Source organism: Bos indicus x Bos taurus, chromosome 2, assembly GCF_003369695.1.
Source record: "Bos indicus x Bos taurus breed Angus x Brahman F1 hybrid chromosome 2, Bos_hybrid_MaternalHap_v2.0, whole genome shotgun sequence".
NCBI lineage: Eukaryota > Metazoa > Chordata > Mammalia > Artiodactyla > Bovidae > Bos > Bos indicus x Bos taurus.
Genome location: NC_040077.1, coordinates 95,467,392 through 95,611,570, shown reverse-complemented (window position 1 = coordinate 95,611,570; position 144,179 = coordinate 95,467,392). Strand labels below are relative to the sequence as shown.

Genomic DNA, 144,179 nt, shown 5'->3' with positions numbered 1-144,179 from the left:
CATACCACATTAACTGAAATGTGTGCACACCAGAACCGTGTCATTGTTTTACATGGTTCAGTGATACAGAGATTGTTACCATGGAATTGCACAGAAGAGAGGACATTGTTCCGATATGCACACAATCGAGTTAGCATGGTACTATGCAAGGCGAGAACTGCCTGTGTAGTCTACTGCAAACAGATCTTTGTTAACTTGAGATTTATCAGACTGTTTGAAAGTGGTGAAGTTGATGGAAAATGAATGCAAGAGATATAAATGAGGCTTTCTAACATCCTAACCTATTACCTGGAATGAAACGTATATATCCTGTGAGTTAGGTGGATCCATAGCAGAAGGATGAGACTTCTGGAGAGGGTGAGTGAAGGGTAGGGCAGGGGCTGAGAGAGCTAGTCGTCTGAAGATCAGCGTTAGGTGGAGAAAGCAGATTGAAATCCAGAGCAAGAATGCAGGTATGGTGACTGATATGGTTATGGGAGGTCCGGCTCAGGAAAACTAGGACACTTTCCAGAACCAGGAGAAAGTCAGTAAAGGACCTAGGTGGAGAAAGGTTGGGGAATCTTCTTTGAATTTGCTACTTATGTGACTGTTATGATAGGATTTCTGACCTTTCGTGGAAACTCCCTAGAGGATTTGCCCACCTCAGATGAACACCTGACTGCTCCAACTGGCCACAAACTCAACTTTCTGGTTTAAGTTAGTCTGAGAAGGTTTCTGTTCTTGCAATCAAACAATCCTAATGTATGATAGAATTTTAACCCTAAACGGTTTAGGATAGAGAGAATGAGGATGAATGAGATCTTGATTGGGAGGAAAACCAGGTTAGATGAATTAAAAAAGTCTTGGTGACCAAAGGCTGAGTCCGGGGCAGTGGCTTGTGGCCAGAAAGTTCACAAAAATCTCTACTACCACTACTACTTAGTCGCTTCAGTCGTGTCCGACTCTGTGCGACCCCAGAGACGGCAGCCCACCAGGCTCCCCCGTCCCTGGGATTCTCCAGGCAAGAACACTGGAGTGGGTTGCCATTTCCTTGTCCAATGCATGAAAGTGAAAAGTGAAAATGAAGTCGCTCAGTTGTGTCTGACTCTTAGCGACCCCATGGACTGCAGCCCACCAGACTCCTCCGTCCATGGGATTTTCCAGGCAAGAGTACTGAGTGGGGTGCCATTGCCTTCTCCGACAAAAATCTCTAGTGATTGGAAATAGTTTATACCCTGTTAGGTGATATGAGATTTACTTGTGATGGGCCTCAGCTATAGAAGACTGATGCTCTGCAATTTAAAAATGTTACCAAACAAGATCTATCATTTTCTGGTCCTTATCCTTAAGTCTCACTTTTAGCCATTTGTTATTTCATCCTATTCAGTCACCTTCCAGCTGAATCTCTTTCTGTTCCTTTAATGGACCATGTGGCTCCTAGGCCCTGTTCCCCCATATAATCTTGCCTGGAAAGCCCTGTTTCTTCTCACCTTCTCTACCCACTAGGTGTCTCCTAGATGTCCTTTTGGGCAGCTTTTTAAAAATAAGCCTTCCCTGAACCCTATAAGCAGAGTAAATCTCTTCATCCTTTACCCCGCATACTGTCATTGCCTACCTGTTTTTATGTCTTCCTCACAGACTTATAGTTTGTTTAGCGCAGACAGTAGGTCTTCATCATCTTTATTTCCTCAGTGTGAACACAGTTCATGAACCATATTATATGCTTAATAAATATTTACTGGCTCAACTTAATGACTCTTTTCAAGCCTGAATACAGATGGAGGAGATTGTCCATGAATGGTGTAAATGTGCTGATGTAGGTTTGCTGGGGAAGGTGTACCTCTAGTGAACAGGGGATGAAAAACAGTGGGAACTGAGGAGCTGTGATTGCTTTGAAGATGGTATCTACTCTCTCCCTGATTTTTACTTATTCCAGGTTCTGGAGGTAGAAAGTCACTCAGGTGAAAATCAGAAGAACCGAGGCTGAAGGTACCTTCTCTTCGGGGGATGCTCTGAGGATGACCCATCTAAACACACACAGACATACAGGACTTGAAGGAAATTGGATTTTGCTGATGCCCTTCATGCCGCAATGTCCAAATCTGAATCTCTAGTCAAGTTCTGAGTGCCATTACAACATTATCAGCTGCCTAATGGACATTGTGGATGGATGTTATTGGAACCTCAAACTTAATGAGTGTAAAACTGACTCATTATAATACCCCCCACCCCAGTTCCTTCTCCAGCCTTGTTAAGGTATCGTCATTTTCTCATTCACCAGCCTCAAATGTTGTAATTTTTTCCCTATAGTCACTGATTAACCTTAATCTCCTCTACTCTTCCCTTGTGTCTTTTAAATACTTTCTCCCTTTCCAGTTTCAAGTCACTGTCCTCCTTCGGCCTTGTTGTTGTTTAGTGGCTCAGTCATGTCTGACTCTTTGTGACCCCTGGACTGAAGCAAGCCAGGCTTCCCTATCCTTCGCTATCTCCCAGACTTTGCTCACACTCATGTCCATTGAGTCAGTGATACCACCCAACCGTCTTATCCTCTGTCACCTCTACTGCAGAGCAAAAATGAATCTGCCTTCTTTCAAATAAAAACAGTATTCCATGAAAGAGATAGATCAATTAGCAACTCAAACAATTCAGTTCAGTTCAGTCGCTTAGTTGTGTCCAGCTCTTTGTGACCCCATGGACTATAGCATGTCAGGCTTCCCTGTCCAACACCAACTCCCAGAGCTTACTCAGAATCATGTCCATTGAGTTGGTGATACCATCCAACTATCTCATCCTCTGTCATCCCCTTTTCCTTCCAGCTTCAATCATTCCCAGCATCAGGATCTTTTCAAATGAGTCAGTTTTTCACATCAGGTGGCCAAAGGATTGGAGTTTCAGCTTCAGCATCAGTCCTTCCAATGATTATTCAGGACTGCTTTCCTTTAGGATTGACTGTTTTGATCTTGCAGTCCAAGGGACTCTCAAGAGTCTTCTCCAACACCACAGTTCAAAAGCATCAATTTTCTGGCACTGCGGTTTCTTTATTGGAGAAGGAGATGGTTTCTTTACAGTCCAGCTCTCATGCCATTGTCCATACATGACTGCTGGAAAAACCAAAACTTTGATTAGATGGACCGTTGTTGGCAAATAATGTGTCTGCTTTTTGATATGCTGTCTAGGTTGGTCATAACTTTTCTTCCTAGGAGCAAGCATCTTTTAATTTCAGGGCTGAATTCACCACCGGCAGTGATTTTGGAGCCCCCCAAAATAAAGTCAGCCACGTTTCCACCGTTTCCCCATCTATCTGCCATGAAGTGATGGGACCAGATGCCATGATCTTAGATTCCTGAATGTTCAGTTTTAAGCCAACTTTTCACTCTCCTCTTTCACTTTCATCAAGAGGCTTTTTAGTTCTTCACTTTCTGCCATGAGGGTGGTGTCATTGGCATATCTGAGGTTATTGATATTTCTCCCGGTAATCTTGATTCCAGCTTGTGCTTCATCTAGTCCAGCACTCTGCATATAAGTTATATAAGCAGGGTGATAATATACAGCCCTGATGTACTCCTTTTCCTATTTGGAACCAGTCTGTTGGTCCATGTCCAGTACTAACTGTTGCTTCTTGACCTGCATACGGATTTCTCAGGAGGCAAGTCAGGTGGTCTGGTATTCCTATCTCTTGAAGAATTTTCCACAATTTGTTGTGATCTGTAGTCAAAGGCTTTGGCAAAATCAGTAAAGCAGAAGTATATGTTGTTCTGGAACTCTCTTGCTTTTTCCATGATCCAGTGGATGTTGACAATTTGATGTCTGGTTCCTCTGCCTTTTCTAAATCCAGCTTGAACATCTGGAATTTCACGGTTCACGTACTGTTGAAGCCTGGCTTGGAGAATTTTGAGCATTACTTTGCTAGCATGTGAGATGAGTGCAATTGTGAGTAGTTTGAACATTCTTTGGCATTGCCTTTTTTGGTATTGGAATGAAAACTTGACCTTTTCCAGTCCTGTGGCCACTGCTGAGTTTTCCAAATTTGTTGGCATATTGAGTGTAGCACTTTCACAGCATCATCTTTTAGGATTTGAAATAGGTCACCTGGAATTCCATCACCTCCACTAGCTTTATTCATAGTAATGCTTCCTAAGGCCTACTTGACTTCACATTCCAGGATGTCTGGCTCTAGGTGAGTGATCATACCATCGTGGTTATCTGAGTGATGAAGATCATTTTTGTACAATTCTTCTGTGTATTCTTGCCAACTCGTCTTAATATCTTCTGCTTCTGCTTCTGTTAGGTCCCTACCGTTTTTGTCCTTTATTGTGCACATCTTTGCATGAAAAGTTCCCTTGGTATCTCCAGTTTTCTTGATGAGATCTCTAGTCTTTCCCATTCTATTGTTTTCCTCTATCTCTTTGCGCTGATCAAGGAGGAAGGCTTTCTTATTTCTCCATACTATTCTTTGGAACTGCATTCAAATAGGTATATCTTTCCTTTTTTCCTTTGCTTTTAGCTTCTCTTCTTTTCACAGCTATTTGTAAGGCCTCCTCAGACAACCATTTTGCCTTTTGGCATTTCTTTTTCTTGGGGATGGTCTTGATCACTGCCTCTTGTACAATGTCATGAACCTCTGTCCATAGTTCTTCAGGCACTGTCTATCAGACCTAATCCCTTGAATCTGTTTGTCACTTCCACTGTATAATTGTAAGGGATTTGATTTAGATCATACCTGAGTGGTCTAGTAATTTCCCCTACTTTCTTCAATTTAAATCTGATTTTGGCAATAAGGAGTTCATGAAACTGAGCCATAGTCAGCTTCCAGTCTTGTTTTTCCTGACTGTGTAGAGCTTCTCCATCTTTGGCTGCAAAGAATATAATCAATCTGATTTTGGTGTTGACCATCTAGTGATGTCCATGTGTAGAGTCTTCTCTTGTGTTGTCGGAAGAGGGTGTTTGCTATAACCAGTGCATTCTCTTGGCAAAATTTTGTTAGCCTTTGACCTGCTTAATTTTTACTCCAAGGCCAAATTTGCCTATTACTCCAGATTCCTACTTTTGTATTCCAGTCCCCTATAATGAAAAGAACATCTTTTTTTTTGGGTGTTTGTTCTAGAAGGTCATGTAGGTCTTCATAGAACTGTCCAACTTCAGTTTCTTCAGCTTTACTGGTTGGGGCATAGACTTGGATTACTATAATATTGAATGGTTTGCCTTGGAAATGAACAGAGATCATTCTGCCATTTTTTAGATTGCATCCAAGTACTGCATTTCAGACTCTTTTGTTGACTATGATGGCTACTCCATTTCTGCTAAAGGATTCTTGCCCATAATAGTAGATATAATGGTTATCTGAGTTAAATTCACCTGTTCCAGCCCATTTTAGTTCACGGAGTCCTTAAATGTCGATGTTCACTCTTGCCATCTCCTGTTTGACCACTTCCAATTTGCTTTGATTCATGGACCTAACATTCCAGCTTCAGCCTTGGACTATTTTAATAATCCTAAATTCTCTTGGCCTTAACACATCTCATTCTACAATTTATCCTATATGCTATTATAACTGAATTAATCTTCCCATCTCATCATGCTAGTCTCCTAATAAAAATATTCAGAAGTACGCAGCACAGTGCCATATAAAAAGTTTGTAAGTTCATTAAAATTACAAATTTTATTGCCCTTTGGAATTCTGACCATAAGATTAAATATTTGAATTGCTGTAATACCTTCACTATAATAAATAGAATAATTTATATAGATTGCTAGACGTTTTGTACTCTTAAAACTATTTTTTCTGTATTATTGTACTCTATGTGGTAGAAACTGTATAAAGAGAAAAGTAGCAGTCTTTCATGTTCAGTGGAGCAAGTGAGACACTTAAAGTGCAATTCGTTTCTTTATCTATTCAACACATATTTATTAAGTACTTTCTATGCATGGTGTTAGGTGCTTGGGTGTGTCAGGGAGAGAAGAATTGAGTGAGGAGAGATAAAGAGAATGTGATCCTGTTATGAACCAAATGTTTGTGTCCCTCAAAATTCACATGTTGAAATCTTAACCCCCCAGTGTGATGGTATTAGGACGTGGGGCTTTTGACAGGCAATTAGGTCTTGGGTGTGGAGCCTTCATGTACAGGATTAATATCCTTTTAAGATGAGATAACCAAGAGCTTGCTCTGTCTGCTGTCTGCCATGGAAGGACCCAGCAGGTAGATGGCCACCTACGTGTCAAGCAGTGGGCCTTCACTGGACTTTGGACTATACATATATAAATATACAGGAGGCGCAGGAGATGTGGTTTCAATCCCTGGGTTGGGAAGATCCCCCGGAGGAGGAAATGGCAATCTAGTCCAGTATTCTTGCCTGTAAGAATCCATGGACAGAGGAGCCTGGAGGGCTACAGTCCATATGGTCACAAAGGGTTGGATATGACTGAGCGACTGAGCACACACACATATACACAGATGTCATCTTTTCATCTCCTGGATGGAGTTATGTGCCCTAAATTGCTCAGTTACACGTCCCAGGAATAATCACCCCACCTCTTCTCTAGCTAGTATTGTTGCAGATGGTTTGACCTGTATTTTCTGACACTAGCAACTGGATTTTGATTAACAAAGGGATTGCACAGGGATCTAGTGAAGAAGTGGAAAATGTTATGATTATAGAAAGGGCTGAAACAAAGCAAAAACTATTGTGTCTGGTGACATAAGGAAGACACTGCAGCATGAAATGAAAGGCACTGAAATAATTCCTCAGTAGGGTGATGTTTTTGCCACTGGTTGAGGTGGGGCCATATTATAAGATAGCAGCTTTTCAAAGCTTCAACTGTAATTTAAAGAATGTATGTAGGAAAATTAATATGATTTAAAAATTTAAAACTATAATAACTTTTGCATATGAATAATTTAATTGAGTAGTGTGAATTAATTAGCCCTGCACCATATGATAAATCACCTAGTTAATTAAAAAATTCTGTTATTGAGGATATTAATAAATACGACATCAATTCTTGATTGGCTGTTCTCATTTTAGATACAAGGCAGTCCCAATAGCCACCTCTTTAACACAGACTTTGTTGGCAAAAAGTTGTGCTTTCCTTGACTAGTGAAAGAAGCTGTGAACTAGTGTGGCAGACAGGTAACTGAATTAGCATTTACACTTGCCAGTGTCACAAGTACAGCTTTAAAGGGAAGCAAAAGGCAATTGGGAGAAAACAACAGAGATATCTAGATAAGAGTGGAGTGCCAAAGAATTCTTGAGGAATAAGCTTGAACTGATATTGGAGGATGAGTAAGAGTTACTAGATGATGGAGGGGCTGAGGGCATCCCAGGCATCATAGTTACAGACGCATGGAGGACGCAAACAGCTCAGGATGCCAGAAATGAAATGTACATGTGGGAGAGGTGGGAGATGATGGCAGAAAGGGAAGCAGGGACTAGGGACTGTGTGTTAAGCTTCAGAATTTGAACTCTGGCTGTAATTTATGGATCACCACTGAAGGACTTTAAAACAGAACAGTGACCATTTATTTAAATCTCTCAAGACACTTTTTAAAAGCCCTGACTGCATTTGGGGCTAGTCATAATTGCATGGCAAATCAGGAAATGAGCAATTACTCCTATCTGTAGGGTGTTATAGGGAAATCCTTGACTATCTATGAGGCTCTGATCAACAGGACTTCCAAGGAGTGACTAGGTCATTGTTCTCATGGGGCTAAACCAAAGGCCTTAGGGAGAAAGACAGTACTTTGAGAGAAGGAGGCTTTGTACCAGAGGGTGGGTACTGATTCAAATTCATGTGTGTTGAGTCCCAGCTGGGGCCTTGACATTGATCTTCTGTACTCCTGGATCTGAAATAAATTCAGAAATATCATCCTTTGGAATGAAAGCAAAAATGAGGGTGGGAGAGAAATGGGAAAAACAGAAAAGAATTAGCCTTACTTTAGTGAGAAATTCCCAGCAGGGTATTCTTTTAAGTAGCATGTATTCTGTTCTGTTCCATTAATTTTAAAAGGAGAACCACTAGAAATGACTTATCTGAGTAACCCAAAAGATTCAGATCAGCTAGTCAACTAATGGGACCCAGGTCACCTTTTACATGAATGATGCATGAGTAGATGATAGATACAAAGAGCTTTGCAAAGTCTGCTGATGTTCAGTGTCTAAGAAATTGAAGGGTTTCAGTCAGATGAATAAAGATTCTTCCAGTGTAGTGATTTCCCGTGTTTTAGAAGATTAACTAGTGTATGCTTTCGCTAACAGTTTATTTTTCTGCTTTGACAAAGAGAAAAATGAAAGAAAAAGAAAGGGTGATATGTACACGTATTAGGAAGATAGGGAATTTACAGAACTGTACTGTTTTACTGTTTCTGAACGACCCGTTTTTAATGGAAAAGAGACCTGTGACCTTATTTGCATTTCAAATATTCTTGGAGTGGAATGGTGAAGATCAATGAATTGATTGTCAGAGAAACAGCATGAGTGACAAATTCCTTAGTCAAGAGAAAAGAAATATAAAGGAGGAGGATAGTAAGGTCTTCTCAATTCAGAAGTAATGGAACAAAAAGGTCTCCATTCTATTCCTGGTCTCATTTTTTTGAAAATTCAAATAATCTGTAAGGATAAGAAGAAAAATGCTGGCCTGAAAAGTGCAGTTTAATATTTTCTCAGTGCATAATTATGTGACATTTGATTACGGCCTGACATGTATTTTGGTGGTGGGCTGCATTTATCTTGTCTGGGATATTTTGAGAGGCGATACAATGTAATAGAAAATGGGTTGTATTTGGAAGCCGAAGGCCACCTTTCCAGAAACCCAGTCCTCAACCATTCAGGGCCAGAGGGTGGGCTTCTTTTCAGAATGAAAATTCTTCTCGGAGTAGTGGAAACATTTCTATATTCAGAGGAAGTCTCATTCTATAGAGCAGGATGTATATTAATACAACTCCTATGTCTCTCATATGTACATATCTGAATGGCTTACAAGTACTTATCTTTACTGATCACTGACTGGGTTAGGCATCTTGAATAGCATCACCTGTGGGATATCAGGTGTCCTGTCTGTGTGTAGATGCAGCAAGGTCAGGGCAGCTCCTTTTCACGTCCCTCCTCCACTGAGGGGTACGAAGCTGGTCTGTAGACTTTCCATACCGTTCATTACATCTCATTTCCCACCTTGTCTGATTGGAGGGAGACTGGATAAGGACTTACCCTGGTTCATGAGCAGGTTGTGTAGGGACATGGCAAGAAGAATGAGATTGCTAACTTAGGAGTTTGGGGAATGGAAATATGATTAGAAATCTCAACATGAGCCCAGAGTTAGATAATTTGTATGTCCTATGTGGATGCTCATTGTAGAATTGAGTTGTGTCCTCCCAAAAGAGATGTCTAAGACCTGACTTTTAACAAGTGTGAATATGATGTATTTGGAAATAGGGTCTTTGCGTGTGTGCTAAGGCTGTGTGCCTTTCGGCTCTGTTCAACCCCATGGTCTGAAGCCCACCAGGCTTCTCTGCCCATGGGATTATCTAGGCAAGAATACTGGAGTGGGTTGCCATGTTCTCCTCCAGGGGATCTTCCTGACCCAGGGATAGATCTACGTCTCTTAAGTCTCCTGCATTGGCAGGTGGGTTCTTTACCACTAATGCCACCTGGGAAGCCCCAGGGCCTCTGCAGATGTACTTAAGTTAAGAATCTCAAGATGAAATCATCCTGAATTTAAGGGGTGGGCCCTAAATACATTGACTGATGTCCTTATAAGAGAAAAGGAGATTTGAGATACAGAAGCCTCTCACATGGGGAGAGGCCATGTGCAGACACAAGCAGAGATTAGAGCTATGCTGCCATAAGCCAAGCAATATCTGGAACCACCAGAAGCTGAAAGTGTCAAACAGCCTTTGGAGAGAATGACCCTACTGACATCTTGATTTTGTATGTCACTAAAAAAGGTCTCCACAGTCTGGAACTAAGTGAGAATAAATTTCTGTTGTTTTAAGCCACCGAATTTGTGGTAAGCTGTTAGAGTAGCCCAAGAAACCTAATATACTTCTGAAAACACCACTGCTTTGGGGACTCCAGTAAGAACCCCCCACCACTGGGAGAAGAGGTCCAACAGCGGGTTATGGTTTTGCTGGCTTGACTGACCCTAACATGGGAGCGAAACGGGGTCACTACTACTGTGCGAGAGGGAGGCGGCTGGACACCCAGTGGCAGAAATTAATGGAGCACTCTCAGTCATCCTGTATAAATGGGACTGCCATCGACTCAGATCCTGCAGGAAGAAAACTCTGGGTCACTCTTTGAGGCCAAGAGTACCCAACTGAGGTTCTGAATGAAGGCAGAGGAACCTTTAGAATGGGTAGGGAATCCATCAGTTCAGTTTAGTCTCTCAGTTGTGTCCGACTCTTTGCGACCCCATTGACTCTAGCACGCCAGGCTTCCCTATTCATCACCAACTCCCACAGCTTGCTTAAACTCATGTCCATTGAATTGGTGATGCCATCCAACCATCTCATCCTCTGTCGTTCCCGTCTTCTCCTGCCTTCAATCTTTCCCAGCATCAGGGTCCTTTCCAGTGAGTCAGTTCTTCACATCAGGTGGCTATTGGAGTTTTAGCTTCAGCATCAGTTCTTCCAATGAATATTCAGGACTGACTTCCTTAAGGATTGACTGGTTGGATCTCTTTGCAGTGCAAAGGACTCTCAAGTGTCTTTTCCAGCACCACAGTTCAAAAGCATCATTCTTTGGTGCTGAGCTTTCTTTATGGTCTAACTCTCACATCCATACATGACTACTAGAAAAACCATAGCTCTGACTAGACGGACATTTGTCAGCAAAGTAATATCTCTGCTTTTTAATATGCTGTCTAGGTTGGTCCTAGCTTTTTTCCCAAGGAGCAAGTGTCTTTTAATTTCATGGCTGCGGCCACCATCTGCAGTGATTTTGCAGCCCCGCCAAATAAAGTCTGTCACTTTTTCCATTGTTTCCCCATCTATTTGCCATGAAGTGATGGAACCAGATGCCATGATCTTGATTTTTTGAATGTTGAGTTTTAAGCTAGCTTTTTCACTCTCCTCTTTCACTGTCATCAAGAGGCTCTTTTGTTCCTCTTCACTTTCTGCCTTAAGGGTGGTATTATCTGCATTTCTGAGGTTGTTGATGTTTCTCCTGGCAGTCTTGATTCCAATTTGTGCTTCATCCAGCCCAGCGTTTCTCATGATGTACTCTGCATATAAGTTAAATAAGCAGGGTGACAATATACAGCCTTGACGTACTGCTTTCCCAGTTTGGAACCAGTTTGCTGTTCCATGTCCGGTTCTAACTATTGCTTCTTGATCTGCATATAGATTTCTCAGGATGCAGGTAAGGTGGTCTGGTATTCCCATCTCTTTAAGAATTTTCCACAATTTGTTGTCATCTACACAGTCAAAGGCTTTGGCATAATCAATAAGCAGGGATAGATGTTGTTCTGGAACTCTCTTGCTTTTTTCTATGATCCAACGGATGTTGACAATTTGATCTCTGGTTCCTCTGCCTTTTCTAAATCCAGCTTGAACATCTGGAATTTCATGGTTCACATACTGTTGAAGCCTGGCTTGGAGAATTTTGAGCATTACTTTGCTAGCATGTGAGATGAGTGCAATTGTGCAGTAGTTTGAGCATTCTTTGGCATTGCTCTTCTTTGGGATTGGAATGAAAACTGACCTTTTCCAGTCCTGTGGCCACTGCTGAGTTTTCCAAATTTGTTGGCATATTGAGTGTAGCACTTTCACAGCATCATCTTTTAGAATTTGAAATAGGTCAGCTGGAATTCCATCACCTCCACTAGCTTGGTTTGTAGTGAGGCTGACCTAAATCAAATCCCTTATGATAGTAGAGTGGAAGTTAAAAACAGATTCAAGGGATTAGATCTAATAGACAGAGTGCCTGAGGAATTACGGACGGAGGTTGGTGACACTGTACAGAAGGCAGTGATCAAGACCATCCCCAAGAAAAAGGGAATCTGTAATTACCACTTATTGACTCATGACCAGCTAGAGTCTTTTTGATTGGGTTAAATGTATTTTTATACTTTAATTTTCTTTCTCTTCCCTTTTCCTTTTTTTCTGTTTCCTCCATTATGTTCATAGGGTGAATTTATGGGAATTAGCTTAACACTTTGTTTGGTTTAGAGGGTACAGAATACAGAAGGTCAGGATAGAACTATATAAGAATGGACCCTCAGAGATCTTGGAGCTGGGTACAGGACCTGGTGAGACCCTGGGTCTTTGGATACTCTTCATACTGTGGGCATAAGGTGATATGTCATTGATTAAATGAGGGATATTATGTTAAGCAGCAATATTTTAAAAAGCAGAAGCATGGGAATAAGGATGCAAGTTGATATTTAAAAGCTGAAATGTGGACATTTATCAACTGTTTTGACACCCAACATCTGAAGTCACTATCTCTGTGTGGGAGATTCACTACCTTATGAGTGTTGGGGGAGGCAGAGCCCGCTTCCTACAGGAAAAGCCAAATAGGTTCCCAGCCTTCCTTGCAGATAAGGTACAACAAACATGTGACCTGGGCCCCACCAATCAGACTTACCCACCCAGAGCTGGAAACTAGAGACAGCAGGTGAGACGAAGCAAGGGTCACAGGGCACCTGCTGGCTGCAGCTATCCCCTGTCCAGTTTTGAGAGGCAGTGTGGTAAGGTTCTTGTGCCCTCATCAGAGTCCCGTGCTGTTGACTTGGCGATGTAAGCTGTAGTGTCTGTGTTCAGTGGTGACTTCCCATGGCTGGCTCTGCTGTCTGAGTTCTTGGTTGACCCCCAGACTGGCCTTCCAGTCCTTCCAGCTATCCTGTGATCTGCCCAATATCTTATTAATAAGATCTTTTTCTGCTCAAATAACCCAAGGTTGGTTTCTTTGCCTGGGGGAATCTGGCTGATAAAATACACCAATAGGGCTTGAATTATCTTTTGAAAATACATCTTTTTATTTTACACACACCAAAGAACACACACACATATATATGTATGTTATAAAATACAATATTTATTCAAGATAAGACCTAGAATATTACCTTCCTTCATAGGAGATGACCACTATCCTGAAATTTGTGTTTATTGCTCCTTTGTTTCTTAAAATAATTAATTTTATTACCTATTCAGATTTGTCTAAACAATATAATCTTTAGTTTTGCTTATTTTTGAGCTTTATTAAATAGTATGAATTTTGCATATAGTCTTCTGGGACTACCTTTAAAAAAAAAAACTCAACACTATTTCATGTATCTAGGTAGCAAGAGAATTAAATTAGTGACATGTTTACTTTTTGACTTTTAAAATACTTATCATATATTGAGGTAGACAATTTTATTTGTTATACATGCTCCACTAGAATTGCATGTAAGAAAATCTGACAGACCTGGAGAAGAACTGCACTTTCTAGGGAATGCCTTATGCTTTTCTTTCATGAACAACAGGAAGGAAGAGGTACATGGGATAGGTACCATTTAGGTACTGTGTCATCCAGGTTTCCAGAGAGGCTGTGACTGGCTGGCTAGAAGAGAAGTCTTTTCTTTTAGTGTGGCATGTGGGACCTTAGTTCCCTGACCAGGGATCAGACCTGCGCCCCCTCTATCGGTACCTTGGAGTCTTAACTGCTGGACCATCAGGGAAGTCCTGTGGAACAGAAGTCTCGATGGTGACACATTCAGGAAGGGTGAGGAATGGTAACAAGGGAGATAGCATTTTCTCAGCAAGGGATAATGAGAGACCAAAAAAATGCCATAGTTCCTGGGTTGTGTGCGTGCAGGTGTGTGTGTGCATATGTGTGTAGGGATTTAAAAGAGCAAGAGGCTCTGGAGAAATTTTAGGTTGTATAATATCTATAGAGAAGAAGAAAGGGGATTTTAAAGAAGTGTTTTTGTAAGACAAAAATATAATTTCCTCTAGTACTCTTCAAAAGACGAGAACATAATTTGGATTGCCTTTAAATTTTTTTTAATGAACTTCATTTTTTTACAATAGTTTTAGATTTACAGAGAAACTGAGACAATAGTACAGTGAGTTTCCATATACCTGTATGCAGTTTTCCCTATTATTAGCATCTTACATTAGCACGGTACATTTGTTACAATTACTGAACCAATACTGATACATCATTACTAACTAAAGTTCACAGTTTATTCATATTTCATTTAGTTTCTACTTCATGTCCCTTTTCTGTTCCAGAATCCTATTCAGGACACTACATTACATTTAACTGCTATGCCTTCTTAGACTCCTTTGGGTTGGTAGTTTCTCAGGCTTCCCTTGTTTTTGGTGACCTTGCCAGTTTTGAGGGGTACTGGGAAGGTATTCTGTAGGATGTCTCTCCATTTGTCTCCTGTTTTTCTTATGATTAGACCAGGTTCTATGGAGGAAGACCATAGAGGTTAAGTGCCAATTTCATGGTATCCAATCAGGGGCACATGCTATCTGTGGGTTGCCTTGTGCAGTCATTTTGTTTCTTGGACTTAAAAAAAAAAGTGCTGCTTCATGTAATAGCTGAAACTGAAGAATTATAGATTTATTCTGGTTGCAATTGAATATAGAAGAAACACCTGCTTGTTAAAACAACATGAGAATATTAGATATGGCTTCTAAAGAAGATTGTTACAGTATAGAAGCTGCCATTGAGTGTTGTGAATTATATTCTTTAACTCCAGCTGTGTCTCCCTCTCTGGGCCTCTGTGCTCCTGGGGGATAGATGTGTCTTGGGCAGCTGATCTTGGCTGGTGCCTATTTGGTATGTTATTTACCTTGCTTTGCTCTTGTTTGCACTTGGAGTGTAATATTAGGAAGAGGTAACTCTAGATCTGGCCTCTCCCTTTTTTCCTCAATAGACTCCCTGTTTCTTATTCAAATCTATCTTGTCTGTTATAGCCAAAATGGTTAGGAAGCGGGAGTTTTGGGTTGGTTTGTTTATTTTCTGAACATCATTGGAATTATCTTTATAGAATTCTGGAGACCCTAATTTGTACATACCTTTTGGGATGTACTACTACTATACAGAATGTCATCCTAGACACTTTCTTGTCACATACAATGCACATGTGTTCTGTTAGAGTCTGCAAAGTGCTTTTGCATACATAAAGACTTGACTCCCACAACTATTATTGTCTTGCTTTTGTAGGAATTAGAGGGCTAAAGAAGTAACTTGCCCAAGATGACACGACAAGTACATGATGAGGACAGAACTCCATACCAGGTCTGTTGATTGCAAGTTATTAACAAGTATATTAGTTTGTTAGAGCTGCCATAACAAAGTACCGCAAACTAAGTGGCTTAAATAACAGAAATTTACTGTCTCACAGGTCTGGGTGCTAAAAGTCCAAGATGACGATGTCGGCAAGGCCATACTTGCCAAGGCAGGATCTGTTCCAGGCCTTTCTCCCAGCTTCTGATGGTTCCTTAACTGTGGCAGCCTCACACCAGTCTCTACACGGCATTCTGTCTGGGTGGGCCTCTGCCTCTTGCCCTCCTCCTTTAACCATTAAGCCACCTGGCCTCTCTCATCATTCCTCGTTTCTTTCATCGGCACCTGGCTGTTTGGTTTCTATCAGAGATCCTCCACAAAGTGTGGAAGCATCTCTAATTTCAGGATCTTAAGCCTGTCCCTCCTGTGAGTAGGAAGAGGTTCATCTCTGTGTCCAGTGGTGCACTCCTGCCCCCAAAGGTGCAGGCAGGCTGAACAGCCCTGACTGCCTTCCTTTTAAAATGCCAGAACCATTAAGTACGGCGAATTTGTTCTACTAGAGCGGGTGGGGTGTTGTCAGCGGGAGTAAAAGCCATGCCACTTACTTGTCTAAAAAGGTATTTAGCAGCTACAAATAACCTCCGGGATTAATGGAATCAACAGCCTTTAGGTCTCCAGATGTAAAGGGACCATTTATTCGACATCCATTCATTTATTCAACAAGCCGTGGTGCCGGTTTGGGTTGAGCTAACTCAAAATCCAGACTGCTGTCCTTCCTCTTAAGGCTTTCTTCAATAATTATTCTGTTATTGACACATCAGTGACCCAGGCATGACTAATGGGCTAGTATTACCGAGAGATGCAGCTAAAGGTCACCTCAGGGTGGGGGGCGCCTGGGGAGAGTCAAGCTGACATTTCCGTGGTGCAATGTGGAGCAAATGGAGATTTTTAAGGGGGCAGACCCCATTCAGTCTTTACAGGAGACTACAGTGCCATTATAATGCTGCGTAATCAGATTTCTTCCTTTTCTGTAATCTTTGTCCCACTTATTAATTAAGTGAAATGACACAAGAGGGTGAATGCTGGCGGTCTGTGACACACTTCGGTGTATTGTTAGGACCGCGGCACAGGCTTGATTACAGTCCGTGTGAACAGTAGCAGGTTACTTATTGGGTAATAAGACTGACCCAGGAGTGTCTTTATGGGAGTTGAAAGAGAAATTTTCAGATAAAAGAGAAAAAAAAAATGTTTTTAATGAAATTTAGAAAATGGGGTCAGAGTATAATTTACGGACTACATCTTGCCCTCTGGCATCTGCAAAAATAGCTAGAATCCAGGGAGGAGGAAAGAGTCCAGAGCTTAGGAGATTTCTCATTAGCTCTGTCTGTCCTGTTCCTGCCCATCTATGACTCCATGTCAGTGGACTGCCTATATTGGCAGGCAAGATTTGCCATCATCTCCTCAGGATGCCTTTTTTTTCTTTTAAATACTGGACAGTTGACCTGTAAAAGAGTTGAGCTGATTGCTTTTCTTCATCATCAGTTTTCTTATGTCTAAAATGGGCAGGTGAGTCCCTGATACAGTATTGCCTCACAGAGACTCTGGGGGCATGATGAGTATAAATCTCTTTGTGTTCTCTGCAGGCAGACATGCTGGAAACGCTCATCAATCATTGTAGATGGGAGCCATGCCCACTGAAATGATGCAACAAGTGTTTGCGGAAAGAATGTGCATGTGTGCTCAGTCACTCAGTCATGTCGGACTCTGCGACCCTACAGACTGTATAGCCCGCCAGGCTCCTCTGTCTGTGGAATTTTCCAGGCAAGAGTACTGGAGTGGGTTGCCATTTCCACCTCCAGGGCCGTGCCCATTGAAATGATGCACCAAATGTTTTCTGAATGAACAGATGAACCCCAAAAGGCCTGTTCTACTTGCTTACTGTGGTGCTGATCAGATCCCTTCTCTGTCCTATGGGTTTGATACCTCCAACTGCTGGGGTGCTGCAGGCAGCCAGCCCCTCTGGGTTCTCTCTGGTGAGGAGAGCTGCTTTGAACAAGGCCACAGCCCCTCCCTGGGACAGCTGCATCCAAGGACTGCCTGAGCAAGGGGTAGGAGCCCTGGCTCTCTCATCCAAATGGGATAGCATTGAGAAGCCAACCTCTAGAATGAGGTCCACTGAAACTGCATTACAGGGACTTGCCTCGTGGTCCAGTGGTTAAGAATCCACCTGGCAATGCCGGGGACGTGAGTTCGATGCCTGGTTTGTGAACTAGGATCCCACATGCTGCAGAGCACCTAAGCCCACACACCACGACTAAGACCTGACCCAGCCAAGATTAAAAAAAGAAAAGAAAAAAAAAAAAAAAGAAAGAAAGAAACTGCATTGCAGCTCGAATTCTTTCTCTGTCCAGTTTTACTTCCTTGTCTTCCCTTCCCTTCCACAGGTGCTGGTATTGCAAGAGCAGCCCCCTAAAGATGTCCTGCACTCTAATCTCTGTCTCAGAGTCTGTTCCTGGGACACCCAGGCTGCCACATTCATGAAATTCTGTAGGTGTCATGTGCTGTACTACAAATGCAAAAAGATTGGGGGGCTGACAGAGTAGGGAAAACATGTGCTGCTCATTGACAGCTGAGACAACTCTTGTTTGTAATGAGAACCTTAATGTGGCATTTGCAGGCTAGAACATGGCAAATTCTGCCAGCAGTCCCACCCCACCCTGTCCCTGTTTTAAGCTGGTGTTTCATGGCTATGGCTCCCTTGGAGCCAGCCTCTTTTTGATTCTCTCCCTTTTAAGGCTGTAAGATGTAGGACTGGTTTACTGGAAATGTGACTATGAGTTTAATAGTACTTTTTGATTGGCTTATTGCATTGTGAAGAGAACACTTAAGCTATTAAAATGTGCAGTTGGGAAACAGAGCCTATGATGCCATCTATATATTCCTATGACTCATGTTTAAGGGTTTCATTCAGTTCTCTAATAAGTGAAGGGAACGGTTCTGACAGTGCCTGCTCTTTGTTGTCTTCCTCTGTTTTTCTTTTTTTCCAGGGCTGAGGACATGCAGACCTTCTGTGCATCCTGGATCTATGTTTATTTGCTTTTGCCACTGGCTTGGTTCTATTGTTTAGGGAAGAGAATATGAGAGAAGAAAAGTTATGCTCCTTAGAGGCTTTTCTAATTAACTGTTTGAAAGAGACTTTTAAAAAATGCCTAAGTGTGAGGTTATTTGTATGCCTAATTTTGTTTTTATGTTACACTTACTTTTAAGTGTAATTTACCAAGGCTTAACACTTGTATTCTTTCAGGGGCATTACAAAGAGCATTGAACATTTATTACAGCCCTTTAAATGGCTGTGTTTTATTTCCATATGCTTTTAAATGGTTATTGAGTGGATTTGGTGCTCTTCCTGTAGTTAAAGTGCATTTTTTTTATTGTGCATAAATGGTAAATAATTGATACCTGCCATATGCTTCGCTCTCCCTTTTTGAGCTCCCCTTTCCCTTTCCCTCTTCATTCTCTTCCTTTCTCTGTTCCAATTGGTTTCTGCCCTTATCTTGCTCTTTATCCTTTCCTCTGCTCTCTCTGCAGGTCTCCATTGCTTTCAACACCATTTCCCTTGCCTCTAAATATGCTCATTTGAGAGGGGGCTTTTACATGAATTCTTGAGACCATTGCATTACTCCGTGGGGGTGAAGAGGGTGGGTAAAGGCATCAGCTTTTTATTAGGTGATGCCAATATCAAGAATTTAAAATAAGAGAATGGTTTTAGAGAACATTTCTTCAATATATTCTTGTCAAATTGCAAATTGATGCAGGGCTAATTACTGTTGCCTCCTTCTCTGACTAACCAGTGACAACCTCTAAAGCTTGGAATTAAGAAAGATGTGGCCAAGTGTCTGAGATTGTTCTTACAGGCAAAGCTTCTCAAGCTGAACAATTTTAAAGAATCTCTCATTAGGGAAAGAAGAGGATAAATAGTGCAAAGGGTAAATTTAAAGAATGTTCAATTGGATGAATTTGTTTTGGGGAAATTCCTACTATACTGAAGGCAGACTTAGAAAAACGTTGATTTCTTTGTTCTTATATCCCCAGAAAGAAAAAAAAAATTCATATATGTGACAGCTCACCAACACTGGAAGAGCTTTTCTTTTTGAAGTTTTAGAAAGGAGTTGAAAATTAATATGCAAATGTAAGGAACCCAGAAAAAACAAAATAATCTTGGCAAAAAAAGAACAAAGTTGGAGGACTCATATTCTCGATTTCAAAAGTTACTGCAAAACAACAGTAATTGAGACAGTATGGTAGCAGAGTATGGATGGCCGTACTGATCAATGGAATGGAAATGAGAGCCCAGAAAGAAACCTACGTATCTACAGTCAACTGGTTTTGGGGAAAAAAATGCCAACATAATTCAATAGAAAAAGAATAGACCCAACAAATGGACAGCCATTCTTCATGCAAAAGAAGTTGAATGTCTACCTTATACCGCTACAAAATTAAATCAAAATGGATCAAAGGCCTAAAAGTAAAGCTAAAACTGTAAGACTCTTAGAAGGAAGCATAGGAGTAAATCTTTGTGACTTTGGATTTGGCGATGAATTCTTAGATATGACACCAAAAGCACAAACAGCAAAATGAAAAAAAAAAAAATTGGACTTCTCTAATGTTAAAAACTACTTTTTCCTTCAAAAGGTACACTATCAAGAAATTGGAAAGACAACCTGCAGAATGGGTGAAAATATTTCCAAATCACAGATCTTCTAAGAATACTTAGAATATATATTTACCATATGTAAAGAATTCTTACAGTTCAATAATAGCCAGATTTTAAAATGGGCAAATGATTTGAGTAAACATCTTTCCAAAGATGGTAACACTTAGAAGGAAACAGGAGTAAATCTTTGTCACTATGGATTTGGCAATGGATTCTTAGATATGACACCAAAAGAACAGGCAACAAAATGAAGGAAAAAAGAACAACAAACTTAAGAAAAGATGCTAAATGTCATTAGCTATCAGGGAAATGCAAATCAAAACCATCATGTGATACCACTTTTTATCTGCTGTGATAAAGAAGATAGACAATGGCAAGTATTGTCAGGATGTGGAGAAATTGGAATCCTTATACAAGGATGGCAGGAATGCAAAATGTTGCAGTCATTTTGGAAAACAGGCTAGTGGTTCCTCAAAAGAACATAGAGAGACCACATGGAGTAGAACCCAGCAATTTCACTTTTAGGTACATACTTAAGACAAATGAAAACGTATGTCCACACAGAAACTTGTGCATGAAACGTTCATAGTAGCATTGCTGCTAAGCTGCTGCTAAGTCACTTCAGTCGTGTCCGACTCCGTGCGACCCCATAGACGGCAGCCCACCAGGCTCCCCCGTCCCTGGGATTCTCCAGGCAAGAACATTGGAGTGGGTTGTCATTTCCTTCTCCAATTCGTGAAAGAGAATGCATTCTCTTTCATGCATTGGAGAATTCCAGGCAAGACTACTGGAGTGGGTTGCCATTGTAATAATTAAAAGGTAGGAATAAACCAAATGTCTATCAACTGATAAACGAATGAAAAAAAGTGTTATATCTATACAGTGGAATATTATTTAACCATAGAAAAGAATAAGTACTTATACATGCTATAGCACGGATAAACTTTGAAAACATTATGCTAAGTGAAAGAAGCCAGACACAGAAGTCCATTTACAGTATGATTTCATTTACATGAAACATCCAAGATAGACAGAAAGTAGAAACAGATGGCTGATAGGCAGAAATTAGAGACAGAAGGTTGATTGTGGTTACCTGATACTGGAAGAGAATGGATGGGGAGATTGAGGTGTGATAGCTAAGGGATATGGGGCTTCTTTTGGGGGTGATAAAATGTTCTAAAATTGATTGTGATGATGATTACATAACTCTATGAATACACTTAAAAAACCCACTGAATTGTATACTTTAAATATTTGAATTGTGTAGTATTTGAATTTTATCTCAGTAAAGCTGCTATACACAGAAGAACTATACAAAAAAGATCTTCATGACCCAAATAACCATGGTGGTGTGATCATTCACCTAGAGCCAGAATTCTGGAATGTGAACTCAAGTGGCCTTAGGAAGCATCACTATGAACAGAGCTAGTGGAGGTGATGGAATTCCAGCTGAGTGATTTCAAATCCTAAAAGATGATGCTGTTTTAACATATTGAGTGCTACACTCAATATGCTGACAAATTTGGAAAACTCAGCAGTGGCCACAGGACTGGAGAAGGTCTGTTTTCATTCCAATCCCAAAGAAAGGCAATGCCAAAGAATGTTCAAATTACTGCACAATTGCCCTCATCTCACATGCCAGCAAAGTATGCTGAAAATTCTTCAAGCCAGGCTTCAACAATACATGAACCGTGAACTTTCAGATGTTCAAGCTGGATTTAAAAAAGGCAGAGGAACCAGAGATCAAATTGCCAACGTCCATTGGATCATAGAAAAAGCAAGCGAATTCCAGAAAAACATCTACTTCTGCTTTATTGATTATGCCAAAGCCTTTGACAGTAGTCATGTATGGATGTAAGAGTTGTACCATAGAGAAAGCTGAGTGCTGAAGAATTGATGCTTTTGAACTGTGGTGTTGGAGAAGACTCTTGAGAGTCTCTTGGACTGCAAGGAGATCCAACCAGTGAATCCTCAAGGAAATCAGTCCTGAATATTCATTGGAAGGACTGATGCTGAAGCTGAAACCCCAATACTCTGGCCACTTGATGCAAAGAACTGACTCATTGGAAAAAACCCTGATGCTGACTGAAGATTGAAGGTGGGAGGAGAAGGGGATGACAGAGGATGAGATGGTTAGAAGGCATCACCGACTTGATGAACATGAGTTTGAGTAAGCTCCGGGAGTTGGTGATGGACAGAGAAGCCTGGTGTGCTGCAGTCCATGGGGTTGCAAAGAGTCAGACATGACTGAGTGACTGAACTGAACTGAACTGAACTGAAAGCCTTTGATTGTGTAGATCACAGCAAACTGGACAATTCCTCAAGAGATGGGAATACCAGGCCACCATACCTGTCTCTTGAGAAATCTGTATGCAGTCAAGAAGCAACAGTTAGAACTGGACATGGAACAACAGACTGCTTCCAAATTGAAAAAGGAGTTCCTCAAGGCTGTGTAATGTCACCCTGCTTATGTAACCTATATACAGAGTTCAGTCAGTTCAGTTCAGTTGCTCAGTTGTGTCCAATTCTTTGCGACTCTATGGACTGCAGCATGCCAGGCCTTCCTGTCCATCACCAACTCTTGGAGTTTGCTCAAACTCATGTTCATTGAGTCAGTGATGCCATCCAATCATCTCATCCTCTGTCATCCCCCTCTCCTCCTGCCTTCAATCATTCCCAGCATCAGGGTCTTTTCAAAAGAGTCAGTTCTTTGGATCACGTGGCCAAAGTATTGGAGTTTCAGCTTCAACATTAGATCTTCTAATTAATATTCAGGACTGATTTCCTTGAGGATTCACTGGTTGGATCTCCTTGCAGTCCAAGGGACTCTCAAGAGTCTTCTCCAACACCACAGTTCAAAAGCATCAATTCTCTGGCGCTCAGCTTTCTTTACAGTCCAACTCTCACATCCATACATGACTACTGGAAAAACCATAGCCTTGACTAGACAGACCTTTGTTGGCAAAGTAATATCTCTGTGTTTTAATATGCTGTCTAGGTTGGTCGTAACTTTTTTCCAAGGAGTAAGCATCTTTTAATTTCATGGCTGCAGTCACCATCTGCAGTGATTTTGGAGCTCCCCAAAATAAAGTTTGTCACTATTTCCACTGTTTCCCCATCTATTTGCCATGAAGTGATGGGACCAGATGCCATGATCTTAGTTTTCTGAATGTTGAGTTTTAAGCCAACTTTTTCACTCTCCTCTTTCACTTTCGTCAAGAGGCTCTTTAGTTCTTCTTCACTTTCTGCCATAAGGGTGGTGTTATCTGTATATCTGAGGTCATCTGCATATTTGAGGTGGTGTCATCTGCCTGTCTGCATATGCAGAGTATATCATGCAAAATGCTGGGCTGGTTGAAGCACAAGCTAGAATCAAGATTGCAGGGAGAAATATCAATAACCTCAGATATGCAGATGACACCACCCTTATGGCAGAAAGTGAAGAGGAACTAAAGAGCCTCTTGATGAAAGTGAAAGAGGAGAGTGAAAAAAGCTGGTTTAACACTCAACATTCAAATAATGAAGATCATGGCATCTGGTCCTATCACTTCATGGCAAATAGATGGGGAAACAATGGAAGCAGAGAGACTTTATTTTCTTGGGCTCTGAAATCACTGCAGATGGTGACTGCAGGCCTGAAACTAAGAGACACTTGCTCCTTGGAAGAAAAGCTATGACCAACCTAGACAGCGTATTAAAAAGCAGAGATATTATTTTGCCGACAAAGGTTCGTCTAGTCAAAGCTATGGTTTTTCCAGTAGTCATGTATGGATGTGAGAGTTGGACTCTAAAGAAAGCTGAGTGACGAAGAATTGATGCTTTTGAACTGTGGTGTTGGAGAAGACTCTTGAGTCCTTTGGACTGCAAGGAGAGTCAACCAGTCAATCCTCAAGGAAATCAAGTCCTAAATATTCACTGGAAGGACTGATGCTGAAGCTGAAGCTCCAATACTCTGGCAACCTGATGTGCAGAACTGACTCACTGGAAAGGACTCTGATGCTAGGAAAGATTGAAGGCAGGAGGAGACGGGAACGACAGAGGATGAGACGGTTGGATGGCCCCACTGACTCGATGGACACGAGTTTGAGCAAGCTCTGGGAGTTGGTGGTGGACAGGGAAGCTTGGCGTTCTACAGTCCATGGGGTCACAAAGAACCAGACAGCACTGAGTGACTGAACTGAACTGAAAGCTGCTATCCTCAAAAACTATAATCTCCAATAATTTAAATAAAAAGGAGTCAAAGCATTTTAAAGTTGTGAAAGATGACCCCTCCCCCAAAGCAAAGCTGCAACTTCTTTGAACAATAACTTGTAAAACTCAAGACACACTGGGTGTAAGTAAGCAATTGTTCCTGTTTTACAGATGCAGAGTTGAGACTCAGGATTAAATGACTTGCTGCAAAGTCATACAGGTAATTGGTGGGATAGATGGGGAACCTAGATTTCTCACAGCCTCTTAGTGCATGATTCTGTCATTCCACTAGCTCCTCTCAGACTTCCCTTTTCACAGGCCTTTGGAGGCAGCAAAAATATGAAACAAAGCTCCCTTTGCTTATTTCCTTACATTGTGGTTAACAGTGAATTAGTTTCTTAGTCGTATCCGATTCTTTGCAATCCCACAGACTGGAGCCTCTCTCCATGGGATTCTCCAGGCAAAAATACTGGAGTGGATTGCCATTCCCTTCTCAAGGGGATCTTCCCAACCCAGGTATTGAACCCAGGTCTCCCAAATTGCAGGCAGATTCTTTACCGTAACTAACCCAAGGCTATTTTTAATGCACAAATCTCAAGTTCTTTGGGGGATATAGCAGAGCCTTGAAGAAACTGGAGGTGGGTGAATTAGTTATTTCCTCACAACCTCTCAATCAAGTGAAAGCGGATCTCAAGACAAATTCTGCCCCATATATGAATATGAACAGGTTGGCACAAAGGAGCTCATACAACCTGCTCTGCCAACCTGATGACATCTCAGGGCTCTCACCTTTTGGTTGTGTTTATCTTCACTTGTATGAAAGGTCCACTTGGGGAAGACATGGTGATATTGTAGAGGTAGAATCTGCAACTGTTCAGACCAGTTTAGGCTACAGAAGTCCTGGCTAATGACTGGATGTAGGACCATTCAGACATCAAGTCTGGGGCATCATCTTAAAGAGACAGGCTACAGGTCCAGCTCGATTCTGATACCTAAGCAAGGATGCAGAGGGCCTTATAAATATTTTATTCAGTCTATACATCTTGAATACATCTAATTTTTACCAATAAAGCACATTTTTAACCTTTTGAACCTCAGGTTTCACTTCTGTAAAATAAAATATTTAAGGAGTGATGTTACAAATATGTGGAAACTTCTGTGATACTCTAAAAAGCCATTCATTTATTTAATAAATCACCATTTTAAATATTTCTAAAATTTACTTCACTAATTAGAAAACCTTGGGTACTGATTGAGACTACAGAAGACAAAATCATTTGCAGTAGCTGCTTCTAGAACAGTCCTCTCAAATGTGATGCTAACTGGGCACCCCAGGAGTATAGGTTTTCCATTAAGGCAGCTGACTGCCCCTGGAGTGGGAGCTTAAACTAGCATATTCAGAATATCTCAGTCTAGGCTAAAATATTTCAAATTAAATTATAATTAATAAATAAATTAATAAATATGCAAAAAATTCCAAGCAATGTACTAGGGCTGCCAGTTGCTTTACATATTTTAATTACATAATTGTAATGCTTATGTCCTCAGGCTTGTTTGCAAAGGACACAGTTTTTCCTTTTTAAAATTTTTTTAAGTTTTTATATAATTTTTAAATGTTACTTTCCATTTACAGTTATTACAAAATATTCACATATTCCCCATGTTGTACAATACATCCTTGAGGTTATCTTACACCCAGGGGTTTGTACCTCCTAATTCTCCCCCATCCCACTGGAACCATAGTTAATTCTCTGTATCTGTGAGTTTGCTTCTTTTTTGGTATGTTCACTAGTTTGTTTTTCTTAAAAAAAAATCTATTTTTTAAAGATTCCACATATAAATGATATCATGCAGTATTTGTCTTTATCTGACTTTTTTCACTTAACAATGCCTTCTAAGTCCATCTATGTTTTTGCTAATGGCAGTATTTCATTCTTTTTTATGAATGAGTAGTATTCCATTCTATATTTATAACGCATCTTCTTTATCCATTCATCTGTTGACGGACACTTGGGTTGTTGCCATGTCTTGGGAATTGTAAATAATGGTGCTATGAACATTGGGATGCATGTATCTTTCCAAGTTAATGTTTTTCTCAGATATATAACTAGTAGTTATATATATAGGAATTGGTAGGTAATATGGTACTTTTATTTTTATTTTTTTGAAAATTCTCCATATTGTTTTCTACAGTGGCTGTACCAATTTCTGTTACCACTGACAATGTAAGCATATTCCCTTTTCTCTACATCTTTGCCAGCATTTGTTATTTGCAACTTTTTGATGACAGCCATTCAGACAGGTGTGAGGTGATATATTTTTATGGTTTTGATTTGCATTTCCCTGATGATTAGCAGTGTTAAACATCTTTTCTTGTATATGTTGTTGATCTATATGAGCTGTTTATATATTCTGGGAATATATAAATTTAACTCCTTATTGGGAATATAATTTGCAAATTGTTTTTCCCCATTCAGTATGTTGTCTTTTCATTTTATTGATGGTTTCCTTTTCTGTCCAAAAGCCTTTAAGTTTAAGCAGGTGTCATTTGTTGATATTTGCTTTTATTTCCTTTACTTTAGGAGATGGATCCAAAAAAATATGGTTTTGATTTATGTCAAAGAGTGTTCTGCCTATGATTTCCTCTGGGAGTTTTATAGTATCCAGTCTTAACATTTAGGTCTTCAAGCAAATGATGCAAATTTTTCAAACCAAATAAAGAGAAAAATGGATAGAAGAGGAAGACATAGAGAATGGATAGAAAGGAAAAAAAAAAAGGCAGAGAAAAGTGGAAACTGAGAAAGGAACAGTTTTAGAGACTCAGAGAGAGGCACAGAGAGAAGAAGAACCAAAATAGTCAGGCATCCTCAGCTTGGTCATTTTTAAATTTTCATGTGATTCCTTCAAAGACCTCTTTTTCACTGCCAAGCATAGCAAGTCTGTCTCATCAAAACTATCCCTGGCTTGGCTGGAGGGATACACAGAGGACAACAGAAATATCTTCTGATAACCCCCATGTTCATTGCGGCAGTACTTACAATAGCCAGGACATGGGTTGAATCTGTGTCCATCGGTGGATGAATGAGTAAAACTATGTGATATTTATAAATTTCAGCCATAAAAAGAAGGAAATTCTGCCATTTGGAACAATGTGGATGGACCTTGAGGGCATTATGCTAAATGAAATGTGACACAGAGAAAGACAAAGGTTGCATGATCTTACTTTTATGTAGAGTCTGCAAAATCTGAATTCATAGCAACAGAATGCACTGTTTTCTGAAACAGTGGTGGAGAATAGGACATGGAGGAAATGGGATGGTCAAAAGGAACAAACTTCTACTTGTAAGATAAACAAGTTCTGGGGATAAAACATACAGCATAGTGATTAGAGTTAACAATACTGTATCATATATTTGAAAGTTGTTTAAGAGAGTAGATCTTAAAAACTCTCATCATGGGAAAAAAAATTGTTACTGTGTGAGGTGATGGATGTTAATTAAACTTACTATAATGAGCATTTTGAAACATACACATATATCAAATATCATATTGTACACTAATGTGTGTGTGTGTGTGTGTGTATGTGCTCAGTTGCCAAGTTGTGTCTGACTCTTTGGAATCCCATGGACTGTAGCCTGCCAAGCTCCTCTGTCCATGGGGTTTTCCAGGCAAGAATACTGGAGTGAATTGCCATTTCCTCCTCTAGGGGATCTTCCTGACTCAGAGTTTGAACCCATGTCTCCTGCATCTCTTGCATCGGCAGGAGGATTCTTTACCACTGAGCCACCTGGGAAGTCCCATGGTACACTAATATGATTAACTAATACAATGTTGTTCATTGCTCAGTTGCTAAGTCGTGTCCGACTCTTTGCGACCCCATGAATTACAGCATGCTAGGCTTCCCTGTCCAACACTATCTCCCAGTTTGCTCAAGTTCATGTCCATTGAGTTAGTGATGCTATCTAACCATCTCATCCTCTGTTGCCCTCTTCTCCTGCTTTCAATCTTTCCCAGCATCAGGGTCTTTTCCAATGAGTTGGCTCTTCACATCAGGTGACCAAAGTATTGGAGTTTCAGCTTCAGCATCAGTCCTTCCAATGAATATTCAGGGTTTATTTTCTTTAGGATATGTTTTATGTCAATTTTACCTCGATAAAATTGGGAAAAAATGAGAAATATCTCCTGAGGAAATAAACGTAAGCTCACTCTCTCTGAGTCTGGCAGGGTGTTGTGGTGCTGGTAGGCACGTGGGTAGAATCCTTCCTAGAGCAAAATGGCAGTGCTGCAGCCACACACCAACTGCAGGGGATCCCAGGGCTCTTTCCAGAGGTGGAGTGAATGACTGCCCATGGGCAATGATATAGGGGTTTCAGAAAAGGATCTCCTTACTCACGATCTACATTCATTGCCTGCCTTGGCTTTGCCACTCAGTGTGGCATCAGATGAATTATTCAGCCTTTCTGAATCTCAGATTCCACCTTCATACAACGAGGACTAGTGTCGTAAGTATATGCTATATGTACTGTAAATACTTCTTTTCCCTTAATTCATTCTCTCTCTCTCTCTTTTTTTTTTGGTAACAGATTTTATTTTTCATTAAGAGTATCTTTTTAAAATATCAGTGACTCTAGGAGAGGTGTCTTAAGACAGTTTTTCTCAAATACCCATCAAAGTGCCCCTAATGGAGGAGAAAGATAAACATTTAGACCCTGGAGATCTGGGGAAGGATTTGGAAGCTCTTGCTTCAGGCTCAAAATTTATTTATAGTTTTGATTCATTTTATTTTAAAAGTCCATGAATTTTGCATTTTACTCCATGTTTGTATAGTATTCTAGTTTATAATGCTCTTAAAAAAAAGGAATTTCCCCTATTATTGGCACTTGAGGAAAATGTCTCATGTTTATCCTGCAGCTTCTTGTTCTCCTGGCATGTGGCCATGTGCTCCTTAGGGTCTATAATCCCTGGCTTGAGCAGAGTGGCCTTATGTATCAGTTAACATGCTGGCAAATAAAGCTACAGAGGAAATAGGACACCCAAAGATGATTCCAGTTTTGTCTTGAGGCCACTGAGCCTGGTATTCTCATGTCTGTGCTGTATGCTGTGATGTGCTTAGTTGCTCAGTCGTGTCCGACTTTTGCGACCCCATAGACTGTAGCCCGCCAGGCTCCTCCATCTATGGGGATTCTCCAGGCAAGAATCCTGGAGCAGGTTGCCATGCTGTCCTCCAGGGGATCTTCCCAACTCAGGGATCGAACCCAGGTCTCCTGCATTGCAGACGGATTCTTTACCATCTGAGCTGCCAGGAAAGCCTGGTATTCATGTCTAGGCTACTCTAAATTTCTAGCTAGAAACTATGGTGATTTTATTTCAGACTGAGACCAAAGGTGATAGGAGGAGTGAGTTTAAGTTCAAATATAGGGGTTTTCTGATTTTATCAGCATCCTAAGAATTTGGCTTTAAATTTGAGGTCTTTTTGGCCATGTACAGAATGACAGTTTTCTAGTCTCTCAAAGATCTTTATCAGGCTCATTCATCTGGGGCCCTAAGAGAGAGGGTGAGAATTTGAAATGGGATATGAACCTGAAATATCCTTCCAGGTAATATTTATAGTCTTGGGAGCCTTGAAGTTCTCAAGGTCCTCTTGGTTTCACAGTGCAAGTGTTCCTTTAAGATGGCCATGCTAGTGAGAAGGCATCATCTAGTCTTCTGCAGCCACTAAATTAATGATCCTACTTTCATGAAAAGGTACTAAGAGGTTAAATGTTCCTTGGAAGAGGATCTTTTTAGAGTCATCTCTCAACAAGTTGTCTTAGGCTGTACAGATTGTCTCAACCATTACTAACAGATGCATCTGCCGTGAGACAATTTTGCAAGCCCAGGCAGAAAAGAACTCATGCTTTTCTGAAATCTTTCCCTTGGCTCATATTAAAACTAGCCAGGAGAGGAGTCATAGCAAAGTTTATTAGGGACAGTTCCCTGGAGGGGAAAATAATGGGGATAATGAGACAAATATTCTTAAGGCATCCTGGGGCTTCTGGAATAAGCAGGCTCTGGTCCACCGGAATAGCTGGTGGAAAAATGGCTTTGTTATACATAATTTTAGAAAATGTGTACTGTTGTTATATTCCAAATATATTTGAAATTTCCTAAAGAAGTTCTTTGTTGTCGTTTGTTGTTGTTCTGTCGCTAAGTCGTGTCTGACTCTTTTGCGACCCCATGGACTGTAGCCCTACAGGCTCCTCTGTCCATAGGATTCCCCAGGCAAGAATAGTGGAGTGGGTTGCCATGCCCTCCTCCAGGGGATCTTCCTGACCCAGAGATCAAACCGGCGTTTCTTATGTCTCCCACATTGGCAGGTGGGTTCTTTAACAGTAGCGTCACCTGGCAAGCCCAGTGTAATATAACCTTAACCAGGAAGGAAGCAGATGAAGTGTATGTGTGCATGTGTGTGTGTGTGTGAGAGAGAGAGAGAGAGCAAGGAAGAGGGAGTGGAAGCTAGAGACTGACTTTCTGGTTAAGGTGAGATATGCCATCCATTTAATGGTCTAAAAGCTACTGGAACCATCATGTTAGGTCCAGGTAAATGCTACCAAAGGCTCCACAAGTCAGTATAAGGTCCAAATATGAAGAAAGGAACTTTTATCTATTCCAAAATCACATTACAAAGCTTTATTTAGCGCATCTTCCCAATGGCATTGTAGATAGCTGTGACCCTAGATATATAATGGGGAGGTGAGAAGGGTGTTTTGTGTACAAACCAGGGAAGCTCCTCCCTGCATTACTTCCAAGTACATTGACCATTTTCTTATAGGCCTGGCCTTGACACTGAGAATATGAAATCAAGCAAATCTGGACATAGTTGAATGTGAGGAGCTTCTGGTCTACTGTAAAGGATTCATGCAGAGGTGTTATACCATGGCTAGACGCACATACAGGAGAAGGCAATGGCACCCCACTCCAGTACTCTTGCCTGGAAAATCCCATGGACAGAGGAGCCTGGTAGGCTGCAGTCCATGGGGTCGTGAAGAGTTGGACACGACTGAGCGACTTCACTTTCACTTTTCACTTTCATGCCTTGGAGAAGGAAATGGCAACCCACTCCAGCGTTCTTGCCTGGAGAATCCCAGGGATGGGGGAGCCTGGTGGGCTGCCGTCTATGGAGTCGCACAGAGTCGGACATGACTGAAGCGACACAGCAGCAGCAGCAGCAGAGGCACATACAGAGGCGTTATAGTGTCATGTAAGCTCACGGGCTTCTGAAGTCAGGCTGCCTGGGTTCATGTGCTACCATTGCCACTAATTAGTAGTTTAAGATCACTGAATCTCAATTTTATCATTTGTAAAATGGGATAGATCTTACTCTATATATGTATAGGATATATTTATTTATATATATATAGGTCTTCCTATAGAACTATTTTATCTATAAATGAGCTGATATATACACACACACACACGTATATAAAGTGTCTGATTCATAATAAACATTAAGTAAATGGAGATATGTTATGATTATATATAAAAATACATTTTGTTATCATTGATATTTAGGGAGAAAATTATGTCAGGAGACCTTTAGTAATCCTCAGATTTGGGAATAATGCCCCAACTGCTTTGGAGGTAAATTTTTTTTACTTCTATAAGTTAATACTTTGGGGAGGAAGAGGCAAGTAGACCTCAATGAGATATTCTAGTCTCACAAACTAACTATCCTATACAGTAAAACTGAAGTAGTGCTCAGCAAATGAGAAACTGCCTCTTGCCATGGACTTTTAGAGTTAGACAGGAATAGTCTATTAGGACTATCCAATTTCAGAGACTGTTGAAGGTCTTTAAGATAGCAAAGCCAGCATGAGAATGCCGATTTGCTCAAGGAACAAGAGATGGAGGAATCAAAACAATGGTCCAGTGACGAGCTTGGAAATTCTGGCTCTGCCCAGGTTGCAGAGTCTGAGACAACTGAAGTGACTTAGCACCCCCCCACACAGCCCCACCTCTACCAGGTGAGACAGGAACAGTAGAATTTTAGGAGCTGACCTGGGGTTGGGAGTTGTTGGCTGGCCCAAACCTGAGACACAATTAGGCTATGACTGCCTTGAATTTTTGTAGATTCTTCCCATTTTTCTGAGATAGGTGTCTATTTTCTGTTTGATTTTGGATGACTATACCTGGACTCTTTCACACATATGTGAAGGGTCGAGCAAATTCAAGGTGAAATAGAAGCACAGACCCAGATGACCTTCAGAAAAGGTCTTTTTCTGCTTATTTTTCTCCCTTCTGCTGAAGGCTCCCTTCTTAAAGGGTTCCTCACCCTTTCCTATCTCTGCCCTCCCCTTCATCAATTTCTGCTTCTGCAAAAGATTTGACAGTAGTCATTTATATTTCATAATGAATTTCAGCCAACATATTACTTCTTTCAGGAGTAATTTTCCCTTAGCCTCAGATACATGTGACTGTTGAACTCAGCTTGTATTGGCTTTGCCTCGGCTCCTATGTTCGTTGCAGCATGATAACAGCTTCGGGGGCTCTGCTGTAGATTTTACTGTGATACAACATGGAAGAACTTTTGGTTTCAGAAGGACTTTTAATTCACTGATTTTCTTTGATCAAACAAAATGTTATCCGTACCAGGAAAACGAGCCATGTTTGCAGGCAAATCAGGAAGCACACTAGAAACTGAATGGAAAAGCAGAGGGAGAATGAAGAAAAGAGAGAGGAGAAGAGAGGGGAGAGGGAGGGAAAAGGAAGGAAAAGGAAGAGAAATAGAGAGAGCATCAGTATCACCTCCTGGCTGAGAACAAAGAATCCGAATGACAGTGTGGACACAAGGCGCCTGGAAGCGTCAGCTTGATGGTATAAACAGGTGCCACAGAGCAGCACACTGATATTTTACAATTCTTTTCTCCTTTTCTTTGCTTTACAAATCTTTGCCTATGAAAAAGCAGCTTACCATCTTTCTCATTTCTTACTTTTTTTTTAAACTCAAAATTTCCTTGCTTAAAACATACATACACAAAAGAAAAACAACACACACACTCCATTTAGGATTTTTCTATGTCTTCCTGTCCTTGTTAGATATATTTTTTTTTTCCCATTCTGCTCATGACCTAGTCCTTTTCTCTTTCTAATTGATTTCTTTGAAGATTTTAAAGGTCAAAGTTGATTACATTATTACCTTTAAAAATGTACATTAAAAAATAGAGCAAAGAATATTCTGAAGAATGAGCCAGGTGATGTACAAAACCCAGAAATTGTTTCAGTTTCTAATTACACGATCTAAAACTTTGCTTTTGAACAGAGAAAAAACTAAGGGGAGAAAAGAAGAAGATCATCAAAGCAAAGAGAAAGAAGTCTGAAGTGTCCAAAAAGTATTATGTTTTCTTTTTTCTCTTTTTAACAGACTAAAATAATCTAAATAGCCCATGAAACATAGTAGTTTTATATGTAGTTTATATATAGGATGTGTTGGAAATGATATATTAGCTTAAAAATGCTTTTCTTGAAAAATGGCTCCCCTGCTCCCAACTTACAATGTCAAACTGATGATGCTGTAGTTGTAGGGGGAATATGTAGCTTGAGGAAACTTAGTATCTGAGTTACAGGTTAAAATTAAAATTATGAAATAGTGGCTTTCATTCAGCCTGATAGAGTATAAACTGTGATGGCAAAGATCCTATGAATACAAGTCACATGTTCTAATGCATTTGTCCAGTGAATAATTTCACCTTTCTGCTATGTGCCACTACTTTACACGCTGAAAGAATTGGGGTTTCTTCCAGCAAACTGTGGATCCCCAGGGCTCCATCTGTCTGTCACTCTCAGACTGTATTAGGGGTAACCTTTCCCTCTCCCCAGCACTGGAATCCAACACAGATTTTCTAAGATGCATGACTCAGTTCTGTTACAGAGAGTACAAGGGTAAAAGCTGTGTAACAACAACAGCCATTTGCTGCATGTTTCCTATGTGCCAAGTGCAATACGTGGTTCTTACTTCATTCTTCACTGTCTTCAAGTCAGGTAAAACCAAAATCTTTAGCCCCACTTCTGATTTGTGGAAGAGAAAGGTTCTTTCCTGTTTAGGCTCCAGGTTGATTTTTTCCCCTGTTAGCAGGGCCTTTCCATGCTTTCCAGGGCAAAAATGGTTCTCATGATCAAGCTCACAGTGGGGACCTAGGGTTGGGGACAGTCATTTACTTTCCAGAGTTGGTCCCCAGCAAGGGTGCTCCTGCTTGGGGTCCTTTCGGCCAACACAATCAGGCCAAGCTGGGATCAGAAGCCAAGGAAAGTTTTATTTTTGGATCAGAAAATGGACAGATGCGAGATTGTGCTGTATAGCAGGGATCCCCAACCTTTTTTGGCCCCAGGGACTGGTTTTTAGAAAGACAATGTTTCCTTGGCCTGGGGGTGGGGGTGGGCGGGATGGTTTCAGGATGATTCAAGCGCATTACATTTATTATACCCTTTATTTCTATTATTATTATTTCAGCTCCACGAGATTATCAGGCATTAGATCCCAGAGGCTGGGGAACCTTGCTCTTTAGCACACGTTCCCCCCAACAAGCCATTAGCAGGGCTGCTTTATTGAAGTCTTACTATGGAGGAAAGGGGGCGGAGCTTTCGTGAGTCCGGCGCAGGCATGCTGCTCAGGGCTTTGGGTCACAGTGCCAGAGCAGCGGCTCTGTGCACACAGCCTGCTGCCACCAACTTGAATTGCAGTGCCATTCACAGCGCTCCTGCACATGCCCTGAGCCGAGGTGTGGGCATGGCCATTTTGCTCTAGGAACTGGTCTGAATGGCCAGTGTGAGGCCTCTGCACATGCCCCACTATGAGCAAATGAAACTATTTCCTTTGTCCAAGCACAAAGGAAAAAAAGGTTAGACTTTTATTTTATTACCCAGATTCTATTTTTAATTCTTGGAAATGTTTCATGGGCTTTGCTGGTGACAGGAGGAGGGATGCTAGCTTGATCAGAGCTGAGTGGTAGAATCCTGGAAAGCAGGGGCAGGTGGCTGGCTTGAATCACGTTATTTCCCCTACAATGTGGTCCACCTGCAGACAGTACTGTACAGTTTATAGTATTTGAGATTTCGACCTGGAAAACAAATGGAGAACAGAACAGTTATACCGTTTTGTCATGCTGTGAGGTGGCTTGTGCATGAGTGGTCCCATTCATGCTCTCATTCTGAGCCGCTCATTGACAGTTGCAGTGCCTGGAATGGTGGTAAGTGTGGGGTCTGAAGTGAGACACTTGGATTTGGACCTCTGCTTGACCACTTATGAAACACATGACCTTGGGCGGATCACTCAACTTCTCTGGGTCTGAGGAGCTTTCTCTACAAAATGAGGGTTAAACAAGACATAATATATGCAAAGTGCTTAATGTAGTGCCTGGCACTTGGTAAGCATTCAGGAGAAGTTGTTCATGATTATTATTCTGATCATCAGTCCGAGAGCCTTAAGTAGCATGTGCTACATGGACTAATGCTTCTGAATACAGATTATTAGCCTTGTTAATCATGTTGAAAATACACAACGTGCTGCATATTTTCTTTTTATAGATACGCAGTTTGTGATGGTTTTACTCTTTGTTTGTCTTTTCTTTCTTATACATGTTAATGATCTCTTAAAGTGTTAGTTGCTCAATCCTGTCCGACTCTGTGCAACCCCATAGACTATAGCCTGCCATGCTCCTCTGTCCATGGAATTCTCTAAGCAAAAATACTGGAGAGGGTAGCCATTCCCTTCTTCAGGGGATCTTCCCAACCGAGGAATCGAACTTGCATCTCCTGCTTTGCAGGCGAATTCTTTACCATCTGAGCCAATGTTAGACTAAAGTATGCTTCAAATTTCTTGATTTAAGGTCGGCAGTTATATATATTTACTTGTACAGACACATCAGTTCAGTTCAGTAGCTCAGCTGTGTCCGACTCTTTGTGACCCCATGTATCACAGCACGCCAGGCCTCCCTGTCCATCACCAACTCCCGGAGTTCACCCAGACTCACATCCATCGAGTCGGTGATGCCATCCAGCCATCTCATCATCTGTCGTCCCCTTCTCCTCCTGCCCCCAATCCCTCCCAGCATCAGAGCCTTTTCCAATGAGTCAACCCTTCGCTTGAGGTGGCCAAAGTACTGGAGTTTCAGCTTTAGCATCATTCCTTCCAAAGAAATCCCAGGGCTGATCTCCTTTAGAATGGACTGGTATAGACACATACATATTACATAATAAAAACACATATCTGTGGCATGATGCATAACATGGTTCTAAGTGCGATTTATTAGATTTATTTACCACATTCTTTACAAGTTTTGTGCCCAGGAAAGACATTAGTCAACTTACAATATTTTTTAAAGAAATGTGTTTAATCAACAAAAATAATAGACAACTTGATAAATTTTCATATTCTAATACAAATTCATCTAGGCAGTTAAAAATAGTATAAGTTGACTAATGTCTTTCCTGGGCACAAAACTTGTAAACAATGTGGTAAATAAATCTAATAAATTGCGTTTAGAAGCATGTTCTGTATCATGCCACATATACGTGTTTGTATCATGTAATATGTATGTGGCTATACAAGTAAATATAACTGGTGACCTTAAATCAAGAAATTTAAAGTATAATTTAGTCTAACATTTCTTAGATAAAATAAATTGATTATCCATTTTTGGTCTCATTCACATTGCAGGAAACCTACATACCATTTAATGTAGTTACTAAAATTACTTCTGAGGTCCTTCCATATCTAAAGCAGTGGCTTTCTCCTGAAAATTTGCCATTTTGATATCTGAGTGCTTTGAGTTAGTTAATTGAGAATTCTTCATCTTTTGATGAGGCAGTTTAAACAAGATTTGTCACCGTGGAGAGAAGAACTTTCTCTAATTCTGTTCATGAGGAAGTTGATCCCTTGGACATGGTATTATTTTCCTTTAAGAGATCGTTTCCTGATAAAGGGAATTCAGTATTTCATAAAGATCCTCTAGTTTTGTTGAAAATTGGTTTAAGAATCTGTTTCATTTCCTGTGCCAAATACTAGTGTAAGACTTTTTTTTTTTTTTTTACTATCATAGTTAATTCATGGACTGCTATATGCAGCAGATCGAACACTGTGTCAGTGTGAGGTACACCTTGGGTTTTTGAAAAAATTTTGAGCCTACAGAAAAATTGAAAAAGTAATATAGTCCTGATACTATTTACTAGACCCAGTGATTGCTTTAACATTTTGCCAGTTTTGTGCCTGCACTCACACAAGCATCATGTCTCTTGATTTGGACTTGTCTGGGTTTTTCTCTCCTGATAAGAATCAAGCTAAACGTTTTTGGCAAGAGTGCAACGCAGCAGAGGGTTTCAAAGCTTTTAGAGCTAGGTGATGAGATAGGAAGGTGACAATGTCCCATTTTATAGCAGTAATGAATGTGGGCAGAGTCATCCCTCAGATCAGGTGATATGGGAGGACTGCTTTATATTTGGGGACGGGCTTAGAGAGTGAATCACTTAGGGATTTGGTGAATGAGAAGGCTCAAGACAGAAAGAGGTTGGCCCCAAGTGGTGCATTTAAATACTTCAAAATTCTTGGGTCTAATTTGTAGAAATATCATCAGCTTATGAAACTTTCCTTCTCTTCCTATATTTCCAAGGCAAAATCTATGATGCTGTCCCTAACATATCCATTCACAACTTCTAGGTTGACCTTCCAAAAACTTGTTTTTTCCCTTCAAGGAAATTTTAAATTGTTGTTTTTATCAAGTTTGACTTAAATGAAAAGATTTATGGATTGGGGTACGGGCAGGGGAGGGAATCACAAGCCCCAGGTCTTGTACTTACCAAAGTCAGCTCAAAACTTTGTTTTATGTTTCATTTTGAAGCCATGATTCTCTAGGGATGGAGGCAGGGGATTCTTGGAGAAGAGTTGAGAAGTTTTCCTTAAGTGTGCATCTGAAGAAACCATGATTGCAGTCCTTCAAGAGAGGATGAAACAAATAAGGAGTTTGGGGTCAAATGCCTGAAGTCCTGGAGTCTGCAGGAAAGGCTGTAAATAATAGATTTTTCTCTTTAAAATAAAAATTGGAAAGTAAAAAGCAGAAAAATAAATGATAAATTTCAGAACATTTTCCAAAATTATTTACTTCTCTTTTTCTAAACTTTCTTGCCCTGGGGCTTATTACCTCTGTGGCAAAGATCTCAGAAAAGTGATAAAAAATAATTGGTCTGACTCTATAAACAATAATGACAAACAGCTATCACATAAGTTCAGGGAGGATGGGAGGTCCTAGAGCCCATGCTGAAGCTCTGTCTTGAGTCCCTTGACCATACCACAGAACACAGTGGCAGCTACTAGGATTTTTTCCCCACTAGGTGGTTCTGTGATGGGCCATTGGCAAAACTGATGTGTTAAAAATCTGGCCACCTCTGGCTGTGCTCCAGGTCTTGGAATCTCCTCTCTTCTGATGGATACAGCACAAGCAGTAGAGCAAGAGAGCGACACCAGAGTGAATTCACCAGAAAGACTGAGTTTCCTACTTTCTGTTGTTATCAATGGCTTCTTGAAGGTTGGGGGTTAGTTTGCAGAAAAAGTGGCACATTGGCTGTGAATTAATTACTGATACAATTTCCGTCTGTGTCTTCCGTGGACAGGTGGCTCATATGTAAGTCCTAAGAATCTTCAGCTTCAAGGTGCCCTGGTGGGGTTGGCATGTTGTGAAATGAGCTACACACCCTCTAATACCATACTTACCAGCAGCTGTGATAAAGAAACATCTGCCCCCATGAAAAGTCAAGGGCAGAGGTCATCTGGCATTCCAAGGGAACTCTCCACAGCAGGGAGCCTTCTAATTGGCTGATATTGATCGGTAAATTGTGTCTCCACTGTGATTAATTCTAGCTGCCCCCCAAACTTCCACAGCAGGAGCGTGATAGGTCAAGATTTGGGGCCTCTAAGCATCCCTTATAAATAGAGCTCAGGTCCTTAAAGATGCCAGTGGAAGACTGCAGCTTGTTAACTCTCTCCCGGCTGCTAGTGCTAACCCAGGAAGCTGGTTTCATTCAGTTTCCTTGCTCTCACTAATAACGGCTTAATGGGATGCTAATGTGAGGAACAGAAGTTATCAGATGGCTTGTATGATTCATGATGGATTTATTACCATTCTGAGTTCCCTTGATGTTCAGTGCATCCTTTCCCCATCCATCCCTGTTATTGGCCTTAGCAAATGGTTTCATAATTAATTAATTTTTTTTCCTGGTGGGGGTTAAATTATTTTTGCCCTGGTGCCTCTTCTCCATATATAATTCCCAATGGATGATTCTTCTCTGTGTGCCTACCAAAAATGGAATATACTAACTAACATCTGTTCTCTCCATGGTTCCCTCTCTTTCCCACCTTTCCTGCCAGCTAATGCCTATTCATCTTTCTACAATAGTGGTTCTCAACTTTGACTCTTCACTGAAATTACCAGTGAGAGAGAGCTTTCAAAATACTTTTGCCTGAATACCTTTCCTGGAGATTCTGTTTTGACTGGTCTCGGGTACTTCTTGGGTAACAGGAGTTTGAAAAGCTCCCCAAATGATTCTAATGTGCAGTCAAGGTTGAGAACCATTGGAGCAGACTCTAAATTCATCTTAACTGCTACATGTCCCATGGTGCTTTTTCCTGTCTCCCAGTAGACATGACCTCTCATTCCTTAGAATCCATGTATCTCTTTGTATATGTCCTTGGAATTCAGAGTGCTTTGTATATTTCCATTGGCAGTTTACCTATCTGTGAACTTGTCTTATTGCCACCATTAGACTCTGAGCTTTACTGTGGTATTGTGAGCAATGCCTGAGATGTCTTTATGCCCTTGTGGTGCCTTGCACCTACCTGGGACTCAGTAAATAATTATTGACCTGAGTTTTACCAATAACCACACCCTATGGGGGGCTTCCCTGTTGGTTCAGACAGTAAAGAATTCACCTGTAATGCAGGAGACCCAGGTTCGCTCCCTGGGTCAGGAAGATCCCCTGGAGAAGGAAAGGCTACCCACTCCAGTATTCTTGCCTGGAGAATTTCATGGACAGAGTAGCCTGGTGAGCTACAATCCATGGGGTCACAAAGAGTCATACATGGCTGAACGACTAACACTTTCACTTTCACACTCTATGGGAAGTTGCTCTCTAGCCCCCAATCTTAATTACATCTCAGGCACTGTGAGTGGATTTTATTTTATGGTCTTTAAGATAGATTTTGCCTGCTAGTGCAACCCTGCTGCCTTCTACCATCCCTTCTCACCAGGGCGACTACCTGACCTGGTTTGCTGGGGACAGTCACTGTTGACACGCTTTGTCCCAGCAGCATTATGTATAGTACCTCCTTTTGCTCTCAAAGGTGTTCCAGTTTGGATGGCAGATTATATGGTTCTTCTCCTCATCCCCCTTCTCTTCCAGCTCACTTTCCTTAAGTTACCCAAGAAAAGGCAAGCTTCTTTAGGGTTCAGACCTTCTTGACGTGGTAAGCTTAACTAAGCTTCAGAAAGGCTTGCACTAATAATTCCATACATAAAATTCCATGTCTAATTCCATGTCTAAAAAATTATAAAACAGATGAAACACCTACAGCATTAGGAGTAAGGCTAGTGGTTTTCTCTGGAGTTTTCCAGTATGCAGGATGGGGTACACAGGGGCACTTTGAGGATGCTGGAAATACTGTTTTCTCATCCAAGTATTGGGTACATACCCTGTGTTCATTTTGTGAAAATTCATCACATTGTAACACTCAGACTTCTTTTCTCTATGTATATTATACACCCATAAAAAGTTTTTCTAAAGGGAGGTCTAAATTATAATCAGCACAGATGCAAAAGTCAACACTTATCCTTATCAATTAATATGGTCACCCTGACTGATGAATTCTTGTTAGGCATGAGCAAAGTATTGCAATGGACAGAGCATGCAAAAATCTATTGTTTATCTTCTTGGGGCATATGTTATTATTGTTTTATTAAGAAAATATTGCTATTGATAGCAATATATGTTGTCAATCACCAAATACGGTGCAGTCTTGTTTATTATATAATTCTTCTGGTGACTCTATGACCTAGGTGGCTGTTTTCTCATGTTGCAGATGAGAAAGTTGTTACAGAACTGGTGAAAAAGTAGGCTGAGTTTCCATACAGGCTGAATTTATGCCTAGTAGGTTGAAAAATTAGCTAGTTTTTCAGCTGTCTCAAAGACAGAAGCAGATTAATTGTATGGTTGATGTTATTGATTGGGCAGAAATCAGAGAGTTTAAACAAAATAAAATTAAAATACATCTAGAAAATAAACAATTTCTTGAATTTAAAGAAAAAATCCCAGAGAGTTGGTAGCTCAATAGCAATTAAGACTGATAGTTTTGAGTTTCCAGAAAGCATTATAACAATCCAGGTCTTAGTGAGGGTTTTAGTTTCAAATCGAGAGAATCCTCTGAAGGTTCAGTGAGAACCCTGCCTGTGTTTAAGTCCTCTGCAAGCCCAGAACAGAGGTTTGTCAGGATGGAAGCATCTCATAGAGTACTTAATGACCATCTCTGTCTCCTCTTCATTCTACCCCTATAAACATGATCAGGAAATAAACGTCTTCCCTTTTTAGGTGTAGCTAATGTAGGGAAATGAAGTGAATTAGTTTTCACTATTACAGATAATAAGTACATCTTGTGGTGAAATAAATAATAATATATATAATAATGGACTAAAAATATGGCTCAAAACTCACAAAGCTGTATCAAAACAAAAACTATCAAAAGTAGAAAAGTCAGAGAGCTATGTATTCGAACAAAAATAAAGCAGAGAAATCCTGAGGGCCTCATGCACTGTGCCAAAGTGAGTTTTAGCTATTCATGCTGTGTTAACTGCTGATGAAATGTCATTGAGCTTAAAATAAAATAAGTTTGTGGTCCCAGATAACACTTTACAAGATCAAATAATGTTAGGCCACTATAGCCAGTTATATGAAGAAATAACTCATAGCAATGTACCAATATGTCAGGATTTTTCACAGGAGGCAGTATGAAGACTAGCTGGATGGTGTCAGGCTTGTTTAAAAGCTCATTTGCTCCCCGTAGTCACTGTCCTTTCACCTTCACATGTCGTATATCCTGCTCTTTTGTCGATGTAGTTGTCAAAGCACCAGCTTAATAGTGCTAGTCCCTCAACAGAGACATGTTAAATGTAAAGATGGCAAAGTTCCCTGCCAAAAGGGAAATGCAAAGAAGCGGAGCCAGCTGAAGCCATGAGATATCAGGTGACAATGAGACTGTGTCATTTCATAACACATTTCCCTGAGGTCCCAATGAACTTTACATAGAGTTTTTTTTTGTTTTATTATTTTGACATCCTGAGGGACAAAAAAAGGTTAAAGAAAGACATTTCCATGCTACAGAAAGGGAAACTTGGATTCAGAGGAGCAAAATGAATTCCTCTAGATCACTTTAGTTTGGGGATTTCCTGGTTTCTGTAAACAACCATCAATCTGCCTGTACCTGTCACACACATTGAAACTCCATAGATATTCTTGCATTTGGAGGAGCAGATTTAATGTCTGTGATGGGAGAGGGGGTGTATAGGGTGAATGAGAAAGTTCATAGCTTCCTGCCTCCTGAAGTGACCACAACACGAGTTATCCACAAAATCCCTTCCTGGTTCAGTGCAACAACTGTTTGTTTAATTAAACTCAACCTGTAGGGACTTCTCTTCCACTCCTGATTTTGCCCATCTGTAAGATCCAGTGAATGCTCCCAAGTCATAGGAGTCCAACAAGAAGACTATACACTTTCTCTGAACAGTTATTTCCTGGAGAGTTTCATCTTTACTTTGGGAACTTCTACATCTTTGTGATAATGGGAAATTCATCTGCAGTGGATAGGGGTTGCTAGTCCTAGAAAACAGGACAGGGCAGAAGCATTGCAGCTCCCACTTCTGACTGGGCTCAGTGAGGGGACATCTCAGATGCTGGTTCAGCCTCATGTCTTTATGTTTTTTTTTTCTTTTGCCAAGGTTTCTATAATTTGATTTTTAATATTGAAATCTTCAGACGATCAGATTTTTTTTTTTTTAATCTTTAGCAGGGATATATGGTGAGTCTAAAGTTTTTTCTCTCTAAATTTCAGTATCACTTTAAAAATAGCCATTCTCCATTGCTTTGTGAGAAAAATATAGTAAAAGGAGGCCTGCTTTGGGAAGTCAAAAAATCTGGGCTCAAGTCCACATTCATCTTCACTTTATTATGTTGGGCAAGTCATTTAATTTCTGAGTATCAGTTGCTTCATAAAGAAAATAAGCATAAGAATAATTCTTGCTTCACTGCATGGTTTTGAAGCATAAATGGTAATGCAGGTAGAAAGCTTTGTAAACTATAGAGCCATCTATAAATGTGACACTAAGTGTAACAGAATCTGTCCCCAGGGTGTTTGGTCCTTTCCTTTGGTTTACATTTTTACATTTATATCAAAACTCAGTTATAATTGCTGATTCTTCACATCTATATTCTGATATCCAACGAGACTGATCCGTAAGACTGCTGCTGCTGCTACTAAGTCGCTTCAGTTGTGTCCGACTCTATGCGACCCCATAGACGGCAGCCCACCAGGCTCCCCCGTCCCTGGGATTCTCAGGGCAAGAATACTGGAGTGGGTTGCCATTTCCTTCTCCAATGCATGAAAGTGAAAAGTGAAAGTGAAGCCGATCAGTCGTGTCCCACTCTTAGCGACACCATGGACTGTAACCCATCAGGCTCCTCCGTCCATGGGATTTTCCTTTGCTAATTATTCCTGTTTAGAGTTTTGATCCCTTGTTATAAGATAGGCACCAAGCTTAACAGTTAGTCCACACTAATTCTAATGACTTCCCAGAGAGGTCCTGTTGTATTTTTGGATAGAATTATTTTAATAAGTTTGAGAAGCCATGACACCTTTATGTTAAAATTTTACCATTTAATATAAATGTAACTCTTCCTATTAATTATTCAAATTATATCTCTTAATCAAAGTTTTAACAGTTTTAATACATTTCACATTGAGTTGGTAGGTCTTTTATTTATTGCTCTTTGAATAGCTTTTCTTTTCTATTTTATGGTATATTTGGTTATTGTCAGTATATTGGAGTATTATTGCTTTTTAGGTATTTATCCTATTTCAAGTCATTTTATGTCTTTATTAATGCAGAAAGCTTTTAGTTAATTCATTTGGCTTTTTCAGATATATGCTTATGTGATTTTTGAGTACTTTATTTAATATCTTAGTTCAAAAAATGGATTCTTTTTGTTTCAAGACTTACTGCTTTAGCCAGAGAATATAAGGTGATAAAAATATTAAAGGACATCTTAAGTTTATTTCTGATTTTGAATATTTCCAGTGTTTACTCATTAAATATACGCTTTATTTATTTTAAGCCAAGAGCACCTTTATCAGATTTAAAGGGCATCCTAATTCTATTTAAATGTTTACTTCATTATTAGGAAAAGATATTGATTTTATCAAATGTGGTGTCTATGAAATTATCACACAGGTTAATTATTGTTGAATCAGTGAATACTCAGTGGATTCTTTTTTTCCTTGGAAATCAATCTCTGTTATCAGCTGACCGGCTCTGCTAACAATGATAAATGTCTAAATGGTGTCTTGATGAGTTTGAACACACCAGGGCCAAACTCAATACACAAGAAAGTGGGTCAACGCGGAAGCAAGGGTTGTGAGAGAGAACCCCCCTGAACCCGTCTCCTTGGGCACATTCTCTAAAGTTGGTAGCTTTGGACAGTTTTCTAAGTTGACATCAGAGTTGTTAACACTATGAAAAAACCACATTAGAGGAGGCGGTATGGAGTAGAGTAAAGGAGTTGAGGACATGCCACCTCAGTATGTGAGGCTTCAGTGTATTAATTACTTTGTTTTATTTATTTATTTATTTTTTTAAATTTTATTTTGTTTTTAAACTTTACATAATTGTATTAGTTTTGCTGTTTTAAAGGTGCTTGAAAAACAGCAGATGTAAGGATGGCACTCGGATGTTCCTTTTTCTTCCTAAAAGTAGGAAATAACGTTCCCACATGAAAGGTGCCCTCCCTGTACCAGGAGAAAGAACCATTCTTATCACTGGAGATGGGGAATTGAGGCTGAGAAAAATCTATACCAACAAAAAACGTGTTCAGCAGCTCGTCCTCCTTTAGTCACCCTTATGTTTTAGCTACTTTTCCAAAAGTGCTACTCTGGAAAGTTTCACCTGGTAGAGAAGCACTTCAGTCTAGTTACTTCTTTTGCTCTTCATTTTTCACTTTTCTTGTGAGGACCCTCATTTATATATAAATAAAATGTGTCTACTTTTCTCCTGTGAATCTGTTTTTCAGTCCCAGCTGGAGACTGCAGGAAGGTCGAGGAAATTTTACTTTCCCTACAATGGGAATGAAAATCAGTGGCCTGCTCATGAAACGTGCAGTTGGAAGGTGGTCCCAGATGGTGCCTTTCGTGTGTGCGCCTCTCTCTCCAGCCAAAGGTTCAGGCCCTGCCCCCTCGATTGCACCCCCCACCCCCCGGCCCGCCCCCGCCAGGCCTCACTGGCTCATACTCAGCAAGCTCTGGCCTCTGGGTTTAAGACTGAGAGTAGAATTTCAGTGCCATGAGTCTTACATTTTTAAATGCCAAGCTTAAAAATAGCCTCCAAAATGTAGACAAATGAACTGCTAACATCAATGTCTATACCAGGTTCTTGCTGGCACTCTGGCCACTTGTATGACCTTTCAGCATAGCATTTGAAAAAAATGAGCAGTGCTTTCCTCTTCCCCTGGCAGCTCAGAATAGCTCTGTTTCCTTTCCTATAAACAAGTCGTATCTCTGGGAATTTCTAAAGCCGAATATTGTCTGCTCAGAAGCTGTGACTCACGCTCTTTCCTGGCAGTCCTGACAAATTCATGAACGCCTCTTGAGGAAAGAATCCCAGACAAAGAGTGGTCACAGAAAAGCCTCAGATTCCTGCATGTCAAACCCAGGAAGCTGAGAGACAAAAGAAAATACCAGCAAGAATCGCTAGTCACAGCATCCCCTTCTACTTGGCTCAGCTCATGTTCATGACTGTTGGAGCAGAGAGGGGAAACCCGCTTGGAAACTGTCCTGTTTGTCTTTAGGTCATCATCTAGGCAGGCCCCTCTGTTTGGGAATTTACCTAGCTCAGCTTCCTCCTGATTCTGGATGTACAAGTTCTCTGAGGGGGGACTCCCCGGGGAAATTACCAGGAGGTCACACACACTGGCTGGTGGGGCTTCCTCACCGCTTTTATCAGGAACTCTGTGCCCCATCAAGTCTTCTTTCTGCAGCTCTCTTCCCAGTACTTTCTCCCCTCCTCCACTCCTGGTCCTGTCTCTTCACTTTTTTCTGTTCTTCTTTAGTGCCACATCATTTTCCTCATACTAATTTGTCAAGAAACAAGAGAAAAAAATATTTATCCTATCTCTCCCCTCTTAACAGCATAAAAATCTGTGTGTGTGTGTGTGTGTGTGTGTGTGAGATACATATGTAAACAATAGCGCAAAGACCTTGGTTGAAAAGTCTGCATGAATAAAACTGAAAAAGCTCTGGTTTCAGACTAATGAAGGGAGAAAGGATTGATCTGCTTATGGCTCAGCAAATGCCCTGTGGTGGAAGATTTAATCCCAGCTGACCCACAGCACGGTCTGAAATCAGACTCACTATATCCAGAACACAGAAAGTCTGAAATATCCGTAACTATGTGATCTGTGAGATAATAACACTTACCACACATACAAGGTGACATAGGTGTCCGACATGGTGGTGAATACCTCACGTGCATTTTCTCAATTGCCAAACCTAACAGCTCTTAGTATTACAGTAAGGAAGCAGTACTGGAGAAATTTAGTTATTCAAGATTCTTTAAAAAGTCATGGCAAGACTGGAACTTAGCCATATATTTATTTGGAAACCAGAGTCTGGTTCTTAGTCAATGTGCCATAGAGGTACCCTGGGAGACGAATATGGGATGGGAAAGAAGGGAGAGAGAGACAGAGAGAGAGAGAATGAAAAAGAAGACAAGCATGACTGGGCGTATGATACTGTGATTTATAATAAGAAATATATACTCTTCATCCCAGTTTCTTGCACAGAGCTCTTAAAACCCTCAGAATTTTTAATCAATGAGAATGATAAAGGTGTCTTTTGTTATATTAGTGAGGTGACTTTTGAGCTACACCTAAGGATGGGGGCTGGTTGCCAGTGGAACCAACTGTGTGATTAGAGGGTGGAACTTTCAGTTTCTCCACCTCCTACTCCCCACCTCCATAGAGATGGAGAAGGACTTGAGATTGAGTTCAATCAACAGTGGTTAATGATTTAATCAATCATGTCTATGTAATGAGGGGTAGTGGGGTTCAGAGAGCTTCCAGACTGGTGAATGCAATGGGGGTTCAGCAAAACTGTGGCTGGGAGAGGGCATGGAGGCTCTGCGCCCTTTCCTCATACCTTGCCCTTTTGCATCTCTTCTATCTGGTTGTTCCTGAGTTGTATCTTTTTGTAGTAAACTGATAATCTAAGTAAACAAAATGTTCCTCTGAGTTCTATGAGCAACTCTAGCCAATTTATCAAACCTAAGGAGTGGGATATTGGAATCTCCAGTTTAGAGCATGTCAGTCAGAAGCATGGATGACAACTTGGACTTACAATTGGTGTCTGAAGTGGGGGATGGGGAGCAGACTTGTAGGTCTGAGCTGTTAACCTGTAACATATGGTACTACCTCCCAGTACTAGGGATGGCATTGAGCTGAACTGTAGGATACTCAGCTGGTGTCAGAGTATTACTGAACAGTGTGGGAAAAACCTATAGACATTGGAACTGGTAATGGGAATTATAGTGACTATTGCAGTAATATGATTTACTAATTTCATTTTTTCCTCAGCTCTTTAGTGTGAACAACTTATCCAAGTTTGCCTGGGACGTTCCCAATTTTAACTCTGGAACTCTGGCATCCTAGGAACTCTCTCTGTCTTGGACAAACCTAAACAATTAGTGAATCCATTGGTTGCCATCTAGAAAATTTCTGCTGCAGATCACATGGATTATTAGAAGACAAAGGCAACCCATTTATGATCTGAAAGAACCAAGTTATTGGGGAATAACATTGTAATCCATGTCACAAGGAGTACTGTGCATATCCTGTCCCTATACCTCTCACAGAAACTACATAATTCAGGGCATGTAAAAGGCATGGGATAGTTGTTGACTTGATACATGAACAGCATGGTATTTTATGTGTCAACAATTTGTGAGATGGACACAGTTGCAAATAATATGATTTTAGGTAAAACCAAATTCATGAATAGTGAAATTTTAAATATAAAATCTTTGTTTTCTATATAAATGGGCAAGTTTTTGGAACAATACTAAATCATATATCTTGACTATTTTTTGTGTGTCTGAAACCACCGGTATTCACTTTTTATAATAATGGTGCTCCTGAAAGACACTATGAAAAAATAATTTTTTTGTAAATCATATATTTAGTGCCTTGCGCTTCCCTGGTAGCTCAGATGGTAAAGAATCTGCCTGCCAGTGCAGGAGACCCAGGTTCTATCCCTGGGTAGGGAAGGTGCCCTGGAGGAGGAAATGGCAACCTATTCCAGTATTCTTGCCTGCAAAATCCCAAGGACCCTGGCGGGCTACAGTCCATGGGGTTGCAAAGAGTTGGACATGACTGAGTGAGTAACATAGTGCATTAGGGAGGCTCTTTGAGAGAATCAATATAGCCCCTCATCTGATTAGTTTTGTAAATGTCAGTTTCAGATAGATAGTTATTGTACTAATTGAAAGTAGATAATACCTACACTAAAACACTTGGGGAAAAATAAACTTCAAGAGTAGTATTAAATTTGCAGATCTGGTTCTATGCTGATATGGATTTAATCTTCAACAAGACAGTTTTCCATTTCTCTGGAGACACAATTAACTTCCTTTTCTCCTGTGGCTCTCTGTGACCCCAATCTAAAAACTCCCTTTTCTGACACTTGCTTCCTCTTACCTTGCTAAGTTTTCTCAGCACCTTGTCCTTCTGATATAATGTGTCTGGGTCTTGTCTTGTACAACTGTTTAGAACACCAGGAAGAGGCAACAGATCACAGTCATGAGGAGTACTGAAAGGAGATTTACCACTTTGGGGGTAACCAAAGCCATATCACTTACAAGCAAACCCCAAACTGTGGTCAACTTGTAGTTCAGTTCAGCTCAACTCAGCTCTCTTTTCAGTTGCTCAACAGGACCTTTGTTCTTCCAATCTTGAAGACTTCAAACACCCTCCATAATTGAAGAAACATGGTTTACAGGGGCATCAATTAAAATGAAAAATCTAGGCTAACCCCTCTCCCAGTTTCTTAGAAGCAAAAGAGAGATCTGGGGGCCTCTTGTGTACTGTAGCTGCTGCCTAAGGTATGAGCACCTGCTGGTCTCTCTTGAGGATCCTTCCTTGGTTCCCTCTCCCAAATGTTCTTATTGTTATTTTCAAGTCCTAGATTGGGCTTGACCTAGGCTGGGGGAAGTTATCTTTCTTTTTCACTTCTTCTTCAGGTGAAAAACGAGGCTGACATATTTATGGATTTTTGTTACTTGTTTAATAAATGGCACCCTGGGACACAATTCTAGGAAAATGACACTTTAAGGAATAATGTCTCCAAAGGTGGTGAGTGGGCAGAATTAGCCACTGTGGTGAGAAATATTCCACACTATGCATTTCCAGCAGACTGGCGGTGGTCAGAAATGCTCCTCTTGATTCTGTCTGCAGCGGTGTATACATGTTGGTAAAATGCCTCTCACGGACATTTACAGGACTTCAGGACTAGGAGAGAAACACTTTTCCTCTCCACTCTTTATGCTGGTTTGTCATTTCAAATGGAAGCAGCAGGGTTGAAACATGCCAGAGAGCTTGTCATACTTCCTCCAGAATCTGAAATACTTTTCTGAAGAATGATTCCCTCCACTCTTTAAAAAAAAAAATTAATTAATTTGTTTATTTTTGGCTGTGCTGGGTCTTTGTTGCTTCACGGGCTTTTCTCTAGTTGCGGCAAGCCGGACTTTACTCGTCGTTGCGGTGTGTGGGTTTCCCCTTGCAGTGACTTCCCTTGTTGCAGAACAGGGGCATTAGATCAAAGGCTTAGCAACTGTGGCCATGGGCTTAGTTGCCCCTTGGCATGTGGGATCTTCCCAGAGCAGGGATTGAACCCATGTCCTTGCACTGGCAGGCGGATTCTTATCCACTGCACCACCAGGGAAGTGTTCCCCCCACTCTTTTTAATGACACTCTATTTCTCTTGAAAGACAGAAAATAATGACTTTATTTCATAGGGTGTTGGGCTTCCACTGTGGCTCAGCTGGTAAAGAATCCGCCTGCAATGCGGGAGACCTGGGTTCAATCCCTGGGTTGGGAAGATCCCCTGGAGAAGGGAAAGGCTACCCACTCCAGTATTCTGGCCTGGAGAATTCCGTGGACTCTATAGTCCATGGGGTCGCAAAGAGTCAGACATAACTGAGCTACTTTCACTGGAGGAAGTAGGAGTCTTCCTGATGTAGTTGTATAATTTCCTCATATTTTAGAGATGGGGAAACTAAGGCCCAGGGAAATAAAGAAAGTCATCCTTCATCTCACAGTGAGTTTGCATGTTATCGATCAGGCCAAATCTCAGTTTCCCCTTCCAGTGCCCAGAAATAATTCCCTGGGGATAATCTCAAGAGAATGTGTTTCAAAACCTGGAACCCAATGCCTCAGCCCCTCCTTTTTCCTTTTTCTCATTCCTCACCTGTGCTTTGTTCAGTAATGGGCCTGCTGTAGCCAGTTCACCAGGCGGCCCATGGGCTCCTTAGAGAGAATTAGTCTTGGGCTCTTGCCTCAAGGGCCCTGATTCATTTCTAGCCATGATTGCATCATTGTGCATGTGTGTCTCTGTGTGAGACATGTGGGTGTTTCTCCAGTCATATGAAAGAGTTCGCCACAGCTATCCACCCTCCCCTCCCCACTCTGCTTTCTATCATACTCCATCAGCTATGGCTAAATAATAAAATCAAGAAGGAGGCAGCCACGAGGGACTTCATACAGACGAGAGGTCTGGTCCTCTTAAAGATTATACATGCTGCCATAGGAAACATTAAGAATTAAAATCATGATTATATTGGGTGTTTGCTTTGCGATCCTTACTAGCGTTTTGAGTCAGTGAATAAAGTGAGGTTGCTGTTTTAATTGGCTCCTTGCGAAAGTGGTTGGACAGGGTACTCAGGCTTTTTGGGGAAGTATATAGACATCTCAAGATAAAAGGTTTTATATGAGGGAAAGGTTATTGCTATTATTTTGAACTTTCAGAGTGATTTCCTTTTTGCATATTTATGATATTAATATAACTTTAATAGAAGGCTTAATGTGCAAGTTGCTAAGCACATTGCCCAATGGAAAAAACTAATGATACAACTACTGCAATGATAAAGCAGTTTTCAACTACACTTAATTATCTCTCTTTCTTTAAGTGCAATTGAAAGATTGATGAAATCTTAAAAATATGCTGGAAAAGCTTCTAGAATGAAACAGTTTAATTTTAAGATTTATGTTTTAAGTAGAGACCAGGTAATATTCTCTCTGTTTAAAAAACAAAATTAAGATGAGATTTAAAAGTTTCATAATTGTGTGATATGTATTAGTATCAGAGAAATCGGATGTTGAAATGGACACAATGGAAAACTGAAGTGGATATATTCTTAAAAATGGTGTGAAAGAGGGAGGGAGTGTGGGAGTCCTTAGTGAAATAAATCTGACATTGACCTAAACCTATTTTAGCACTAGGCTTTGGTGTAGTCTATGCATAACTTGAGCAAAGAAAGTTTGGGCACCATTTGTTCTTTACTGGTTGAAACTGTGGCTTGGGGCTTGTAGACCATGTTTTATTAATTCTTAAGACACTGAATATGGTCCACTGTGTCTGTGGATGGAAGTTTTATTGCAAAAACTGTTTACTGTTATGTAAGTCTGTTTCATACAACCATGTGAGTTGGTTCAGCTACATATTTACAACCTCAAGCTTTTGCTGGGTCCTCATTGCAGCCATAATCCTATGCTTCCTTTCCTGATCATTCTGAACAGCCTGGCTCATGACATAACCTACTGAAAGTGAAAGTGCTGGTCACCCAGTCATGTCCAACTCTTTGCAACCCCGTGGACTGTAGCCTGCCAGGCTCCTCTGTCTATGGAATTCTCCAGGCAAGAATACTGGAATGGGTAGCCATTCCTTTTCCAGGCGATCTTCCTGACCCAGGTACCAAACCTGGTCTCCTGCATTGCAGGCAGATTTTTTACCATCTGAGTCACCAGGGAAGCCCATAGCCTCTTAATTCACAGAATACACATATCCTGACCAGCAAGAACTCCTTCAACTTCTTTTTTCTGTCATATATAAACAGTGACAGCCATACCCTCCTTCTCTCCAAAGTCCTCCTTTGTTCAGCCTAGCCCCTTTAAGTGAGCTCTGGGTTGCAGACACTTCCACTCCCATCTCCTAAGGGGGCTCAGTTCAGGGTGCTTTACTAGGTGCTTTCAGTCACTCCTTTTCTATTGGTTTCTGCCCTCAGCACATACATACACTCAATTTCCCCCCATCTTCAAAAATATATATACAACTTTCCCTTGACTGAGAGTGTCCTAGCTACTGTAAGACTCCTTTCCATATATAGTCATAAGTGTAGCTTATTCTACTTCCTTATGTTTCATTTATAACTTAGCTTAGCTCAACCTTACTTCCATCCCCATCACTAATCATGAAATACTTTCACCTAAATCATTTAGCATCTTCTAAACTCCAAATCCAATAGGGTTTTTGTTAGGCCTCTGATTATTTGGCATTCTGGGGTGTTCGCTTAGAGAAAAATCTTCCACGTGATCTCTTTCTCACATCCCACATCTGATCCAACAGCAAATTCTGTCAGCTCTACTTTCAAAATCCATCCAGAATTCAACTACTTCCCAACATCCCACTGCCACCTGGTCCAAGTTACGATGACTTCTTGCCTGGATTATTGCAATGGTCTCTTAACTGGTCTCCCAGCCCCTGCCCTCACCCTCCTATACTCTGTTATCATCCTGCAGCCAAAGAGTTTCATGCTTAAATTAGGTCATGCTATTTCTCTCCTCAACCCTCTCCAATGACTGTCAACTCACTCTGAGTAACAAAGTTCTTAGTAGAAGCCACAGGGCCCTACAGGATCCTCCCCTTATTCCTGTTTTTAGCTCTTACAGTTTCTCTTGCCTCTCCCAGACCAAGACTAGCATAAAGATCACAAAAATTGTCTGGGGTGCAAAATTGAAGAAGGTTCCCTCTCTCCATCTTGTATGTCATTCTTAAAATGATTATTGACAACTATGGACAACTTCTTAAAATCCCTAAGTTGCCTGGTTTACCTTTAGTCTCTTTGACTTTCTCCTGCATTCATCCTCACGCCCATCTAAGCAGCATGGTGTAATCACGCAATGGTCAGGTTTTGCTGTGCGGATATGGAGCTAGAGTGCTTGAGTTCAGTTTCTAGAACCATGTGGCCCTAGACAATTATTTCAACATTCTAAGCTTCGATTTCCTCATTTGGAAAATTGAAATAATAATGTTTACTCTGTAGTGTTGTTGTCTGATTAAATAAGTCATATAAGCATTTAGCATGATGCCTGGCATACAAGTGCTCAGTAAACATTCATTATTATAGTAATAACAACATCATTCCTCCTGTGTGCATCCACTTAAAGCCCACTGTCCTCTCTAGTAAACTAATTGAGTTTTTCCAGAACAACTGCAAAACAATTCCTGATAGAAATTAACTGATTTTGTCTTTAAAGGCAAAGAAGAGGAATGACATAGTTCACATTCCTTTTCTTACAGGAAAAATGTTAAGGGTCACACTTTTGCCAAGAAATTTGAAGACCAAAGTTAATTAAAACATTATTCCTAGAAAGAAAGAGGAACATGACATTCACAAAATTCCCTTATCAAATCACATGCTGAAGTTATACAGTATCAATGACATACAAGATGGAAGAGAAATTATAATCACATGTGTGAGGACCAGCAGAGATTTTTACTTGGCACATAGTGGGCTGAATCTTGGCATATGAGTGGTATATATGAATGAAGTGTTTGATGACTTTAAATTATATTTTTCTAAAACTCCAGGCTACTGGGAGAGAATTTGTTTAGCTAACAATGATTTTGTGAGTCATTCTATGAGATGCACTAGTAGGGTTTATACTGATGGAACACAAGCTGTGGGCTCAGCAAGGAACTCTGTGTGTTCCTTCTGCCTAGAATATTCTTTCTTCAGATTCCATCATGACTGTCTCCTTTTTATCAGTTAGGTTCCAGTGCCTTAATCTCCAGGAGTCAGAGCTCCTAACAGTCATTCTCCATCTCATTACACTGTGTTATTTTTGACTGACAGTTGCAGTCAGAGAAGGGAGTGTGGTCATCTTTCTGCTTCTTTTCTACTCTTCCCTCTGCATATATCTAACCTTGCTTTCTGACACTACAAGTGTTGAAGCTCAGGGAAGTACTTTGTAAATGGTCAATGCTTTCTCTTTCCCTTCTGGACACTCTCCTGGCTTCTTTGGAGACGCTGCTGGTGTTCCCTTTACCTGAAGTTCCCTTCATAAGTGAATAAATTTCTACTGTGGCAGTGGATGGGAACCCTAGGAGAAACCTAGACGGTGTATTAAAAAGCAGAGACGTCACCTCCTGACAAAGGTCCATGTATTGAAGGCTATGGTCTTTCCGGTAGTCATGTACAGATGTGAGAGTTGGACCATAAGGAAGGCTGTGTCAAAGAATTGATGCTTTTGAGCTGTGGTGCTGGAGAAGACTGTTGAGAATCCCTTGGACTGCAAGGAGATCAAACTAGTCAATCCTAAAGAAAATCAACCCTGAATATTCATTGGAAGGGTTGATGCTGAAGCTGAAGCTCCAATATTTTGGCCACCTGATGCAAACAGCCAACTCAGTGGAAAAGGCACCCATGCTGGGAAAGATTGAAGGCAGATGGAGAAGAGGGCAACAGAGGTTGAGATGGTTGGATGGCATCACCAATTCAATGGACATGAACTTGGGCAAACTCTGGAAGATAGTGAGGGACAGCGAGGCCTGGTGTGCTGCAGTCCATGGGGTCACAAAGAGTCAGACATGACTTCATGACTGAACAACAACAAATGGAAACCCTCAACCTGGCCTCACTGCCTAGCTACAACAACAAAAATATCTCAAGTCAGTCTCCTTTTCCTGCTCTCTCAACCCATTTTCAGGCAATGAATCTTTTCCTATCCCTTTGGTGTGGTAGCATTGGTCTTATATTTGGAAACAAATTTTGGGAAGGAGGGTCCATCTTGCAAGGGACCCACAAAAATTGGTACAGTAAGCAGGGTGACCACATTATTTAATGTGTTTGACATTAGTATAGCCCTCCTAGCTCTCTTATGGTTGCTGTTTACATGATATACCTTTTTCCATCTGTTTACTTTCAATTTACTTGTATCTTTCAATATAAGGTATTTAATGTCTTCTACCAGCAGATAGTTAGATTTTGTTTTTTGTTTTTTAAATCCAATCTGATAATCTCTTTTTGATTAGATTGTTTAACTCATTCATGTTCAATGTTATCATTGATATAATTGGACTTACATCTGACATTCTGATGTTTTGTTCTCTGTGTCTCATGTCTTTTTTCCTGTTGTTTTTCTATGTCTCTTTTACTACCTTTTTTTTAGAAAGTAGACTCAGGATGGGGAACACATGTATACCTGTGGCGGATTCATTTTGATATTTGGCAAAACTAATACAATTATGTAAAGTTTAAAAATAAAATAAAATTAAAAAAAAAAAAAAGAAAGTAGACTTTATTTTTCAGAATAGGACTCCGGGAGTTGGTGATGGACAAGGAGGCCTGGAGTGCTGTGGTTCATAGGGTCACAAAGAGTCAGACAGACTAAAAAGTGACTGAACTGACTGACTGACTACATTTATAGAAAAATTTAGAAAATATTAGAGTCCCTATATATGCCACCACTAATTTTCCCTATTGTTAACTTCTTACATTAGTATAATACATTTGTTACAATTAAAGAACCAGTATTCCCAGTGGTAAAGAATCTGCCTGCTAATGCAGGAGATGCAGTTTCAATCCCTGGGTCAGGAAGATCCCCTAGAGAAGGACACGGCAATCCACTCCAGTATTCTTGCCTGGGAAATCCCATGGACAGAGGAGACTGGCGGGCTACAGTCCACGGGATCACAAAGAGTCAGATATGACTTAGCAATGAAACAATGACAACAATTGATATATTAAGTAAATTCCATAGTTGATTTAGATTGTCTTAGTTTTTAAAAAAAATTTTAAAAGCTTTTTAAAAATTTAAGCTTTAAAAAACTGAAAGCTATCATTTTGGCCACTCAAAAATGTACAGTTCAGTAGCATTTAGTACATTTATATTGTTGTCTACCCATCACCACCATCCATCTTTTCATCTTCCCAAACTGAAACTCTGTACCTATTAAATACTAGCTCCAACCGTCACTCTGCTCAGCCCCTGTCAACCACCATTCTGTTTTCTATCACCATGAATTTGACTAACTAGCTACCTCATATAAGGAGAATTATGAAATATTTGTCCTTTCATGTCTGGTTTATCTCATTTAGCATCATGTCTTCAAACTTCATCAATGTCAAAGTTTTCTTCCTTTATAAGACTGAATAATATTCCACTGTTTGTGCATACCAGATTTTGTTTATTCATCTGTTGATGACCAGTTGGATTGCTTCCACCTTTTGTCTATTGGAAGTAATGCCGCTGTGAACATGAGCACACAAATATCTGAGTTCTGCTCTTGACTCTTTTGGGTATGTACCCCAGATTTCCTTAGTTTTTACTTATTTTCTTTCCTCTATGATACCATCCATGATACAATATTATATTTGGAAATATGAACATATATTTGTAACAAATATACAAATTTGAACATTATATTTGTAATGTAATACAATATTATATTAGTTTCCTCTTAGGAGTGACAGCTCTCAGACTTTCCTTATTTTTGATGATCTTCATAGTTTTGAAGAATGCTAAGATGCTCCTCTATTGAAATTTGTCTAGTGTTTTTCTTATGATTAAACTGGCATTATAGGGTTTACTTGATCATAGAGATCAAGGGCCATTTTCATTACATCATGTCAAGATACATACTATCAGCCTGACTCATCATTGTTGATCTTGACCTTGATCATTTGGCTGAGATAATGTTTCTCAGGTTTCTCCACCATAAAGGTACTCTCACCTAGCTGTATCTTCTATATTGATTCTTTGGAAGGAGGTCAGCAGTCTACACGTAGGGAATGGGAAGTTAGGTTCCCTCATTAGGAACAGAATATCTACATAATTTATTTGGAATTCTCCTGCCAGGAGATTTTTCTCTTCTCCCTATTTATTTGCTTATTCAATCATTTTTATATCAGTGTGGGCACATGATATTTATTTTTATGCTATGGGCTATAATCTAATGCCATTTTATTTATTTATTTTGCTCAAATGATTCTAACCTTGGCCACTGGGAGCTCTCTCAATCGGTTCCTATATTCCTTTGGCGTATCTCTATCAATGTAGGGTTTTAATTTATTTTTTAGCACTTCCTTATTTCTGTCATTGCAAAATACTCCAGGTTCATCTTGTATATTTCTTGCCCCTGTCCTAGAATCAGTCATTTGTCCAAGAAAATCCTGTTTCCTTTTGGTTGAGAAGGGTATTAGAAACCAAGATCTGGGAGCTAGGTGTGCTTATTACTATTGTTTTGCATGTCTCACATTTTTTTTGTTTTTTTTTGGAAACTGAATTTCTTGGTAGTATATTATAGCAACTCTAGATACCAATTCCCTTCCTTACTCCCAAGGGATGGTGGTGGTTGTTGGCTTTGTCAGTTGTTGATTTGTTTAGTGATTTGGCTGAACTAATCATGTGGCATCTATTTCCCCCTCAATGGGCAGCCCCTTTAATCCATACTTACATTTTCCCCCTTGTTTTTGCTTTTAAGCCTGTCTACCCAAGGGCTTCACTGGTGGCTCAGACGGTAAAGAATCTGCCTGCAGTGCAGGAGACCTGGGTTCAATCCCTGGGTCGGGAAGATCCCCTGGAGAAGGAAATGGCAACTCAATCCAGTATTCTGACCTAGAGAATCCCATGGAGAGAGGAGCCTGGCAGGCTGTAGTCCATGGGGTTGCAAAGAGTCAGACACGACTGAGCAACTCACACTTTCACTTTTCTTTCTTCACCTAAGTAAGGGTCATCCCTAGGTCTGGGTTGGCATAAGCCACTTATTGGCCAAAGGTAGTACTTATCCCCCTTAGCCAGTCAGATTTTTGCTGTATATTTTATGACATCCATGTGGCTTCAAGGCTGCTATTACAGTTCAGGGAATTTGTGTTTATTGCCCTATGTTCAGTGAAGGACTTATAGCTTGGAGCTTCTTTCTCTGATTGTTCCCAGGAGGGCTCAGCCTTGGGGATGCCCATAATCTGCCAGTTTGTTAGGGGCGAGTGTGATTTTAGTTTTAAACCTAGGTGTCACCCTGGATCAGAATTCCTACTCTTCATGGTTTGGTCAGGGGGTGTGTTTAAGCCCCTTGTGCCAGCAAGGCTTCCATCCTGGACTCTGACTGCTCCCAGGAGGGCTTTTCCTGGCTGCTCTTTTCCCAGTTCTCTCTGTTAAACTTCTGGCTGCTCTGCTGTTTTGCATGTCTTCAGGAGCTATCCTTCTCCTGTTAATTACTCTCTACCAAGATCTACAATTACTCTCTACCAAGATCTTCACTGGTGGCTCAGAGGTTAAAGCGTCTGCCTCCAATGCGGGACACCTGGGTTTGATCCCTGGGTCGGGAAGATACCCTGGAGAAGGAAATGGCAACCCACTCCAGTATTCTTGCCTGGAGAATCCCATGGACGGAAGAGCCTGGTAGGCTACAGTCCACGGGGTCACAAAGAGTCAGACACGACTGAGCAACTTCACCTTCACCTTCAAGATCTCCAATGTTTCTTAAAACACCCTTAAGCATAGAGATCTCTACTTCCTTTTCCAAATGATTAACACCCTCAGGCAGAGTTTCAGGATCCTTCATCCTTCAGGTCTGCCTCACCTCCTGGGTGGGACCCTCATGCTGCTACACTAGAACTCTACTCCAGTTCTATGAGGGCACTGGTTGGGGATGGGGCAGTGCCAGCCCCTGGCCTTCTCAGCTTGCCCTTTCTGAACAGAACCTCTATAATGGAGCTGGGGCAAGGGTGATCAGGGTCCTTGTACTTTCGGTGAGCTACAACTGGTGCAGGACTTGGCAAGGCGCCCCATCCCCTAGATCTTTCTTCCTAGGAATAGAGCTTCTGCAACAGTGGGCTAGTGTATGAGAAATATTGCTGGCAACATGCCACTCCTGGGGTGAAATCATAGCCCAGACGGTGCACTTTAGGGAGAGGAGGCCCCTCTCTTCTTTGCTGCACATGCCCAGGATATGGGAGTTAAAGGAGCAGATGGTGGCAGACATGTCATAGATGCTTGTTCTTATGCAATTCAGCAGATTATTTTGCACGAGTATTTCTCCTTTTGCTCTATGCCCTTAAGATAATTTCCAGAGACATTAAATGATTTTACTTTAATTTTTGTAATTTTCTGTATCTAAATTGTTGTGATGCTAGGGAGAATTCACTGGGAGTCCCATTCATCATATTTTAATGGTCTTTTACACCAACAATATGTTCCCTACCATAAATACTTGACACAGTCTTCCACCATGTTAATGTTGCTGCTGCCATGGATTGCTTGGTGGGGAGTGGGGTCTGAGAAACAATGAGAATGCGAGAGCTATGGGAGAGCTAAGGAAAGAACCAGCCCTACCACCACTGGGGAAGGAAACAGGTTTTAATTTTATCAGGGGCTTCTGATTGTAATTCAGGTTGATGATCATCACCCTGGTCTTCTTACTACATTCATTCTAGCCTTCTGGGGATCCTGATATAGCCATCTGATGTTTCCTTAGGCATCTGAACTAATATCAGCACCAAATAGCATCTGTTCACTGTGAGGAGAGAAAATGCACTTTAATTGTAGCAGGAGGAATCTGGGCTAAATGTGAGGAGATAGTCCCTGATCAAAAGCGTCAGCCTGAGAGGTCTTTTTCAAGTGAAAATCAGATCATGCCTCTCTGCTGCTTCAAGCCCTCCAATGGCTGCCCAATGCAATTAGAATAAAGTCCAATCTCCTAACCAAAACCTACATTTCATTTCACTCTCTGTCATTCACATTGTTCAGTAACTCGGCCTTTCTTTCTGTCTTTCAAGTCCACCAGGCTCGCTCCTACCCTAGGAGCTTTGCATTCTCTACCTGGAATGCCCTTCATCAAATCTCCACATGGGTAACTGTGAGCAACTGTCTTAATTCCAAGTTTACCTTCTCAGGAGGACTTCCTGGACCATGATATCTAAGGTAGGTTCCCCACACCCCCATTCTTTATTGTTCACTATTCCTTATTAACCTGCTTTCACTGTCCTACTAGAGTGTAACTTCTAGGAAGCAAGAATCTTGATGACTCTTAGTTATGCTGTCTGCTCTCGCCTAAGTACTAGAAGTGCTTCCTATCCAGTGGGAATTTAATAAATCCAAAGAATAAAAGGAGGAATGAAAACATGGGTGGGATGAATGTCCGTGGTTTTCTTTTTAGATTTTAAATAAATGAATAAAATACTCTCTTGATGTCTCAGAAGAAGGGCCTAGATGAGATTTCATGTTGAGCTCTTGCAATGCAAGAATTCATTTTTACTAGCAGAAGAGTGCTTTATAGAAAGTGGCAGCCTGAAGTGTTTTCCAGGGAAGTAAATCCTCCAAACAAGAACAATTCAAAATATATTCAGCTATTCAGTTGTTTGGGTCCTGGTTTTTATTTTTATTTTTTATTTTTTTATTTTATTTTTTTTTTAGGGACGATGTTCCGGAAGGCCATGGCACAGCCCTCTGGGCTGACTACCCCCACCCGGCACGGTAACCTCTGACAACCCAGGGGTTGCTCCCACCACCCGCCCCTCTTCTGGGTCCTGGTTTTTAGTTTCACTCTGGCCCCGAGACAGTTTCATGTACACTTGTGCCCTGTTTTGTTATAACACCCAAGGACAGGCACAGTATGAGGATAGCTCACTGTTGACCTCATATACTTGTGATTGAAATAACTTTGAATATCATGACTCATGGAAGACACAGAAACCCCAAATAATGCTGGCTTTATCAACTGAAACAAATCCTGGTTCCTTTCTATTTCGTCAACCAATTGCATTTGGTGTTTCTAGTCTCTTTTAGTCTGAAACTTATCCCACCCCCCCTTTTCCCCATGACATCACTTTTTGAGAAGCTAGGCCAGTTATCTTGTAGAACTTCCCAAATTCTGAATTTTTCTTATTGTTCTATTGTGATGTTCCCTCTGTTCCCTATACTTCTTGTAAACTGGAAGTTAGGTCAAAGGTTTAGTTCAGTTCAGGTTGTCAAGAGCTCTTCAAAAGTGATCCATACTGCGTCATAGCAGGAGGCATGGAAGGTTAGGATATTCTGCTACTAGTGATGCTAAAGTTTTTAAAGTTCTTTAATTTCAGTGTTTCTATAAGAAAACAGTTTATGTTTTGGACAGTAGAGAGCTCCTTTGTACTAAAAGTAAGGTGATTTGCAGCTTACAAAATAGACACAAGCAACAGTTTGCAAGAATAGTCTAAAATGATGACTCATTATCCATTATTCCATCAGTGATGGGGGAGACACGACTGGATGTCAAAGGGACTTGAGACATAGCTGAGGTCACACTACCTCTGCCCTGGAGGATGAGCAAATTGCCATGTGTCCTGGATCCTGGCAATAACTTCAGGGAAGTGGACTTGGGAGTCTGGGGGACACCCGGTAAAGGGGTTAGGAGGTTGGTAGTAAAGTTCAGTCAGCTGTCCCCATTGCTCTTCCCCTAAATTTTAGGAAAATCTTCAGGGAAATAATTAAACAGCCAGAGTGGAAATTCTGGCCCTACTGCTTGTACTGCTGTTATTTCAAGTGCAACGACTTTACATTTATCTATTTGATTTAAAAAACTGGTTCTTGCTTTAAAAAGCTTCGGGGCACCAGAACAGTAAAATTGTCCAATAAAATACTTAAATCAGTTGACAGCACCACATTTAAAAACACGGTGTATCACAAAGTAACATAAATGCCATGACCAGTATGAGATTCCCTTTGGCTACACAAATTTTTAAGGACAGGCTTTACAGTGGATTTAACACATGTAAACCTGCATCTGGTTGAACCAGTGAAGGCAGATGGCATGATAGCAAAGCATGTCTTCACGGTTCAACCAGACCTAGGCTGAACAAGGAGGGGAGCTAATAAAATCACAAAGTAACATAAATGCCATGACCAGTATGAGATTCCCTTTGGCTACACAAATTTTTAAGGACAGGCTTTACAGTGGATTTAACACATGTAAACCTGCATCTGGTTGAACCAGTGAAGGCAGATGGCATGATAGCAAAGCATGTCTTCACGGTTCAACCAGACCTAGGCTGAACAAGGAGGGGAGCTAATAAAAATGCAAAATTACTATCAAAGCTAACTTTTGATAGTGCATTGGGCTAAGAGACTCACATTCCGTGTATCATCTAATTGTCGCAACAAAGCTGTAAAGGAACTGTGAACTTATCCTCATTTTACAGGTGAGTAAGCCAAGGCACAAACTGAGACACAGAGAGGTTAAGCAAACGTTCCAGTGTCACTGCTTGATGATAAAGCTGGGATTTGAACCCAGACATGTTGGTTCTAGAAGCTATACTTTTAATGTTTTAAATTTCTACTGCAAACTGACTGCATTCATTCATTCAATCACTTAATGACTATACAGGTGCATGTCCATGGGCATGCATCTTAATCTGTGCCAGGCATTTCATTTTACTGGGCTCAGGAATGAAATGAAAATCCAAAACACACGGGGCTCCTCAATTCAAGCTGACCCTAAATAGTAAAGGCTTGGGATTTGTAGATAAAATCTGATGAGGGGGCCACATATCAGCAAGTTATGTAACTTCTAGTGGAGGCATTTCAGGTTAGGAAGTCTTTCCAGTCTAACCATTCCATGGGCTCTCTGTTATTAACATTTACTGGCATTTTGGAGGTCTGTTAAAGTTGATCACAGTGTAGACAACGTACAAACATAAGAACAGGCTCAAGGAAGCTACTGTTACAAGAAAGCAGTGATGGAGGAAGGATCACGAGGCAAGAGGTTTACTTGAAAAGTATCTCCCATATGAATTGCTCATGTTTGCTGTGTTTTCTTTCAAGAACAGAAACTAAATAAACATAACAAGAAAAATGCCCACTTTAACAGAACACATTTATGCTTCCATTTTGGACAAAAGAATTTTTTATGTGGAGATAAGGTGGCTTATTTCAGAGAGGGATGTTTCAACAATAGCAATGCAAACAGAAGAGACTTCTTTTCATTTGCAGTGTCTGATTGAAAGCTTATCAAACTTATACAAGTGCACAGACTATGAGGTGAAAACACACTTGATTTTTTTTTTTTAAAGACCAATAAGACAGCAACATTTGTCATTGTTTTGGACTTTATAGCGTTCAAACTGCTTTCAGATACTTTATCAGAAATAGTGTATGTGTATCTTTTCATCCTCACTGGATTCTCTCATCCTCACTCACCTCCTGGCCTGGACTCAGCTCCTTGTTCTGAGGAGCTGCCCTTCCTGAAGCTGTGGGGCTGTGGGGTGTCACCACTGTGGTCAATCTTCCACAGGCCTGGAGACTTTGGCTCTTTCAGACATTTTCAGACTTGGACAAACTTTCAGACTATGCTCTTTCAGAAGGACGTAGGAGTAGACTTTCTGGGTACTTTCAAGGGGTAGAGGCATGGGGCAATCCGGAAGTACGGGGCAGTAAGTTTTTCAGTGGGTGAATATTCATCATGCCTCATCTTTCCTTGATGGGTTGTCTCCAGGTCTAGTTTCTCCATGGATATCTCACATAATCCTGCAAATATATCTGTCAAGTAACTGGTGGTGACACGGTGGCTTCACATGAAGTGCTGGTCAATGCAGTAACGCATCATCTTTTCATTTCTTCCTGTTTTTCTTGTCTTGTTTCCTTTTGCCTTCAATCTGGATGCTCTAGGATTGTACCCTCTAAATAAAGCACCAGTACTTAATCCCTGCTTCAGGCTCTGTTAGGTCTCATACACATATTTATTTCAGACTCTCTCCGCACTTTGAAGCAGACAAGTATGTTAGTGTTAGTCATAAGATGAGAAAACTGAGGCTCAGAAAGTTTAAGTGATTAGTCTGAGATTACACTCATTTATGTGTTCATTCATTCACTTATTTATTTAACAGACATTTCTCAAGCACATTCTGTATGCTGATGGAGTCTAAGACAGACTAGGCTTCTGTCTTCATGGAATTTAAATTTTAAGTTTGAGGAGACAGATGGCATGTAAGTACCATTAATGTCTGCTAAATGAATGAATTAATGAGCAAATGAAAGATTCTTATCTTTCCCAGGATGACTGACATGAAAGTGTTCATCACTCAGTCAGGTCTGTCTCTGCTACCCCATGGACTATAGCTCACCAGGCTTCTCTGTTCATGGAATTCTCTAGGCAATAATACTAGAGTGGGTTGCCATTCCCTTCTCCAGGGGATCTTCTTGACCCAGGGAATTGAACCCAGGACTTCGAGAGATCAAAAAAACATATCAAATCTCAAATTATTTTCCCCATATTTTTGGGGGTACTATTGCTTTATTGTTGCTAAGTCATTTCAGTCGTGTCCGACTCTGTGTGACCCCATAGATGGCAGCCCACCAGGCTCCCCCGTCCCCGGGATTCTCCAGGCAAGAACATTGGGGTGGGTTGCCATTTCCTTCTCTAATGCATGAAAGTGGAAAGTGAAAACTGAAAGTGAAGTCGCTCAGTCATGTCCGACTCTTAGCGACCCCATGGACTGCAGCCCACCAGGCTCCTCTGTCCATGGGATTTGCCAGGCAAGAGTACTGGAGTGGGGTGCCATCACTTTTTATAATACTTATGCTTAATTTGCCATGAAGTAATCCATATTTGTTGAGAGCCAAATGATTACTACTACTACTACTACTAAGTCATTTCAGTCGTGTCCGACTCTGTGCAACCCCATAGATGGCAGCCCACCAGGTTCCCCTGTCCCTGGGATTCTCCAGGCAAGAACACTGGAGTGGGTTGCCATTTCCTTCTCCAATGGATGAAAGTGAAAAGTGAAAGTGAAGTCGCTCAGTTGTGTCTGACTCTTAGCGACCCCATGGACTGCAGCCCACCAGGCTCCTCAGTTCATTGGGCTTCTCCAGGCAAGAGTACTGGAGTGGGTCGCCACTGCCTTCTCCGAATGATTAGTAGGCTCCTTTTAGGACAACACAGGCAGAGGGAACAAAGGTATGAAGACAACCAGGTGTAAACAAGCCCAGTGACTTCAGAAATAGAAAGAAGGCTGGTGCAGCTGGAAGTAAAGTGTGAGAGGGAGAGAAGTGTGGGATAGGGTAGAATGATGAGCAACAGCCAGGGCATACAGAGTTCTGAATATGGGTTATGGCTTATCATAAAGGCAGTAGGAAGCTACAGGAAGATTTTAAGTGATATGATTAACATGACTGCTAAGTGGTAATTCTCAGACTTTCTGACTCTTGGACCTGAAGACTTCTACATGAAGCAGGTGTCAGAGTTTGGACTAGAAGGCAAGCTCTGAGGCTCTGACTTTTGATGGAGTGAAGCAAGTTTCATAATGATGACTCAGCTATGAAGCCCTCTGGTGATGCAGAAATATGTCTCCAATGGCACACCTTCCAATACAATAGATGAAGCGGCAGACTCATGGAGTCACTTCCACCCAAACAGGCCTTTATTGTTCCATTTATAGACTGGGAATGATATAACCTCTTATCCAGTAATGAGGTGGAGGGGCAGAGACCTACAAGTCCTTGGGAGCAGGGAGCATGTGACCTCGGGCAGCTGAGAATCATCTGTGGTTCAAATCAGTCTGAGTAATCCAGGCATCAGATAGGGAGTGTCTATCCTGATAATTCCATAAGTGAAAATTATGATATTGCCTTGTCTAGTGTAAGAGAACTGGCTGATTATATTCAGTGACAAGACAGGTGTCAGCATGGGTTTCACATTGTTTTGGACATCATCCAGAAAAGTCACAGGCAAGATAAGTAAATGCAACCTGATTAATAAAGTTCTGCTTAATTTTTGTTTGTTATTTTTGTATGAAAAGGATGATGGATTTTCCTACATGGGAGGCCTTTGCAAGGGACTCTGTGATCCTCAATAAATGGGCAGGGGACTGCCAGTATTGGGTCACTGTCCTGAAGAGAATTCAGGACTTATCCAAAGGCTTGAAGCTTGGCTCCCCCTTTACCTCTCAACTTCTATTTCCCTAAAAGAGAATGCCAGCCTGGGGACACAGCTCCCCTTTTCCCTAGGATGCCTCCCTCTAGGAACTGTGTACTTTCAGTCCTCAAGCCTTTGCTAACTCAGGAGCCCTGTGCCTTTGCATCACGAGTCCCCAGTGTGGACACCCCTTAGTTCCCAGCCCATTCTTTCTTCTGACTTTGCAGCTCTCAATCCAATAGTTTGCCTTGAGGCCAGCAAAGACTGTCCTTTTTGAGCTGACCACTAAGTGACATTTCTAGTGATGTTACTAATGTGTAGTCATCTGCTCCCTTTCTTCTCCCAAAAGCAGTCGGGGAGACAAACATTGCAGAAAAGAGATTATGGGAACTGACTGGTGATCTCGTAGGTGGGGGAAGGGAGAGAGGAAATTGAAAACGAGGTGAGCTTGGTGGAGCAGAGGACGTGGAGAAGACGCCCAGGAAAGCTGATAAACAACAGTGTCTGCGCATCGCAGAATCACACCTTCTCTGAGTCTGCTGTTTCACCAGCCTGCCCCCACCAGCCCGGCGCCTCTTAGCAATTCCCCAGCTGTCAGCTCCCTACCTGCCTGGCTCTGGCTGCTCGGCTCAGAGCTGCTCCCCTGGGCCTCTCGCTGGCTTGTCAGTGGGCTGCGTCAGCATCACGCCACACTGTCTCCCGTTGGCCCGGTGATCAACGCCTGACGGGCCGGCCCTCTCTCCCTTCTCAGCTGGGGCCAATGGGAGTCAGGGGAAGGTTTTGGTTACAAATGAAAATAAAATAAATAAGTCATACTCCTGCACTCAGGAGTCTGGGAGAAACATCTTCATGGACTCGTAAATCTTTCCTTTTAAATTTGTCCTTCTCCTTCTAGATGCCCCTCCCAACCCCCTGCACACCCTTGGCTGCCCCTCAGAGTGCAGGGAATGCAAAATGCAAGGCTTGGGCGTGGGCTAGCTGTTAGTATCTCCCCCTCCGCAAGAAGCCCCAAAGGCATTTGTGCTGTGCTCTGTGTGTGTGTGTGTGTGAAGAGAGGAACCAGCTAAACAGAATCCAGGCCAGTGACAGCTTGTCCCCAGCCCTACTCTTCTGACCTTGTCAGTAAGACACCCAGCCCACTCCCAAGGCTCCCCCCTCAACCTGGCTACATTACCCCCAAAGTTCTTGGTTTCTTTCTTTCTTTCCATTACAGGGGGTTCTGATGATTAAATGCAACACTCTATTTTAAGATGCCTAGAAGTTTTTCTAAATGTGTATTAGGCGTTTTATTAAAGCTGTTGACTTTGAACGTTTTGCTTAAGACTTTGTCTTCTGTTTAAAGACGCGTCTTAAGGCAGGGGATGCTATTAATATCATATACCTGAATGTGAAAAACAGTGCCCATAAGCTGGGCCTCAGAGGGTCAGGGGAAAGTGCCAGTGGTCCTGAAGGCACCAAGAGGATGACATGTGAGAGGCGCCAAGCAATATAGGCTGGAATAAGCCTTAGACCCCTTTGCCAGTTTGCCTGGGCTTGCCCAGCTTGGTCCCTAAGGAGGATTCATGCTGTTCATCAGAGGGGTGTTCCCCGAGTAGATGGGGTAGTGGTAAGAGGGAAGCGTGGTCACAGGGGCCAAAGGACGAAAGGGAAAGAAAGCAAGAGGGTGGCTGCTTGGGCTGGGCACCCAATACTTGGTGCAGGAGAGCCCCCCCAACAAAGGATCAGCTTTGTTCTAAAAGGTCTTTTTACTCCATGAGGGTAGATGACCCTCCTTGATCACTGCTATGCCAGACTGCTTTCCCTCTCTCACTTTAATACATAATTGATGAAGCTAATGGAGTTGAAAGTGAAAGTTGCTCAGCCATGTCCGACTCTTTGCGACCCCATGGACTTAGTTCATGGAATTCTCCAGGCCAGAATATGGGAATGGGTAGCTTTCCCTTTTCCAGGGGATCTTTCAACCCAGGGATTGAACCCAGGTCTCCCACATTGCAGGCAGATTCTTTACCAGCTGAGCCACAAGGGAAGCCCAAGAATACTGGAGTGGGTAACCTATCCCTTCTCCAGCAGATCTTCCCAACCCAGGACTCGAACTGGGGTCTCCTGAATCGCAGGCAGATTCTTTACCAACTGAGCTATGAGGGAAGCCCCAAACAGAGGTGTGCCACCCATTAACCATGGCCAGGCCCACTTTGCCAATATCATGAGTTGTTGAGGGGCTGAGGAGGGATTTCTACCTGATATGTTATCTTATGGGGTTAAGGAGGAGGAAGAGACTGGGAAGGGGTCAGGTTTAAGGAAAAGTTCCCCAATTTCTGCCAGATGGGAACAGTGGAGGCAACACATGGCAATGGGGTGCCCTCTGAGGGGTGCCAAGATGGCGTCCTGGCACTACAGGAGGGTAGACAGGCAAGATGTCTGCTGTCACATAATTATCATCCAGGAAGATTTCAGTGTTCAGAGCCATGTACAGTTCTATCTCTTTGAAACTTTTCTATCTGCTTCCCCTGCATGGTTGCCATGCTGAGGTGGTAGTGAAATTTTTGTAGACTGCTTTTGGGGGGTAGAGTAGCTTCCACGTTGGCTTGGGTCCAAGATAAATAGGCAGCGTCACAGAAAAGCTGGGTGCTGTGTAGAGGTAGATTTGCCACAACTCTGGTGAAGTTTAAGGCTGAGTCCCTCATTTGCATGAGCTCTGTCCCTGGCAATGAGGTTGTCCTGGGAATGTTTACAGTGGGGTAAAGTTGGCCCTTGGGAGGACAGACAGAGGAAGAGGGCAAGTGCTGTGTGAACAAGAAATCCTAGGATCCTATCTACCTGGAGCAAGATCAAGAAGTGGGAAGCATTGGCTTTGAGTGAAAAGTGAAAGTGAAAATGTTAGTCGTTCAGTTGTGTCTGGCTCTTTGAGACCCCATACACTGTGGCCCTCCAGCCTCCTCTGTTCATGGAATTCTCCAGGTAAGAATACTGGAGTAAGTAGCCATTCCCTTCTCCAGAGGATCTTCCCAACCCAGGGATCAAACCTAGGTCTCCTGAATTGCAGACAGATTTTCTTCTGTCTGAGGGCATTGAGTACACATGTCCATTTGACCCTGTAGATGCCTTGCCCTGTGTGCTGCTGCTGCTGCTGCTAAGTCGCTTCAGCAGCCCACCAGGCTTCTCCGTCCATGGGATTCTCCAGGCAAGAACACTGGAGTGGGTTGCCATTTCCTTCTCCAATGCATGAAAGTGGAAAGTGAAAGTGAAGTCGCTCAGTTGTGTCTGACTCTTAGCGACCCCATGGACTGCAGCCTACCAGGCTCCATCCATGGGATTTTCCTGGCAACAGTCCTGGAGTGGGGTGCCATTGCCTTCTCCCTTGCCCTGTGTTGAAGGACAGAAAAAGAGGAGGAACAGAGTGTAGCCTGTAAATTCAGATTCCCTCCAGCCTGGGTTAAGGGTGTTTCTGAGAGTATCCCAATAAGATGCCTGAGGCTGGGTGTACATGTGTATACAGGGAGTAAAAATATTTCAGACATGCAGAGCCAGAAGCCAGTCCGTGGGAAATTCTTCCAAATCCTAAATCTCATATATAGGAAAGAAACTTGATGAAGATTTCGCCAAATTTGACAACCATGCCAACAGTTTACATGACAATACCAACAATGACTTCTGGAACTGAAGATCTTCTAAACTATTAATAGTCAAAGTCTAATTTTGACCAATCATACTAGGGGAAAAACTGGTTTATCTTTCTATTTCCTCTATGGGATAAAATATATCAAAGTTATTGTCATGTGAGGAAATTATCAAAGAGCAAGCAGCCAAAAATAGTTTTCATAGAGGCATGTCAGGAAGTTAATAAAAAAGTTACTTTTTTTGTATTTGTGATGTATGTGATATTTATTCATTAATTTTGAAAAATTATGTGTATTTTGTTTCTTCCTTCTAAATAAATGGGCTTTAAGGTACCTAATTTTAAACTTGTACTTAGCATTTTTTTTTTCGGAGGGGCTTCTACATTTTATAAACTTCAGCCCCCCCAAAACCTGTACCAATACCTATCACCCTAATTTTTTTCTGGGTAACAATATCTGATTTCCTTCATGACTGTAGCTGAGAATAAGAGAAAATTGCTGTAACCACTTGAAGTCTTCAGTAGATTGGGCTGTATATGCTAAGCCCAAGGTTAATAATATTTGTGATGTTAGAATGTTTGTCTGTGGGGTGGCACAGAGTCGGACACGACTGAAGCAACTTAGCAGCAGCAGCAGCAGCAGAATGTTTATAATGTTTGGGATATTTACCAAACTTGCAGTATCATATGATCTGGAGTAAGCTATGAACAGTTTGAATTTTGGATTCCTTATCTATAAAGTGAGAAGAACAGACAAAATGTTTTCTCAAAATTTCTAATTTTCTCTCCAGCACTAATATTCTATACTTTCCCCACTGAACACTGAACTCAGCATTAGCAATTGGTATAAGCTGAGGGCTGTCAGTATGAATTATAATCCACAGCAATAACTAGATACCCAGATAATGTCGTCCCTAAAAAGCCTCCAATCGCACAACTTCTCTCCATATCCCACCTCCATAAAGGCATGGCTCACAATTTACATGTGCTTCTTCAAAGTCATTTTCCTGATTCAGAGTACATAATGGATATGCTAGGGAAGACTCAAGAAAGAAAATCTATCATGAAGCTTTTATTGGCAAATGTAAGCAAATGTGGTTTTACAAAAGGATTCTTCAAGTGGATTCCATCTATGCAAAGAGATTCACACCTCATATATAATTTCTTAAAATTCATATATTCGGATTAAGTTATATGAAGCCAAATTAAAAACGGCAAAAGTGACAATTAGGAGAGCCAATTTTGATCTTAGAGTGGGGAGAATGGGACAAGATGGCCAGATTCCAAGTCTGGGGAAGTTGAATATGCCAGCAGAAGGAGGCCCTGTTATCCCCAAATATCTGGGTGATACCAAACTGAAAGACAGTTCTTGGGATGTGTCTCAGGTGCCACACTTACTCCTACTTTGACTGTAATACTTTCTGGAACCAGAAATATGGCCAAGACAATTCCATGAGTTCAGTTCAGTTCATAGGTTCCGATAAAAGGATCTGTTTCTATTGGGGTGCCATTGCCTTCTCCCTATTAATACATACTGTGTATAATATAGAACTTCCCATGTGGCGCTAGTGGTAAAGAACCTGCCTGCCAATGCAGGAGACAGAAGAGGCGCGGGTTGGATACCTGGATCAGGAGAGTCCCTGAAGAAAGGCACGCAGCCCACTCTAGTATTCTTGCCTGGAAAATCCCACTGACAGAGGAGCCTGGCAGGCTACAGTCCATGGGGTCACAGACTGAAGTTGGACACTACTGAACCAACATAGCACGCATGTGTATAGTATGTTCAGAACTGGAACATTCGTATGTGTCTCTAACTGGATCCATGCAGTGATGCAGCTGAAAAACTTCTGCCCAAAGGAGTCTCGATCTTCAGCTCTAACAGACAGACAGACTGTGCTGACACCTTGCAATTGTTCAACAGGCATTTCTCCCCTCTTTCATGATCTCTGGGAAACTGTTTCTGTGTACACACACCCCCACCGTAAAATGGACTCTAGCTTGGTGCATATGTTATTCTGAGGCAATAGTGGCTCTGAGTACACACTTCTTAATTCATTCTGCTGTGTCACCGTCTCACCGGATCAATATCTGGCACAGGAAGTGCTCACTCGGAGTGAAGGCTGCTTCTTCTGTCCTCTTGCAGAGGAGTTGGGTCTCCCTGGAGTGTGGCTTACACTTATGCACTGACCATTCCTTTTTTTTCCCCTCCTGTTTCTGTCTTCCTTCATCAGCTGAGGCTGACTCTGTTTTAAGAATGGATTTAAGGATGGAGGACTTAGGTTTTATTTTTTTTTTTCCCTTTTCATTCCTACGTAAAGTTTTATTTTAAAACAAGGGAAAAAATCTGTCTATTTTAAACTTCATCCACTGCCCAGGCAGCGTTGTGCAGAGTTTAAACATGTGGATGTGGAGAAAACTTCAATTATTTCATATCTGAGTGTCATTGGGCAAGTCACTTAACCTCTTTAAGCTGTAATTTCACAATTTGGGAAACAGAGATTAAAAACGTACCTCCCTGAAGAGCTGTGAGATTAGATGACATGATGTATGTCAAGTTCCTAGGGTGGCTCTGACAAGTAAACAGTAAACACTCAATGGGTATTTGCTAAGATTATTGCTTCCCATGTTTCCAGTTCATTCTGCAAACATGTGTGTGTGTGTATGGGGGGGATTTATTTTGTGACCTAAGTTTCTGCAACAGAGACAAGAAGCTGTCTCGGATCTGTATTTATAGCCTTTTGGCACTGTATTGTGCTTCCTCCCACACACACACCTTTTTCTGTCTTTCTTTTTAAATCTTTCTTCCAGACCACACCTCCCTCACTCTTTACTTCACATACACATTCACCCTGACGAGGTGTTTCTCAGTGGTCAGTAGTGAGTGCCTTTATCTCTTATCCCTAGCTCCTGACTTAGGGCACGATTTATATCAAATGTCTGAGAAGTGTCTTTCAAGCGGTTTTCTGTCTATCTTCTGATTAGATTCTTGTCTCGTTGCTTTTTGTTGGGCTTCCTACAATCTGCACATTGACTTGTTTTGGCAATGGAGTCCACGTTTGTAAGATACTCCTGTAAGGCTGTGTCCTAAAATATTTCCCAAAGTAGGTATGACCTGCAGGGACACTAGCTCAATGGGAAATATCAGAAGAAAAGATGTCTATGGCCACCTGCCTCCCCTCACCACTTTGTGAGGAGTGGACACTTGTGAAGAAGTGCCAATTCAGGAGACAAAAGAGACATGGGTTCGATCTCTGATTCAGGAATATTCCCTGGAGGAGAACATGGCAACCTACTCCAATATTCTTGTATGGAGAATCCTGTGGACAGAGGAGCCTGGTGGGCTATAGTTCATAGGATCACAAAGAGTTGGACACCACTGAAGCGACTTAGCACATGCACATTCTTATCTAAGGGATTCCCAGGTTGCGCTAGTGGTAAAGAATCCATCTGCCAATGCAGGAGATGCAAACCATATATTTTACATATCCATAGAATTTATCAGTGTACATGTTTATAGTATATTCATAGATATGTACAACTATCACTGCAGCCTGCGTTAGAGTATTTTCATTATTTCAAAAAGAAATTCCATATCCTTTGGCTATCATAGCTCCCAATCTTTAACCCCCTGGCCCCTGTACTGTGTGCCCTTTTTCCCTAGCCCTAAGCAACCAATAATCTACTTTTTATAATAGTTTTGCCTGTTCTGGATATTTCATTTAAATGGAATAGTATAGTATATGGTTTACTGTGATTGGCTTCTTTCATTTACACAGTGTTTTTAAAGTTCATCCAAGCTGTAGAATGTACTTCATTCTTTTTATTTTCTGTGTTTTATTTTTTTATTATTATTATTTTTTTACTTTTCAATATTGTATTGGTTTTGCCATACATCAACATGCATCCGCCACAGGTGTACACGTGTTCCCCATCCTGAACCCCCCTCCCACCTCCCTCCCCATACCATCACTCTGGGTCATCCCAGTGCACCAGCCCCAAGCTTCCTGTATCCTGCATCGAACCTGGACTGGCGATTCACTTTTTATATGATATTATACATGTTTTAATGCCATTCTCCCAAATCATTTCCCCCGCATCCCACAGAGTCCAAAAGACTGTTCTATACACCTGTGTCTCTTTTGCTGTCTCACATATAGGGTTATCGTTACCATCTTTCTAAATTCCATATATATGCGTTAGTATACTGTATTGGTGTTTTTCTTTCTGGCTTACTTCACTCTGTATAATAGGCTCCAGTTTCATCCACCTCATTAGAACTGATTCAAATGTATTCTTTTTAATGGCTGAGTAATACTCCATTGTGTATATGTACCACAGCTTTCTTATCCATTCATCTGCTGATGGACATCTAGGTTGCTTCCATGTCCTGGCTATTATAAACAGTGCTGCAATGAACATTGGGGTACACGTGTCTCTTTCAGTTCTGGTTTCCTCAGTGTGTATGCCCAGCAGTGGGCATTCTTTTTTATGGCCAAATGCTGAAGTCAAGTGTTTGCTATCTGTTCTTACCCTAGAAGGCTGAAAATGACTAGGGTACTTTCCTGCAATTAGGAAAGTACTTGTAAAGAGAACTAGATATACTGCCTGGGCAGTAAATGCCCACTGATCCCAAGTACATGAAGAATATAGTTTTATAGCTAATTTAAAGTAATGTAGGGAATTAAGAGCACAGCCTCTGCAGTCAGATTGCCTGGGTTTCTTTCTTGGATTTAACCTTTTATTCACTAAATAAGTGGCCTAATCTTTCTGTACCTCTGTAAAATGGGATTAATATAACTGTATTCACCTTAATAAATGTCAGCCATCAGGTAGGTTATACACATAGCAGGCTTTTGAATTTTGGGTCAGTGGTAAAGGGGCTTTTGAATTTAGGGTCAGTGGTAAAGAATCAGTATTAGTGAAGTCCCTCAGTTGTGTCCGACTCTTTGCAATCCCATAGACTATAGCCTACTAGGCTCCTCCGTTCATGGGATTTTCTGGACAAGAGTACTAGAGTGGGTTGCTATTTCCTTCTCCAGGGGATCTTCTCAACCCAGGGATCAAACCTGGGTCTCCCACATTGCAGGCAGATACTTTACCATCTGAGCCACCAGGGAAGTAATACAGTTATATATATCTATATATACATATATATAGATATAGACTATATAAATTATACATGATAAAATTTATATTTATATCATATATTTATAATTGATAAATTATAAATATATTATATATGATATAAATATAATTTATATCATATATAATTTATATAGTGTTTATCAGGGAAGTGGTAAAGAATCCACCTGCCAATTCAGGGGACACAGTTTCGATCCCTGGGTGGGGAAGATCTCCTGGAGAAGGAAATGGCAACCCACTCCAGTATTCTTGCCCGGAAAATCCCATGGACAGAGGAGCCTTGCAAGCTATACTCCATGGGGTCGCAAAAGAGTTGGACACAACTTAGCAACTCAACAACACATAGATCAATGGGATCATTTAATGACAAGCATGGAATATCAGTTTTCCAAAAAGGAATTAATAATGCATTCAATTATGATCAGTGTAGTTAAGTGTTTCTGGGGTGATTCAGAAAGCACTTAGGCATTTTACAGGAACCCAGCATCATGCCTCTGAGAGGAAGACGTGAGGGAGATGGGCTGAATCCAACCTGGCCCCGTGACATCCCCTAGAAGTTAATTTGGTAATAACCCTTAAAATCTGCTTAGCTTACTTACCATTTTTATCTTTTCTAAAAGAAGTGTGCCAAATGTATGAAGAAAAAACCACTATTGTTTAAATGCTGTATATACAAAATTTTATTGTATTCCAAACACAACAGGTGTCACAGCATTTCCTGGGGGTTGGGTAAGACGAGCCATAAGGTCTCCTCTCATCCTGAGATGTGTGATGCTTTGTATCAGCATCAATACTTCTTCTTCCAAAGCCTCACTCACGGCGCTGCCAAGAAGAAGCCCCACAGAGCACTTTGGTGAAGTAAAGCTTACTCTTACTCCTTTTGCGATCATTATAAATTCATCATTTCCAGCTGCTCCCAAACTCATTTCTTCCTTTCTTCTTTGTGCTTTACAAATTGTGTAGCTTGAGGGTGGAAAGGGGATAACTTTAGTAGGGAAGCTACTGCCAAAAAACATAAAATGAAAGAACCACTTTTCTTTGTTTCAATTCTGCCATCTCAGAGGATTTCTTTTATTTTATTTTTCTTGTTAAATTACCTCTCCTAATTAGGTCATGCTACTGGAGGTGACCTACATTTCAGAAGCCAACAAGCAACAACAGAGAGACAGGGAACTGGGTGAGGGAAAAAAGAATGACTTCGAAACGGCTTCAAACGCAGCTTTTCTCAAGTGATTTGCTTGCAACAGAAGTCCATAAACTTGATCTTTAAATGAGAGTCAATTCAATGCAATATTTTGAAAGCCTATCTAATGGGATACACTGTGCTCTTTTATTCATTCAGTATGCCCACATTTATCAAGCATATTGTGTGTGTGTGAAATATATATATATGTATACATATATACACATATGTATACACACACACACACACACACATATATAATGTGAGATATCAATACCTATATATATAGGGCCTCCCTGATGGCTCAGATGGTAAACAATCTGCCTACAATGTGGAAAACCAAGGTTCAGTTCCCGGGTCGGGAAGATCCTCTGAAGAAGGGCATGGCGGTATTCTCACTCCGGTATTCTTGCCTGGAGAATTCCATGGACAGTGGAGCCTAGTGGGCTACAGACCATGGGGGTCACAAAGAGTCAAACATGACTGAGTGACTAAAACTTTCACTTTCATATATATATATCTGTATTTATATATGTATAATTATTAGACATGTTTGAGGATGCAAAGAAATACAAAAAATGATGCCTGCTTTCAATTGGAATCTAGGAGTAGAGCTACCAAGGGAACATTTTATGCAAAAATGGGCACAATAGAGGACAGAAATGGTATGGACCTAACAGAAGCAGAAGATATTAAGAAGAGGTGGCAAGATTACACAGAAGAACTATACCAAAAAGATCTTAATGACCCAGATAACCATGATGGTGTGATCACTCACCTAGAGCCAGATATCCTGGTGTACAAAGTCAAGTGGGCCTTAGGAAGCATCACTACAAACAAAGATAGTGGAGGTGATGGAATCCCAGCAGAGCTATTTCAGATTCTAAATGATGATGCTGTGAAAATGCTGCACTCAATATACCAACAAATTTGGAAAACTCAGCAGTGGCCACAGAACTGGAAAAGACCTGTTTTCATTCCAATCTCAAAGAAGGGCAATGCCAAAGAATGCTCAAACTACTGTGCAGTTGCACTCATCTCACACACTAGCAAAGTAATGCTCAAAATTCTCCAAGCTAGGCGTCAACAGTACATGAACTGTGAACTTCCAGATGTTCAAGCTGGTTTTAGAAAAGGCAGAGGAACCAGAGATCAAATTGCCAACATCCACTGGATCATAGAAAAAGCAAGAGAATTCCAGAAAAACATCTACTTCTGCTTCATTGATTACGCTAAAGCCTTTGACTGTGTGGATCACAACAAACTGTGGAAAATTCTTCAAGAGATGGGAATACCAGAACACCTTACTTGCCTTCTGAGAGCCCTGTATGCAGGTCAAGAAGCAACAGTTAGAAACAGACATGGAACAGTGGACTAGTTTCAAATTGGGAAAGGAGTATGTTGAGGCTATATATTGTCACCCTGCTTATTTAACTTTTATGCAGAGTGAGTGAAGTGAAGTCTCTCAGTCATGTCCGACTCTTTGAGACCCCACCACACTCCTCCGTCCATGCCCACCACACTCCTCTTTCCAGGCAAGAGTACTGGAGTGGGTTGCCATTTCCTTCTCCAATATGCAGAGTACATCATGTGAAGTGCCAGGCTGGTGAAGTACAAGCTGGAATCAAGTTTGCCGGGAGAAATATCAATAACCTCAGATATGCAGATGACACCAGCCTTGTGGCAGAAATGAGAAGAGGAACTGAAAGAGCCTCTTGATGCAAGTGAAAAAGAGAGTGAAAAAGTTGGCTTAAAACTCAACATTCAAAAAACTAAGATCATGGCATCCAGTCCCATTATTTCTTGGCAAATGGATGGGGAAACAATGGAAAAACTGAGAGACTTTATTTTTGGGGGCTCCAAAATCACTGCAGATGGTGACTGCAACTATGAAATTAAAAGATGCTTGCTCCTTGGAAGAAAATCTGTGACCAACCTAGATAGCATATTAAAAAGCAGAGACATTATTTTGCCAATAAAGGTCTGTCTAGTCAAAGCTATGATTTTTCCAGTAGTCATGTATGGATGTGATAGTTGGACTATAAAGAAAGCTGAGCGGCAAAGAACTGATGCTTTTGAACTGTTGGAGAAGACTCTTGAGAGTCCCTTGAACTGCAAGGAGATCAAACCAGTCCCTCCTAAAGAAAATCAGTCCTGAATATTCATTGGAAGGACTGATGCTGAAGCTGAAGCTCCAATATTTTGGCCACCTGATGTGAAGTCCTGACTCATTAGAAAAGACCCTGTGGCTGGGATAGATTGAAGGTGGGAGGAGAAGGGGAATAACAGGATGAGATGGTTGGATGGCTTTACCAGCTCGATGGATATGAGTTTGAGCAAGCTCTGCTAGTTGGTGATAGACAGGAAAACCTGGTGTGGTCCATGGGGTTGCAAAGAGTTGGACATGACTGAGTGACTGAACTGAGCTGACTGAACTGAAGAGGAGTAAAGATATTCCCCCAAATATCTTTATCTTTAGAGCCAAGCAAATGAGCTAGTGTATGAGAATAAGAGTTGTATTATTTGTCTATTGTTGCTGATAAAATTACCCCATCACCTAGCATGCTAGAACAGTAGATATTTTTTACCTCATATAGTTTACGTGGATTTGGAATCCAGGAGTAGATTATCTTGATAATTCTGGTTCAAAGATTCTTATGAGGTTTTAGCCAAGATCTCAGCCTGGGCTACAGGCATCTGAAGGCTTGACTGGGATTGGAGGATATGCTTCCAAGTTGGTTCACTCTCATAAATGGTGAGTTGTGAGGGCTGTTACCATGTGTCTGTCTCCTTAGGGCTTCCTGAGTGTATAATGACATGGCACCTTGCTTCTTCCAGGGGGAAGTGTCCAAGAGAACAGGGAAGTTCTGCAGTGACTTTTATGACCTGGCCTCAGAAACCACACACCATTTCCATAATGTACTCATGGAAATATATATCAGTCCTATCAACATGGAAGGGAGCTATACAAGGGCATCAATACCATGAGGTGGACATCCCTGTGGGCCATGTGGGAGGCCGGCTACCACAGCAGCCAAAGGATTTGTTTAGAATTTAGGAGCCATGGGACTCAAGGAGTAAAAGAGGGTGATCATGGGTAGGAGCAGTGTATTAGTTCCCTAGGGCTACAATAACCAATTATCACAAATTGGTGATTAAAAATAACATGAATTTATTCTCTCATCACTTTAGAGTCCAAAGTCAAGGTGTTGCGGGGTTCCCTCTGAAGGCTCTAGGGGGAAATCCTTGCTTTCCTCTTTCTTAGCTTTTGATGGGTACATCACTCCAATTTCTGTGTCTATTTTCACATGAACTCCCTATGTGCCTCTGTATCTTTACTTGGCCTCTTTATAAGGACACTATCCATTGGATTTAGTTCCCACCCTAATCCAGTATCACCTCCTCTTAGCTAATTATCAATACATCTGCAAAGATTCTATTTCCAAAGACAGTGATTCACAGGCACCAGGTGTTAGGACTTCAGTACATCTTTTGGAGGGACACAATTCAACCCACAGTGATCAGGAAAAGGGGTCATGAGGAAGCAAAATCAGTCTTTCATGTATGGTTAAAATTTGGATGGAGAAAGAATAACATTTTGGGATAGAGGGAGGAGGTGTGGTTGATGTTTTGCTGAAAGTTTTCACTTTCGTCTCAGGTTCAAAGAATTTGTTAACAAAATAAGCCACATAAATAATGCAAATATTTATGAGAGAATTGTCTAGCTTACTTTCAATATACTAACATTGAAAGAAAAGAGAAATAGAAACAGCAGAGGATACATCACCAAATTGGGTTTTGCCCAACATCCAGACTCAAACAGCACTGGGAAGTCCCGTGTCACAGCACATCTGGAGTCCCAACTGGGAAAATGTCCCAGGCAGCCCATCCACTCCGTGGGTGAGACTTCAAAGATTGCAGTTTGAGGTTCCCACTTACAATCCCAGGATGCAAAGTAATATCATTATCAATCTGTGAGCAAATTGCAGCTATGGTTTCATATTAATGCTGTTCGTTTTGTCATGTGAAACTTGGGATGTTGTTAAGCCTGGGGCTTGGTTGGCTGAGAATTACTCTGCCAACAAAGGTCTGTTTAGTCAAAGCTATAGTTTTTCTAGTAGTCATGTATGGATGTGAGAGTTGGACCATAAAGAAGGCTGAGTGCCAAAGGATTGATGCTTTTGAACTGTGGTGCTGGAGAAGACTCTTGAGAGTCCCTTGGACAGCAAGGAGATCCAACCAGTCCATCCTAAAGGAAATCAGTCCTAAATATTCATTGGAAGGATTGATGCTGAGGCTGAAACTCCAATCCTTTGGCCACCTCATGCGAAGAGTTCACTCATTGGAAAAGACCCTGATGCTGGGAAAGATTGAGGGCAGGAGGAGAAGGGGATGACAGAGCATGAAATGATTGAATGGCATCACTGACTCAATGGACATGAGTTCAAGTAAGCTCGGGAGTTGGCAAAGGACAGGGAAGCCTGGCATGCTGCAGTCTATGGGGTCACAAAGAGTCAGACATGACTGAGCGTCTGAACTGAACTGAACTTGGTAGTTTTGGAGTTGATCTTTGCACCACCCTTTGAGAAACACTGATGAAGAATTTGGAATTTGAGAGAGGGAAATTGAACATCTAAGTATTTTCTCACTGATGTGTCTTGATGATCACCTGAATTACGATGTTGCCCCTGGGAGTGAAAAAGAAGTCATGGTTATCAGATGAGAAAGACAGAAGGAAGACTCAACAGGCATTGTTGACAGACCAGCAGTGAGGACAAAGGGAGACAGATGAGTCTAAATCACTCTGTGGTGTCATGCTGGGATGACTGTAGAAAAGGTGACATCATTTACAGTGATAGGAATGTCATACTAAACAACTTGTTTTATGGAGCTGATAGGTTCAGGGCAGTCCTGTGGTTTGAGGAGATGATGTAGGCCCATGACAACATCTGGATGGTGATTGAGGAGGCTGTGTTGAAGGTCACTGCTATTTTCTGGTCAGATTGCTGCCATCTTATTGAGCTTAATGCTAGTCAAGTTTCTAAAATGTTAATTCTGAGAGGTTCTCAAAGTCTTTCTGGTCTTCTCTCTGTGGCTAACCAAGCTCACCCAGAAAGAAATCCCAGGTATAACATTGCTTAAAGTTTCCAGACAGACCCATAGCCTCTTTTGATACTGTTAGAATGGTTCTAAGTAGTCCTATAGCCAAAATAGTCAAAGATTTAAACACCTATTCACAGTATATCTGGCTGCTCTTGAACAGCCATGCGTTTGTTGTTGTTGTTCAACTGCTAAGTTGTGTCCAACTCTTTGCAACCCCATGAACTGCAGCATGCCAGGCTTCCCTATTCTTCACTGTCTCCCAGAGTTTGCTCAAACTCATGTCCATTGAGTCAGTGATACCATCCAACCATTTCATTCTTTATTGCCCTCTTTTCTTCCTGCCCTCAATCTTTTCCAGCATCAGGGTCTTTTCCAATGAGTTGGCTCTTTGCATCAAATGGCCAAAGTATTGGAGCTTCAGTTTCAGCATCAGTTCTTCCAATGAATATTCGGGACGCCTTGTTGTCCAAGGGACACTTAGGAGTCTTCTCCAACACCACAGTTTGAAAGCATCAATTTTTTCAGCACTCAGCCTTCTTTATGTCCAATTCTCACATCCATACACGACTATTGGAAAAACCATAGCTTTGACTAGATGGACTTTTGTTGGCAAAGTGATGTCTCTGCCTTTTAATACACTGTCTAGGTTTGTTGTAGCTTTTCTTCCAAGGAGCAAGCGTCTTTTAATTTTGTGGTGGTAATCACCATCCACAGTGATTTTGGAGCCCAAGAAAATAAAATCCATCACTGTTTCCACTTTTTCTCCGTCTATTTGCCATGAAGTAATGAGACCTGATGCCATGATCTTAGCTTTTTGAATGTTGAATTTTAAGCTTTTGCCTTCAGTTAATTCATAGAAACACTGGTTGTGCATATCCCTTCATAATAGGGTTGAGAGCTCCCTTTTCCTACTAGTCCTTCCTTCTTCTTGAGGATATATATTACATTAGTCTTTCTGCATAGATCCAATTTCCCAAACCTTTAATCATTTTTTGTGCCTCTCATCTGGAAACATGTGATTACATGCTTGACTAAGAGAAGCATCCATTTTCTCCATACTGTGCTGGGATTACTGGAAAGTGCTGAAAGAATGTGATCTACAGGTGTAGTTAACTTTTAATCATGGATGTGTTCCCTTAAAAATGTGCATATAAAATCACCCTTTGGGGGTGAAATTGAACTGTGCTTTCCTTTTTGTTCGAATTGTAATCTCAACAATGCTTTCACTTACTTCTCATTGACCTTCTCTGAACTCTAACGTCTAACATGTTAGTTGTAAAGTATGCGCCTCTTTCTAAATTGTCAGCAGCTGCAACAATTTTCCCCTGAAAAGCATGATAAAATGTCTCTTTATCATGATTTAACAATTATCACTTCCTCAAAAATCAGATTTATCTAATTGGAAAACTTTTAAGTCTCTTTAAGTCGAGAAGTGGCAAAATACCAGAGTGTCAAACACTCTGGTAGGAGCTTGGGTAGGAGGCAGAGACCACTGATTCAAAACAAAAGAATATTGAGAGTGAGCCAACTTCTCTGTAGCTCAGAGAAGCACTTGCCCCATCCCACCTCTTGTTGAAGGCAGAACTCCATCAGTTCTCTTGGTAGAGCTGGGCAGGGCTTATACACGGAGATGAAAAAGGAGAGCACAGCAAACAAGGCTGGCCTTCCCATTCAGAGAATCACTTAAGTTTGTGAATGCTTGAAGCAATATAGAAGCATCCTCTATCTTGCTCCTTTGAGTATTTGAAGAAAGATAAGGGTAATTTCAGCTGGCAAAGTATTCGCAGCCCAGAGAGTTTAAATGATTAGCTGAAGATGACAATGCAAGTAAGTGATAGGGTTAGAAGAACTAAAGATTACAGATCTAGTGTGTTCTTGCCAGAAACCAGAGGGTTATGATCATGGTGAATGATGTCAGGCTTGATAAAGATGTTTCTCACTGGGGCAGCATGGATACATGCCCAGACAGGCAGGAAAATCCTGTCTTCCCTCATAGCCATCAGCCTTTCTAGCCTCCACCTGGAGAAAGTGTTCCAGAGCCATTTCCCAGGAAGAAAGGATGATTTATTTAGGATTTAAGGAGAGGGCAGAGCCAAAGTGCGGAATGATACTCCGTTCTCCCAGCTGTTAGTGTTAATGGACAGGGTTTTGTCGGTTGCCTCTTCTGGTTGTCCATGTTTGTATTGAAGCTTGCCCTCTCAAACCCCAGCGTCAGCACCAGGCTTTGTTTCGATGTTTGTGAGCTTCCAGAGGAGATCCTGGACTCCAAGCAGAGGAGTGGTGTGGGTGAGAAAAGCAGAGCTCCATGTTCCCCAAATGCAATCATGCCCGGACACATTTCCTTCTGTGCATTTCTTAATGAAAGTTCAGACCAAATGAAAAGGCTCCATTTCTTAACTGTGGCAGCAGAACTGTAATACTGCTTTTACAGCACCCTGTCAAATCTGAGGGGTGTTCAGAGGCAGAATGCACTTTTCCCAACCAGGTTGTTTTCTCACAAGTGAACAGGCTCTTCTAGGCAGTGAGGCTGTCCACACATGTGGCAAGTAGTTCATCTAACTAGAGCCACGGACATACCCTCGGAAGAATTCCTGGCTCTGTGTGACTGGGTTATGGTGAAGTTGAAACAATACACACTCAGGGGTATTTATCTCAGGGAGGCCACGAGCTTTCCCCTTCTTTTAGGGTAAAAATGTCTTGTTTACCATAATAGTATGATAAGATGAGGGCTTTCTTGTGATGGTGAGTTCTTATTCCCTGGAGTCTCTGAAAAATCCAAAGGCCTCTGCTCCCCTGCAGAGGGCACGGGGAGGGTCAACCCTGCATAGTACTTGGGTCAGCTATATTTGGAGAGCACTTTCTTAGCTGTCTCCTTATTTTAACTTTAAAAAAGTATTTATTTATTTGGCTGTGCCAGGTCTTAGCTGTGGCATGTGGGATCTTTAGTTGCCACATGTGGAACCTAGTTCTCTTACCAGGGATCAAACCCAGGCCCTCTACATTGAGAGTGTGGACTCCTAGCCACTGGACCACCAGGGAAGTCGCTTATTTTTACTTTTTAAGCAAGCTTTCTATTGACTTGTAACTTATACATAGAGAAGTGCATAAATCCTAAGTGTATAGCTAGATGAATTTTCACAAAGTGAAATCTGACAATGTAAACAGTCTATAGAGGACTAAATGGGCTTTCCTGACCGCTCAGTGGGTAAAGAATCTGCTTGCAATGCAGCAGACACAGGAGACCCAGGTTTGATCCCTGGGTTGAGAAGATTCCCTGGAGGAGGAAATGACAATCCACCCCAGCATTCTTGCTTGGAGAATCCCACGGACAGAGGAGCCTGTCAGGCTATAGTCCAAAGGGTCGCAGAGAGTCATACACGCCTGGAGACTGAGCACAGAGGACTAAATAGAAGATCCCAGGACTCAGAAGACTCCTCACTGCCCCTTCCTCTCACTGACTTTGTCTCCCAGGAGTTGCTACTATCTGTGAACTCCAATACCCTAGAGTATTTTTGCTTTTAAAAAACTGTACAGAAATGAAACTCTACACTGTTCTTTGCATGTCTGGCTACTTTTGTCCAACATTATGGGTGTGACGTTCAATCATTTCAAAAAGATAGTTGTTGTTGTTGTTCAGTCGCTAAGTCATGTCCAATTCTTCACGACCCCATGGACTGTAGCCCATCATGTTCCTCTGTCCATGGGATTATCCAGGCAAGACTACAGGAGTGGATTGCCATTTCCTTCTCCAGGGGATCTTTCTGACTCAGGGATCAAAACCCAGTCTCCTGCACTGGCAGGAGGATTCTTTATCACTGAGCCACCAGGTAAGTGCCAACATATACTGATCCACAAATGTGCTGTAATTTCTGCTCAGTATTCCATTGTATGTATATAGCACAATTTGTCTGTTTCTCTGTTCGTGGACATTTGGGTGATTTTAACTTTGGATTTTAGATGTCTTTTGATGTTGGACATAAATGTCCGTGCATTGTGTGACCTCATTCTCTGCAGAGATATAGCAGCCAGAGAGCATAGATTCTGGGGCTCAGGCCTGATTTCAAATACTAGGATCTCAGATATACCTATTGTTCCATGAGTTTCCTTGAACTTATCAAAGCACTTATGGCAAACTTGGGCTTGGAGAAAATGGTTACTGCAGATATAAGACATGTAAACATACTTCTCACAAAAGTCTGTTCCTTTCACACAGGTATTTTGATGCTTTGTGATTTTCAGCTAATACATTAAATATGTGCATTTAGGAAAAGCTTAAGAAGCATGTAAAAGCAATCCAAGTTATTTATACAGAATTTGAGCACAACATACTTTTACTGATATGAAGAACATTTTTACCCAAATTATACTTTTTACCCATCTTGATGAGGTCGTCTTGCTAACGTATATTCTCTTTATTACACATTTTTCACTTAATAAGGCTAAGCATTTGTTTACAAATGCAAAGTGAAATGTTTTTGGAAAGGGCATGAACAGGTATAAAGTGTGTGGCTTTTGTTGTAAGTTTATCAAACATTTTGATTTTTACCCTTTTACATATGATTTTTACCTTTCATATTTTCAGCCATTAGGGATGAGAAAATGGTTCATCTTTCTTTTTAGTATATGTATGAACCAAACTATTGAGGTTGTCTTTACTAGATTAATAACTACCCTTCCCCAACTCTGTTTGACTTCTTAAAAATCTTCAATTATGTTAGCCAGTACCACATAAGTAGCTACACTAAATTATCCTATATGCCAACTGGAAGATGAACATAACTCTTCCCAGGACAAAATGAGGCAAGCAGTGAAATTACCAAGAATACTTATCCCCCTAAAATTAGAAACACTTTTAAATGGATTCAAATATGTGAACAAATATTTGGAGAATATTTTTGAGTAAAACATGTGTACAAGAGTCACCAATGAACTACTAACACAGTAATTAATTTACTGTGCAACTTAGTTGGGAAAATGATTTGAAATTGTAAAAATGTCTTGTAAAGAATGATTTAATATAATGATTTAACAGCAAGTATTATCCCCTTTAAACTCAAATTTATGGAAACCCCTTCTGTGGTGTCTCCACGTGCCTAGCATAGTAATTCAGTGAGGAAAGGGGACCATTAGAGGAAAGCAGACCCCTCTACTCCAGGGGGAAGGTGGAGGGAAATTACCCTGCCTTACCCCTGCTCTTTCCCACTTTTCCTCAAGGAGCCTTTCTTGCGGCTCTCTCACCAACCTGTACTCCCCTTCTATCCTCACCTCCTATGGAATAACTGAAGATGTGACCGGAGGAATGAAGACATAACGTGCACAAAATTTCCTTCCATCTGGGTCTAGATGGAGTCAAGGACAAAGGCGATTTATGAGTGTATGTTTTCATTTGTGTCAGTGACCAGCTCTCATGCTGAAAATTCAAGCAGAAAAATCCTGATGACTTCCATGTTTTTTTGATTACTCAAATAATTTACCATATACAGCCTGAGTTCCCTCTACTCCTGACCATGACATTGGACAGTCGCTTAGCCAGCCTGAATCTGGAAATGGGGATGACCACACCCTCTCTTTGCTGTTTTGTGATGCTCAAGCAAAGTAATATCATTGGAAAGCTCTTTATAAGAGGAAAAAGAGGAAAGCATTATAATTTTTATTATACTTGAGTAAAGAAGATTTTTTTTCAGACTAAACTGTATCAGCTCTTCTGGCTCACTCTCTCCAGGTCCTTTAATTAGTTTGTGTAGTATGGATTTAGTCTGTATGTATTCTGATATTCTGCATGTTTTGGGAATGGTAAAGACTTTAGTGTTCTAAGGATTATATAGAGTTCTTCTCCAGGCACAGTGGAAAAGCTTCATGTATTTTTAAATAAACAGTAACAAAAAATTTACTATTTTAATGAACCAACATACGGTCTTTATATGCCTGCTATGGACTCAGCTTTGTACAATTTCTATTTTTTTAGAAGCAACAATAACTAGAGAAAACTTTCATGGTTTTGCTCCTATAAAGTGTAATAGAAATTTCATCCTCTAGCCAAAGGATGTAGTCAGGTAGAAATTAACAGTAAAGTAGCTAGTCTGTGTTTGATCTTATTCAGGTTCTTCCCTCTGGTTTCCTAAAGGTGTGTGTGGGGTGTAGAGGGAAGGACTTTGTAGGGCTTTGTAGATTCCTGTATGACTCCAGCTAAGTCTCCCTGGAGGACCTGCCCAGCAATGCTTCAGGGATTTGCACAAGCCTGGAGGGATCTCTCTGCTCCTCTCATGTTTTCAGCCTGGGCAGGAATGATTCAGGCCAGGATATGACTGTGGTTTGCTGGTTGCTCTCATGTCCAGGGGAGGGAGGGTGCCTCATACTACTCACAGGACTATAGGGTGCTTCTTTGCAGGAGACAAGTAATAACAACTCCTGAACTATTCAGTTTGTTTGTTTTTAAAATGCAGCTGTAATATTATCCATCTTGGCAGTTGTTCTGAACATTCAGTGAGATAATACTTATAAAGCAGTTAGTGCAGTGTCTGGCTAAGGTTAGCTTTTTAGTTGTTACTGCATGTCTCCCGTCTTTACCTGGAGAGCTCTACCTCGAGATTTCAGTGTCCTTGTCAAGTGCTGCTAGCCTCTCTCCCAAAGCTGTAGCGGTCTGATCCCACTGGGGATCCACGAGAGAAGGACAAGGATTCCCACCGTTGTGTTGTTTCTGCTCATCCAGATTCATCCTCCATCAACTGATTCACTCTTTTGAGCAGATGGTCTTTTCCAAAAGGCGTGTGCATCATCTTCTGTAGGAAGTCCCAATCTTTGAAGGGATGACTGGGAACATAGTTTAAAAATAAGCAACAATTACAATCATTAGAGCAATAAACATTGATTGGCCTGAACTGGGTTCTTCCTTGTACATGTGACAGGGGAAGAGGGTGAAAGAAAAGGTCAAGCCCTCTGCTTTAGCCTCTCCTGTGTGGGGACCCAGGGACCCTTTCTTGAGTGAAAGGAGCAATGCTATTTGTCCTGGATGAGACGCAACATGACAGTAACATGCCCCCAAATTCATAAATGTTGGAGGGAATTGACAGCTGGTATTTTAAGGGGAGATGATTTAGTGGCTAATTTTATTTATCTTGCTTCCTTTGCCAAGATCAGCTGCTTCTTTGCCCTGTGCCATTAAGTCCCAGGGGGCCATAGGCAGCAATTTAGAAATCTATTCCCTTCCCGTGGCTAAGGCTCTCTCTACCACCATGGATTTTTCATAAAGAAAATAGAGACTCTAGAAGCCATATAACCAGAGACATCTTTAATGTTTCATCAAAGCTGTCCTATATGAGTATTTATTTATACTTGGCCCTGAGTGAGAGGCCCCGGGAGGTTGCAGCCTGAGCAGATTTGGCTCAATATCTGCAAAGGAATTTAAATAAGCTCACCAATGAAGAAAACGTCCTACATGAAGACAAAAACTGGAGCTTGATTCTGGTTGACCTTGGGACAAAGACAAGCTGGAAACCCTTCAATGCCAATAGCACAGCTAAGCGGCATGTGTACTCACGTCTTTGTGAGTGTGGCTATGTGTAAATCAGGCCAGGTGTGGAGGGAAGGATACAGTACCCTCATGCGGTCTCCATGGCTGCATTAGATTGGGAGGAGGAGTTGATTTGTTATGAGGGCAGACTTTAAAAATCAACATTTTGAAAAATGTTGACAACCTGGTTTAAATAAAATCATAACAGATGAGTACGAAAATGGTATTGCTGGAGATGAACAGTTGTATAATGGATATCCTGGTGTACAACATTTGTGAATAATGCATTCTTGTCTATTATCATTAAATCTATCCAGGATTAATAGTGTTGCTATTAATTAATCAAAATTAATAGTGATTATTAATATCCACAATTTAAGGGATAAATCAAGATATATATGTTTTGATAATTAATGATAATCAATTTGTTCAAAAACAAACATTGAGCCAATTTCAGTTAAACCTTTAGAGCTGTCCTTATTCTCTGATGTGCTGGCTTATTTCCTAAACTGCAGCTACCATGCTGGAAATTTGGGATATTGTCTTCATAATCTATGTCAATATTGTGGGGGGAGGGGAGGAAGAAAAGACCTCCAAATCTTAGGAAAAAATACAAAAAATCTTCTCCAGGAGTTTCAGTCTAGAGGAACAAAACTTTCTACTGTCCTTGGGGTTTTGCTGCTGCATCTCTTGGCACTGTGGGTTGAACAATGATTGGTTTCCTTTGATAAAAGTTCTATGGGAAAAGAACAGCTGAGTCAGAGAAGGCTACCAGGCTGTGTGACCCAGCCCCGAGGGCTTGGGCAGCTGGGAAGCACAAAGGGAGGAGCAGTCCTTGCGTGGCTTCCCGCTGTCCCCAGGGAAGAAAGCTGGGCTGGGGAAGGTGGCAATCGGCTCCACTCACGTTTGGAAAGATCTGTGTTTTTCCCCATTTCAACATGGATAACTGGGTAGAAAGGAGTTGAACCTAGCTTACTGACAATGTGGGGGTCAGGAGAGATTGCCCGCCCTCAAATCCTGTGCTATTCCTTTCTGTCCTTGAGTTTATCCGCTCAAAGTATGCCCTGATTTCAGACTTATTATGTCTTTCCTCTGCCTCCGCTTTTCCTTTCCTTTTTCTTGCTCTACAATGCTGAGCTTTTGGCAAATATAACAAATAGACAATCCATTTGCAGCCAAAATGCAGAGTTTATGTGCATGTTGATTGTTTCTGATGAGTGGATTGAAACCTCAGCTTCTCTGTGCCCTTGAGCAAAAAGAGCTGAACAAGTGGTGTGTTTCCACATTACATATTGTCGAAATAACTAATTCCTTGGTTGCAGGATATTGTCATATATTGGATTCTGGGGTTGTAGCTCAATTCACTCTCCTTCATAACCATTGCACACGTTCTCCTGACCGTGTGTCACAGCTTTTTGTTTAGACCGATAGCTGGTTTCACAGGGGTTAGAAGCTTGTGTTTGCGAAATGTGTTTTGCATTGATTAAAATTTCTTAAAGGACATGCAGCAATTGAATGACAGGCTATTTTTAAATTATTTACAAGCTCGACATTTTACTCAAAGCAAATTGTCAACTAAATCTAGTTATCGTTTTATCTACGGGACCCACTCCCCCTTGAGCTTACCAACCACCAAAAAGATTATCCCCTCAATTTATTGCTTTAGCAATTCAGTAGACATCTTCTTGGCACCACCCCCCACCCCAGTACTAATGGTGATAGGAAGGCATTGGTGAACTTGGGGGGACATTTGGTTTCAGAATTTCCCCAGACACAATTTTTCAATTGCATTATTGAGGAAGGCCATGATGTGAGGGCTTTTTGTGGATTTAATTTCTCCTATAATCACTCTGGGCTTCCCTGATGGCTCAGTGAGTAAAGAGTTGGCCTGCAATGCAGGAGACATGGGAGATGCAGGTTTGATCCCTGGGTTGGGAAATTTCCTGGAGGAGGAAAATGGCAACCCACTCTTGAAACAGCAAGAGTGCCATGGCAACGTAGTCTTCTTGCCTGAAAAAGCTCGTGGACAGAGGAGCCTGGGGTACTACAGTCCAAAGGATCCCAAGAATCAGACATGACTGAGTGACTATGCATGCAAGCATATAATCATGATTACTTTTTCACTCACACTTTCCCCATATTATTAATACTATAAGTTGACATTGTTTCCTCTGTAATCTTCTATCATGTATGTATTGCCATTAAATATCATTAATACAGTTCCAAGCTCTTCTCCACCTTACTACTTTTGTACTTCGATTCTCTCTGACCAGGACGTTCTTGCCACTGAGTTTTGCTTGACTCTGTCTTTATTATCTTTCAAGTATCAAGTATCCGCTCCTTTAGGGGTCTTCCCAGGCTGCCTTATCTAATGTTGCTTGCTTTTCCTAACATTATTCCAGTGGCCATCCATTACCATGTTACCTATTTAATATCACTTATTTAAAATACTCCTGTTTATTAACCTACATGATTACTATTTGCTTCTTTCAATAGAAGGTAAACTCCATGAAAGCAAGGATCTCATTTTCTTGTTTATTACTGTTTCCCAGTGCTGTAATAGTGCCCAGGATATAATAGGCACTCAAAATAAATATTTCTTACACAAATGAGTGAATAAATGCATGATTGCAGTTAGGAGACCTAGCCGCATTTCTGTTTGAACTTTTGGCTTTTGGTTTAACTCTGGACCAACCACTTTCCCTTTGTATGCTCAGCTGCTTAGTCATGTCCAACTCTTTGCGACCCTGTGAATTATAGTCTGCCAGGCTCCTCTGTCCATGGAATTTTCCAGGCAAGAATACTGGTGTGGGTTGCCATTTCCTACTCCAGGGGATCTTCCTGACCCAGGGGTTGAACCCGCGTTTCTTGCATCTCCTGCATTGGCAGGTGGGTTCTTACCAACTCAGCCACTGGGGAAGCCTGGACCCTTTTGAATCCACTGATTTTCCGCAAACTCACAAAAGATGGTTTTCAGGACCAAAGCTATCTTGAAGATAATGTAGTCTTGAGGAAATGGAAGCCCAGAGAGGTTGGATCACCCAACTAGTAAGTGTCAAACATGGGGTTTAATTCCAGATCTCCTGTTTCCTTAGAGCAGTGACTTTCAACCAGGGCAGTCTAGCCTTTAGTTGACATCTGGAGACATTTTTGGATAATTTGGTGGGAAGGGAGTGATGTGTATTACAAGAGTAGAGGTCAGTGATGCTGCCAAACATCTTACAAGGCACCCGATAATCTCCCATGACAAGGAATTATCCAGCCAAAAATGTCAATAGTGCCAAGGTTGAGAAACCCTGCTACACACAGCAATAATGAAACGTCTCCCTTCTGTTTGAGGATGAACGAGATAAGATCCATATAGATATGGGTTTTAATTTTTTAAATCAGTTGGCTTTTTTTTGCATATAAATTAAAAAAAATGTTTAAGTAGCTTTAGTATTTTTTGAGTATAGAAATTATGCATACTTATTATGAAAGAATATGGTAAAACACAAAGGTATTAAAAAGAAAGAGAAAATCATTCATAATCCTACTGCTTTTAGATAAACATATGACCATGTTGGTATGTATTTTTCAAGACTTTTTTCTATGCATACATACATATAGATACACATTTTGACAAAAATGGGATAAAGTGTTTATGTATACTATATTTAATTTGTTTTATTCACTTGACAATGTTTTGTGGGCTTCCTATAAATATGAAGCTATATTATTACTTCTAAAGATTTCATAATATTTTGCTGTACAGATGATCCAAAATGTGTTTTATCAGTCTCTTACTGATGAGGATTTAGGCTGTTTCTGGGGTTTTAGTATGATAAACAACCTTACAGTGAATATCCTTTTTCATTCCTTCTTTGTTCATACTTAATTATTTCTTTAGGATAAACTAGTAGAGTGGGATTGCTGGGGCAAATGAAATGTAATACATTTTGCCAAGCTGCCTGCCTGAAAGTTTGCCTGATTACAATGGGAAACAAATAATTAAAAATCTCAGTATGTTGGAATTTTCTGTGCCACTTCCCTTTTAAATGAGAGATGTAATTCACAAGGCAAAAAAAAATCAAATTAGGCTTTTTTTTCCGTTATGCCTTACTGTCAGAAAACGAAATCATTCTTATTGCCTATACTAATTTAAATTTGACTTGGGAAAAATTGCTTCAGAGAAGCAAAAGGAACATTCACTGAGTCCTACTATGTGCCATGTACTTTATACAAGGAACTTGTATTCTCCCAACAACGTTTCCCTTTGGGTCAGTTGTTAGGCAGTTTCTTTCTGCTTGCAGATGGGAGCCCTGGGAATCAGATACTCTCACTAGAGAACACAAACTTTGTACCTGACGGAATCAGAATTTGAATGTAGTCCTTGACCTTAAGAGCTTATAGTTTAATATGAGACAAAATGTGCAAGGGACACTTTTCATATCACTGCTATGTATGATGAGATTAATGTTCAAATTATAACCCTGAGGATCTTAAGATTTTACACCTGTAAAGAAATAGTCAGCTATAGTCAGGATATTGTACTTACCAAAGTGGGAAAGTAGATGAATACACATTTGAAAAACACTTTCAGTGAATAATGTTGAAAATATATAGATGTCCAATCTCTCTTTAGTAACCAAAAAACTTAATCATTTAATTGAAGTTTGTATTCAATAATTCTTTACTTCAAAAGATCCCAGAATACTTGCCAATCATCAACATACAAGACGTATATCGATATACAAGATATACTACTCAAGTCAATATCTAGGGCTTAAAGATAATTTCTTTTAAACTGCTGAGAAGGCAAGAAGAAAATCTTTGAGAGAATATTAGAAAACCTCTTGCCTAAACATTTTCTTATGTCCTTTTATTCCCCCTCATCAGAATTCTTATCTTCTCCTTAAGCTTATGTACCCTGGTTAAGATATTCCAGGGTCTTTAAAAGAAAAAATATATTGGGCAAGGCTGAGGCCAAGGGAGTACAGTTAGTTTCAGAGTGAGATTTTCAAGATGGGAGAGAACTCATTTGGGAAAAAATATCTTTCCATTGGCCTTTGTGGTTTGAAACTGCTTTATCCCATGACTCTGTAACCCATGTTTGGGTAATTCATTACGAAAACACTCAAAGATGTACAAGTATATTCATTACCACACTTATTTAGATAATGAACTAATAGAAACAGACTAAATGATCATAATTGAGGGATAAATATAAACTATGACACATACATACTATGGAATAATATGCAAAGTTAAATCTGTTCTGAATATGAATTTTTTGTTAAATACACTTCTTATAAATATCTTGTGTGGCTTGTCTTTTCACTCTCTTAATGGTGCCTTTTGATAAACAGAAATTTAAAACTCTGTAACTTATCATTTTATAATTTTTATATATTATATTATATTTAATATATTATGTTTATATTATTGGAGAAGGCAATGGCACCCCACTCCAGTACTGTTGCCCAGAAAATCCCATGGATGGAGGAGCCTGGTAGGCTGCAGTCCATGGGGTCGCTGGGAGCTGGACACAACTGAGCCACTTCACTTTCACTTTCCACTTTCATGCATTGGAGAAGGAAATGGCAACCCACTCCAGTGTTCTTGCCTGGAGAATCCCATGGACGGAGAAGCCTGGTGGGCTGCGGTCCATGGGGTCGCACAGAGTCAGACACGACTGAAGTGACTTAGTAGTAGTAGTAGTAGTAGTTTATATTATAGTTTTTATATACTGTTTATGAAATGTTTTCTCTCTGCATGGTCATTGAGACTTTTTTTCTTTAAAAAATGTATTGCTTTACTTTTTATAGTGAAATCTACAGTCTATCTAGGATTTATTTTTTATTATGGTGTGAGGTAGGGACTGAAATGTTTATTTTTCTGTGTGAATATCCTTTTGACGCAATATGATTTACTGTAAAGACATTTTCCCCTACTTTTCATCACTTCCAGTTTTATTCCAAAGCAAGTGATTGTATTTGTGTGTAATTTCTGTTTTTTCTATCGATCTATTTGTCTATTCTTATGCCAATACACACTGTCTTAATTAACTGAAGCTTTAAAATAGATAAAGGACTTAAAATCTTCATAAAAGAGAATATTCAAATGTCCAACGAACTTATTAAAAAGCACTCAACCAAAATAATATTCAGGGAAAATATATACTAAAACCATAATGAGATATCACTACTTATCTACCAGAATGGTTAGAATGAAAATAAAAAGACTGACAAAAAATACAAGATGTTGATTAGGATGTTGAACAACTGGGACTCTGATTTACTTCTGAATATACCTTGGTACAATTGTTTTGGAAAGATGTTTGGTAGAAATATATGGATAATATATGTATATTACATCATTTGGCAATTTCATTCCTAGACATGTACTCAACAGAAATGCTTATATACACGGGCCAAAATACATATACCCACATTACATACATACACACACGGGTATGAGTGCAAATGTATCCTTAAATAGGACTCTCATGTCCATCAGTAGTAGAATGAGTAAATGATTTGTGTTATAGTCAGTCAATGAAACTGAACAAGCTATTGCTCATTTGTATGGACAAGCTATTGTTACTTGTATGGAAAAACATGGATGGATCTTACAAGGATAAGGCTGAAAGAAAATAGACACAAAAGAATATGCTCTCTGTAATTCCATTGACATAAAGTACACAAACAGGCAAAACTAATACAAGTTAGGTAGAGACTAGGGACTAGAAACAGGAAGAGGAGCTGAGGCAGGGTTCTTTGATGACATTAATTTCTATTTCTTGATTTTGGTGGGGATTACTGAAGGAATGTTCACCTTGCAAAAATTCTTTGAGCTGTACACTTGTGCCCTGCTTAGTGTATATTATTATCAATAAACATTTATTTTAAAAATTAATCAGATATTTATCTTATTGAGTACAAATTACTGAAATATGTATATATATATATGTATATATTTATATAGCACTTTTATGAGTACCCAAAAAGTTTGGTTCAGTTCAGTTTCAGTCACTTAGTCGTGTCTGACTCTTTGTGACCCCATGTACTGCAGCATGCCAAGCCTCCCTGGCCATCAACAGCTCCCAGAGTTCATGCACATCCATGTGCAATGAGTTGGTGATGCCATCCAACCATCTCATCCTCTGTGGTCCCCTTCTCCTCCTGCCTTCAATCTTTCCCAGCGTTAGGGTCTTTTCCAATGAGTCGGTTCTTTGCATCAGGTGGCCAAAGTATTGGAGTTTCAGCTTCAACATCCGTCTTTCCAATGAACACCCAGGACTGATCTCCTTTAGGATGGACTAGTTGGAGCTCTTGTAGTCCAAGGGACTCTCAAGAGTCTTCTCCAACACCACTGTTCAAAAGCATCAGTTCTTTGGCCCTCAGCTTTATTTATAGTCCAACTCTCACATCCATACATGACCTTTCAAGGACTAAGTGTCTTTTAATTTCATGACTGCAGTCACCATCTGCTGTGATTTTGGAGCCCAGAAAAATGAAGTCAGCCACTGTTTCCACAGGTATTTGCCATGAAGTGATGGGACTGGATGGCATGCTCTTAGTTTTCTGAATGTTGAGCTTTAAGCCAACATTTTCACTCTCCTCTTTCACTTTCATCAAGAGGCTCTTTAGTACTTCTTCACTTTCTGCCATAAGGATGGTGTCATCTGCATATCGAAGTTATTGATATTTCTCCTGGCAATCTTGATTCCAGCCTGTGCTTCTTCCAGCCCAGTGTTTCTCATGATGTGCTCTGCATATAAGTTAAATAAGCAGGATGACAATATACAGCCTTGACTTATTCCTTTTCCTATTTGGAACCAGTCTGTTGTTCCATGTCCAGTTCTAACTGTTGCTTCTTGACCTGCATACAGGGTTCTCAAGAGGGAGGTCAGATGGTCTGGTATTTCCATCTCTTTCAGAATTTTCCACAGTTTATTGTGATCCACACAGTCAAAGGCTTTGGCATAGTCAATAAAGCAGAAACAAGTGTTTTTCTGGAACTCTCTTGCTTTTTCAGTGATCTAGCGGATGTTGGCAATTTGGTCTCTGGTTCCTCTGCCTTTTCTAAAACCAGCTTGAACATCAGGAAGTTCATGGTTCATGCATTGGTGAAGCCTGGCTTGGAGAATTTTGAGCATTACTTTACTAGCGTGTGAGATGAGTGCAATTGTGGGGTAGTTTGAGCATTCTTTGGCATTGCCTTTCTTTGGGACTGGAATGAAAACTGACCTTTTCCAATCCTGTGGCCACTGCTGAGTTTTCCAAATTTGCTGGCATATTGAGTGTAGCACTTTCACAGCATCATCTTTCAGGATTTGAAATAGCTCAACTGGAATTCCATCACCTCTACTAGCTTTGTTCATAGTGATGCTTCCTAAGGCCCACTTGACTTTGCATTCCAGGATGTCTGGCTCTAGGTGAGTGATCACACCATCATGGTTATCTGAGTGATGAAGATCTTTTTTGTACAGTTCTTCTATGTATTCTTGCCACCTCTTCTTAATATCTTCTGCATCTGTTAGGTCCCTATAATTTCTGTCCTTTATTGAGCCCATCTTTGCATGAAATGTTCCCTTGGTATCTCTAATTTTCTTGAAGAAATTTCTAGTCTTTCCCATTCTATTGTTTTCCTCTATTTCTTTGCATTGATCGCTGAGGAAGGCTTTCTTATCTCTCCTTGCTGTTCTTTGGAACTCTGCATTCAGATGCTTATATCTTTCTTTTTCTCCTTTGCTTTTTGCTTCCCTTCTTTTCACAGCTATTTGTAAGGCCTCCTCAGACAGCCATTTTGCTTTTTTGCATTTCTTTTTCTTGGGGACGGTCTTGATTCCTGTCTCCTGTACAATGTCATGAACCTCCGTCCATAGTTCATCAGGCACTCTATCAGATCTACTACCTTAAATCTATTTCTCACTTCCACTGTATAGTCATAAGGGATTTGATTTAGGTCATACCTGAACGGTCTAGTGGTTTTGCCCACTTTCTTCAATTTCAGTCTGAATTTGGCAATAAGGAGTTCATGGTCTGAGCCACAGTCAGCTCCTGGTCTTGGTTTTGTTGACTGTATAGAGCTTCTCCATCTTTGGCTGCAAAGAATATAATCACTCTGATTTCAGTGTCAGCCATCTAGTGATGTCCATGTGTAGATTCTCTTGTGTTGTTGGAAGAGAGTGTTTGCTATGACCAGTGCATTTTCTTGGCAGAACTCTATTAGCCTGCTTTATTCTGTACTCCAAGGCCAAATTTGCCTGTTACTCCAGGTGTTTCTTAACTTCCTACTTTTGCATTCCAGTCCCCTATAACGAAAAGGACATCTTTTTTGGGTGTTAGTTCTAGAAGGTCTTGTAGGTCTTCATAGAACCGTTCAACTTCAGCTTCTTCAGCATTACTGGTTGGGGCATAGACTTGGATTACCGTGATATTGAATGGTTTGCCTTGGAAATGAATAGAGATCGTTCTGTCATTTTTGAGGTTGCACCTCAAGTACTGCATTTCAGATTCTTTTGTTGACTATGAGGTCTACTCCATTTCTTCTAAGGGATTCCTGCCCACAGTAGTAGATATAAATGGTCATCTGAGTTAAATTCACTCATTCCAATCCATTTTAGTTCGCTGATTCCTAGAATGTCAACGTTCAGTCTTGCAATCCCCTGTTTGACCACTTCCAATTTGCCTTGATTCATGGACCTAACATTCCAGGTTCCTATGCAATATTGCTCTTTACAGCATCGAACCTTGCTTCTATCTCCAGCCCCATATACAACTGGGTATTGTTTTTGCTTTGGCTCCATCCCTTCATTCTTTCTGGAGTTATTTCTCCACTGATTCCCAGTAGCATATTGGGCACCTACCGACCTGGGGAGTTCCTCTTTCAGTGTCCTATCTTTTTACCTTTTCATACTGTTCATGGGGTTCTCAAGGCAAGAATACTGAAGTGGTTTGCCATTCCCTTCTCCAGTGGACCACATTCTGTCAGACCTCTCCACCATGACCCATCTGTGTTGGGTGGCCCCACACAGCACGGCTTAGTCTCATTGAGTTAGACAGGGCTGTGGTCCATGTGATCAGATTGGCTAGTTGTCTGTGATCGTGGTTTCAGTCTCTCTGCCCTCTGATGCCCTCTCTCAGTGCCAGTGTCTACCGTCTTACTTGGGTTTCTCTTACCTGGGATGTCGGGTATCTCTTCACGGCTGCTCCAGCAAAGGGCACACAAAGTAATACCACATATTCTCTATGAACATATATGTAAATCCATATATATATATATATAGAGAGAGGATATTAGATGTTGAGCACATGTTGGCTCTTTAGAATCAAAATGATTTTACTTGATTTAATTCTCACAATTCTGCTGGTATCAGTGTTGAATCAAATTGGGAATGAGATTATTGGGTATATCCAAGTTTCCTAAGAGAAGGACTATTTTTTATATAGTCCTTTTTATATTAGTTTATTTTCAAACTTTAAACTTTTTATTTTGTATTGGGGTATGGCTGATTAACAAAATCGTGGTAGTTTCAAATGAACAGTGAAGGGACTCAGCCATACATACGCATGTATCATTCTACCCCATACCCCTCTCCCATTCAGGCTCTGACATAACATTGAATAGGGTTTCATGTTCTATGCAATAGGTGTTTGTTTATCCATTTTGAATATAGCAGTGTGTATGTGACCTTCTCAAACTCCCAACTATTCTTTACCCCCAGCCACCATAAGTTCATTTCTAAATCTGTGAGTCTGTTTCTAAGTTCATTTGTATCATTTCTTTTTCAATTTCATATATAATGGATATCATACAATATTTCTCCTTCTCTGTCTGACTTACCTCAGTCAGTACGACACATAGGTACATCTATGTTGCTGCAAATGACATTATTTAATCTAAGACAGGGACTCAGCAAAAGGGGGTAATCAGGAAATTCCTATTTTCCTAGCACTAAATAGAGCAGAAATTATAAGTTGACCAAATTGAAGGATCCTTGAGTACCAGTTGATCATAAGCAATCCCTCAAATATTGTATAAACTACTTTAAAACTAGCTGTCAAATTTAACCAAAAAACAACCCCTGCAAATCCAAACTGTTAAAAAAAAATCAAATATTGAAAAGTGCATCTATAAAGAGAACCAAACAAATTCTTTAAAAATGGGTGCTTGTTTTACAAATTGAATTAGAGGAAATTCAATCATAACAATGTTTAGGTAGTTTGGGAGAGTAAACATGGGGCCAGGGTATGTGTTTATTTAAGAACTGTAAAAAATGAAAATTTGTTATAAAAAAGGTGAAAGTCAGGAGCCAATTGAGAATAATTCTGTGTATCATGCTTCCCAGGCGGTGCCTGTCTACAGCTTCAGGAGGGTAAAAGAGAACAAGTGCATTTTGACTCTTTTTTTATTTTTTATTCTTTTTATTTTATTATTTTTTTTTTCATTTTGACTCTTTAAATTGGGGTTTGGATAACAACAAAGCCAGGAGTCCTACTGAAGCTTCCTGTGGATTTGGCTCCTGGGAAAGCAGGTAAGGTCAGTGAAGGCTCTCCCCATGGTTAGCCTCCTCTCTTTTGGGGATATTAATAAGTAATTAAAAATAGTGATATTAATAAGTAATTAAAAATAAATCCCTTTGTTCATGTACAAGCTAGAATTGGCTCTTTGGCCTTGGATGCTGGAGGTCCTGTATTAAATATTGATACCAGAGGAAGGGGCCATCATGTGTTATGGATGAGGAGCCTGCAGAGGGTGAAAATGCCTTAGAGCTCAGGAGTTCTCAGCCCAAGCTATCTGTTAGATTCACGTGAAGGACTTTTACAACACTGAACAGGATCTCAGGGGTGAGGGCGAGACATTGGTAGTTTTTAAATGCCCCCAGTGGATTCTGATGCCTTTTGTGGGTTGAGAACCACTGGTCTATTCGGTCCATTGATTTTCATCTCTCTGGGACTCCGTGGTGTGCCACAGAAGTTTCAACTGATATGCCCCACTTGATCCTACTTTACAGTTTGACAATTTGAAGAAAGGGTTCTATTTCTAAAGGCTTAAATATTTAGGACCACTGATGGAATCTAATGAGTTTTCAGCCTTTCATATCTCTTCACCTGAATTTTTTTGTCAGGTTAATCATTTGGCAATAATCTCATGTGTGTGTGTGCTCAGTCATGTCTGACTTTTTTGTTACCCCGTGGACTGTAGCCTGCCAGGCTCCTGCGTCCATGAAATTTTCCCAGCAAGAATACTGGCATGGGTTGCCATTTCCTTCTCCAGGGGATCTTCCTGACCCAGGGATTGAACCTGTGTCTTCTGCATCTCCTGAGTTGCAGGTGGGTTCTTTTATAGTTGAGTCATGGGGGAAGCCCCATAATCTCATGATGAGACTGAAATTGGTAAGAGCCATCCCAGGCTAGACTCTCTAGAAAGAGATTCAGAGCACTGTGCTCACTGGGCTCCACACCTGTGAAGGGGAGGAACCAGAAACAGATCGAGCAGAGAAAGAAGCCTGCTGTGATATAGGCCCAAAAGGCCTAGGCCCATATCGCCAGGAATGCTGAGACTGGTGTCCTTGGCATCATGCTCTGGTGGGCACCTGTCTCTGCCAAGGGTTGTAGGCTGTCAGGAAAGAGAGTGACCTTGGGGAGGAGAGTCTCTGCAGCTGAAGCAGACCCCAGAACAGCTTACACCTGGAGCATCACTGCTGCTGACGTTCCTCCCACTGAACCCTCCCTTGTGGGAGATGCTAGGCAGCGTATCAGCGGATCAACAGGACAGGTATGAACATTTGTGGAGGTAGGGAATGCCTGTGGACCAAAGATCTCTGATTCAAGAAGAGGAAGGCGGTAACAGGGGCAGTACAGGCATGGTAAGCCAGGCTCCTTGCAGTGAGACCTGAGAGTCTCCTGCAGGAGCACAGAGGGGTGATGCAGGTTGGAGAAGAAACAGCGCCCCTCTCCTCTTCTTGGGACACCTCACGTGGTAGACCTCCTCTGTGTAGCTTCCTCTTGAGGATAAAAAGGAAATAAAAAGAAATTTGAGACCTGGGATGGGGTTAGATATCATGCCAGAGGATACGGTTGTTAACTTGTGTCTCTCGCAATAGACTAACTTTAGCATAAAGGCACTTGAACTGTTTTAAGTCAGACTCAGCCTGTGTTTATCAATCTCTGGGTACTCTGGGTTACTGGCTACTGGCTACTCTCTGGGTTAGGTCTTTTTATGCACAGTCCCACTGGCTCATAGTCTCATCTTAATCTGTTTGTCAAGAAGATAACCCTTGGGGTGATTTTCTTTCCATTTTTTGACTTAAACATTTTTTTAAAAATTAAAAAAAAATCTAAACGTAAAGGACATAATTTTTCTGAACTGGAAACAGTAGAATCCCATTACTAACGTGATTAATCTTGTTCTCATTGTGTTTAAAAGATACACTGTTATCAACATTTTAATTATACTTGTAAAATAAATCTTTATGAGCAGAAATGCCTTTAGCTAGGTCTTAATTTTAAGAGATACAGCACAATCCTTTTGTAGTGGTTGAGTAGATTAGATCAAGAGCAGTGAACTAATACTGAGTTAATTATCACAGATTTGTGCTTTATATCAACCTCCTATGACCAACATAGGTTAGAAAAGTAAACACAGGCTGTTTTCCACTACAGACTACAACATTCAATAACACATTTTTACAACAAACATATGTCGTTTCCTATAGTGAACACTTACAGTTTCAAGGCTATAACAGTTCTTAGAACTATTTAAAGAAACTTTTTAATATTGCAAGAAATCTCATTGCAGTAAGAAAGAGATTTAGGCAGAAAGTTTAACATAAGGTACAAACAATGGGTTGAAACAGCTTAAATTATGGTAACTGGTATGCAAATATTCAATAATAATTTTCTTAACCATTTATCAAGATGTAATTTCTAACTGAAAGATTTGTCTCTCAAATTACCTGTGTTGACTGTCTCCCAAGCGTTCAAGGTTTCTTATTAATCTGCTCACTGAAGCTTATAACTTCTGGCTTCAGTTATCATTTCTAGTCAGAGGTAAGTAAAAGAATATGGAGCTTATTAATTCCTGTTGCCATGCTAACTAGACTAGGTTTTGAATAAGCTGTCTGTTATGCGTATTCTCATTTGTCACAAGCACAGACATCCAGGACAGGCCCTGAGGCAGTGGCCCTAAGCAGGGGCAGATACTACAAATCATGTGTGGGTGTATGGACACCCCCAAACCAACTGCCACCCAGTGTTTCTGATAGCAGCATAAAGTGAGGGTGAGGAAGAGAGCTGGACAGGAGGTGGCAGAAATGAAGGAAGGATGGACTTTCCCAAAGCTTTCAGGTGTCACTGGGCCACCCCACTCCTCTGAGTGCAGTATGAAAGGGAAGCTGGTCATCAGGGGTGATACGTTTTGTTCATAAATGAAGGCTAGGGCAGGGAGGCACGTGGGAACATTGCGACTTTCCTGGGCCCTGTGGCCACCACTCAAAGTGCCTAAGTGGGCTGTGTGTGTCCAGATGCAGTTTCAGAGTTCTGAGTTCCAAGTCTCAGTTTCACAGAGTAACAGGAGCAGTGCCACCTTTTCTACCTGACTGTGAATCTGGCCACTTCAGCCTCTGCAGGGAAAACCAAGTAAGAGGTACTCAGCGGGGGCATAGATGAAGTGTAGCATCTTGTGGAAGAGTCCATCATCATAGGTGTGTTAGTCGCTCGGTCGTGTCCAACTCTTTGCAACCCCATGGACTGTAGCCCGCTAGGCTCCTCTGTCCACAGGATTCTCTCATGGACAAGAATACTGGAGTGGGTTGCCATTTCCTACACCAGGGGATCTTCTGGACCCAGGGACTGACCTCAGGTCTCCTGCATTGCAGGCAGATTCTTTACCATCTGAGCCACCTGGGAAGTCCCCATCATCATCATCATAGCAGCTGTTTGAAAAGATGTTTTCAATAATTAAGGTGGGGGGAGGAAGTGGGTAGGTTCTAAGGAGCCAATGTTCTGTTAAACTTTTTACTCTAGAAATGGGAAGACCCCAGAAGAAGACACACAAAGAGGTTAGGAAGGTACTGAGATGAATGCTTACCCACCATGTCACCTCACTACTAATATCTCTTGAGGGTAATGCCTTCAAGTTTCACATCTTCCAGTTCACATCTTATCGCTAATATAATCTCCTTTCAGGGTTGGCCCTTTAACATCTGTTGCGACATGCCACCGAGTGTACAAGAAACAGCATGAGAAGCCTCCTTTGGACCTTGAGGAATTTATTTAATTTGTGATGGTTTGCATTTTGTTTGTGGGAGGAATAAAAACATAACAAACCCTAGGAAATAACTACTTCATTGCATCTTATAATTTATTCCACCGGGAGGTTGGAAGTATGCCTCCAAATCTCTCTAGCACAATCTTTGAGGATTTGGTGGCTCATACTAGCAAATCTGAAGTCAGTGGAAAATTTCCACACGAGAGAATTATAGTATTGGGTGCTTTAAAACAACAACATGTGCACATACCTCCCCATCCCAGTCCCACTCCCCCAGCATTTCTGAATGTCTGGAAATCCCGATTAAGAATTTGAAGAGCAGTCAGCATCTATTGCATCAGTTGTATTTCAAAGTATTTATGCAGTATCTGTTTTAATACCAAAAAATGATTTGATTAGACTTAGCATTCTCAGCCTCATTCTCTGAGAGGAGTTTTTAATTGTTGCTTTAAAAAGTCCTGCTTTAAATCATTAGATAATATACAGGAGTTTGATGGCTTGGATTCTTTTTAAAAGTTAGCTAAATGGTATAGAATGTGTAATAACCCATTGCTGGCTTCTGTAGAATAGCTAATGAGAAAGAACCAATCTTTCTTTTTTTTGCTGTGTTCCTTCTTCCTTTCTCTCTTTGTCCTCTTTTCCCTTCTTTGTTGCTTAAACAATCTTAACTAAGACTAACAGACTAAAAGCCACTCTCTTTATATATTTTATCTATTCTTGCTCTCAGATGGCAACTGTATTCAACTCATTTTGACCCAGAATGTCTTGAAATCTGGAAGTCGATGGTGGGCAGAGAATTAGAAAGGTGCTGGTTTTCAACGTCTGGTCTTGCTGTTCTGATCATCTCAGTGCTACGGGACATGGTCCAATGTAATCCCATAAATGTTACCCTGGCTTGGAATAGCTTTCCCCACTTGGACCCATTTTCACCTAGACAGAGCTTTTTCTTCCTTCAAACCCATATTTTTCATTTTTATGGGAACCTAAGTGCAGGCAAAGAGAGGTTGGGCTTGGCAAAAATGGTGACAGGTCAGTGGAGGCTGTTGGAATGGCAGGACCATCAATCCTACTCACAATTATGATTGTGGAAGGTGGGGAGGGACTGGTGGTGCTGGAAGGATCCCAACTCAAACTGGACCAACCAATCAGTCAATGGAAGCCTCTCAACAGAAGATGCCCTGCAGAAAGCCAGAGTTTATACCAGAAGTGCTTGGTAACATAACAGGAGTCTCCTCATTAAAACCCCAAGTCCATATTGCCAGAAAATTCAATTGGCTCTACTCCCTAAAGATACTTAAAATCTAATACTCTCATCACCTCTGCCACTAACGTCTGGTTGGAGCCACCACCTTCTCTGACTTGGATTATCAAATACCTCCTGGTTTCCCTGCTTCTGCCTTCTCTACTGCAACTTCTTGGTCTCAATCCATCAGCCAGAGTAATCTTTCTAAAACCTGTCAGGTCACATCATTCCTCAGTATCTCAAAGTAAAAGCCCAAATTGTTCCATTGAACTAAAAAGTTTTCACATAGCAAAAGTAACCAAAGACAACATAAAAAGGTAACCTACTGAATGGAAGTAAATATTTGCAAATCATATGTTTGATACAACTCAAAACCCTCCTAAGTCCAAACAATTCGATTTAAAAAATGAATTGAGGATTTGAATAGATATTTTTCAAAGAAGACATACAGATGTCCAACAGACATGAAAAGATGCCCAATATTACTAATGATCTGGGAAATGCAAATCAAATCCACAGTGAGCTATCACCTCACCTCTGTTAGCATCAGTTCAGTCGCTCAGTCATGTCTGAACGACTTTGCGACCCCATGGACTGCAGCACGCCAGGCTTCCCTGTTCATCACAAACTCCCAGAGACTACTCAAACTCATGTTTATCGCATTGGTGATGCCATCCAACCATCTCATCCTTGTTGTCCCCTTCTCCTCCTGCCCTCAATGTTTCCCAGCATCAGGGTCTTTTCCAATGAGTTGGTTCTTTGCATCAGGTGGCCAAACTATTGGAGTTTCAGCTTCAGCATCAGTCCTTCCAATGAACACCCAGGACTGATCTCCTTTAGGATAGACTGGTTGGATCTCCTTGCAGGCCAAGGAACGCTCAAGAGTCTTCTCCAACACCACAGTTCAAAAGAGTCACTTCTTCAGCACTCAGCTTTCTTTATAGTCCAACTCTCCCAGCCATACATGACTACTGGAAAAACCATAGCCTTGGCTAAACGGACCTTTGTTGGTAAAGTAATGTCTCTGCTTTTGAATATGCTGTCTAGGTTGGTCATAACTTTTCCTTCCAAGGAGTAAGCATCTTTTAATTTCATGGCTGCAGTCACCATCTGCAATGATTTTGGAGCCCAAGAAAACAAAGTGTCTCAGTGTTTCCATTGTTTCCCCATCTATTTGCCATGAAGTGATGGGACCAGATGCCATGATCTTAGTTTTCTGAATGTTGAGCTTTAAGCCAGCTTTTTCACTCTCCTCTTTCACTTTCATCAAGAGGCTCTTTAGTTCCTCTTCACTTTCTGCCATAAGGGTGGTGTCATCTGCGTATCTGAGGTTAGCATGGACATTATAAAAAAGACAGAAATAACTATTAGTAAGGTTGTAGAGAAAAAGGAACACTCATGCACTGTTGATAGGAATGTAAATTGGTGCAGCCACTATGAAAAACAGTATGAAGGCTTCTCAAAAAAATAAAAAGGGGACTACCATATGATTTAGTGGTTCTACTTCTTGGTATTTATCCAAAAAAATAAAAAACACTAATTTGAAAAGATGTTCACCCCAATGTTCATTGGAGTATTATTTACAGTAACTAAGATATGGAAGCAAGCTAAATGTCCATCAACAGATGAATGGATAAGGAAGATGTGATATGTATATACAATGGAATATTACCATAAAAAAGAATGAAATCTTGCTGTTTGCAACAACATGGTCAGAACTTGAGGCTAATATGCTAAATGTAATAAGTCATACAAAGAAATACAAATACTGCATGATTTCACTTCTATGTGAAATCCAAAAAATAAAACAAATGAACAAACAAAGTAACAAAACTCATAGATACAGAGAACAGGTTGTGAGGAGTGCCAAAGGGGAGGAGTGTTAGGGGAGTGGGTGAAGTGAGTGAAGAGGATCAACAGGTACAAACTTCCAGTTCTAAAATAAATAAGTCATGGGGATGTGATGCATAGCATGATGACTATAGTTAATACTGTATTGAATACTCAAAAGTTGCTTGCTAAGAGAGCTTAAAACTTCTCAGCACAAGAAAAAAAAATTTGTAACTTTGTGCAGTGATGGATGGTAACTAGACTTACTGTGGTGATCATTTCATAATATATATGAATATTGAATCATTATATTATACACCTGAAAATAACATAATGTTATATGTCAATTACATTTCAATAATAAAAAATTAAAAAAAACAAACAGACCCTTACCAGGGCCAACAGGGCCCTCCATGAGTCTCCTTCCCTTCTTCTTTCTGACATTATATCCTCTGTCTTTCTCTTTCTTTGTACGAATACAATGGTCCATCTACTGTTTTCCTTTTCATTCTAGGCACACTCCTACCTCAGAGTTTCTGTTTTGATTTTCCCTCTGGCTGGAGCACCTTTGCCCTGGAGAGCTGCATGGGCCACTCCTCCAACTCCTCCAGCACTTTGCTCACTGGTCACCCTCCTGATGAGTCTTAAACTGAAAACGTCTTTAAACATCTCCCCCAACCCAACTCCCCCAACCCCCCCTCCCAACCCTGGCTTGCTCTATCCCTCTTTCCTGGTTTACTCCTCTCCATAGCACTTTTTATTGTCTGAGGTACTATACATTTTAATTTTTGGTTTATTTTCAATATTTTCTAATTTTTAGTAGAACATAAGCATGTTTGCTTTCTAATGTAGCCACAGAACTTAGAATAACTTGTAGCATAGAGCAAGTACTTAATACCTATTAATATTTGTTGAATGAATAAATGAATGAGTTCATTAAATAGGCCCCTAAGTATAATGGGGAACAAGTTAGTTCAAGAGTCAGTGGAATTGTCAGAATCTCAGTTCATGGTGCCAAGGCTAGGCTTTTGGAAAACAAAAGCAAATAAGATGCTGTTCATGTTTCTTAGATGCTCATAGTAGAGGAGGCCCATACAGATTGTTACCAGTTTATCAGAGAATGATCAATACCTATGCTCTAATAGACTGAACACAGCCAGAGGCTGACTCTGGCCTTCTGTGAACTCAGGACTCTAGCCCTTCTGTGAACCTCTATAACAATCACTGTCGCATCCATTCACTCATCTATCCACCAATCCACCATCCACCCATTCTTATGTCAGTTATTTATCCAATGGTTTTGCAAACCCAGCTTTGTATTTCTCAGATTTTCTGAATAGCTCTCCTATAGTACTGAACAGTTTGTGAGCAGGAACCTCTACATCATTGAATCTTGAATCACATTTCCTAACATGATGCTTTGAATGAATGAACCTTAGACAAGAGGTTGTACCTTATTCTTTCTCTGTAAAACCCAAGAGGAAGAATCATGAGAACAGGAAAATTCATGTAGTAAAGGTCTCAAATTTTTCAAACTCAGGATTCAGATGTTTCTAACTGGTGCTGGGTGCTATCCCAATACTGTCCACTGCTTTGCTCATTCATTGTGGGCCTTCCACTTGAGATGGCTCATCTCGTAGGATTGTTCCTTGTTTGGGAACCTGATAAGCCCAAGGGTGGTCCCAATACTGAAAAAGAGGCTTCATTCTTGATTATTTATTCCATTAATTGCTAGGTTGTTTTTGTCTACCTCACTGACTTCATTTCTCTTTCTTGTTCCATATTCTACTTGATATTAAATAACTGTAGACTTTTCACACAAGTGAAAGTGTTAGTCACTCAGTCTGACTCTTTGTGACTATAGCCCTCCAGGCTCCTCTGTCCATGGGATTCTCCAGGCAAGAATATGAAGTGGGTTGCCATTCCCTTCTCCACAGGATCTCCCAGACCCAAGGATTGAACCCAGGTCTCCTGCATGACAGGCAGAGTCGTTACTCTCTGAGCCACCAGGGAAGCCCACAAGGCTCTTAAAACAGATTTGTTAGTGTTTCTCCAAACAGTTTTTAATTCCTCACTGTCTGTCTTACTCTGCTCAGCTTGCCATACTGATATATCACTGGCTGGGTGGCCTGAACACAGACACGCATTTTCTCACAGTTCCGGAGGCTAGAAGTCTAGGATCAGGGCGCCAGCCTGGGTGGGTTCTGGTGAGCCTCTCATCTTGGCTGGCAGATGGTCACCTTCTTGCCATGTCCTCCCATGGCTTTTCCTTAGCACACTCCAGTAGGGAGAAAGATTTTTCTCCCTCTTCTATTAAGGCTACCAGTCCTATTGTATTAGGACCCCACTCTATGACCTCATTTCACCTTAATTACCACCTAAAGCTTCTTTCTCTAAATATATTATTGCATTGGGAGTTAAGACTTCAACATAGGAATTGGAGGTGGGGGAGATAGCACTGTCCTCCTTCAGATACACAATGACCGGGATCAATGGGGTGAAATTTGTTATAATTTTAATTTGATCATAACTTCAAGCTCAGTGTTTGTATTTTCTTCCTCACTTAGCATACATTTCTGTTCACCACTTAAATCAACTTCACGGTATGTGATTTATAGATTAGTTTTACTTTGCCCCAATTGTCAGGCTTTCACTTTACTCTGAATCTGGTTTCTTTTATTTTTGTTAAAAAAACAGGTCAGTATGGAATCCTCTATCCCCATTAAATACTTTTACTTGCCATCCTGTCTGGCCCTCATCTCCTCTGTCCTATCTGTAGTTGCACAGATATAAACACACACACACACACACAGACACACACACACATGCATGTATGCACAGTCTTTACGGGGCTGCCTTCTTCTAATCATTTGAGTTAAAAAGCTTCACTGAGGTTTTGACCAATTATCGTATCTACAGAAGTCAGTCTCATCACATCACCTGTTTTCTTTTCTCTCTAACACCTAAGACTACTACCATTTTATGCATGGGTAAGCTGAGGTTGGGCTAACCCCAGTGGCTCAGTCATAAAGAATTCACCTGCTAAGCTGGAGAAGCAGGTTCAATCCCTGAGTCAGGAAGAACCCCTGGAGAAGGAAATGGCAACCCATTCCAGTATTCTTGCCTAGAGAATTCCAAGGACAGAGGAGGCTGGCATGCTATACAGTCCATGGGGTTGCAAAGACTTGAACAACAGCTTAGTGACTAAACAACATCAACAATGTCCCGTGCAATGCTTAGGACAAATTTAAACTAAAACATTACTTGTTTTTCATCTGAAATTCAGATTTAACTGGTCTTCCTGCATTTCATCTGGCACCTCAAGCCAGACAGCTGCTCTACAACTACATGTATCCTGTGGGTAATGATTATAAGCCTCTGGTGAGTGTGCTGGGGAAAGAAAACAAGCAATGCAGTCACTTTGAGGTCTCTCATTTTCTTTAGTGACACCATGATGTTCTTTGACAATAAAAACAACAACTTAAATATTCCCAAACGAATATATATTTTACTTTGAAAGATTTGACTTATATCTTTACCAGCTCAGTTCCTTTGATTTTCTGTAAATTCACAGCACTTATATATCTAAGCATCAAAGGAACTAGAAAACTGCATAAGCTTGTCAGTGCTGAGTTCATGTTTGGGTTAACCTGGACAAGCTATCTTACCTCTCTTTTGGCCTCAATTTCTTCATTTGCAAAATGAAGATAATAAAAGCACCTGTCTTATAAGGTTGTGAGGAGAAAAATATGTGCAAAAGTGCCAGTAGTTCAGTACTCACCATAGTTCAGTTCAGTCGCTCAGCTGTGTCCAACTCTTTGCAACCCCGTGAACCGTAGCACTCCAGGCCTCCCTGTCCATCACCAACTCCCAGAGTCCACCCAAACCCACATCCACTGAGTCGGTGATGCCATCCAACCATCTCATCCTCTGTTGTCCCCTTCTCCTCCTGCCCTCAATCTTTCCCAGCATCAGAGTCTTTTCCAATGAGTCAACTCTTCACATCAGGTGGCCAAAGTACTAGAGTTTCAGCTTCAGCATCATTCCTTCCAAAAACACCCAGGACTGATCTTTAGAATGGACTGGTTGGGTCTCCTTGCAGTCCAAGGGACTCTCAAGAGTCTTCTCCAACACCACAGTTCAAAAGCATCAATTCTTTGGTGCTCAACTTTCTTCACAGTCCAACTCTCATGGACCTTTGTTGGCAAAGTAATGTCTCTGCTTTTGAATACGCTATCTAGGTTGGTCATAACTTTCCTTCCAAGGAGTAAGCGTCTTTTAATTTCATGGCTGCATTCACCATCTGCAGTGATTTTGGAGCCTAAGAAAATAAAGTCAGCCACTGTTTCCACTGCTTCCCCATCTATTTGCCATGAAGTGATGGGACCAGATGCCATGATCTTCGTTTTCTGAATGTTGAGCTTTAAGCCAACTTTTCCACTCTCCTCTTTCACTTTCATCAAGAGGCTTTTTAGTTCCTCTTCATTTTCTGCCATGAGGGTGGTGTCATCTGCATATCTGAGGTTATTGATATTTCTCCCAGCAATATTGATTCCAGCTTGTGCTTCTTCCAGCCCAGCGTTTCTCATGATGTATTCCACATATAAGTTAAATAAGTAGGGTGACAATATACAGCCTTGACGTACTCCTTTTCCTATTTGGAACCAGTGTGTTGTTCCATGTCCAGTTCTAACTGTTGCTTCCTGACCTGCATACAGATTTCTCAAGAGGCAGGTCAGGTGGTCTGGTATTCCCATCTCTTTCAGAATTTTCCACAGTTTATTGTGATCCACACAGTCAAAGGCTTTGGCATAGTCAATAAAGCAGAAATAGAGTAGACACTTAATACAGGCTTCCCTGGTAACTCAGCTGGTAAAGACTCTGCCTGCAATGCAGGAGACCCTGGTTCGATTTCTGGGTCAGGAAGATTCCCCTGGAAAAGGGATAGGCTACCCAACTGCAGTATTCTTGGGCTTCCCTGGTGGCTCATACAGTAAAGAATCTGCTTGCAATGTGGGAGACCTAGGTTCCATCCCTGGGTTGGGAAGATCCCTTGGAGGAGGGCATGGCAACCCACTCCAGTATTCTTGCCTAAAGAATCCCCATGGACAGAAGAGCCTGGCAGGCTACATACAGTCCATGGGGTCAAGAAGAATTAGACGCAACTGAGTGACTAAGCATACACACACGGACACTTAATATATAATGGTTTTGTTTTTCTTGCCTTGTACTCTGTTTCTGAGTGAACAGCACTGCATTCCCAGACTGTTGCAAAATATTAGGCTAAAGAAATTACACAGTTATATCTCGAAGAAATTTTGATCCGTACTTACAATAACCAGATAACCAGCAAAGCCAAAGCAAATGGTTGATTTGTTCATTCAGCATTTACTCAGCAAGTACTTCTTGAGGACCTAACAGGTGCCAGGCAGTGTTCTAGGAGCTGGGAATACATAGTAAACAGAGCAAAGTTGCTATTTTCACATAAGAATTGCTTATTGTGTGCATAGGCATGGGGGGTGGGGGGAAAATGATGAATAGATTAGCAGAAAAATATGTCACCTTTTACATGAAGCAACCAATTAGGGCAAATGTTGTGAAAATGAGTCCTTGAATTTGCTTATGTGCAGGGTGTTAGTGACCTTGATAACAACTTATTGCTTCCTGAGATTGTTTAAAAGAATGTTAGGGAAGGAGGAATGAAAACTGACCTTTTCCAGTCCTGTGGCCACTGCTGAGTTTTCCAAATTTGCTGGCATATTGAGTGCAGCACTTTCACAGCATTATTTTTCAGGATTTGAAAGAGCTCAACTGGAATTCCATCACCTCCACTAGCTTTGTTCGTAGTGATGCTTCCTGAGCCCCACTCGACTTCACATTCCAGGATGTCTGGCTCTAGGTGAGTGATCACATCATCATGATTATCTGGGTCGTGAAGATCTTTTTTGTACAGTTCTTCTATGTATTTTTGCCACCTCTTCATTTTTTAATACCTTCTACTTCTGTTAGGTCCATACCATTTCTGTCATTTATTGAACCCATTTGAGCATGAAATGTTCCCTTGGTATCTCTAATTTTCTTGAAGAGATCTCTAGTCTTTCCCATTCTATTGTTTTCCTCTATTTCTTTGCATTGATCGCTGAGGAAGGCTTTCTTATCTCTCCTTGCTATTCTTGGAACTCTGTATTCAAATGGGTATATCTTTCCTTTACTCCTTTGCTTTTCACTTTCTTCTTCTCACAGCTATTTGTAAGGCCTCCTCAGACAGCCATTTTGTCTTTTTGCATTTCTGTTTCTTGGGGATGGTCTTGATCACTGTCTCCTGTAGAATGTCACGAACTTCCGTCCATAGTTCATCAGGAGATCTGTCTATCAGATCTAGTCCCTCAAATCTATTTCTTACTTCCACTGTATAATCATAAAGGGATTTGATTTAGGTCATACCTGAATGGTCTAGTGGTTTTGCCCACTTTCTTCAATTTCAGTCTGAATTTGGCAATAAGGAATTTCTGATCTGATCCACAGTCAGCTCCCAGTCTTGTTTTTGCTGACTGTATAGAGCGTCTCCATCTTTGGCTGCAAAGAATATAATCAACCTGATTTTAGTGTTGACCATCTGGTGCTGTCCATGTGCAGAGTCTTCTCTTGTGTTGTTGGAAGAGAGTGTTTGCTATGACCAGTGTGTTTTCTTGGAAAAACTCTATTAGCCGTGCTCCACTTCATTCTGTACTCCAAGGCCAAATTTGCCTGTTACCCAGGTGTTTCTTGACTTCTTACTTTTGCATTCCAGTCCCCTAATAATGAAAAGGACATCTTTTTTGGGTGTTAGTTCTAGAAGGTCTTGTAGGTCTTCATAGAATTGTTCAACTTCAGCTTCTTCAGCATTACTGGTTGGGGCATAGACTTGGATTACTGAGATATTGAGTGGTTTGCCTTGGAAATGGAACAGAGATCATTCTGTCGTTTTTGAGATTGCATCCAAGTACTGCATTTCAGACTCTTTTGTTGATTATGAGGTCTACTCCATTTCTTCTAAGGGATTCTTGCCCACAGTAGTAGATATAATGGTCATCTGAATTAAATTCACCCATTCCAGTTCATTTTAGTTTGCTGATTCCTAGAATGTCAACGTTCAGTCTTGCCGTCTCCTGTTTGACCACTTCAAGTTTGCCTTGATTCATGGACCTAACATTCCAGGTTCCTATGAGAGTTCCAGAAAAACATCTACTTCTGCTTTATTGACTATGCCAAAGCCTTTGACTGTGTGGATCACAGTAAACTGTGGAAAATTCTTCAAGAGATGGGAATACCAGACCACCTGACCTGCCTCTTGAGAAGCCTATATGCAGGTCAGGAAGAAACAGTTAGAACTGGACATGGAACAACAGACTGGTTCTAAGTAGGAAGAGGAGTATAACAAGGCTGTATATTGTCACCCTGCTTATTTAACTTCTGTGCAGAGTACGTCATGAGAAACACTGGGCTGGAAGAAGCACAAGCCAGAATCAAGATTGCTGGGAGAAATATCAATAACCTCAGATATACAGATAACACCACACTTATGGCAGAAAGTGAAGAAGAACTAAAGAGCCTCTTGATGAAAGTGAAAGAGGAGAGTGAAAAAGTTGGCTTAAAGCTCAACATTCAGAAAACTAAGATCATGGCATCTGGTCCCATCACTTCATGGCAAATAGGTGGGGAAACAGCGGAATCAGTGGCTGACTTTATTTTTGGGGGCTCCAAAATCACTGCAGATGGTATTGCAGCCAGGAAATTAAAAGACACTTACTCCTTGGAAGGAAAGTTAAGACCAACCTAGACAGCATATTCAAAAGCAGAAACATTACTTTGCCAACAAAGGTCTATCTAGTCAAGGCTGTGGTTTTTCCAGTGGTCATGTATGGATGTGAGAGTTGGACTATAAAGAAAGCTGAGTGCCGAAGAATTGATGCTTTTGAACTGTGGTGCTGGAGAAGACTCTTGAGAGTCCCTTGGACTGCAAGGAGATCCAACCAGTCCATCCTAAAGGAGATCAGTCCTGCGTGTTCATTGGAAGGACTGATGTTGAAGCTGAAAGTCTAATACTTTGGCCACCTGATGTGAAGAGCTGACTCATTTGTAAAGACCCTGATGCTGGGAAAGATTGAGGGCAGGAAGAGAAGGAGACAACAGAGGATGAGATGATTGGATGGCATCACTGACTCAATAGACATTGGTTTGGGTGTACTCTGGGAGCTGGTGGTGGACAGGGAGGCCTGGCGTGCTGTGGTTCATGGGGTCACAAAGAGTCGGACACGACTGCGTGACTGAACTGAACTGAAATGAACTGAGGGAAGGAGGAGGGAGTTGAGAAAGAAAGTAAGTTCCCTATAAAGGAAACAGAAAAATTTGGGTGGCGATTAAAAGGTGTTTAAGGATTTTAAAGTTTTTAGTGGCAGTTATGACAGCATGGTTAAGCTGAAAGCAATGACCAATGGAGAGGAACTGATAATGCAGAAGGCAGACAACTCTAGGAGTGAGTGCTTGGCGAGTTGATAAGGCAAGAGACTCCAATGCACAAGAGGATTTGGGCTTCGACTGCTTCCAGGGCCTTCTGCTCATTGCAGAAAGCAGGGGGTGTCAAGTGTATGAGGTTGAGGGAGGATGTGGGGGCTTAGCCGTCTTGGCAGTAAGGTTATGTGGAAGTTCTCCTCTAGCTTCTCACTTATCTTTATCAATAATTATTGATTGTTAAGTTGAAAATAATTATTGATGATAAGAAGTGATGGCTTCCTCGTACCCAGCACCCCCAAATATCTGGGGTATATAGCATCATCTCCCCACTGCTCCTGTGCACAGGAGACTGATACTTAATTCATTCACAGTCAGCTCTTCCGGCCCCCTGTGCTGTTCCCAGGCTGAGGCGCTCGTGTTGTGATGATTTCCAGCCATCACGTGTTCCTCTCCATTGAGATAAACTTCTTCCAGAAGAAGCTGCCCATCTTGACAAGTCTGTTTTGCGTCCGTGCTTCACTGCACAGCCAGACCTGAAAGTGACAGGAACTGACAAACTCTCTGAACTTGTCCCATTGGATTTGTCTAATGGGCCTTTGCCTGACATAGATGAAAAAGTCATTGACAGAAGCAGACCATTTACCATGAGCCCGAGCAGAGGTATAAGCAGCGACAGACAAAATAGGTCTCGAAACGAAGCTGGGAAATTCAGGACACGTGATGGTCTCTAGGAGATCTCTGCTTTCGAACGTCAAGATGAAACGGATAGGTCTGGGTTTTGCAGCCCCAAGTCATCTGACTGGTTAGTGAGAAAGCCAGGCCCCTACTCCCCTTCTAACTATACCAGATTGACAGAAGCTATTTAGTGGTGATGTGGGGGTCAGGGGTGCCTTTCAACAGGATACTCCAGATCCAAGGTGGGGGGATGGTGGTATTCTCTTTCCAAAGGTAGTGAGACCAAAAAGGAAAAAATAATAACCACCATTTAAAAATTCTCAGCCATTTAGAAATTCTAGTCTGAAGGCAGAATTCTTACTGAAGGAAGCTTTGACAGAAGAGTCACATCTTAGCAGTGATATTTTTAGGTTCTATAATCAACACCTAACGTGAACATCATATAAACTTAGTATTACCCTTGAAAAGCCCTTATATCACCCACAAGACATACAACCTTGTGTTCTAATTTCTCTCCACACTGAAATTTGATAATTATTGCACTTGATTAAAGGAGCAAACAGAAGGGAAATCCGTGGGCAGATGTCTAGCCTTGAGACCATTCTGCCTCTAAGGCAGCTATCATATCCCTAGCTTTGAATGAGCACTGGGTGGAAAATGCCAAGAGCTCTTTTTGGGTCACAGGTTTTACTCTATTTCCTTTTTAATACTAAATCTTGACAGTCTTTATAAATGGTACAGGATGTGTTTGGTATTGTGAGGGTTAAATGGAATCGTGACAGTGCATCAAATGCAGATTGGGGTGAAAGCCTGAGTGTCGATTCATGCTAAACTAATACCACCCCATTCCATTTACTTTAAGAAAGATTTCAGATAGTCCAGTGGATATGGAAAGTCTGAGTCTCCTTTAAAAGGAGACGTTGGCTCAATGAAGAGTTATAATGGCTTTATTAAGGCAATTTAATTTATTAAAGTATTAAGGCAATTTCTTAAATGAAAAAAAATTACAAAAGTACCCAGGGAAAGAGGGTACTCTGCCAAAAGACGGTTGGTGGGTATTCAAAAGGGAAGAGGAGGACGTCTCAGTAGCAGCCCAACATTGGAGTCTGGAAACTAGCACAGGGAGGAAAGAGAGAGAGATGGCAGGACAGAAAAGGTGCCCAGGAGGAGCAGAGCCTGAGCAACAAGAGGGGCCTTGAACAAGGAGAGAACCAGTAGGTGCTGATGTACTCAGGGAATAGAGATCAGGGCTCAACTTTGGTGTTTCTCTTCTGGCTTTTGAAATCCTCTGTGATCTTCTCAACACTCTGGCAGAGTCAGTGATCTGCTACAGCTAATGTGGCAGGGAATTATGCAGTGGGTCAGAGTCCAAGCTGGGATAGGAGAACTGAGAGTGCTACCTAACCTTCCCAGGAGCACCCTTCCCCCCAAGGGTGGAAGCATCTCTGTATGGTTATTGCAGGTCCGAGGAGGTGAACAGCAAGTGCATCAGAGGAGTCCAAGATGGCATAGAGATGGAAACTTAGGAGCCAGACAGTAGAGAGGACACAGCTGGAGGACCCCACACAAGAGGACTGAGACAAACGCCCCTTCTCTCCAATATGCTGGTATGAGAGCTGCTGAATCCAGTGCCTCCAGGGTCAGCAGGTAGCAGCAAGGACTGAAGGTGCTTAGCATAAACTTATATACTAAGTGAAAGTGCTGAGCTCCTTCTACTGGAATTAAGCCTCACATCTGCTAAGTAACCTTGGCTTTTAAAACATTGTGAGGATGAGTCAGACAGTGAAACAAAACACTTTCTTGGGCTTCCTACTGCTGCAGGCTTCCAGGCTGCGGCTCCAACATGGGGGTCCTCGAACAGGTAACCCTCTGAGGGGAGAGATGCAGATGGGTCTCCAGCCCGTTTGTGTTTTCGACAAAGAGTCCTGAGAGCTAGTGCTTCCTGTTCTCCCTCTTGAGAGGGGATTTATGACCGTGGGCTCATGGATTGTATCCAAAGTAGCATCTCTGCCTGCCCCACAGGACGCAGCTCAGCCTTCAGCTGTTACAGAGATGAACAGAAACCTTTTCTATTTGTTCAACGTTTCAGGGCTTTAAAGGAAATGCACACTCCTGTTTCTGCCTGCATTTCTCGGTCTGCCACCACAAGGCTGACTCATCCTTCTTGGTCTGGGTTCTCCTGAAAGAAGAATCTCGGTCAAGGACTGTTTTCCGAGATCAGAAATTGGGAGAGAGGGAGTGGAGAGACTGAGGCAGGGTCTCACCGTAGTACATCACTGAGGTCTCTGCTAACCATCTACAGAAAGGGCCTGGGGCCCTGATGCATGGGCAGTGATCTCTTGGTAGTTGCAGGCTGGGGGAGGGGAGCATTAACTCCGCTGTTTGAGCTTTCCTTGTGCGAAGCTCCTACAGCTTCAGAAAGGGCCCTAAGGCTGAAAAGCAGAGAGAGGTGGCCATGGGAGTAAGCTTGAATGGGCATAAATGTAGGTGGGGGCTATGGTGCAGGACATCCGGAGTGTCTGCTCCCATCTCTAATGCAAGAGATGGGGGCCCACTGTTCTTGGGGTGTGCCCAGGACTTGGCTTCACGCTCCCTCTTTTGCCCCCTCCCTGCTTCTCCATTGTGGAAGCCCAGGATGCCTTTCCTAGACGGTGTGCTCCCTCCTTGCTTTCATCACACTCACTCTCAAGGTTTTCCATGCACTGAAGTATGTGAAGAGCCCAGCGCATAGCAGCAACTCAGGGGAAATGAGTTCCTTTCTTGGTTTCCTCCTTTACCTTCTACTAAACTTTCTTTTTCCTCTTTCTTTTCCTCGTAATATATAGTGGCCTGTCAGGTGTAAGTCCTGCAGATGCTTATCTTTTTTCTCCCCACTCCCCCGGGAAGTTGTTTGGTCCCAGGGTCAGCGCTCCCCTCTGTGTCACTGCCTCTGCCCCTCTAGGTAGGGTCTCTCTATCTCTGACCTTCTGTTAATCCTCACTTACTTCAGAATCATCTGGTTATTTTTATGCTCAAGTTTGGGAACCTCAGACTTTCCTGGTGGTTCAGTGGTAAAGAATCTGCCTGCCAATGCAGAAAACAGGGGTTTTATCCCGGGTCACGAAGATCCCTTGAAGAAGGAAATGGCAACCCACTCTAAGTGTTCTTGCCTGGGAAATCTCATGGACAGAAGAGTCTGGTGGACTACAATCCATGGGGTCATGAAAGAGTCTGACACGATTTAGTGAGTGAAACAACAGGAACATTGGGAACCTTGCCTCTAGAGTGGAACCTTGCACAGTGGATTAAATGCACCTTTTTGGCCATCTCCCACTCACCCCAGTTCCATATGCCAAAAGGGACCTGGATTTCTACTCCCACTCATGCCTCCCTGACTCTTCCCAGTATCCTCCCTGTCCCCACAGAAAAAGAAAACACAGACTCTCTATTTCTGGTCATGCTGCAATCAATCCATGTTTACATGTGTTCAGAACCCTGGAGCCACATTTGATTCTTCCGTCCTTCTGGAAGGGGCTCATAGGCCACAGTGTGGGGTCAGACAGAGGCAGTGGCAAGGCTGTCTTGGAACAGATCAGGAGGTGAATAGGCAAGTTTGCAAGGTCTTCGACAACACACTGGGAGCTGTAGAGTCCCAGCGTCAAAGCTAGTAATAGAAGAATTGTTAGAGCCTGGCTTGTACAACCCCTCACGTTGCTGATGAAGAAGCTGAAGCCCAGACTGATGCGGAGCATTGACAAAGGTCACTCGGCCAGCTCATTCAAGAGGGACAGAGATCTTCCCTTTCAGTGCCCTTCTCACAATGATACCAATCAACAAGGAGCTCGTGTCATGGACTTTTGGATAGAATACAGAGCTCAAACAACAAAGATATTTCATATAAGTGACATTTTGGTTTAGGAGTGTCTGGCTTCAGGGGATGTTTGGACCAAGAGCTTATGTATGCCGATAAGGGCCGGTGGATGGAGTGCCCTGATGAGCTGAATCCAGACTCTGTGACCCCCCTAGGATGATGTGGGAGACTCAGAGAGATATGGGCTGTTGCAGACAGGGAAGAAAGACACTAGATGTTCATAGAGCCAGCAAAGAATCACTACAAAATCCAAAAAAGGACAGAGGTATGTGATCTGAAGTCTGAATGGTCCAAGGTCATGGCCAGCCTGTGTTCATCTCAGGACAATCTGGATGGAGGTCTGGGTTTGGGGTTGAAGCCAGAGGGAGCTCTGGGACTTTTCGTTGGATGACGGCCTTCCATAATTAATCCCTGTGCCCTGAACATTCTTCCTGTCTGTTCAGAGGGCAAGACTACATTCTTGGGATGACCTAAGACTCCCCCTGGAGAACCTGGTGTACTGGGTGGTTTTGCTTATTTCTAGGAAGTGGGGGAGAGGAGGGAGGCTGGGAGAGCTGCCCAGCCAGGACCTAGACCTTCCCTCTGGGCAGTCATTTTCCTTGGGTAGCTGGTCAGTGGTCAGGACCCTGTACCCCGCTCTCACAGTCAGTAGGACTTGAAGCTCTACTTCTTCTTCTTCACAGTGCCTGTAGCATCCATCTCTTCCTCTTCTCTCCACTGCCAACCTTCAGCTCAGGTGTGAGTATCCTGGTGCCAGGGCCACCCGCCAGAGTTTGCAAGCTGGTCTCCCAGCCTTGCTTCTTACCTGTTCCAGCATATCTTGTGCCCATGCCAGGGTACTTGCTTCCAATACCGATTTTGTCATAATATCATTCTCCTGCTCAAAAGCCTTCAGTGAGCCCATCCCCGCTAAAAGCAAGAGCAGGTCCAGGTTACTAATCTGGGTTTAAATATCACCTCCACTGAGACCCCTGAGAGACATGTTGAGTGAATGAGTGAGTGAAAGTCACTCAGTCGTGTCCGACTCTTTGTGATCCCATGGACTGTAGCCCGCCAGGCTCCTCTGTCCATGGAATTCTCCAGGCAAGAATACTGGGGTGGGTGGCCTTTCCCTTCTCCAAGGGATCTTCCCGACCCAGGGATCAAACCCAGGTCTCCCATATTGCAGGCTGATTCTTTATTGTCTGAGCCATCAGGGAAGCCCTGGAGACCCATGTGCTGTGGTGATCATTCTTGTCTTCAAACCCCAACAGCACTGAGTGTCACCCTTGGTTAGAAACGACCAGCTTTTCCAGCTTTCCATTGTTAATTATGGCTTTATATGTGTCTTCTTACTTTGATTCCGTGATCTTGGCAGACAGAGATGTACTTATCTATCTCTCTGTGCCCTGTATACAATGGATGAACAAATAGTATTAATTGATACAAATAGTATTAATTCCCTGGAGTTAGACTCATGCTTGGAATTTTGGTCAATTAAGACTTTCTTATTATAATATTTTTAAATCTCTAGAAATGTAAGTTCAAATTATGAGATGCTGCTGCTGCTGCTAAGTCACTTCAGTCATGTCCGACTCTGTGGGACCCCATAGACGGCAGCCCACCAGGCTCCTCCGTCCCTGGGATTCTTCAGGCAAGAACACTGGAGTGGGTTGCCATTTCCTTCTCCAATGCATGAAAGTGAAAAGTGAAAGTGAAGTCACTCAGTCATATCCGACTCTTAGGGACCCCATGGACCACAGCCTACCAGGCTCCTCCACCCATAGGATTTTCCAGGCAAGAGTACTGGAGTGGGGTGCCATTGCCTTCTCCACAAATTATGAGATGGGAAGAAGATAAATGGGAGAGATTTTCCTACCCTTTTCTTACAATTAATTTTCCTTGTCTGCTTGAGTATATATCAGCATCAATATCTACCTCGGACTTAATTTAGCAGAAAATGTTCTTAAAACCTAACCAGTGTGCATTCCTAGAATTCAAATGGGCATATGGATTGAAATACCAAATTTGTCATGTCTCCAGCATGCAGGCTCAAAAGAGTATTTCAAAAAACAACACACACACACACAAAACGGTTTTGAGGCCAAAACAATTTTAAATGGGAGTTTTTGAAGCATTAAAAAAAGTTTCACAAGAGTGCTTTTTCTTGACTCTCATCCATTTAATTATTCTGTAGTTATGAGGCCAAAACTCAGCTGTTGAAAAGGCCTCTGCATCCCTGTCTTCAAATGGGCTGAGTGCATGGTTGGGACAGCCCTAGCAGAGAGAGATTGCAAATGGTATAGACTTGTGGGGGGGGGGGGGGATTAGGAAAAGAGGCTCCTTTGGTGAGTTTTACCTGGGGTAGTGTGACACGGCCACTTGATGGGTGGCGAAAAAACACAGCATGGAGAGAGTCAGGCATGCACCTGCCACTTGGCATTTTCCTGTAACTTAGGTCGGTCAAATGCTGGGTCCCAGTTTAAGTTCCAAACCAATGGACCATCATTCTGTGACCAAAACTGATTGTTTGTTTTCAGTGTTGATCAAGAGGCAGTCAGACAGAAGCTGCCTTCACTCAAAGGGACCAAAGTGAGGGACTCCCTTGGCAGAAGTGGAGAAATAAGGGCAAGGAGTGGACAGGCCCCTCCCCCGCCCCGCTGAAGTTATTGCTGCTTCCTTCCTCCTGTGCCATGGAACAATGGACTAAAAAGCCAATGCTTATAAAACCCCTTCTTTTCTGTTATCACTGCCTGGAATGGTCTTGCTTTGGTGGATGGGTGGCTTGGGGGAATGGTCATGGCTGTGGGTAAGTAGACATCTGGGGCAGAGCCTGAGTGTTCTTGTGTCAATGGCAGGACATGTGTTTACCAAAATGTTTATGCACACAGAGACTCACATATTTGGTCCTGCAATGCAGAACAATCATTGTTTATATGGGCTGAATTGTCCCCAAATTCACATGTTGAAGTCCTACCTACCAGGACCTATGAATGATACAGAGTTTGGAAATAGGGCCTTTAAAAGAGTAAATAAGGTACAATGATAAGAGGAATTAAGGGTCATATGGGTGAGCCCTAATCCACTGTGACTGGTGTGTCCTTATAGAAAGAGGAGATTAGGACACAGACATGCACAGAGGGAAGACCATGTAAAGACATGGACACTGTCATCTAGGACTTTCTGCCTTCAGAATTGTAAGAAAAGAAATTTCTGTTACTCAGCCCTTGATGTGGGCTGACACAACTGTTAAGAAGAAGCTGAGAGAGGGAGAGACAGACTTAAAATGGAGAAGCACAACTTCACGAAAGCCCTGAGTTTTATTGTGAATGAATAAAGGAAGGCATCCATTCATCCTTCAGTATACACTTTTATTTCAGACCTTTAGAGAGTAGCACAAAGCAGCTGGAAGAAGCCCTCCCTTTCATGGTCCCCAGTTGAGAAAATGAAACATACTGGGGAGGGCTTAATAACCTCTGGTCACCAGCTGCTGGTGCCCTGGCTCTGGGAGGCGAGGATAAATCTGGTGATCCACTGATTGCTGCACACATAACTGAGATCACTGGGATTAAGCAGCTATTATCTTTTCATATTTTCATTGAACCTGATACTGCAGAACCAATGTTATCCCCAGACTTTATGTCCTCCGTCTGTCTATAGTCCTGGCTTGCATTGTGAGTGTTCAAAATAGATAAAATACTTAATATCTTTTTATTGCCCCTCTCAGCACTGTGCAAGGTCCTGGCTGGCCTCGAGCACGCAGCGTGGACAAGCGGGCTTGCTCACTGAGCTGCTCTTACCAGCTGCTTTGTTAATGGTTCCAGCAGGTGGTGCCGTATTGTGGGGAGGACAGGAAGTCTGTCCCTGGAGGCTGGGCGAGCGTCTCTGGGTAAACGGGTAAAGGACCATCTTGTCAGCTTGAGACGCTGCGGCTCCCCACGCCCCGCTTCTTAAGCTGATTTCTCCCTCCTGACTCATGTCTGCTGCCTCATTTGAGTTACTGTGCAAACGTTTAGCCAAGAGGCCGTACCAGACCTCATGCTTATTTACGACCGACGGCCGGGAGTCTCAGGGAGGCACTGAGGCAGCATTCCAGACCGAGCCTTCTGGTCAAATAAGGACAAAGTGAACCACGCCTTTCATTCTTGGCCAGTGAAGTCTGTGCCTTAGAGTGCCCTGTGCTGGTGCAGGGGCCTCCCCCAGGGCCGGCTGACCTTTGACCGGCTCCCCAGCCATCAGTGCGTTCGTTCGAAGAGAGAAGGGAAGAGGGTTGTGTGGGGACAGAGGGTGCTGCGGGGAGGTGCCCTGTTTGTTCCTCTTTCTGTGTTTCCTACAGGAAGCCAGTGTGCCTTCTAAGGCAGAGGCTCTTTTGCCATTATATATATCCTGTTTGGCTGCAGGAAGCCTTCTAGAAAAAAAAACAGAAAAACCCTCAAAGAGGGGCATGAAACAATGCAGTCTGTTTAAGACACACGTATGGGGACGTGCACACACATGCACACACAGCTGAAGAAGAGCCCAAAAGAATGGAGGCGTAGCTGCCAAACTGGAGGAAGTGTCATCGAAGACATCAGCCTCAGTGAAGGGACTTGAAAGCCAGGGTGGCCCTGCCTGGCAGAATTTCTCACTTGAAAAGCCTTCAGGTATGCTTGTCACCAACCAGAAAAGTTGAATTTGCTCTCTGTAAACCCAGGCCTGCTTCTTCACCTTGTGAGGAACATAACAACGCCCCACATCTGGCTGGGAGGACTTTATGATCCAGTGAGGCGGGTAGGTTCAATTAAACCAAAGCACAAATGGTGAACACCATGGGTGGGGTGTGATGACCCAGGAGTCAGACTGTTTCAGAAGTTCTGATGATGCTGTTATTGTTGTTTAGTTGCAAAGTCATGTCTGACTCTTTGCAACCCCACACACTGCGGCATGCCAGGCTTCCCTGTCCTCCACTGTTTCCCGGAGTTTGCTCAAACTCATGTCTGTTGAGTTGGTGATGCCATCTAACCATCTTCTCCTTTTGCCTTCAATCCTTTGCAGCATCAGGGTCTTTTCCTAAGAGTCAGCTCTTTGCATCAGGTGGCCAAAGTATTGGAGCTTCACTGAGGCTGAGCTATTATTCTATTTGTTTAGTAAATGATAAGCCTAATACCTAAGCAGTAAGGCCGACTGTGTGCAAACCCCTTAGGTAGCGGAGTGTCTAGTGGGAATGACATCAGTTAGGACCACTCTGTCTATCAGCTCTGGCCTGGAGTCTAGCCGATCTGTAGAAGGGACCTAATGCTACCAGCTCTGTACTTCCCAGGGTGGTCAGGAGGAGCAAGCAAACAGCATAAGGCATGCTGCTGCTTGGAACACTGCAAGTGCTTCATAAGACATTTGAAGACAAGAGGGTAAGTGAGATTCCATTTCCTCCTTATACATTAGTCCACAGCACGTATTTGGGTGATCATGATGGGGAGGGTTTTAAAGGAATCCCTCTGGGGTGGGGCTGGAGAATGCTTCTTTATAAGATAAATATTTATAACTAAAATAAAAGGGCAAAAGGAAAAGGAAATAGGCCCTAGGCTTCCCATAAATATTTTCCCATCTCTTGGTCTTTTTTTTTTTAAGAGGCATTTCTTTCTGTCTCATCCTCTCCAGCCCCAGCCCACTACCTGCTGCTCCTGCCTTGTCTCCAAGGAGATTTGTCCCCTCCACCCTCCGTTACAGCTGTCCCCAGGAGGAGCCCCTACTCCACTGGTGGGGTGGGGGTGAAACGGGCCCACTGACGGGAGCTGCTCCTCCACCTCTCATCAGCTTCCATCCCCGCGCTATGGTTTCATCAAGGAGCCTCTCTGACACACATGCTTTCCCAGCTAGGATAACGAGGGCTGGCTCTGCCTCACACCCCTTCCCACTCTTCGTCTCAGCGCCCCACCCCTTCCTTCCCCTGCCACATGCTTTATCCCGAGAGCATCCTTCGGGAGCACTGGGGACATCCCCATCCCGTCATCAGGGCGGTTAGGAGGCTGTGCAACTGGCAGGGAGCACAGACCTTTGCAGGCAGCGTGGCTGAGATGTGAATTCCCTGCATGCACACTGTGAAGAGTCCTCTTTGGGGGAGGGGGGAGGAATAGGAGGAAACAAAGGAGGACAAAAGAAGAAAGGTGGGCAGCTCAGGACTGCACCTCCTTATTGTTCCTTTCCAAATGAGATGGCAGACCTCGGTGAAGTCCATAGGGGCTGTGTCTGGCATGAGTCAGCAACCAGCACAATTTACTGCCAGTTGATTAAATTAGCATTTGTTATAAGCCAGAAAGGAAGGGGGGAGGGTGTCATGTGCGGGGATAGATGGAGAATGAAGAAAATCTTCTTCATGCCTTTTGAATTATTTATGGCCTGGAACTTTACATGCTAAAACCTAACCAGACTTGATAGAGAGAGCCTGAGAAGGATTCTCTCCTCCCTTAAAGCCACAGAGCACACGCTTTTGGTCCCCTGGAGGACCAGGAGAGTGCTAACAATGACAGACTCCAGTGAGAAAGTGGAACTCTTTCTTAATTTCATTATGACCTTGAAAACAGCAATGCTGCATAGAAATCCTGCCTCCACCAGTCACAGAAGACTTAGATTTCTCAGTAACCTTGTGAGCTGTGGCCACGAGTGTGTGAATGCATTCCACTTTGATTTTGCCGTGTGGGAACTGACTGTCAGATCAGTGGACAAAGGATAGGTCTCTTCGATCTTCGCCTCTGGCTTCCAGCCAGATGGGAGAGAAACAAAGACTTTGGAGTCTCTGCTTTCCTTTCCCCCACCCCTCTCCCTCCTCGCTTCTCCTCCTGCCTTAACCGCTTAGAGCCGATTAATCTGGATAGGGTCTCCTGACTGCTCTTACATTTGGGGAAATCATGTCTAATTGTTTAGGGTGTGAAATGAAGTGATACAGTCTCAGAAAGGGGCCCTCCTTTCAGAAGATGTGCAATGCAGAAGAGAGAGCCCCATGCTGGGTGTGTGTGCAAGGGAGCTGGGCAGGGTGGTTGACAGCGCAGGGGAGCAGTGTGTGTGTGACTCCCAGCTGCTCCTGCGGGGTACTAGGGTGGCCTGGTGAGCATTTTTTGTTCTTGACTCCTCTGACTATGGCTGGGGGGAGGGGTAGCTGCGGCGGTGGGGGCACAGCAGGACAGACCCCACACCAGCCCAAAGGAGCTGCCTCGGTTCATCATCAAAATCTGAAGCTTTTGTCTTCAAGCCCCAGAAAACAGGTAAACTCCTGGGGTCCCCCTAGAGATTCATGGCCTGTCCCCCAAATAGCTGTAGGATAGTCCTTCTTTTCACTGGAACTGTTGCCCATGGACCGCACTGTAATCAAAGGTTTTCACTGAGCTAGAGAGAGAGAGAAGACAGTAGTAAGGGAAGAGTGGCTGGCTGAAAAGAAGGAGAGACAAAAGCCACGTGGCAGATAACAGGGAGCAGAGTCAGACAAAGAGCTGGGACATGTGCTTTGGTGGAAAAAAAAAAAAAAGCAAGGAATGCAGTCATTTCCTTGCTTCATCACTGTTAGCTCAATTTACCCATAAAATAAATACATTAAAAAAGAGAGTCCAACGCTGACCCTTTAGTAAGAACTGAGTCATTTCTTCCAGTTGTTAGCCTAAGTCCTCTATTTTCCCCTGCAACATAGCAGGTGGCATCTCCTGCAGTCTGGTAAATGCTAAGTGAGGAGCGTGCACATGTTTCTCACGGAAAACAGAAGGGATCATAGCACTGAATGGGAGCATGGGGTTTTCTCTCTGTCCCCATTCAGCACCGAAGGAGATCCATGTACCTCAGGCCACGGGAAAGGGCTGGGATCTTACAGCCTGCATACCATGCAGTGCCTCGTTCTCCCTTCGTTACACCAAAAAGTATATCGAAGTTATCTTCATAATTTAGGTAAAATCTCCCTTTCCACAAGAATTACTGAGATATTTCAGGCAAATGCAGATCTCACAAAAAAATTAAATGGCAGAATTTGAGTTTGGGAGCTCATTAAAAAGCAGTGAGACTTCCTGTGTTGCATCAATTATAAACAATTTGGAGGAGAGAGGGGCTGCTTTTTTCTTTTAAAGAAATTATCTGGAAAATTACCCAGGTCTTCGCTTCCTCTTTTCAGATGGATCTGGACAGACTGTGTTAAATACTGTAACCTAATTAGGATAGGTTTAGATAATTAAACCAGGAAAAGAAACCAAGAAGCCCAAACTCTGCCCTCAGGCTTGTCTCCAACCAGCCTTACCTTTGATGTGTGTGTGCGCTCGACTGCTCAATCGTATCTGACTCTGTGACCCCACGCACTGTAGCCTGCCAGGCTCCTCTGTCCATGGAATTCTCCAGCAAAGAATACTGGAGTGGGTTGCCAATTCCTTCTCCAGAGGGTCTTCCTGGCCTAGAGATCAAACCTGCATTTCCTGAGTCTCCTGCATTGGCAGGTGGATTCTTTACCACTGAGCTACCTGGGAAGCTCCTTACCTCTGATAAGTCAGTTCATCTCTCCAGGCATTAGTATCTTTTTTTGCCTCCACCGAAATGAAGCCAACCCCTTTTGCCACTTGTCCACTTTATAGGAATGCTTTAAAAATTAATATATACTATGATAGCAGGAGAGCCTCAGAGGAACGATCCTATCTCAACACGAAGCATTATCAGTTTTGTTTTGCCTGCCACTCTGAGTTGGCAATGATATATTGTTCAGAATCTCTCTAAAAATCTCCTTTCTTTTTCTGATCGCCATGACCAGTAATGATGGGAAACAGTGTACTGGAATAAATCCAAGAGAGAAATATTTTTGCCTGTCCATCAACTCAGCCAATAGGTTTTAAAGTGAAAGTGACTGCCATCGTTTTAAGTGGTTCAGTGATTGTATAAGCTATGTACTGTTGAAGGAGTTTCAGTCGCTGACAATCCTATCCTTCCTTGCCCGGGTTTTTTTTTTAGTGTTAGAGTCAGTATGGAGAGGAGAATGGAGATTTTGAGTCTTAGGGATTTGGGGAGGTGAATCCTGCTGAGGAGATATATGGTTTTAGTCAATAAATATTCTTAGAATCTGTCCTCACCCTTTCCATCCCTAATACCCCGCTTTGATTCAAGGTCTTACTGTTTTTTGCCTGGATGTCTGTAGCAGCCCTGGAAGTGGTCCTCTTGACTCCAATGTTATCTGTGAAGCAATTCTCCACAATGCTGCTAAAAGTACTCCGGAAAGAGGGCTTTGGCTTGTAGGAGCCTCCGTTGTCAGGAAGATGCAGTCTAGGCCCTCCCAGGGGAGGGATACTCATGCTCTGTTCATACCTTAGCCACCTGGATCTCCAGCTTCAGCTCCTACCATTCTCTGCCTTGTGGATTCTTACTCAGCAAAAGCAAGCTGCGTATGCTTTTCACCATGTTGTACGTGCTAAGTCAATTCAGTTGCGTCCGACTCTGAAACCCTGTGGACCGTAGCCCGCCAGGCTCCACTGTCCATGGGATTCTCCAGGCAAGAACACTTGAGTGGGTCGCCATGCCCTCCTCCAGGGGATCTTCCCGACGCAGGGATCGATCTCACGTCTCTTGTGTCTCCTTCATTGGCAGGCTGGTTCTTTGCCACTAGTGCCACCTGAAACAGTGCTGCTATTTACCTGTGAACCTCTGTTCATGCAGCCCTCTCTGCTAGGACTGTCTCAAAGCAAGCAGCCAGCAACGGAGAAGGAACACCCATAACTCCTAATCCATCATTCAAAATCAGATCGTGTGGCAATAACTTGCCCCTCTTTTCCTCTCTCTCCTCTTGGCTGTGACTGTCTTCTGGATTCGTCCCCTCTGATAACCTGGGCAAGACTATAGCATAAGCTGACATAGAAGGTTGTATGGATCTTCCTATATGCTTGTCTACCCACTCAACTGTGAGCTCTCGGAGGAGAAGGAGCCTATTAACGTCCTTTTCATCTCTGTTTCTTGCATAATACCTGCCTCAAGAAGAGGCTGAACAGAGCTGAACTCACACTTCTTAGTGTGTAAGGCACTGTGTTAGGTGCTTGGGGAAAGTTTCCAATACTAGGCTGTTCAAAGAGAAAAACTGACAAGTATATCAATGCATACCTTAAGTGAAGTATTTACCTTTCTTTGAATGAAAGATCCAGAATTACTCAAATAATTGGCAATTGGGGGAACCCTGTGTCAACAGCAGGCCATCTGGCTGTGTGAAGTCACAGCGCGTTGCTTCTCTTTGCTGCCATGACTCTGGGGCCCCGGGCTTTCTTGTAGCTGTGGCCTTGGGTATAGAGACCTCCCCCTTCTCTGAAGTTCTCTGCCTTGTATTCTGTTGCCATGGTGACAACCCACTTTCATTCTGGAACTTCACGCATGGGAGAGGGGAACCCTTTACTACCATGGCATACAAGATGAGGATTCTTTAAAAAATAAGTCAACAAGGTTAATCATCAACACATTATGCTACTTCCAGAAATTCTGATTAAGTGGTCGGATAGTTTGTTAGGTATTTCTGAAAGTACTGAAAAATGGATTTGTCTCGGCATTTGAGATTGGGTATATCCTTTGTTTAAATATCAGTCTATGTGCCTGTTGGGATTCTATTTTTAAGGCAAAAAATATTTTTGTTCTCTAAGTGTATCAAAAAACCTGTTTTCAGTCAATCTAGTGGATCAATGAGACGAGCAAAATTTTTAGAAGGAAAGCTGAGTGATTGTGCAAGGTATGAAAGACTGGGAATACTAAGATTCTAACACCTGTCCAGCACTATAACAAATCTGCTCAAATCTGTTAAAAGGTATGTGAAACCTAGCCATGTGTCATTGAAAGTATTTACCTTTTTTGGAATAGAATCAGAAGAAAAAATTGCTAGAAGACTTGCTTTTTAAACGCTTTTATGTATTCAGGTGAGCAAGTGCAGATACATATTACAGAGCCTAGTTCACTGTTCAGTGACCGCAGAAGCCTGATGGATCCCTCGTGCTCTAATGACTAAGATGTCTTAGTCTGCTCCTTGAGTCCAGCCGCATCATAGCTCAGCTTCTCTGTGCTCCCGGAGAAATCAGGGTTCTCTTTCTAGTTCAAATAGTGGCTTACCCCTGGCTTAGGCTGCATTCCTTTTGTCTCTTTACCCAGGCAGCTTCTCTTTTCTGGTTTCCAGCTTTTACTCCCAACACAGACAGAGAACTCTGGTGTATTGAAGAGGCCAGCCTCTGCTGAACCTCCTCATGGAATGATGTGGTTCACTGTCTCCTACCTCCTCTGCATGCCTGGGTTCTCCTTTGATCAGATATGCCTTGCCACTGCAGCCCATTTGTCTTCTCTTGGAGGAGCCACACAAGACTCTCATTTATTCCCTCGCAATCAGCTATTGCCATCGCACAGAGATGTACAGCGTGTACCAGCATTGCTACACCAGAAGCATCGTCTGCTCGGGCACGGGCCAGAACCGGCTAGGGACTGGACCGGCAGGCTTGTCTGTGACGGAGTTGATCAGTAGATGGTGTTTCGGACAAAAACAAAGGTGGCAGTCTGCTTACTAGGCATCACTCTTAGTGGCTGCCCTGGCCCTGGCCCTACGTGGCTGCCATGTTCAGTTCTTTATGACTCAATACGTAGCTGATTAGATTGAGGGGCTCCTTTAGAAAAGGGTAACACAGAGCATACAGAAATTCAGGGGCCGAAAGAGACTGGAGTAGACACATGAAGGAGGGAGCATAGAAATGCTGAGAGAGAGAGAGAAGAGTGGAAAGAGAAGGGTGGAAGAACAGTACCAAGAGGAAGAGATGATAAGAAATGTGGAGGGAAGGATGACAAGAGGGAGAAATCCCTAATCTACTACAGTTCCACTCAAGTTCTCATGGGGTCACACAGACTAGTACTCAGAGGAGAGCATGCAGTGATACATGCAAAGATTAACATTAATCAGAAAGGTGTGATAGGAAATGATGTGACATGGATAGGATTTGAGTATGAGTCTGTGCAACCCCATGGTTCAAATCCTGGCTCATCACTTACTGCCTTTGTAATTGTGGGCAAGGTACTTAATCTCTCTGTACCTTAGTTTCTTCATCTGTAAAATGGGTATAAGTACAGTATCTACCTGATAGCAGTACTGTGAGAAACCAATGAGTTAACACATGTGAGAGTACCTATCAGGATGTCTGGAACACTATACGTGATCTACTTTGCTCTTGGTTTCGACCAAGAGTGCCTCATGTGGGTTGTGAAAGCAGTCACTACCCCCGCCCCCCAGACTCCATCTGAGTTGAACACATTTGTGAATATCTGCTCCTTATGATCAAAAACAGCTTAACTGTAACACCTTTAGGGTACTTTCCAAATTTTGAATGCAAAAAAAGTCACGTTTTCTCTTGAACTTTATGAAATCAGGATAAAAATAGAAACCAAGTGTGTGCCTCGAGGGAACAGAAACAGGCAGAGTGAAAGAGAAGCCTTTCAAAGTGTGCACCTTGTCAAAACAAGCCATCTCTAATTTGGGCTAATGGGGAGCAAGGCAGCCTGCACCTTCCCTTCCTCTAGGGTTACTTGTGGATCCAAATGCCACATGAGCCATGCTTTCCTTTATGGAAGGCTCTCCTTACTATTCTGGGGCTTCCCAGGTGGCTCAGTGGTAAAGAATCTACCTGCCAATGCAGGAGACAGGGTTTGATCCCTGAGTTGGGAAGATCCCCTGGAGAAGGAAACAGCAACCCACTCCAGTATTCTTGCCTGGGAAATCCCATGGACAGAGGAGCCTGGTGCACTACAGTCCATGGATCGCGAAAGAGTCAGACACAACTTAGAGACTAAACAACAACTCTTCACTGTTCTATATTGGATAAACACACTCAGTTTATGTTTCATTCCATCATATTATTTCATTTATGCCCTGAAGATTGCACCCTTCTCTCCTTTGGACTTCCTGGTAGCTCAGATGGTAAAGCATCTGCCTGCAATGCGGGAGATCCTGATTCAATCCCTGGGTTGGTTGCCTCTTGGCAAAAGTGGGATTCCTGCACCATCAGACCTCTGTCTGACAGCACTCATCATGGCTGATTTTGTTCCCAGAGTTTTTATAAGTGCTGGCAGCAAAGTTTCATTTTCAAACACCAAGAACAAAGGCCATGCATGTGTTCCGCAGTGGTCAGCACTGTTCCAGAGGCTGATTTGTTCCTTGCTGGTGGGGAAAGGAGACCTCAGCTACAAGAATATTGCAGACCTATGGTTGCCCGTCTGATAAAATGACTATCTTAGTTGACTGGGGCCATCTAGCAGAAGTACCCCAAACTGGGTGGCTTAACAGAAATCTATTGTCTCAGAGTTCTGGAGACAAAAAGTCTGAAATTAAGATGGCTTGTTTTGAAGGCTGTGAGGGCTTTGAAGGAAAATGAAGGAGAATTTGGTTCAGGCCTCTCTTCCAGCTTCTGGTGACTTGCTGGCCATAAGGCTTCTGCTCCATCGCCTGATCTCTGGCATCATTTTCACATGGCCTTCTGTGTGTGTGTCTGTGCTCTCCTTTTGTAAGGACAGCGGCTGTCTTAGGATCCACCTTAATGGTCTCATTTTCACTCGATTATCTCTGGAAAGATCTTATATCCAAATTAGGTCATATTCTGAGGTGCTTGGGGTTAGACTGCAATGTAACTTAATGTGTTGACACAATTCAGCATAACACTGAGATATTTGAGAAGGGAGCACTTAAATGGTTCTTGGGGTTGACAGGTTGGTGGTTGGGCTTAATGTTGGTTTGCTGTTAATGGGGTATTTGTGAAGCAAGCCCAGTGGCTATAAAAATTGCGAATCATACCCTCATTGCTTAACACTCTCTGGGCTTTTGTAACTTTATACTCTCTTGTTTTTTCTATCTTGGCCTTTCCTCTCCTTAGAGTCCTCTGCTTGTTTGCCCTGGGCCCTGCACTTTCACCCCCTTTCTTCTCCATCTGCATCCCCTTTTCTGGGAATCTCATCCAGTTCCATGGCTTTAAATCCAATCCTTAGACTAATGTCTCTCAAATTTATCTCCATGTCTTCAGCCTTGATCCCTCCCTTGAAATCCATGCTCATAAATTTAATTATATGTTGCCTTCTAGTCATACGCACTTGGATGTTTAATGGGCCTCTCAAACTTTTAATAACTAGAACTGAAATCTTGATTTCCTCCCATAAGTATGTTCCTTCCTGTGTTTTTCTCAGTAAATGACACCTCTGTGGTTCAGGTTAAATCTCTGGAACCTTCGCTGGAATGCTTTGCTTTTCCCTCATGCCCACCTGTATTCAATACAGCTACAAGTCCTGTTGAGTCTTCTCTTTTATGGAAGTATAGTTGACTTAAAATGCTATATTAGTTTCAGGTAAACAACAAAGTGATTTTTTTTTTTATAGTGAATTGCAGGAAGTCCCCTACATACAAACCCTTAAGTTGTGAACTTTCAAAGATATGAATGTGTGTTTGCTCGTCCAATCCCATAAGTTAGTTCATGTATCTGGTGTACTTTGTCATACGTGTGCCTCCTGTATAAGTGGTTGTGCTTTTGTGTGCATTACTGTACAGTACTATATATAGTACAGTAGTATGATATCTTTATTTCAAGCCAAGGATGTCCATAATAAAGCCTAAAAGCAGTGGCGATGTAGCTGGTAATACTGCCCTTTTTAAGGTACTGTACTATAAAGTTAATTTTTTCTTTAATTTTTTGTGTTTGTTTTTTCATGTATTGTTTGTGTGAAAAGTATTATAAACCTATTACAGTATAGTATTATATAGCCTTTTGTGTTAGTTGGATACCTAGGCTAACTTTGTTGGACTTAGGAGCAAATTGGACTTACGAACATGCTCTTGAAACAGAACTAGTTCATATGTAGGAGACTTGTTGTATACAGATTATACTCCATATAAAGTTGTTATAAAATATTGGCCACATTCCCTGTATTGTATATTACGTCCTTGTCATTTATTTATTTTATACCTGGTAGGGTGTAATTCCTGTCTTACCAAGTCCTGTTGACTCTTAGTCTAAGATCTCCAGCATCTGTTTACTTCTAACCATCGCTGTGGCCCTCATAGTGGTCAGGCCATCAGCATCTCTCACTTGGATAACTATATAATGGCCTTCAAATAATCTATCTCCCTCTACTCTTGTTCTCCCACAACTATCCTTCCTGAAGGTGTTCAGTGTCAGGTAGGACAGATCTTGCTCCCCACTTCACTTTAAATTTTCCACAGCTCCTTGTGGCACTGGAAAAAAAAAAAAGACCACACAAACTCTTTGCTCTGACCAGATGACCTACAATGGATATGTGTCTGCCCACCACTTTCCACTCTTATATAAAACCCTCCAATTTCATTCCTGCCTTAGAGCTCTGCTAGCTATTCCCTCTTTCTAGAAAGCTCTTCTTTCAGATGTTAATTCAGGTGGCTTAACTCCTTCTTGTCATTTAGGTCTCACCTCAGATTTTACTTAACCAGAGAGACCCTCTGATTACTTAATTATTATTGTGTTCAGTTCAGTTCAGTTCAGTCACTCAGTCGTGTCGGACTCTTTGTCACCCCATGAACCGCAGCATGCCAGGCCTCCCTGTCCATCACTAACTCCTGGAGCTTATGCAAACTCATGTCCATTGAGTCAGTGATGCCATCCAACCATCTCATCCTCTGTCGTCCCCTTCTTTTCCTGCCCCCAATCCCTCCCAGCATCAGGGTCTTTTCCAATGAGTCAGCTCTTCGCATGAGGTGGCCAAAGTACTGGAGTTTCAGCTTCAACATCAGTCCTTCCAATGAACACCCAGGACTGATTTACTTTAGGATGGACTGGTTGGATCTCCTTGCACTCCAAGGGACTCTCAAGAGTCTTCTCCAGCACCACAGTTCAAAAGCATCAATTCTTTGGCACTCAGCTTCTTTATAGTCCAACTTTCACATCCATACATGACCATTGGAAAAACCATAGCCTTGACTAGACGGACCTTTGTTGGCAAAGTAATGTCTCTGCTTTTGAATATGCTGTCTAGGTTGGTCATAACTTTCCTTCTAAGGAGTAAGTGGCTGCAATCACCATCTGCAGTGATTTTGGAGCCCCAAAAAATAAAGTCTGACACTGTTTCCCCATCTATTTGCCATGAAGTGATGGGACCAGATGCCATGATCTTCGTTTTCTGAAGATCATGAGCTTTAAGCCAACTTTTTCACTCTCCTCTTTCACTTTCATCAAGAGGCTCTTTAGTTCTTCTTCACTTTCTGCCATAAGGGTGGTGTCATCTGCATATCTGAGGTTATTTATATTTCTCTCAGCAATCTTGATTCCAGCTTGTGCTTCCTCCAGCCCAGCGATTCTCATGATGTACTCTGCATGTAAGTTAAATAAGCAGGGTGACAATATACAGCCTTGACGTACTCCTTTTCCTATTTGGAACCAGTCTGTTGTTCCATGTCCAGTTCTAACTGTTGCTTCCTGACCTGCATACAGGTTTCTCAAGAGGCAGGTCAGGTGGTCTGGTATTCCCATATCCTTCAGAATTTTCCACAGTTTATTGTGATCCACATGGTCAAAGGCTTTGGCATAGTCAATAAAGCAGAAATAGATGTTTTTCTGGAACTCTTTTCCTTTTTCAATGATCCAGCAGATGTTTATGTATTATTATGTACAATAATTGTTTTCTATAAATCCTATTCCTGCACCATTAATTCCTGTTACACTTCTCTGATTAATTTTAATCCTTGCACTTATCAGTGCCTGCTCTCTTTTTGTACATTCACTGTCTGTCTCCTCCCACTAGAATAGAAGCTGCACACCAGCAGGTACATTGTCCTACTTATACCCTTAGAGACTGTGGCAGTGCTTTGCACAATTTAACCATCAATGTGTATTTGTCAAATGAATAAATGAAGAGTTTCTGAGCAAGAAAAGTGAGAACACATAGTTAAAATATACCAGGCATGGTTCAAACCTACCACTGAGATTCATTTTGATCCTCATAAAGTCCTTTAAGTTAAGTGCTGTCCCCATTTGACAGGTGGGGAGATTGAGGATCTGAGAGACTAAATAAAGATACTAATCCAACAGTTCATAAAGAACAGAGCTGAAGTCATGATTGATTTCTGCATATTTTCTACTATGACACAAACTGGAGATGGTAAGTATGTAGCACAATTAATATTTTAGAAATGAGGGTGTAAGTAAGTTATTGAAAAGTGTCAAGAACAATGTTTAGTTCTGAGTCAACTAAAGAAGATACTCTTTTTGACCTAATCTTTGTGATAGCTGGAGAAATTAATTGAGGGATTAAAGATTTCCACAATAGGAGGTATGCTTAGGGTAGATGATTTGAAATAGGAGTTTTAAACTTTAATGAAAGGAAAATTATTAAAAGGGAAAAAAAACAGTGGAATATTTTTATTACCCTGTTTTGAGGTTCACTACCGAGAGGCATAATGTAAGCCATGAAAGTTGGTGTGGAGGGGTGGGTGGGTGGAGAGGACACAAATGATTTTCCACAATGCTGTGTGCCTAGTATAGTGCCACCAGTAGCAGGTGCTCAGGAATATTTGCTGAATGACTGACTTGGAAGAATTAAAGTATGCAAGCCTATGTGGACAGACATTCTTTTCATCTCCCACGTGCTCTGTACCATGAGCAGAGGTTAGGACGGGGACACTGCACGTACTGAGTAGCTGGAAATCAGTCACCAGACTTCACCAGGGGGCAGAGGCCAGCCCCAGTGTTCAAAGTGTGTGAGCGTTTTCTGCTTCTGGGTCCCCATTCCCCATCACCTCCATGCACATTTATCCCTCTTATGCCTGTACGGGAATGAAGACTTGATGTGTCATTTTACAAAGATTACCAACTCTCTCTCCTATTATATCTTAATGACTTCACATCCATCCTTTCCTGGCTGTAGTTATGTTTTAGGAGAGCATGATTTAATCCATGATATAGTGCATTCTTGGTGATAACAAGCTATAAAGAATGGGATCCCACTGTAACTTATTTCAATAAATTTCAAGTTACTATACAGAAATACTAGGAATAATCTCATGAATAAAAGAAATAAAAGGAATTTATGACATATTTACATTCTTTAAGGAAATAATTCAAGCACCAAAATAAGAAACTAAATTCAGGTAATCAAGAATCAAGGTATTTAAAGAAGAGCTGTTATTTTACAAGATCTGAAATAACCACTTGGAAGTGTGCCGGCTTACAGGGAACCAGTGTCGTGAACCAATACAACCATTTATGGATAAAATTATCCAGGTCAAAACAAACTACGTGATTCAATTTACAAAGGGCATAAGGGACAATGGGGAAAAGATCCTTTATATACCCAACAGAAAAGTTTAGGGGAAGTTCTCAGTTCAGTTCAATTCAGTTGCTCAGTCGTTTCCAACTCTTTGCGACTCCATGGACTGCAGCATGCCAGGCTTCTCTGTCCAACACCAACTCCCGGAACTTGCTCAAACTCATGTCCATCGAGTCTGTGATGTCATCCAACCATTTCATCCTCTGTCGTCCCCTTCTCCTCCTGCCTTCAATCTTTCCCAGCATCAGGGTCCTTTCCAGTGAGTCAGTTCATCACATCAGGTAGCCAAAGTATTGGAGCTTGAGTTTCAGTATCAGTCCTTCCAAAGAAATCCCAGGGCTGATCTCCTTCAGAATGGACTGGTTGGATCTCCTTGCAGTCCAAGGGACCCTCAAGAGTCTTCTCCAACACCACAGTTCAACAGCATCACTTGTTCAGCGCTCAGCTTTCTTTATAGTTCAACTCTCACATCCATACATGACTACTGGAAAAACCATAGCTTTGACTAGATGGACCTTTGTTGGCAAAGTAATGTCTGCTTTTTAATATGCTGTCTAGGATTGTCATAACTTTTCTTCCAAGGAGCAAGTGTCTTTTAATTTCATGGCTGCAGTCACCATCTGCAGTAATTTTGGAGACCCCAAAATAAAGTCTGTCACTGTTTCCACTATTTCCTCACCTATTTGCCATTAAGTGAGGGGAAGTTCTACCTCTTGGTTAGATGTGGAGACACCAGGAAAGGTAACACAAATACACATTTTAACAGAAAGCCATGCTTACATTGGATTATAAATCAGATTCCCCAGGCAATAGACTCTGCATTGGATATTTGCATGCAGGTGACTGGGGAGAGAGCTCTGGGGAACAATCCCTGTGAGGGTGTAAGGGAAGAAGGGTGGGGTGGAGGAGAAATTGCATTGTGAGTGGCCCTTCAGAGATATCCTGAATTGAGGCAAGGGAGTGGGGCCTTTGTAGCCCAATATGGATCAATTAGATGTGTGCTGCCCCAGGGAGTGGGTGTGTCTTTGAGCTATGCAACTCCCTTCAGCAACCCCTGCGGAGAAACCTACCTCTACCACTTAGCACTCCCACTTTTGCCAGTGGGGGAGTGAGCGGCTCAGTCCTAAAGGTGAGAGGGCGAAGCGGGAGGGACATCTCCACAGAGAACCACGGTGTCTAATCTGTTGGAAGCACCACTGGGGGCATGAAAAGAAAGATGGTAGAATGTATGTTACTTAACATAAGATATTTTCTAAACCTGATGCTTTGTTGACCATCTACTTTACCCTGGGCCACTATACTAATCACACGCGGCCCCATTCAGACTAAAGGAGGAGCAATCTGAAAACATACATCCACTCATATCATACCTCTGCTTAATACCCTTCAATGATTTCCTATCTTACATGTAATAAAATCCCCCAGCTCTTTGACATGCCTTTGGGTAGGGTGACCATATAATTTATTGTGCAAACTGACATTTTCATGAGGGAAAGGAGGCCTTATAATAATACACAGAGGCAAAGGTCTAAACAAAGACTGTTCTTGGCAAACTGGGATGTACATTCATACCACCTGTAAGGCTCCTGTGAGTAACAGATACTGTGGCTGCCCCCTTCCCCTCTTGTTACCTTCTTCCCAAAGTTCACTCCCCTTTGTCCTCCATTAGGTTCTGAACCAAATGAAACTCTCACCCCATGTGAGAGCTGAACACCCTTGTGTTCAGCTTTTCTTCATGCGCTTTTTAAGGCTACCCATTCCCCTTTAATTCTTTAAATCTCAACTTAAATTTTCCCTGTCCAGACCCCCTCCCATTTAACCTCCATCATAGTACCTTTAATCCACAATCCTAACTACGATACGAAATTATAATCACCAGATTTTAAGCTCCATAAGGACATGAATTTACATCATCTTGCATTCCAGTGTATCCCTGCTCATTAATTAGCCTAATGCTAGTCCATACATGTTTAGTGCTCAATAACCTCAGATATGCAGATGACACCACCCTTATGGCAGAAAGTGAAGAGGAACTAAAAAGCCTCTTGATGAAAGGGAAAGTGGAGAGTGAAAAAGTTGGCTTAAAGCTCAACATTCAGAAAACGAAGATCATGGTATCTGGTCCCATCACTTCTTGGGAAATAGATGGGGAAACAGTGGAAACAGTGTCAGACTTTATTTTTTGGGGCTCCAAAATCACTGCAGATGGTGATTGCAGCCATGAAATTAAAAGATGCTTGCTCCTGGAAAGAAAGTTATGACCAACCTAGATAGCATATTGAAAAGCAGAGACATTACTTTGCCAACAAAGGTCCATCTAGTCAAGGCTATGGTTTTTCCTGTGGTCATGTATGGATGTGAGAGTTGGACTGTGAAGAAAGCTGAGCACCAAAGAATTGATGCTTTTGAACTGTGGTGTTGGAGAAGACTCTTGAGAGTCCCTTGGACTGCAAGGAGATCCAACCAGTCCATTCTGAAGGAGATCAGCCCTGGGTGTTCTTTGGAGGGAATGATGCTAAAGCTGAAACTCCAGTACTTTGGCCACCTCATGGGAAGAGTTGACTCATTGGAAAAGACTCTGATGCTGGGAGGGATTGGGGGCAGGAGGAGAAGGGGACGACAGAGGATGAGATGGCTGGATGGCATCACTGACTTGATGGACGTGAGTCTGAGTGAACTCTGGGAGTTGGTGATGGACAGGGAGGCCTGGTGTGCTGCGATTCATGGGGTTGCAAAGAGTCAGACACAACTGAGTGACTGAACTGAACTTAACTGAACTGAACTTACAAATAAGGGAATAAACGAAGAGCTTGGGAAACTATTCTGAAACAAAAATCTTGTGTGTGTGTGTGTGTGTGTGTGTGTGTGTGTGTGTGTGTGTGTGTTCGGTGAAATGCCCACAGACCAGCAAAGGACAAACACAACACCTACTGGGAGTTGTGGATGTGGCTGCTGACCCTGGAAATGTGGACATAGAGGAATGCAAAACATTAAATAATCAATCTGCAAACACCCAGAGGATCTTAGGCTGCTGGATAATAGCCAACAGTTTAGTGATGGGGAGATAGTGTCAGAACAATCTAATTTCCTTTAAGACAGAGGGACCTTCATCAAAATCATTTATTAAGTGTCTGCACACAGCCGGGAGAAGCCTGTCAGAGGTGGAGGGGCTTGTAGTCAGCTGTGAAGCATCAGATTTAATACATGTTTTGACTTCAGCTAAAATCTGATTTTGCTTCTCTGATAATTTCCTTTCACAGGGCAAACAAATATGAGCTCCTTACAGTAGAAGGTGGTAGCAGAATAGTTACAGGTTTAAGCCCAATATAATTACTAAAGCCTTTAAAAGTTGAAAAAGGAAAAAACCCCTCATTATTAAAGGTGAAATAATTTTAAAGGTGAAAAAGGATGCCCTTTTTCCCAGGTCACATGAGGTTAACTTTTCAGCACTCTGCCTCCTAACACCTGACTGTCACAGAAATCAGAATTGCACTGGGATTAGCAGGTACGTCCTTGTTGGTTCGGTTGGAATGATTACTGAATGCCCTCCTTGAGAGAGGGTCCAAATGAACTACCAGAAGTATAAACTTTGATCCTAATTCACACATAAGAATCCAGGGCAGAGTTGGAGCCAAAAAGTAATATCCCTTCAGGGGTCAAGAAGTCATGTGGACTTTCCCAGATATCAGCGCCAGGTACTCTAACCTTGACTTTTAGAAACAGACAGCATTTGGGGTCAAGCTGACAGACTCAGTCTAGCATCCAGCCATACAGACCTTGCATGTGTATGAATTGAATACAAAGCAGCTGAAAAATTCCACAACAATAAATGCTTTTAGAATCTTAAAGGCAAGATTCTGGAGAAATGAGCCACTTAAACATAGTTAAGGTGATACCCATAACATATGACTTGGGGATACCCAGCTGTTGGGATGAGCAGTCCCACCTGCCAGTGAGAAATCCACATTGGAGAAGTCGGCAGTGGTGCTGGGGTCCTGGGCTCAGCCGCAGCATCCTCCCCTATAAAGAAATCTCAGTTTGGGGGATGTTGAGAAAAATCTTTGTGTCTGTCCACAGAGGGATATGGTAGGGGCAGCATGGTTACCAGGCGATGCCAAGTGCAAAATCAAGTGGATTTAACATTCCATCATGTACTCAGTCGGAGAAGGCAATGGCACCCCACTCCAGTACTCTTGCCTGGAAAATCCCATGGACGGAGGAGCCTGGTGGGCTGCAGTCCATGGGGTCACTAAGAGTCGGACACGACTGAGCAACTTCACTTTCACTTTTCACCTTGATGCATTGGAGAAGGAAATGGCAACCCACTCCAGTGTTCTTGCCTGGAGAATCCCAGGGATGGGGGAGCCTGGTGGGCTGCCGTCTATGGGGTCACACAGAGTTGGACACGACTGAAGCAACTTAGCATAGCATAGCATAGTATGTAGTCAGTGTTTGAATTTATTTGTGGTTGGGTACAGGACTAGGGGCTGGCATACAGTGCAAACAAGACAAATGCCATCTCTGTTGCCATGAAGCTTAGAGTTTCCAGAGAATCTATATCGACTAACCTGATACATCATTATATTTCCAGGCCTGTGGGGGTTTGGGGTATAGCTGAATGTAGGAGAACAGGGATTAGGAGGGGTGTGGGGTAGTTGATATTAATAATCTCAGTTAATCGAGTGGCAGAAGCCCACAGAGACAGAGTCCAGAAAATAGTTTTACAATCCATTTTATGTTCTGGGATGTGTTATTACCCTGAAAAGGGAAAAAGGTCTTTGAATGTTTGCCACATCCAAGATTGCAGGAAGGTCCCAGTCCTCCGTCTGAGTCAGGAGCATTCAACACTACTGACCACATCCTCTTCTTGCCCATTCTACCCTCTATGTTTTGGTAATACTGTATGTACCTCCTCTTGGCCCCTTCCTTTACTGGTTGGTCCTTCTCAGTATCCCTTGCTGGCTTCTTCTCCGTTGCTCAACCTGTGAATGTTGGCATGTCCCAGGCCTCTGTCTCTTTTAATCACTGTCCTCAGGTGACATCATGCACCCCAAGTCTAATATCTGCAGGCCTCAAGGCACTCCTCCAGGGCTGACACCTCCTCAGGACTCCAGGCCCACATGGCTCTCACATATTTGGCCTCTTCACTGTCCTAATAGACGTCTCAGACTCAAGTTGGCCAGCCCTCAAGCCTTCCCTTCTCTAACCTCTTGCATTTCAGCTCATCTAATTGCTGAACAAAGATCTAGGCATTACCCTTGATTCTTCTCTTTCCTTTATCTCCCACATCCAATCCATCCCAAGTCCTGTCACTTCTTCCCCTAAAACATACTCCTCTTAATCTCCATTACTATAGCCCTGGCTCAGGCTAAATTATTGCAGGAGCTTCTTAACTGATTCCCTTCTTCCACTTTGCCCCTTAATAACCACTCTAT

General features: G+C 41.8%; 1 long non-coding RNA gene across 3 annotated transcripts; it reads right to left on the bottom strand.

The window, feature by feature from the left end:
• Positions 1-34,969: 34,969 nt before the first annotated feature.
• Positions 34,970-67,353, bottom strand: LOC113906851. 3 transcript variants are annotated; one of them, XR_003515003.1, is made up of 4 exons: positions 67,193-67,353; positions 46,368-46,506; positions 37,927-38,131; positions 34,970-35,192 (listed from the first exon to the last, which is right to left on the bottom strand). It is a non-coding gene; the product is annotated as an uncharacterized LOC113906851 (long non-coding RNA). The 3 variants fall into 3 exon arrangements; XR_003515001.1 differs by lacking the exon at positions 46,368-46,506 and having other exon boundaries at positions 67,193-67,344; XR_003515000.1 differs by lacking the exon at positions 46,368-46,506 and having other exon boundaries at positions 37,927-38,060; positions 67,193-67,339.
• Between the last annotated feature and the right edge of the window lie 76,826 nt (positions 67,354-144,179).